Here is a 118,017-nt window from a genome sequence, read left to right on the forward strand (position 1 = left end):
CTTCCTTTTTCCCATCATCCCATATGAGGGATGTGTGTCCAAATCCTTGGGTATGTACCCACAAACACTCAGAGGCAGCCACCTCACATGGCATCAGACAGAAGGGCATTGTCACCCACAGTGAAAGCCGTTCTGTTTCTCCTGGTCATTCCTGCAGCTTTTGGTTTCTGTTCCTCTTTAGAGGTGCAGAGTGAACTTTGCCATTTGCAGTCACTTATGCTGAGACAGCAACATTCTCAGTTGATTCCCATCTATTTCTTATTACTGTCTTCACGCTACAGACATCTATATCCATACTGATGGATCAGAGAAGAACTGTAAGCACTGCAAACAGCTTATTTTTGAGGATCCAGATGCTAATGCAACATTTCTCCTCTGTGAAATTGCTTGGCAAAATGAAGTCAACAGTGGTACCAAACTACATCCCACATTATGCTCCAGAAAATAAGCCACTCAGTGGTGTGGTCAGGTCCTGGCACCTCTGGACAGTGCTCCACTTGCTGCTATCTGTCACAGGAACTAATGTAGTGGATAAACAACAAATGCACTGGTGAAAATGACAAGTACCCTTGTCATGAGTTTACATTTGGACTGCTGTAGCATGCAATTGGAGCTGTATGCTCTAGGAAGTACTACAGCAGCAGCCATCCGAAACAGAAGACATGCCTGATAAGGAGCTGTGCAAGTGCAGCAGTGACCCAGTCTGGGCTGGATTTGCAGTCAGGTTTTCACGAGTCCTGTTAAATGTATTTTGGTTGCACCAGACCCAGCCATGGTGCTTAACTCTACAAACAGCCCGGATAAAGGAGCCATCCAGGTTAATAGTGCAGGAGACTGCAATTAATGAATGACGGGTGACAGGAAAGGCCCCGATTTGACTCTTCTGGGCTTCCAGCAAAGGGCAGCTGAATGTTGCTTTCCACACCTGTGCACCTTGCCCTTTTGCTGTCTGTCTGCCTTGCCTGATGCCTGTCCCTTAGCCAAGCTCATCTCTTCCCAGCCCCCTCCCAGCCCTGCAGCAGAGCAGCTCTGCAGCCCACACAGCCGCAGCCATGAGGAGTTGGGTCACAGCAGCAGGACTCCACACTGCTGTCCCTGAGGGGCACCCAGTCATGCTCTGCCCTGCCCTGCCCTGGGAGCATACGGGAAGGTGCCAGTCTTATAAATCCAACCATCAATCTGACCTACTGAATCCCATCACTAAACTGCCTGTAATCTCCCTCTGTACTCTCCGTCGTCCTCATAATTTCCTGCCAGCCTGCACACACCCTTCAGTGAGCTTTCATTCAGTGGCATCCTAGTGTCCTGCTTCAGCACTCATTTTGGATATTTACGATGCCTCCTTCTTCAAACTGCCAGCTCTGATAAAGATCAAACTTAGAAGTCAATAGGCATGGTGGACTTTGTACAGGGAAGTAATGCTAAAAATTACCTTCACCAGAAAAGAGCATCACCACTCCAGTGCAGCCAGGGAGCTGGAAGCAGATTTGGTGATGTGGCAAAGTGAGAGCTCAGAGGACTTTTATTAAGCTGTGCTGAGGTACAAAAAGCCACTGTGAGCCGGAGAGGGCAGAAGTGTTGGTGCGTAGGAGCACCTAGGGGTGTGTATGCATGCACACGTTTTTTCTCGTAAAGAATGCAATTCCGTTTCCTTATTCTCCGGTTCATTAGAACATCTTATCTCTGTGCTAAAAAAGAAGGTGTGCCATTATGTACTTGCCTATATATACTCATATTTACTCATACGCTCATGAGGGCGCGCCTGCATCTCTGCATAATAGAAATGATCTCTGGCTGTTACTGAGTATTTTTTTCATCTTTAATCCTTGCCCTGCTTCCAAAGCCACATTCAGCAAGAGCAATACAGTCGTCTTGAGGAAATACAGTGGTACAGGCTACTGCAGCACAAATATACGGAATTACATGTTAGACACTTCCCGACTTTGTGACATTAGCACCCAGCAGCATGCTGTGGCTTCTTTCCCTGTGCTTGCTAAACTTAAGGCATGACATATTTAAGGCATTAATGGGAAATCAAACTAACTCTGCCCTGAATCACAGTTGAGGTCTGTCACTGCACTGCAGGAACATTCCCTGCAAGTACCCATGTCAAACAGGAAAGAAATGAAAGACAAATTTTACAAGCAGGCATCCGGCATTTGCTGATAGCAGTGGAGCGTGGAAACTCTGGATTGACCTGCAAGTGCTGAAAAATGGTTTCTCTGCTCAGTTACGTTGCCAGGGCTGCTTTCTGATGATCAATCCATAAGAGGGCCTGCAGGCTTTGGAAGCCTGGCTTGCTCATTTGAAAAGGTGCTCAGCTGAATGACGGCTGAGAACACCAGCAAACAGAACTAGTGTCGTACGCAGCTGCCTCATCATTTTGGTGCCAACAACACCAGGTTCAACCAAGTCATGCGGTAATTATCATACTGGCTTCCAGGAGGTATCAGGAAGAACAAGAAACGTGTGAGAAAAGAGAAAACAGAGGAGGCAAAAGCCTGGGGTCATGCACTTTGACTGTTTCTCCTTGGCGCAACTGCAGAGGCACTTTCAAGCAGTGACTGGGAAAAGCAAGGAGACCTCAAGACCTGAGCTCCTTGTGCCAGATAAACAGAGCTCCTCTGTCCCAAGCAGGGAAGACTGTACAGATTCAAGATTGCTGCTGGGAATGGCACACCATTTCGTGTTTAAAAGATGGGCACAGACTCCACGATGACTCGCTGATGGTCAGCAGACATTCCCTTCCTATTTTGCCTGTGTCAGCACGGCATCACTGAGATCACGTCCTGACGCCTTTCATAGAATCACTGAGGTTAGAAAAGACGGCTACGAACAGCCGGTCCAGCTCCAGCCCACCTCATCACGCTCACCGTGCATACCCCTCAGCGCCACATCTCCGCGGGGACTGTGACCGCACCGCGCCGCTGGGCAGCCCGCGCCAACGCATCGCTGCTCTGAGCCAATTTTTCCTGACATACAACCCAGAGTCCACCGGTGCGACCCGGGGCAGCTCCCCAAAGCCCCGCCGCTGTTACCGGGAGAGACACGCGGGTCCCGGAGCGGCTGGGCCGAGGCGGGCGATCGGACCCCACCGGGCGGCACGGCCCCCCCCCACCCTCCCCACGGGGCGCCAGGATGAGCGGGGGGGGGCGGAGGGTGCGGGCGGGGCGCGGGGCCCGGGTCCGCCCCCAGCGGGCGGAGCCATCTCCGCCCCCGCCCCGACCCCATCCCGTCCCCGGCGGCGGCGCGGGGCGCGCGGCGGTCTCCGTTAGCGCGGCGGCATGAAGGAGCCGGCGCTGCCTGGCACCTCGCTGCAGCGGGCTTGCCGCCTCCTCGTCGCCTTCTGCGCGCTGCACCTCTCGGCCACGCTGCTCTACTACCTGGCGGGCAGCTCCCTGACGCCGCCGCGCAGCCCCGAGCCGCCGCCGCGCCGCCCGCCGCCCGCCAACCTCTCGCAGCCGCCCTCCCGCTCGCCGCCGCCCGCCGCCCAGCTCCGGCCCGTCTCGGCGCAGCCCCGCACCCGCCCGGACTCGGCGCAGCCGGAGCTCTGCCCCGACCCGTCCCCGCTGCTCGGTAAGTGCCGCTCCCCGCCCCACCGTGACAGCGCAGCTCCGGAGCCTCTCGGAGGCGCGGCCCCTGCAGCTCGAGAGCGCGGCGGGCGGGCGGGGGCGGCCCGGGGAGCGGCAACGCTTCCTGCGCCCGACACCCCCGCGGGTAGCGCTGCGCCGCGGCTGCCTTGCGCATCCTCCGCTTTCCCCGAGGCTCCGCCGCGGGCAGCGCTCGGTTCTTCGGAGGGAGCGGAGGGGCTGCGCGCGGGGCGGGGTCCGAACGGCGCTCTCCGCGCGGTGGGACCCGCGATGCGGCGTTCCGATACGTGGCGTCCCGCTGCGTGTGGCTCTGCACATGGAGGGCGGGCAGCGCCCGGCCCCTGCCGCGATTATGGGCATCGCCGTTACCGCGGAACGCAGCGGGTGGAAGAGACTTTCGAGAAGTTCCCCTGTGGTTTTCTGTTAGCGAAACCGACGCTGAAATTCGTAGTTTCACTCGCTGGTCAGCTGCATCGATGTATCTGAATAGCAAATGACGGGGTTGTTTCGGGAAGGCGGTTTTGAGGTCGTTAAAAGGGACTGTGCCGTGTGTGTTTTTTGTTGTTGTTGTTTTTTTCCTTATGATTTTGATTAGTGTCTTTCACTTTTCCCCTTCAATCGCTTTGTGCTGAGAGTTGCCGTGCAGTCAGGCCGCACACAGAGGTGTGCAGCCCCTTGGGAGCGATTTGCTCTGAGGGATCTTCACTCACCCTGATCCTCCCGGGCGCTCTGAACGTCTGGGAGCTGGGAGAGTCGCTGTCCCCAGGGCTCAGATCGTTATCCAGTCAGTGCCTGGATGGTCAGCTGAACACACAGGGTCACAGTTCCCAGACCTGCTCCAAAAATGTGGAGACGTGGCTCTGAGGGACATAATAAGTGGGCATGATGCTAATGAGTCAGTGGTCTTCTTTTCATCCTTCATGATCGAATGATTCTGTAATTCTTCACCATCTCTATGTCCCTTTCAGTGCAACGCATGCACCGTACGGGAGGCCCACTACAGCTGTGGGCATTGGTCACAGTTGTTCAGAGCTGGAGGGTCCTTGAGGTGCAGGATCCGATGGTTTCCAGCAGCCCTGGTGTGCTCAGGTGTAAGAATGACACCCACGTGGCTCGCAGGTCTGCAGCCAGAATGTCATTGAGGAACCCAACTGCTCTGCAGTACTGAATTTATGATTGCTTCTTTCATGTTCTGGCAGCAGACCACAATTGTAAAACTGCCCTGCTGTGCCTCATGTTGGTCAGAGTTCTGTGCTCTGATGATCTGCTTATGTCTCTGATCAGCATGGCACTGGAATGTTGTCCTTTCCACAGGTATTTCTCATCTTCTTGGCATCCCTACCTTCCCAAAGCCGTAGGGCACTGCTCTGACGTGAGCAGGTGGCTCTGTGGCCCCATTCCTCCAGCACTTCCTTCTTGGATTTCCTCTTCTTTCTCTTCCCCCCCCTCCTCTCACTGGAAGGCATGTGATGAATCACACAGGCTAAGTGTGACTGAGCTGCTCGGCCTTCCTGAGCGGCCTGGGGGCTTCCCTCTGATGATGCTCAGGGTGAGAACCCAGTGAGTCTGGCTACTGGGAAAACGCATGACCGGAATGAAGTTTAATCTCTGAGAGAGCCTGCTGAATTTAATATGCTTTTATGGTTCACTTCCCATTATTTGTAACTTGAAAGCATAGACCAGGGCTGGGAAAGTAATGCTGTAAGTGAAGTTTGGATTAGAAGTTCTCAAAGTGTTTTGGATTTATGCTGCAGCTGAGAGCTGCCTCTGAGAAGCCGGGAAGGCAAAATGAAGTCCACCTCTGTTCTGGAGGTGAACATTCCCCAAAATGGAGTGTTCTTTATGAGAGTGTTCTTTATCCAGAATAACATTGTTTGAAAAAGAGTATAAGTGCTGTTCAGTACGACTAGTCTGTGTGGGCTTACGTGCCTTCAAAAAAGTTAAACGATTCCTTGTTTTACCTCAAGGCCTTTGTTTCAGTGATGGTGCTGTTGTCGTGTAGGATGGAGCAAGGAAGGGGCCAACTTCTTTGGCAGCAGCGTCACCTCGCAGAAGAACTTATCCAAAAGCAGCACTTATCTTTTGGTGCCAGATGGCTGCGGAGCAGACTCTCATGGGCATGCTTCTTGGTGTCTTAGGGATGTCGTTTTCAAATCCTGCCTGGCCCAGAGCACGTGTTGTTTATGGAGCTATTTTTGCCTACAGCTGTCACCCGGGCCCTTTCTGACCGCAATTAGATACCAGGTGTGGTTGGCAGAAGAGTGGCAGGTGAAGAGGTGTCACTTGCAGCCCTGAGAGCAAAGACAGCCCAGGAGCCCCTATTGTGCCATGCCACAGGGCAACGTCTTGCTGCATGGTTTTCTACCCCAGACGTAAGTTTGGAAGACGTGACAGCACTGCACTGAAGTACTTATGCAATATTGACAACAGAGGGACAAAAATTCCAGATGTTTCTCCCAGCAGTCAGAATCCTGGGCAAAAAAAAGGTGCTTCCCACCATCAGCAGGGCCAGGGGGAAGGAGCGTGGGAGCAGCTGCTGGCCCTGGGAGAAGCCAGCTTGCAGCACAGTCTGCTGCTACAAGAGGTGCGTCAGCCCTGTGTCTGTGGATGATGCAGATAGAGAATGCCAGCAGGATCCCATCATAGCATGGTTTGGGCTGAGTGTGGAGGCCTGTGGGTGGATATTCCACATCCCCAGGTGCTGGCAATGCCAGTTGCCATGCAGCAGAACTGGCTGGGCTCTGTCTGGCACTCCTGTCTCCAACCAGTTGGGGCACGGGGGGCAGACAGGGGAGCTCCATGTGGAGCAGGACTGTGCCTCTCTGCTGCCATGGAGCAGTGGACATCCCTAGCCCTGTGACACCTTGTAGGAACCGTTTGGATTGTTCCTTAGGCTGGAAAGGCTTTGGAAGGGTACAGTGTGTTCCTGGGAAGGGTGGTTCCCCTTGTCTTGAGGACGTGGCCCAGCAATTGGGGTGTGCAGGCAAGATGAGGAGACTTTCCATTTTGTGCATCCCGTGTTTTGTAACGTGTTCGTTTCCCTGCCAGCACAGATCTGGGGCAAGAGTAAGTTTTCTTGAAAACTGGGCCAAGTTATGCTTGGAAAAAGGCAGAGACTTGCAGCTTCCCAAGCTACGTTTGGATGCAAGCTTGCCTGAGCTCTCAGTTCCTGGCCCAACCTGGAGTTCCAAGGCCTGGCTTTGTGGGGTAGAGGGGCTTTATGCTACGTCCTCCTCAGTGCAATGAGACATGGCCGCTGGAGCTGCAACAGCTTTTCCAGCTGCCTCCCAGCAGTGCTTGTTCTCCAGTGCTCGGGGCAGCACCAGGCCTTGCAGCTGTCTGCTCCTCTCACCTCACCTAGCCCTGCCAGCCTCCCTCCCTCCCTTCTCAGGGCTCCGGCTGCAGCCAGGCCGGAGGGCACGGGGCAGGATCTGCTGCTGGCCCGTCTGTCAGGGAGGTCTGGGTCTGTCTGTCTGTGCTCATGCGTCTTGCATCAGGGTGGGGTTTTCCTGGCAGAGGCAGATCAGCTTTTTTTTTCTCTGATCGAGGCAGGCAGGGAAGTCTCTCTGCTTGTTTGTTTAGAGTTTGCAGTTCAAGGGCCTGGAATTTAATTTTGCAGTGGCAGCCCGCAGCGAGTGCCAGTGCAAGTGAGGCCGATTGCGTGCAGACTGCCCATAACCCCATGGGGGAGGGGGTGCGTAGCCACTGCCCGGAGCCTATGCTGGGTTGTGGCCATCACTGAGGACTTTGCTTCTCTCCCCTGAGTACTTACTGGTGGAAAAGACAATATTTTTTTGTTATGTAAGGACACTGTATACACCAGTGTGAGACCTTGTGTCCGAGTAGGTGTCATTTGGGGCTGGGTTTGTAACATTTGCTCTGAGTAACTGTTACATAGTTGATCCTTTAAGCCTGCTGTCCTGCGCACCAGCTGCTGCCAGTGTGTGTGGCAATCCCTCCTATTTTTCAGCCCGTTTCCTCCTTGGGCCCGTGGGGGTGGTGGATGGGTGAGGGCATGTGCTGAGGTTCCAGGCTCAGGCTTTGCACTAGCAGAGCTGACTTCTGTGACGGGACGCTCTGTGAGAAGAGGCTGGCCGAAGGAAGCAAATGCTGCAGGCTGGGAAGCTGTTCTTGTTTTTTCCCCTCAGGATATCTGCAGACAGATTTGATGCTGTCCTTGGCAGAAGGAACAGGATTGCACCCATCCGTGGCCTGCTCCACTGTTCTGAGCCAACGCCTGCCCTGAGGCTACTATGGGTCTGGGGTCTGCAATGTCCTCTGCTCCCCTGCCTGTGGGTGCTTTCTGCTTTCTGGGGTGGGCCTCGATTTGTTTTTCCCAGCCAGGAATGGGTTGGTGCGGTCGGCAGCTCTTCCCTTTTCTGTTCAGGCCTTGCAGAGAGGCTTTTTTGTTTCTTTGTGTGAGTGCTGCTTCCTTTTTCTAGCTTTCCTCCTGCACAGACTCGCCTGCCCTGGCAGCACATGTTTGCTCGTGTCTCGGCAGCAGCAGAGCACGTGCTGCTTTCTGCCAGAGCGACAGAATCCTTCTCTCCCACACACTGTGAGGAGCACATTTCAAGCCTCCCTGCTAGGAACTTTTGTTTCCATTGAGATCTGTGCCCACCATGAACCACATGGGTGAGCTATGCTGGCTTTTCCAGAGGAGCCATTCAGCACTGTATCCAGACTACAGAGATGCTGCTCTGCCATGCCCACCTTGCTGCACCCCGAGCTGTTTGGGGTTGCTCCCTCCTGCAGGCACCAGGGCAGTTCTGCAGGGTGTTGCTGCTTGTTTCCCCCCACACGTCTGGCATTTGTGGCCTAGGAAGTCTAGGGCAGCTGTTAGACTGATGACAGCATGAAGTTGAGCAGGTCATGGTCTTTTGGTACAAGGGTCCTGTGGCAGCCCTGTGGGTGAGCAGGGTGAATGCTGTTGGGAAGTTGTGCTGGCAGCCTGTACAGCTGCAGTTTTGGTTGTTGTGGTAAACATGGCCATGTAGTAGTGGGGAATATGGAGGTCACTGAGTATACGTTGTGTAGTTGAAGTGCACTTGGCCATTTTGTTCCCTGCAGCTTTTTGCAACCCTCACCTTTTGCTTCATTTGAAAATCTGTTTCCTGTTTGTATGAACCACGTTGGCTCCTCTGGTGTCTGTGCCTGTGCAGGGCTTTTCCTGTGCACCTTTTGTCTGAAGCTGAGCAGAAATGTTTCAGTGAGACATTGCTGGGTGGAGGGAAGTGGGGGAGGGACTGGATGATGGTGTAGCTGATTTCTTGGTGTTTTTTTCTTTTTTTGTTTGTTTGTTTTTTTGATCTCCCTCTCTTGCCCAACCATGACCACTTAAATCCTTCTTTAACCATCACTGAGCTGTTTGGATGGTAGTTGTTGCTTTTTCATCTTCTGCCAACTTCTGGCAGTTGCTTATTCATGTTTTCTAGGTGTTCTTTAGCTGAAAATGTACAGTGAGGCTCACGAAGGTGCTGTGATGAAGCAGTGTGACTGTGAGCCCCAGAGATGCCCATCTGCAAACCCTGGGCTATACGCACTGCTGGGGCTGCATGTCCACACCGCTCTGTCACACGTGTGTGCCTTTGGCTGAGACTCAGTGCAGTAACTCCATTGTCAGTCAGGCATCGGGAAGAGAAGCAGAAGAGACTGAAGGATGAGAACCAGGCTGGAAAGTTGACATGGTGAGCACACATGGGGGTGTAACATTAGCTGATGGGACAGCAGCTGCAGCAAACTTTGTGTGTTTTCCTGGCGTGGTTCTTGCCCTGGGTCAGAGTTGTTGGGCAACAGTGGCCTCAGGGCTGCTCACTGCCCAGCTGGCCAAAGTGCAGCCAAAATGGTTTGAAATGGGACTGGAGCAGGGCTCTGCGCACTGCTGGACATGCAGTGTGTGTGCATCTTTGGTTTCATGCTTGTCCAGGCAGAAAAGGAATGGACAACATAGGTTTGTGAAGGTGGCATTTTGCTGCTACTCATTGTCAGTGTTTGGCTTTGTGAGTTCCAGGCTTGTTTAGTACAGACATTCTGTATTTGAAGATAACTTACCTAGACTTCCATGTTCTGCTGTTCCTACTGACACCAGTAAAGTGTGTTGGCTTTGTGCTTTGTGTCTTGCTGACTTTAGAAGTAGCTACCTCACTGCTAGAACAGCAAAAAGTGTACATGGGGAGCACTCACTGCCTTGGTTTTTGGGGCAGTGTTGACTGGAATGTACTATATTTAAAGCTGATTTCATTAAGATGAAGAAGGAGTGCTACTGGTAACTTCTCATCAGCCTCTTTTCCAGCCTCCAAGTCTGTTAATTCTATCTTCTGCATTTAGTGCTCATCGTGACTGTGTTTTGTTGCCCATCCTTCCCTTTCTCCAGCCTATTGGATGAGATGAGGAAAGGCTCTTCTGCTCCAGGTGAGCTGAAGGGAGATCTGATACCACTCAACCAAGCTATGCAGCCTTTGTCCCACTGCTGCACCCGTCCTGGGCACAGCTGCTGTGTGCTTAGCTGGGGGGCATGCTGTTGTTGGTTGGGCCTTCGCTGTTCTGCAAGAGGCATGGTGAGGTGTGATGCCTTGTAACCTGTGACTCCTGCGCGGATTCCTCACAACACTGTCTCCCACCACTGCAGGGTCACCATTGGTAAATTACCTTTTTATGGAGAGCGGTGTGTTGTGGGGCTACTGGATTTGTGTGTTGCTTGGACCTGGAGTTTCTCCACTGCTGTGGGATCTCAGGCATCCCAGGAGCTGCTGCCTGTGTGCTGCCAGTGGTTCTGGGTTGTACACACTGGCTTTGGCACAGATTGATCTGGTGGTTTCAAAACCGCCACTGTTGAAACGGAGTGTGGGAACTGCCATCCTGTATGCAAATCTGGGTACGTTTTTAATTTTATTTTTAACAAGGCATAAGTAATGGCCACACTGGCAGAACACTGAAAGTATCTGTAAGGAAAAAACAACAAAAGGCGGTTTTGTTGGCTGTGCACGTGGCCAACCTCGGTGTGATCTGCTCTGTCTGCAGGAGAGCAGGGCTGTGTCCCAAGTGCCTGGCTCTTGCACTGCATGATTTGAGGGCAGCACTCCCTCCCACCCCCCCTCCTCCTCCCCTATCCAGGATACTGCTGGGAAGAGCATGGCTACAGTGCGGACAGGAGGGTTTTGGGGAGCCACCAAGCTTCAGTGGGTCCACTGAGGTTTGGCACCACAGAACTAAGCATTTGCAGGCTTGTCCTGAGCGCTGAGGTGTGGTTGCTTTGGACACTGTGGGCCCCAGCTTCACACCTCCATGCATCAGTGGGATTTCCTTTGGATCCAAACCTGTGTTTAAAAGTAGTAATGAATACTTGCACATTAAGAATGTGTGCCCAGAGAAATAAATGGTGCATGGCCGTCAGGATCGGCTAACTTGTTTTGTGCTGTGCTTTCCTTCCAGTTGGACCGCTGCGCGTGGAGTTCTCCCAGCCTGTGAACCTGGAGGAGGTGGCGAGCACAAACCCTGATGTCAGGGAAGGAGGTCGTTTTGCTCCAAAGGACTGCAAAGCATTGCAGAAAGTAGCAATCATCATCCCGTTCCGAAACCGAGAGGAGCATCTGAAGTACTGGCTCTATTACATGCACCCAATTCTTCAAAGGCAGCAGCTAGATTATGGAGTATATGTCATCAACCAGGTAAGATACTGAGGACATGAGGCTTTTACTGCTTATGGCAGTGCCCCCTGGAACAGAGGAGTGGCTGCTCTATCCTGAGTGTCAATAGGCTGATGGGTAGGGATAGAGATGCTGTAAAAACGAAGCTGAAGCACAACAAATAGAATATGAGCAGTTTTTCTTTGATGGCTTTGATGAAAAACGTGGGGTTCTGCTCCCATTCAGCTTGGCTTGCCCTGAAGAGGTTGTAGGTGGTCAGTAGGAAAAGAATTCCTAGTAGTACAACCCAACTGAAGTGTTCCTTTCTCACATCTGCTGCGGGAATTGAGCGCAGAGATCTTTAAGGTGAACAGGCAGCATTAATACCTAATCCTGGGAATGGCACAAAGGGGTAGCATTTCACTCGCTTCTTTAAGCAGCTTTTATTCACGTTAGTAAAAGCATGCAGAGTGTCAGTATGGAGAAAACAAAGGTGCTGCAGCGCAGCAGGTAAGTGGTTGTTTTGGGGGAAACAGAGCAGAAAAGGAAACGATCAATAGAGTTCTGGGTTTTGTTTTGCTTTTTCTTTTCCTTTTGATATCTGGGAGCCATAGACCTTCCTTAAAGAGAAAAATGGGTACCTTTCACTCCAGAGCCCCTCAGTCCCAGTTTATACCACAGTGGTGGTTAGATAATTGGGTGTTGGAGGGCTGAGGACATGCAGGTAGTTGTGCGGGCTGTGGTGTGGCAAAGCAGTGTGGCTCTGTTGGTCTGCAGAGCCCATGGGATGGGCAGCTCTCAGCACAGCTCCTCTCTCCAGTAGGTACTTCTGCCCTATTTGAGCCTGTTTCACAGTACTGATAAGTAGCATGCTTCCTCATAAATACCTCCTGCAGTTTTTAGATCAGCCAGTGTGTTGGTGCATTGGCCATCCCAGTCCCCCTGGTGTGGCAGGTCTGCCCAGGGCATGGTACTGCTCAGCTGTGAGGCTGTGCTGGGGTGGCAATCCCTGCAGTGGCCTCCTCAGTGAGCCAGAGCCTGCCAGCAGCTTCCCTGGAACACCGGGAGGAAATGCTGGCAGCTTGGAGCCAGATGCTTGAATATGGCATATCTGGGGCTTGGAGAGCTCAGAAAGCAACTGGATCCCGCAGCGCTGCACTGGTGCCATGGGGCTTGCACTGCCCTGCCTTTTGGCTCATCTAGTGCTGTGCCTGTGGTGCTGTCGGGGCTCTCTGAAGCAAATCTTTGCAGAGTGGGTTTAAGCAGATGTTCTTTTCAAATGCATCCCTTGGGCAAAGCTGGAGTGAGAGCAACTTCTAGCACACTGGATGTGTGAGTTCTGGACGCTTCTGTGGTCAGATGCAGGTTAGCAAGCAAGGCTGCTGGATTTGCAAAGTAAACACACTCCTTCTGCATGCCTCTAAGAAGTCATTCATGTCTGGGAGAGGCAGCAGAGTCAGTAGCAGTAAAAGCACTGGATGTGTCTCTCAAGGGTGAGCGGGAGCATGGAATGGAGAGATTTGCAGAAAATGAGTTAATTCTGCCAGAATTACGGTAGGAATATAGCCTTATTTCTCTGCTGTCTTGACAATTGCTTTTCTCTTTTTCTTGTCTGTCCTTCCCTTTGCATCTGCCCTCCTTTGTTTTTTTGTTTTTGTTTTTTGTTTTTGTTTTTTTTTTTCTCTTTTTCCTTCTAGTGGGGAAATATTACCTTTACTTGTTAATCCTGTCTGTAGCAAAGCAATCACTGAAGCAAGGAGAATTACTGTGTGATCTGATTCTTACACGCTGCCTACGTGCTCTTCTGTCCTCTGCATCTCATAAAAAGAAAGAGGAGCGCTTGAGCCCTGCTACTGCTGCACTGGTAATGTCAAACTTCTTCCTTTCGGAGCAATGCGTTTCTGTCTCGAGCCCGTTGTGTTTCTGCCACACTGGTCCTGTGTGCCTGAATGTGTCAGAGGAGGGTTTGGCTGAAGCCACAGCAATGTTTCTGAGATGCCCAGTGTGTAACAGGAGCCAGTGGAAAATGTGTGTTATGCAACCGCAGCAAAAACCAAACCTGACACGTGGGCCAGCAGCCTTAAGGTCCTTTAAGATAAGTTTGAGATGGGAGATAGGTGGCTGGGTGCACTCATGGCAGCATCCATCTGATGATGCACAAACTCAGCTTCATCACAGGAGATGAATTTGTGTTCTGTGGTCCCACTTGCTCCTGCAGTGGACTTACAGGTGGGCTTACAGGCGCATTCACAGGACTGTGAGCTTGCTGCAGCTGTGCTGTTGCAAATGCCTGGTGTGTGCTGCTGCTGCACATATCCAGGCATCTGCGTGTTCTTGTTTCACAATGAGATTTATCACTGTGGCTCAACCTGTGCAAATGCCCATCCATTGGCAACCCTGTGCCTCAAGCTGAAGTTTGTGAGCAAGGAGAGTCAGCAAATTACCTAAAAGCTCCAGTTATTCGACCATTTTGCACTGGCCTCCAGCGTTACCTGCAGCATCCTTCATAGAGGTTTTCAGAGAGCGTCTGTGTGTGTCTGTGTGTGTGGGGGGCATTGTGCTCATCCATGTCATTTTGCAAGGTGCACCAGAGCTCCCCAGGTGTGGTGCACAGTGAGAGCAGCGCTTGGCTCCTGCCCACCCCTGGTGGTGGGTGCAGCAGATTTTTCTGCAGCTGCTCTCTTCTTGTGCCCAGCAGAGGAGTACAGGAGGCTGCCTTTCCTGTGTGCACCAGTTCAGGGCAGAGGTTGATCATGTTGCTGTGGCTTCCCACAGTGCACAACACTTCAGAATACTCCAACAGAGAAGCAGCAAGGGTTTCTTGGTATCTCCCTGTTGTCCTGGAAATCCATTTCCACCTGCTGAAAGAAGACTCTGTGTGGATACGCATGTGGACATCATGTGTGTGGATCAGATTGGCTTGGAAGATCCCTGACTTGGCTCTTGTTGGGGTGATGGCTCTCTCTTAGCCAACTAGAAACACATGTCCTTGCCATTACCTGCCTTAGACTCATCAGGTTCGGAATTTCATTGGAGGTACAGCCCCAGGTCATCTGCAGTGCTTTGTAACTGCAGCAGGCATCACAGAGCTGTCACCTACCTGAGAACACAAAGCAGGATGAAACTGGGGTGAAACTAGCATTCAGACAGCACCTTTCTGATTTGGAAGTCTGTTACTAAAAGTGGCAGCTCTGTATACCCCAGCTGATGTGACTGATACCGAGACAAGGCAGTGTCCTTGGGTGAGTTTGGCTGAGCAGACCAGGTCCAGCAAAGGTGAGCAATGGAAGTGACTAAGCCTGGCTGCTGTTTTTCCAGGGCTGATCCTTTGCATGTGTGAGCAGCAGCCAGTGCTGGTCGTTGAGGCTGAGGCAGCTGGCCTCACAGATCTCATGGATCAGTGACGGAGGACAAGCTTTTATGTGCTGGCAGATGCACAGGGAGTAAAGTCACTGGTGCTCAGCATGAGTGATGACTTCTGACTTGGGTTGAGGTCTGAGATGAGAGAACACAGGGAGAAGTTTGTCCAGGAAAAAAATAGTTAGTAGAAAAAATGCTTGCACTGCACCTTTTCTTGTTGAAAGTCCAGGAAATAAGTGCTATGCTTGGAGCCTGTCTGCAGTGTTGGAACAGCAGTCCTCTGTCTGTTGCATGGCTCTTCAGGGTAGTGCTTCTTGGCCAAAGAGTGTCTAAACCAATTCCTTCCCATGTTGCAGAGAGCAAGAGCACCTGTGGTACATGGAGCTGCCAAGCGAGGCCAGGGATGGAGGTTGCTTCCATTCTGCTTCACCTGTTCTCCTGTCAGTAGTGGTGCCAGGTCCTACACCACCTGCATGGGACAGCTGCATTGAAAGGTCTCCTGTCACAAAGCTGGGAGTTGATCAGAGTCAGAAACCTGCAAAAACTGTTCAGAGTTTGGAGAGATTTGAATCCCACATACTGCGGAGATGCTGATGATTATGAATTGTCTTGGTTAGGAAACAGCTTTCTCCAAAAAGCAAAACCTCTTGGGAGATTTCAAGAGGTTTGAAAATGCAGCTTCTAGTAGAATTATTAATCCCTTGTTATTCCCCGGGTGAGTTAGAGGCCATCTGAAGGCATGAGTTAAGTAGGGCTGAGCCTCTGCTGATCACAAAACCAAGGTGGAACACTCTTTGCCTTGAAGTGGTGTGATGAGAAGAGCAGCCAAAGGGGACAAAATGAACAAGCACAGCTCCTGGTGCAGAAGAGCCCCTGAGTGTTGCTTCTGGGGCTCAGCTTCTGGCATGGCCCCAAACCCTGTGGGTCAGCTCTCCTGGCTACCCCAGCTGTGCCAGCATCATGAACCCCCCAGCTACAGGGCTGGGTGTGCGTGGGCTCAGCAGCCCCTTTGCTCACAGACCAAAGCCCTCTCTGTTCCCACAGCTGCAGCCGCTCCCTCTCCCCATCCCCTTTGTTCAACTTTCCTTTGCCTCCTGTGCTCAAGTTTTCACAGATCTTGCTTATGCATGATGGTGATCAGCTTCCCACCACCTTGGTTAAGGCATGAACCCTTTTATTTCAGGTGAGGGTGCTGAGAACTGGCTCAGATCCTCCTCCGCTAAAGCTCACTCCTCTCTGTGAAGTCATTTAGGCCCCAGGCAGGCACTGAAAGCTTTTGAAAGCTGTGGTTTGACACTTGCATGTTAAATCCTTCATTTGAAAGATAGTTGTGGCTGTTTCATGGTTAAATTGTTGGCTTTCAGGCTGCAGAGCCATTAACCAGTTTGGATTAATCAGTTTCCAAACAGTTTATTTATTAACCAAGCAGAGCCATTCAAGAGGGACGGTAAATGTGATGCTTGAGGCTGCTCTCTGAGTTTTATCTGTCCTTGATTTGTGTCCCACACCAGACTTGTAGCAGGGCAGGGAGGTGATTTGCACACTCGCATGTGTGCATGCACATGCTGCTGAAGCCAGGCATGGCAGGCAGTCCTTTGCTTGACAGCGCTTGAAGCTGTGTAGAGTGGGAGGCTGGATGTGGTAGAGCAGGGAGGGGCTGGCAATTTGTGTTTTGGCAAAAAGCTCCAGTCTCTTTCAGCTTTGCTTCATGCTGCTCCCTGCACAGGGCTTGGGCTTGGTCCTGCTGCCAGGGCCTGTGCTGGGTGACAAAGAATCTTGGGCCACCCCTGGGCATGTGTGTACAGCCCCACTGCTGGAACTGAGAGCACCCCAGAGACCTGCTGGCCACATCTGTGTGGCACTGCAAGTGCTGCAAAGTGCCACTGTGCAGAAGGCCAGGCCCACTTCTCTGACCATGTGGCTGCTCTACAGCTGGGACCAGCTCAATGCCACTTCCCAGCAATGCCAAAGACCCATGACCCCACAACAGGTAGGAGACTGCTGATTTCCACTGCTTAATTCAGTGTTTATTTGTTTTAAACCAGGATGGAGATGAAGAATTTAACCGTGCTAAACTGCTGAATATAGGATTCGTGGAGGCTTTGAAGGAGTATGAATATGACTGCTTTGTGTTTAGTGATGTAGACCTGATCCCAATGGATGATAGGAACACCTACAAGTGCTACAGCCAACCAAGGCACCTTTCTGTCTCCATGGATAAATTCGGATTTCGGTGAGATGCGTTTCGGAGGGGCATTTCCTTCCTAACACCGCTGTGAGCGTTGTAGGCCAGGTGCAGCATTGCACACCCCCACACACCACTGAAAACCTGGGAAAACATATCTGGAAAATTCTACCGTGGTACACATGTCCCTGTGGGAAGTGGTAGCTTGGAGCAGGGAGTGGAGCAGAGCTATCTGCTGCCACTCACAGTGGCTGAGCAGCCAGACACGGGGCTGGGAGGAAGGGGTAGACTGGTGTCCTGCAGGTGCCCACGTCCCTTCTTGTGTTTCAGTGTCAGATGGCTCTTGTTTCTGTCCAGCCTGGAAAATGAGGCATTCTCATGCAGCAGTGAGGACCATGCATGATGCTAGAAAAGGCTGCCAGGTGTTATTTTGAGAGCAGAATAAAGTATTTTTGTCTGTTCTATTTCAGACCACAGAGGGGCCTGCCTTAGTGTCTGGGGGGCAGCACCAAACTGAGTGCCTACTGGCATGTGTTCCTCAGGCTACTGCCAGCACAGATGTGGCTTTTCTTTCCTTTCTTTTTTTTCTGTGCCAGATCTACATGTGGGAGTGTGAAAATTAATTATTAAGTGAGCACTGGATTTGGCCCCACATGGCCAGAACTGCCTATCTCTGCCCAAACACAAGCCCTGCTCAGAGCAGGACTGTCAGCAGCCCGGTGGTTTCCCCTTGCAGCCAGGTGAAGCTTAGAGCAGAAAAGCTCCAGGGACTTCTGCTTGCCGAAGCAGACAAGATCGGGGTCCCAGTGGGTCCCACTGATGGGTTGGTGGTTGGACCATAGGCTGGGGCAGAGGGCACTACAGCCCCTAATGGTGTGTTCTCCTTAATTCCAGGTTACCCTACAATCAGTATTTTGGAGGTGTGTCTGCCTTGAGCAAAGAACAATTCACAAAGATCAATGGGTTCCCAAACAATTACTGGGGCTGGGGCGGTGAAGACGATGACATCTACAACAGGTAAAGAGTACCCACCTTGCAGCTGGTGCACCTCTACCCATCAGGACCTGCCTTGAGGGGGCGTGGGGTGCACAGTGGGGGTGGGAGGAGAAGACCATCACACACAGAACCCATCCCCAGGCTCTGCAGGTGGCAGCCTGCCAGTGCATCCCTTTGTGCCCAGGAAGGATTTGTCTGTCAGGTTCTAAGAAGCTCTAAATAATGCTGCAAGCCCTTGCTTCCCATCTGGAGAAAGGCTGAGCGATGCCCAGAATTGCAGATGAAGTAGAATGTCTTAGTGCAGGCCAGGCTGGGCCCAGCTCTGCCTGAAGGTGAAGGCAAGGGATGTCTGTGGGGTTGCTACCTTCGTGTTCCTGGGAAGATGGGGCAATTGCTTTGAGAAATAATCATGGGAACTCAGATTTGAGAAGCTTTTGACTGCAAGATACACCCTGCATGGTCTTTTCTTTGGGCTTTCCAAACTCTCCTGAGCTTCAGGGAGGGCTTCAGGGACAACTGTAGATCGTCAGCACTTCTATGTAATAAACCAAGAAAGGTGGTAGTCTAGCTTTTTGGGGCACTTGGCTTTCTAGGGGGTGGGAAGTGCTATACAAAAAACACAGAGGGAGATACAGAAGGAAAGAGGTCAAGCACGTTGACAGCATTGGCGTCCCTGATGTGCACGTGCCTTGTGGAGAGCACACCAGTGAGATGTGCTGTCCCTTCCCCACGTGGTACCACCACCACTCGGTTCAGTTTCCACCAGTGCAGCACTTCAGCTTCCAAATCTTGAAAAATGCATGGCTGTCTGGCTGCTGTCCAGGTGGCTAAAAACTGGATGCCTCCTGTTCAAGTTCCAGGCTAAGGCATGGAGCAAGGTCAGCGCTGATGCTGGCAGAGCTGGTGGGGTGGGTTAGCAGGTGCCTGGTGCTGGCAGGGGTGTCCCCATTCCCATCAGTGGTGCACTTGTGTGTTAGCAAGCTGCAAACACAGATCAGCACTCAGCAGCAATGAAGAGAGGGTGGTGGCTGTTACTGGGAGGTGCTGGAACAGCCCTTCTTTGTCCCCTGTCAGCTAACATACTTGCTTTTGGCAGGCTGGTGTTCAAAGGCATGGGCATATCTCGGCCAGATGCCATCATCGGGAAGTGCAGAATGATTCGCCACTCTCGTGATCGGAAGAACGAGCCGAACCCGGAGAGGTGCGTGTCTGCTGCCCGAGCCCCATTCCCGCACCTTGCAAAGCTCCCCTCTGTAAGCCCCGGGCATACCATGAACGAGCTGCGAGCGGTTGTTAGCAGCAGGGCTGGGGGAGCAGCCCTCGCGTTTCTGCACGGAGAGCTTACTTTGCGCGTGGGCTTACGGAACCCACTGCTGCTCCCCGGAGCGGGGGCTGCCCCGAGGGCAAAAAAGAACGGGAGCTGGGGGTCGCTGAAAGGCTTTTGTTTGCTTTTCCCCTCCGCAGGTTTGACCGAATTGCTCACACCAGGGAGACAATGAGCTCCGATGGCTTGAACTCGCTCTCCTACAAGGTGCTAAGGACTGACAGGTTCCCTCTGTACACGAGGATCACAGTGGCGATTGGAGCTCCCGGCAGCTGACACGGCCGGCGCGGCGGAGACCTCGGGACGGTCCCTCGGACGCTGGGCTGGCAGATTCTTTGTGTCATCGGGTTTTTTAAGGGTTGTGATGAACAACACGGAGCTCTCTCTGCATGTCAGAGCCTTTCCAGACAAGCTGGACAACTGCTTTTCCCGTTGGTTGTTTTTATAACTTCACCTCCAGCTCTCCATTGTTTTGTAAGTTCAGAGGCTGTACCTAACAGTTGTAAATACTTCCTCTTGCCTGAAAATGATGAATCTGATCTGCCACAGCGCTTCCCGTGTTCAGTCATTGCTGGTCCCGGGTTAGTTTACCAGCTGCAGCTGTGGTGCATCAGCAGTGACTGCCCATGTTACAGCTTTTTAAATTGGGTGGATGAAAACATTCCTTTTAATTCATTCCTTGGTTTTATTTTATGAAGGACTGTAAAAAGCTGCTAAAATTGTACAAGTTTACTCATTTCATTAGATTGTTTTTTTAAGAGAGACAAAATTACATGTTTTTTTTTTTGTTTTTTTTTTTTTAATAGTGACCAAAGCAAACAGTCTTCTCCATGTGCAGAGCACATAATGAATAACCACGTGTGGATTCAGCGGATGTCGCTATCTCTTTTGGTCTCCAAAGAGACTTCTGAGTGAGCTGAGGCAGAATGTGCCCTCAGAGAGCTCTGTGCATGGGCTGGGAGCTGCACAGATGTGTGGGAGCTCCTAGTGACCCGCAGCACCTGCTGGCTTCCCATCATGTGCCTGCTGGGTGTGATTTCTTTTTTTCTTTGCCTAAGCAGAGCAGGACACCTGGGGGATCTCTTTGGTTGGTCGGTCATTTTGGTTTGCTTGTTTGTTTGTTTTTCCCCCAAAAGAGTGGATGGGTTTAAATTGCACAAGGAATCGATAGCCTTAACATTTACAGACACTTTTTACCAGTGGTAGGAAGATGCCACGCTATTTAAACATGGTCTGAAGGTTCTTAAGAACAACATTCTGCTAGCAAGGTCATGTGTAAAACTTGAATTCACTTATTACTTTCATTGTTGTTGTAACTTTTTGATAACTTTTTAAAGTAATTTGTATATCGTAAGTGGTATATTTAATGCCAGATTAAAGCAGGGTGCAGCATAATGGCATACGCTTCAAGGCCTCCTTTATCTTCAGGCTGGTAGGCTCCTCTGTGTCACGACATATGAGAATTTGCTCCGGTGTTTGCCCACGGGCTGCTGAGGTGCAGGCAGAACCCACGGTGCGTTTACTCAGAAGCCTGCTGAGAGGTTTGCTGTGCCAGGATTACACACAGCACTCCTGGGAGGCACAGAGCAGTGCTGCAGGGCGCTGCCTTCTGCTGGGAACCGCTGCATCCCATCCGCGGCCCAGGGAAAGCTTTGGGCACCAACGCCTCGGAGCTGTTTCAAGCGGTGTAAAGCTCTCTCTGCCAACGCAGAAAACCTGATTCCTTCTGGTGAGTTCTGCCCGCCAGCTCTGATAACGGCAATTTGCACTTCCTTGGCTTGTGCTGGAGGCTGTTGAAATCAGGGACACATGTATTGGGGATCATCTTCAGCACTGCCTTTTTTCTTTCCCTTTGACTATTTTCCTGTTTTTTGCTTTTTTTTTGTTTATTTGTTTGTTTTTCCTTTTCCTTTTTGGGGATTTAGGACCTGAAGGTTTTGCTGAACCCTTGCACTACAGGGGTGGGATCCTGCAAGGCCAGGGGGACAGTGCCTTGCTCTATTGTCTTGATATTTCTTCCTAGCCAGCAGTGGCTCCAAGGATGCACAGACCATGTTCACAGCGAGGTACCCAGCTGCCTTTCCAGTGTCACTTTGGAAACGTGCTCACCCCAAGCACTTGCACACGGCTGCCGGCCAGACCTGCTGCACGGGCTACACATGGCATGGCATGAGGGCGGGCTTGCAGAGCACACCAAAGGAATGACCTTTTAAAAGGCAGGTCAGGCTCTCATGCATGCAGATACAAGGGGGTGTGCAAGAGCAGGATGTGTTGCAGAAGCCAGACCAGATACCCATCTGCAGAACCCTGGTATGGCCACAGACTGCACCAGTTAACTGAGATACAGGGAAGGGGTGCTGGTTTTGTTTTACATTTTCTGAGGTGTCTTGCAGGCTGGGCCCTGCTTCCACAGACCAGCTCAGCACCAAACCCCACTGAGCACCTACTAGCAATCCAGGGTCTCTGAGAGAGTGCTTTGGCTTAGCCCCGAGCACTCCAGAAAGCTGGAACCTGTGGCTGTGGAGGTACCTGTCTGCACACTGGCAATGCAAAGTGCCCGTCTTCTGCATCTGAGTGTTCTGTTGGGTTTTGCTTGTTTGTTTTTCCTCTGATTATCTGGAGATTAGAAAAACTTCATGTAATGAGTTGTTGTTTTTGCTGTATGCTGGAATCACGGAATATCGGTGCAGGTGGTCTGAGTGCTTCCTTCTGGTGTTGCAATTGAAGCTGTCTACAGCTGTGCCTTGAAAGAGTGGACAAATGGGAACTGGGAAACCAGGAAACCTGAAATTTTTCAGCACACAGATACTGATGGAGCAGGAACTGCAGCCTTGTTTCTTTTCCAACACAAATGCTTGTGTCAGAGCTGGGGCTGCTTCTTGTTTGTTTCACCATCCGGGGCCAACCTGTGGTATCCAACTCTTGTCCCTGCATAAGCTGTGCTCCTTGTTTTGATGAAATGCTTTTGGTTCAGCCTGGCCCCAGAATTGTCCTTGGGGGCCTTTTCCACAAGCACTCATGTTTACACAGAACTCAGTTTTCACCTGTACGGGGTGGTTCTTTCCCTCCTGCAGCAACACTCAAAGCAGTGCTGTGCATAATGGTGGACAACTACAAGAAACGGCTGCAGAGGAAGCACCAATGCTTGGTTTCCTGGGTGCTGCTGTTTGCTTGCAGGGATGAGGAAGGGTCCCGGCATGCAGCTTTTCCCCTGGATATTACTTATGTACCAGACTGTTCACAGGTCTGCAGATGGTTTTGCTTTTGCATTTTTATCATTTATATGCCAATGGATGTATAGTCCAATGTTCCTATTTTACTGCTGGTGTCAAATAAAGTATTTTCGGTTATGATGTTTGGCAGCATTACTCTGATGAAAGGGGCTCCTCTGGGTGCTTTCGCTGTCTGGGTGGGCCCAGGAGTGATGCAGGGTTGGGGAAGCTGCTGTGAGGCCTCACCTTCTGCCTCGGGCATCAGTGGCAAAGGTGAGAAGTGGAATGGGGAACAAGTCCAACAAAATGGCTGTGTTTTCCCCATTCCAAGCATAAAACATTGACTTTACCCTTTCGTACATGCAACCCACCTCTTCACCCAGCTGCTGGAAACACACACTGTGTGATTTTCCTCAGGTCTGGGCTGTTTTCCAGAGTTGGGTCTGAGCACAAAGCTGAGGGGATAAGCTGGATGAAAGGGGAGGTGAGAGCTTCATCCTCACCTGGACAAAGCCCGGAGGGGTGTGGCAAAGCTCACAGTACTTAAAGGAAGCTTATAAACACGAGGGGAGAATATTTAGGTGGTTGGATAGTGATAGGACAAAGGGGAACAGTTTTAAACTGAAAGGGGGGAAATTTAGGTTAGTTCTAGGGAGCAGCTGTCCACTAATCCAAGCACCAGACCAGCATCCAGGTCAGCGAGGAGTCTGAAATGCTGTTCCAGTCGGATGTGAGGCACAGTATCGTCAACCTTGTTTTCCCCCCTTTTAGAGAAAAACAAGATGGGATTACTGCTTTAATCAAATAAAGAGAATGGTGTTCCTGTTATATAATCAGCTTCCCTCTGCATATTTTTGATTAATATCACCTGATGGCTTGGTAAGACCAAGAAATGAGACACTGGGCTGACAAAGCAGTTTACTGACCTTTTGGAAAGCAGCTGTTACTGAACGTGTGTAGAGGTTGCAGATGGCAGAGAGGCAGTGGCACAGCAAATAATGGCTCCCTGTTACAGGAGGCTCCAGACCTGAATAAATCACTGCAGCCTGATGAAATTAACTTTAATAAATAAATGACAGAAGTGCAGCCGGGGGCCAATAATGCCAGATGTGAGCACAGCCCTAGAGAGCAGAGACTGAAATGCATCTGTGGGCAGCACCAAGAGCCCTTTGTGCTGAAGCTGATGGGGATAAGGCAACCCCAGATGCAATCAAGAGGGGAACGCACTGCAGACAGAGGGATCTTGCTTCTGCATACACCCAGCTGCCATAAACCGAGGGAAGGAGCAGCCAAACCGGGTGCAGACATCTGGCTCTTGCAAACCAGTTCTTCCTGAACTCGCAGCCCTGAGCTGCTTCACTCCTTCCCTTGGGCTGGGAGGAGGGGAACAGACCCCAGGCCTCAGGTGTTTTCCACACTAACACCAACATCACGGCAGTCACATGGTTGTAGGGATGCTGAGCAGAACCGGTAGCAGGGAGAGGGAACTTCAGCAGCCCGAGCTGAAGGGGGACAGCAGAGCAACCCTTCTGTGCTGCCATTTCCCCAACCTGTCCCTCAGCTCTGGCTCCTGGCGATCCTCGTCTCAGACCAGCCAGAGCCAGAGCCTGTGCAGCTGTCAGGTCCTTATCTCTGTTGTGATTGTTTCTTCCCCACACCCCGGCCCCTGCATTCTTCAAATAGCAACATTTGTTTTGGAAATTCCTCCTCTGAGCAGTTTCAGGCCTGAAATCTGGAAGGATGCCGGCATGGGACAGGGGCAGAGGTTGCCCTCTCCCTTCACTCGTGGTTGTGGCAGCCGGGGGGGCAACATGGGAACACCCCATGGCAGAGGAACCAGAGCTGGGACAGCTCTTGGGCCACGTGCAGTCTCGCTTTTCTGCAAAATGAGAGGTTTACAAATTTACTGCTGGACAGGAGATGTGCAGGGTGCAGCGCTGCGAGGGACAACGCAGAGTGGGTGTGCAGTCCTTAGGGCTGCTCCAGCCACACATCTGGAGGAAGAACCAGACCTCAGAAGAGGTTCACGCCACAAGCACAGCTTGCTCCCAGCACACTTTATTTACACAGCACTTATAGAAGCACTCGGTGATTTCCCCATGGCTAGTAGTGTCATTTGTCACAGCTGACAAGGTGGGGGTGAGGACGAGGGTGGTTTGATGCAGCTCAGACAACCTCTAGGTGCAGACCAAAATGTGTGAATCTGTTCCATCTCAGAAGAAAACATATTCTGCTGCACATGTGTCTTGTCCTTAGAACTGCAGACTGCTTTGAATGCAGAGAGGCAGACTGAGCTCATATGGCTGTGGCATGTCCAGGACGGCTCCCTGCTCTATGGGCCTGGGCACAGTGTGTTGCACAGCCCCAGCCATTATGTGGCAAAAAGGTCAGCAGATGGTGCAGAAACGCATGCAGGATGCTGAGAGGAGCTCAACCCTGGGGTGAGCCTTACCCAGGCAGTCTCAGTTCTGCAAAGAGGGATCCCCATGTTTGGCTGATTTAATTCCCTCTGCTACTGGCTGTCTGCTCCCAGACACTCAGTGCTGCCCCTCCGTGTGTGCCATGCCCAGAGTAGAGCTGCTGGGTGGGGGTCTGCACTCTCCCAGGCATCACAGCCATCCTGACTCACACTGGCAGGTTGCTGTGGAAACTGCAGCCATCAGTGCTGACATCACACTGCCATATGCTCAATTCTGCAAACTGTGTTCTGCCAGTCCTGGAAATACCAGCTTTGAACTGAGCTCCTTGGTGGGAGTTAGATGTTGAGCAGGGGATGCACCAGAGCTTCTGAACTCCCTTCTGACTTATGTGTTTCTACAGTTTGCTGACAGTGTGCCCTCAGTGATTGCCTAAGTCTCACAGAGCACACGGAGGGCTTGCTGTATGGAAAGTCCCCATCCTCAGTGTTCAGGATAGTGATTTGTCCAGCTGAGTCATGCCTCCTACTGAAGTATAGTGGTGAATAAAGGTAGTGTGTACACAGGCAGTGCGTCACTTGTGTCGCTTCCCTGAGAGGCAGGGCATGTGCAAACCTACCCGGACAGAGGACCTCAGAGAACCTTGGTTTAGCCTGATGGAGAGAAATGGCAGGCAACAGCTGATCTCAGATGAGAGAACATTTCACTTAAGAAGGATGTGGCCAAGAAAGAGAAGTGGCTTATACTGGTTACATCAGCCCAGCTCATAGGATCACTCAGCTTTAAAGCCTCAGCATCTGTGGAGTGGGTGGTTAACAGCAAATTGATTTGGTCTTGCCTGCCTCTGACCTGTTTGTCCAATGACCTGCAAAGATGAAGGAGGAGAGAGAGAAAAGGCCACAAAATTTCACTCCCATGGGTGAAAGAAGAGGGAAAGTGATGCAGCAGCAGGAACCAGAGCTCATCCCACCTTCACATCGCTCCTGCCTGAAAACAATGGAGATGGCAGAGGCCCTTTCATGTCCTGTTTCCAGAACAGAGTCAGTGATGAGCACTCCGGCCCAGGAAGGTCTGGCCCTTCAACCTGGGGTGGCCCACATTAGCATGTCCTGTGTTGGTCCCCAATACCACCCTGTAGCAGAGGGGGTGGCCAGCCCACCATATCCATGGGAGCACCTCCCACATTTCCCACCCCTTTGCTCTCCCATACCATTGTTTCCACCCTGTCAGGAGCCTTCCTCTGCCCCTCTATACCCACAGGAGCCCCATCTCACCCCACCAGGGGCAGAGATGCAGCCCAGATCCCACAGCATGCTCCGGATCCAATAAGCTACCATGCACAGCAACAGTACTTCTCCAGCCACGTCTCTGTGCTCCAGCTGTGCCCTGACTCATCAGAACTTCCTTCCCCACTGGAGCAGTCCTGCTTTGCTTAAGTAACAACTAATTTGAGCAAGACTAACTGGGATGTGGGAGCAGGTTATGTGCCTCCACCCTCTGCCTAAAAACCTTCCCCTGACACAACTGACCTCATCACCCTGCCCCTGCCCAGGGCTCTTCCTTCTGGGAATCCTGGCTCAGCTCTGCTCCATTCTCACATTGGTGCTCCAGAATGGACGGTGAGACCTGGTGTAAGTCACCACTCGTGGTGGTGTTCCTGACATATTCCCAGGTGACTGAAGTCCCTGCAAACAAACACGCATCCACGTTCACTTTTGGCACAAAAGTATTTCTCAGGCAAGCTGTTAATGAGGGTTACTGGTGTGTGTTTGGGAGAAGAGGAAAACAGAAGAGGAGAAAAGTGGAGGTGGTTCTTGAATAAGAAAATCTCACCAAATGCTCGGATAGCTTTCGGCTTTGTGAGCAGAGAGGACTCAGACGCTGTTGGTGTTCTGCTGTTTAAGCTGCTGGTCCAAAATCTATGCCTGGACCTGATTAAACTTCTCCAAAGTATTCCATCTATGGTCATGTGAATGCACTACACGAATGAAACCAAAGAAGAAAAATCTTCTGGCATTTCTGGATAAGGAACGGTTACCTACAGGAAAAATACAGTACAAGGTCCTTATCCTAAGACAAGCATCCTACAGCTTCTCTGTTCATTTTGCCCCCAGCTGCTGGTGAGAGCACACACCAAAGCCAGAACAAAGGGAGGCATTCAATTAATTTGTTTTGGAAATGTTGGAAAAATAAAACAGAACGGAGTTCCTTTGTTAGCATAGGCTGCGCCTTCTCCTGTGAGCAGCTTCCATGTGGCTGCTGGTTGCACATGAGTAAGTGATTATCCTGTTCCAGACAACATCCCGGAAACAGAAAAAAACACCAGACATAACGGCATTGCAGTGCTGTAACAAATCACATTTCTAACCCCTGCTGTCAGGGATTCAGCATTGCTGGGGCAATAACATAAAATGGGCAGAGCTGTAACAATCCACCATCGAGAGAAGGAAGTAACGCCTGCTGGTGTTTAACTCCATGGACAGCCACTGCACCAAGAGGGATGCACCAGTGCTGCAGCTGTTCTGCTCTGCCCTGGCCCCACCAGTGCCTGAGCAAAGAGGAGGTGATGCTAAGCAGCTCCCATCTCAGCTGAGAAGAAAGGAGGTCATGCTGTGTGTGCCATCCTGATTCTGGCCATGCACATGCGCTGGGAGCTGCGGTCCCCAAGGGAGTGAAGAGACAGTGCTGTCTGCACTGTGCACCGCATGGTCCCTGGCAAAGGTAGGATTATATTAAAAGCAGTGGAGACAGAAATATTCAGATCCAGTGTAGAGAAGTGGATGGGAGTCAGAATTTTCATGTCTGTGATGCTTATAAAGAATAATTTCAGTGAGAGGTCACACTTGCAACAGCAGCATTTACCCTGAGATCAATACTGCCAGCAGATCGGGCAAGGAACTGAAAAGCAAGAAGGCTAAGTCTTGAGAAATGGTTTGTACTCATTCCTTATACATTTGCTACTGTGCAACCTGAAGCCAGCCTGTAACTGATGAATATCCTCATTGCATGTTTCCTAGGCTCTCCTTGGCACACACATCACACTGGAGACAGAGAAGTGTCCCTTGGAAAACAGCAGTGGTGCTTGGGGACCATCTCCAGGCCCTGTGCTGGCCTATGGATGATGGAGGTGAAGCCGTGACCCCAGGACCTTGCATGACTGTTGGTGATCATCACCCAGAGATGCTAAAGGTGACAACACATCAGATGCCAGAGCATGAAAGCACCTGAAATAGCATCTGGTATGTGGCTCTGCAGTTCAAGAGGAGCATGAGAAAATAGGAGTGGAGCAGGCAAACATCTGCCAGGGCATGAAGAACCCCATGAGGAGACATGGAGGGTCTGCACCTCCCTCTCCTGAGGGAGAGGAATGGCAGGGAATATAACATTAGTTGGATGGGCCTCTGCCAGTGGCGAAGTATTTCCTGGTTGTGGCAGCTGATGTAACAAGGAGCAGCAGTCTCGAAATACAGCCCTGGAAGATGAGTGTGCAACAGGGAGAGAGGAGGTCTCCATCCTGGGGGGTGTTTCTAGACACAGCTGTACAGAGCCACAGCCAGCCTGACCTGCTGCTGAGGAGAGACTTGCTGTAAGTCAGGGCTGAAGACCTTCAGAGGGCTCCCCTGGGTCTTGTGAGACCCAGCACATCGCTATGGGCTCAGACTGTATGGGTGAAATGAGCTAGTCTCACACAGCAGTGGCTGTTCTGAGATCCTTTAGTATGTTACTGAAGTGTAAAACGTGGTCTGCGGCACACAGCTGTGAAATCAGATCACTAAGCAATGTCTACAGCTTCTCATGTTGTGGCAAACACCTGCCAAACCTTTTTTACGCAGCATGGGCGCAGGCTGACCTTAGCAGGGCTGGGCTTAGGGGTCTTCTGCAAAGCAAGGAGACAGCTCAGAGGCAGCTTTACTTCTTCTGAATATCCTCCTGGCTTTTGTCCCTTTGTCAGGAAAGTCTGAGCTTCCCCACTCTAGGCACGGGGCCTGGCTAAACGAACAGCAAGGGGAGGGTCCCAGCTGTATAGTGCAGGAGAAGGAAGGCTGCCAGCTGGCTAGGCACAGCTCTGCTTCCTGTCACCTGCCCCTCCTCCTTATCACACCTTGCTTCGTTTGTAAAGGCATCCGGGAGCCCAGCCTAGGATGATGACTGGGACATAAGGCACAGCCTGCAAATAATCAACCCAATTTAACGTCACCAGAGAGTGCTGATATTATTAGCCCCTGGGTAAGCAGAAATTAATCTCACGATTCTGCCCTGCACACAGCCCTTAAAAACAAAATACGAGTGTCAGATCAAACTCTGGGAATAAAAGCTCCCTCAGCCTGATTGCTAATTTTGTGTCTGACCTTGAAGTAGCTTTGACATGAGTTACATATTAAAGCCACCCCAACTGGCTGCAAGGTTCAGCCTTGGAAACAGCTGTGAGGTGGGCTTCCCCTCCAAACATTTCACAATGAGATGTGACTGCTCACCTACATCATACTTTACCATACTTACCATACTTCACATGGCCTGCACATGCCATCATAAACGCTCACTTCAAGCAATGCAGTTGGTCTAGTACTAATGTACCTGCTGAAAATCTTTGACTGCACCTGGGCTGTCCTTTCACCTCCCCAAAGGAGAAGTAAGGGTGGCTCCAGCTCTGACCGCATGCTCTGAGCTGCCTTGCAGAGAACCAGCAGCTCCCACAGCTCTCTAGGAGTGCCCAGCAGGTGTGGAGGAGAAGGTGCCCCCACTGGAAAGCTGGGTTCCAACCTGCCCCAGCAGATGTCTCACTGCAAGAGCAGCTGCTGCATTTTGGGACAACAGACTGCCACTCAGCCTGACCTCATTAGGCTAGAGGAACAGGCCAGATGCAACCTCATAAACCCAGCAGAGGCAAAAGCAAAGGCTTGTCGCTGGGACAGAGGTGCTGCAGCTCAGGGTGTATATAGGGAGGCACTACCCAGAAGTCCTCATTGCTATCAAACACTGCCTGAATGGTGGTTACAGCAGAAGCAGTGCCAGAGTCTTCTCAGAGGTGCAGAAGGAAAGGACGTGCTGGGGCAACAGGCGCGTGCTGCAGCAAGAGAAAATTCAGCTCAGTGTGAGAAAGTCCTGCCCTGAGAGGGCAATGCACCACAGAAAGAGCAGATCTACCTCCCTAGAGATACTCAGAACCCAGCTGGAAGAGGCCCAGCACAACTGGACCCAGCCTGGGAACAGGGAGTTGCACTACGGAATCCAGAGATTCCAGCCAGGTCTTTCCTCACACACGGTGGGAGTCAGGGAGAGAGGAGGGTAGTTGCCTCCCTCTGAGGCAATCAGCCGTGCTCATTTGGAACTCCCCCAGTGTCTGGGACAGACCTGAGATGATACGTGCCTCCTCCACTACCCCAGCTTGCTCTCTTGCTGGCATGCAGGAGGGCGGGTGGTAGGTGTGGTTGCTCCATGGCTTGGCAAACGCAGGAAGCTATGCGTCCCAGCAGGCCTGTCTGGAAGAAAGGTCTGAAAATGCAGAGCAGAGCTGGAATTGGCTTCCTTACTCTGCGCAGCACTGTGGAGCAAGGGCTTGACATCATCTTCTTCCCAGCCAGCTCAGGAATTAATACTGCTGCTGCAACTCAGAGTCCCCTAATGCTCTTTTTGAGATTTTCTCTGCTGCTCCTTAAGATCCCATTTCTGCCTGCACACACATGGTTTTATTGATGCAGAGCAGCGACCGAGCGGGCGGAGGAACAAGACAAAGGAGGAAAATGACTGCAGGCATGTACTAAAGCATTCGGCTTGTCCAGCTGAAAGAGATTTCTGCCAAACAATTTTATAAGGAATGAGGCATTTTACAGGAAAAGCAGGGCCTCTGCTCTCATTTCCTTTCCCTCTTTTCCATGAACTTCAAAGAAAAGAGGGGTCAAAACAGAGGCCAGGCAACTGGAACAGAGTTCCTGAGCCCTACTGCCTAATTAGTCCAAGCTACATTTTATTGGCTCTCTCTCAGTGACGGGCCTGGATTATAAATCCTCCCTGCCATGTCACCAAGGTTCAGATAAAGTCAGAATGTAACCCACAGCGTGCAGCACCCCATTGGAGCCAGCAGAGGCTCCCTCAGCACCAGACCAGGGTGGCCACGGCTTTGCATGGCTGCAGCTAAAGTGCTCTCCATGGGACTGAGATCATCACTGTCCCACCTCATCCCAGGGCTGCCCACCAAAGCCAAAGCCTGCCGGTGCTGTGCTGCTGCCTGCCGTCCCTGTGCTATGGGCTGGGGCTACCAAAAAGTATTTAGATATTGGCCAGTGCCCTCTCAGGAGTTCTAGGCTGACCTTGAGCCCCTCTGGCCAGGCTACCCATGGTCCTTCCTGTCCTGCAGCTGCTCACTGTCCCCCTCCAGCCTTCCCACATCCCAACCCAGTGCCCAGCAGAGGGGATAATGACGTCCATCCATCTGCTGGCCACGCATCTCCTCACGTGGCGCGGCATGCAGTTTGCCTTACTAGCAATGATCTTGTTCTTGTACAAATGTAAGGAGTCCTTAAAGCTGCCTGCCAATTTCAAGCCACACGCCTCTCCCTGAAAGATGCAGCTTTCTGGAGTTTCTTTTTCAGGACTTACTAAAAATATTCTCAAGAGCAGAGAGACAGAAACGACACAGCCTATTTCTCCTACACAGTTCCTCTCACGATGCTGGCCTTGGCGAGCTGCATCTTATTTTCAGACTGCAGTAACTTTGCTTTGGTGAAAGGACTCGTTTCCGGCCTTGTGGCCTGGAAGCTGAGAAAGACAAACTCCCCACTAGAACATAACTTGGAAAGCAGAAAAAGGACATTATTGTCACTGTAAGTTTATGTGGCCTTCTGATGCTTGTGACCATGGGAAGCAAAGCCCTGCGGCTTTCAAGGCAGGTGCTCGCATGCCAGGCATCTGGTTGCTGGGAAATCCAAGTCTTCAGATGAAGACAGATGCGGGTCACTGCACCACTGCAGGCTCCTTGCACTACTCCCCAGCCATCACAGACCAGTGGCCAGCATAAAGCTTGGCCCTCAAACTGCTCTGGGAGGAGAGCAGGAGGGCTGCAGCAGGAACTGCACAGGGGTGTAACAGCACAGTGACACCACCCAGCCCCCCAGCTTACACAACTTCCAAGCTACCCCACATTTGTCAAAGCCATGGCTTACAGATTAACTATGAGCGAACCCTTTGAAGAAAACCAGCTGCTTTTGAATCAGAAGAGAACTCTGCACTATTATATTAAACCTTCAGCTGGGAGAAGAGCTAAAGTTCTTCTCAAAATGATTCTGATTCCAAATCATGCACTCAGCTCTCACTTAAATAAACCATTCTGATGAGGTCTGGCTTTAACTTCCATTTTCACTGGGAATCATTTGCACAGCCTAGCTGCAGAAAGACTGTTTAGCTCTCTTCACATCTGTTTCTCAAGTCACACCGTAAATTCCAGATTTTCCCTTTTCTCATGTAACACACCTCAAAAGCTGGCACCCTGCTTTTGCTGGCTGCGAGGACCTCTGGAGGTCTGGATAGATGTCTCTTAGGGCAGGCCAGCTGCCAGCTCCAGATCAGGCTGGCTGCAGTTGTGTCTAGCCACAGAGCCAAACTCTGCTTCCAATGTGCATGCACAGCCTGAGGCACATGGGGACCCCCTCCTCAGCTGAAGTTACTGAGAGCTCTGATTTGCCCCACAGAAAGGTTTAGCTGGGCTGTCCATCCCCTCCTTCCGCTGTTAAGGAAGGAGGGCCAGGTGGTGTAAACACCATCACCATCCACCCGGTCTGATTGTCTTTCTGTGCTGCTTCACCTTTCAGAAGAACATCAGCCTGGGGACACAGCAGTTGTGGGTTAGGTCTGCTCGACTTTCTCTGCTACATGGCAGGAACACACGAGGGGGAGGGCAGGAAGTGATCAGCCATTCAGATTAATTCACCTACAGAGTTGAGTCAGACTCCCATGTGCTGCCAGCACAAAAATAGCTGCCATCTTTGGATTTTGCAGCTTCATGTAATGCAGCCTGGCTAAAGCAAACAGCTGGCTTTGCTTTGTGACCATCTGGATCGGAGTTGTTCTCAAAACAACCTTCAGCAGACATCTATATACCTGTAGCTGAAAAGAGACATGCCTGGCATGATAAACTGATACTTCTCCACAGTAATCCCCACACCTCTGTAACAGCAGCCAGGACAAAGGAGCTGGGATTGCTGAGAGGAAACAACAGCATGACAAACATTTACTCTGTGCCTTGCTCAGTATTTCTTCAACTTTATGTTACTGGATTACTTTCTTAAGTACTCAGGGGACAGAGACAGTGAAGAACAGCTTTCCTTGGCAAAGGCAGGCAATTTCTCACACTCTGCTGTTTTCCATGGCTCATCCAGCAAATTGTACACCAAGCCTAAACAAACAGCAAGGAACAAGTCTATCCAAGAGAGGCTGACTGCAGCAGATTTCACAAGCCCTTGTGCTGGCGGCCCAGCTCTGCTATCAGACACTCACTGTGAGCGAGTAGGAAATCCCCATGCTGGGGAGATAACAGCGCTGAGACCTTTAGTATGACCAGCAACCCATGCGAGGATCTTGCTCCCACCTAAGCCTAGAGGCAGTGAGGAGGGACGGTAAGCTTTATTTGGCTTTTAGCATTAACCAGGGCTTGCAGACTTTCGGACTCGGTCACAGTCCAGCAGTACGGATGGGCTCCCAGTTCCTCTCTGTGTGCTCAGCAGTGTTGTCTCGTGTCCCCTTCACTCTGGAAGGCTCTGCCAGCACCATTTCTCATCTCTTACAGTCCCGGAGCAAAGCACTCACTGTATGCCAACACGTTCCTTCCTATTTAAACGCTGCCTATTGCAGTACCACTCCCCAGCACACGGCCACATCCATGCTCTCACGGGGTTGTTTCCAGGCCTGCAAACAGTGAGTAACATCCCTTGTTTGCCGTCCACAAACCCACACACGCAGACAGGCAGGCCAGATGTTGTCCCACACCCTTAGCAATCCCGATGCTGTGCAGTGCCGTACCCAGAGGGTCCATCAGCCAAACGGGGCTCACGGTGAAGGTGCAGACAGTGCTCAGCAGCCCGCAGAGCACAGGTGAACCTTCACGGAGCGGCCATCCTGTCTGCAGTTCAGAGGGGCAACAAGAACCCCCGGCAGCTCCCGGAGCTGCACCGCCGCCAGAGGGCGCGGCCTCCCCGCTTCGCTGGCGGAGTGCCGCACTGCGCAGGCGCGCCGCCTTCCTGCCCTCCCTCCGCTCTCTCCCCCGTCACGTGGCGAAGGCCGCGCGGAGCCTGCCGGAAGTGCGTTATCTTGAAGCCGGAAGCGCGTTGCGGTGAAGCCGGAAGCGGTGCGGACTTCCGGCGCGTTTCAAGATGTCGATCGAGATCGAGTCCTCCGAGTGAGTGTGTAGCGCCGGCGCGGGGCCGGGCCGGAGGGGTCGGGGCATGCTTCGGGACGGTGTCAGGGCGGGAGGTGGGCGCTGGGATCCCCTCACGGCTGGGGAGCGGGGCGGGGAGTGGCGTGGCGTGTCCGCGCTGTAACCCGGGCTGTGCTCCGCAGTGTGATCCGGCTGATCATGCAGTACCTGAAGGAGAACAGCCTGCACCGGGCCCTCGCCACCCTTCAGGAAGAGACGACCGTGTCCCTTAACACCGTGGACAGCATTGAGAGCTTCGTGGCCGACATCAACAGCGGGCACTGGGACACGGTGCTGCAGGCCATACAGTCGCTGAAGCTGCCTGACAAGACCCTCATCGACCTCTATGAGCAGGTGGGCAGCATGGGCAGTGTGCAGCCTTCCCTAGGCCTCTTCTGCTTTACATGTTTAGAGCCTCTTATGGGCTCTTCTGAGCTGGATGGGACTGAATCCAACTTCTGGATCCTCACAGAACCACACGAAAACCAAACTCTGCATCCGAGCATTGTGAGCTGCTTTAGTTCCAGCAGCTTGTGGCTGTGCCTACTGCCCTGGGGAGCCCGTTCCGTGCTCACCAACCTCTGGTGGAGACTGTTTTCCTGACCCCCAACTCTGCCCTCCCTTGTGGTTCATCTTTGCTTATGCAGATGCTAATCCCTTGTTGCAGGTTGTGCTGGAGCTGATCGAGCTCCGGGAGCTGGGTGCTGCCAGATCTCTCCTCAGGCAGACGGATCCCATGATCATGTTGAAGCAGACTCAGCCAGAGCGGTACATCCACCTTGAAAACCTTCTGGCCAGATCTTACTTTGATCCTCGTGAGGTAGGTTATGCTCTTCCAAGGTGCTCTGCAATGCTAGGCTGTCTTGCTTGACTCCTAACATTGGTCCAAATTGTTAAAGGCTTACGGAATATATTCTCTTACATTCCGGGAGTAAAAACATGCAGGTTCAGAATTTCAGATGTTTTATGAAGTGTTTAGAACTGATGTGTAATTCTTGATCACAGGGCAGCAGAACAGTGAAATATTTTGCTGGTGTGAGTTCAGGATTTGTTCTGCTGTCCTGCCACAGGATGATGCTGTGTTCATCATTTGATATCTCCCGTGTCTTAGAGATGCAAGAGAAAATGTTTTGTAAATGAAACTGATGTTGCACAGTAGTAATAGCAGTAGGAAAGAATGATCTCTGATTGTGTAAATCTGATCTTCTTAGTGAAAGCACACCTTAAGTGTTTGAAAGACTGGAAATAAAGACAAGGGCTGTTTTCAAGTGCCAGCTAGACAAAACAGATGTATTCAGTTTGGAGCAATTAAATTTTGTATGAAAAATATTTTGGAGTAATCAGTTCATAAAAATAACTTCTCTTTAGGCGTATCCTGATGGAAGCAGCAAAGAAAAGCGGAGAGCTGCTATTGCACAAGCTTTAGCTGGAGAGGTCAGCGTGGTACCTCCATCTCGTCTGATGGCATTGTTGGGGCAGGTAATTGGAGAAGCAAATCACCCTGTCAGTTTCTGTAGATCTTTGTCTTACAGAATTAAATCTGATATAGCTCATCATTCAACTCCATGGAAACAGAGATTTAGTGTGCATATTTATATGTAGTATAGTTGAAAATGGTCTTTTTTTCCAAGGATTTAGTAGTTGCAGCAGATGTTAACCCTCTAAATCTATCTAGTAGATTTCTCCACATAGAATAAATATTCAGTGTATAGGGATTATTTTCAAAATAAGCATTACAGCAAGTTGTTCTTAGGATATTTTCTGATTCTCAAATTATACTTGTTTATTTAAACAATTCTTCATGTATTTTGTTGTTTTGTGGCTTATCTCATGACCTGTTATACTTACAGGCTTAAAAAGTGTCTTGCCATAATTAACGTGGCCTATCTTCTGAATTTAATATAAGCTGTTTTAGGCAAACGAACAGCAGGTCAGGTAATTTATGCTAAAACAAGATCAAGCTCATCATACTTAGTACATATTGCATCTTGCATACAGGAGAGAGAATGAAAAGGATGGACATCAGGTCATTCACACTGTTCCTTTCTTATTGTGGCTATCATTTAGGAAGCATAGTCTAAATCTTGTTTGCTCTTGAATTGAACTTGGTGCTTAAAAAAGGGAAAGAAAAGCTTTGATGAGGAAGGTATTTATTAAATGATAAAGTGAAAGTGTTGTTTTCAACTTCTGAAAAGGCACTGAAGTGGCAGCAGCACCAGGGCCTGCTTCCTCCGGGGATGACAATTGACTTGTTCAGAGGCAAAGCAGCTGTGAAAGATGTAGAAGAAGAAAAGTTCCCCACACAGCTGAGCAGACATATTAAGGTGATTTTCTGTTTACGTATCTAATACTGCTGTTTGTTCCTTCCCATGCTTTATGTTAGGAGCTACAGATTCTTTGAATTTGTCTTTGTTGCAAGTAATCTCTCCCTCTTTCCCTCTCTCCTTGTCTTCTGTGTCTTGTTTCATCAAAGAAAAAAAGGCTTTTCTTAAGAGCCTGAAATAAAGTGCCTTAACAAGACTAGGTGCGCACAGTACTTCTGAATGTGGTTGAAGCATTTAATATTTCTCTGACTTCATCATACAGAATCTTTAGGAATTGATTTTCATAGTCCTCTTCCTTGCTCCTGGATAGAAATTCTACCATTTTAAGCTAATAGGTGTGCACAGCATTTCTGAGAGCTGCTGAAGTTTTGATTGTGGACTTGTCACCCAGTGTAATCAGTGTCTGTTTTTTAAAAGTTTTGCCATGTAGATTCCAAACGAGAAAGAAAACTGCTGCAATGACACCGTGGTCCTGCAGCACTCGCAGTGTGGAACAGGCACTTTTCTTATATGTAGGTTTTGGAAACTCACCTAAGAATTCTGTGCAGTAAGGAATTCCAGTTCAGTGAAGTAGCTGTACTAGTTTTACAGTGAACAGGAGACGCAGCTTTTTCAGAAGTGTGATTTTCATGGCTTATTTCTTGCATTCAGTTTGGTAATGCTGTATTTGCATTCAGTGGCAATTTGGTAATGGTAAAAATTTCACTAGAGAAGCAGTGATTCCAAGTGATACAGCTTGCACTGCATCAAGTGTTCTGGAATCTGCTGATATGTACTGTGTACTGGGAAGTTATTTGTTAACATTCATAGTTCACTAAAGAAAAGTTAACCAAAGTTACTGCTTCTTTTAGCTTGAAGTGCTTGGCTTAAGCTTAGCAGACAATTCCAGGTGAATATACATATATATATATATATATATATAAAGCCCTTATACCTTAATATTAGATATGTGACTGCATATCTCTAGGAAACATTGGAATTTGTGGCCAAAAGGGGGGTTGTGGTTTTGTTTTAACGTGAACTGCTTATTTTCACTCAGGTTGCTTAACGCTTAATTTATGTTCTCCTATAAAACAGTTTGGGCAGAAGTCCCATGTGGAGTGTGCTCGGTTTTCACCTGATGGTCAGTATCTGGTCACTGGCTCTGTGGATGGTTTCATTGAAGTATGGAACTTCACTACCGGGAAGATTCGGAAGGTATGTTTGTTCTGTGGACAGCTCACTGGCTGGAGCAGGTAGCCTATACACTTGTGAGGCTGTGAAGGATGTCTGCTTGGTGTTTTGTATATTGGCCTGAAATCCTGACGTTGATTTAGTTCTCCCTTGTTGCTAACTTCCTTCTGTGGTGACTCTTATTTTTCCCCCTTTCCAGGTATTTGTTGTTGCCTCTAAAATGGTGACAACAGCAGTTTCTGGTCTTTGTAAGGCTATGAGGTTTGCTGATAAACTATAAGATGTAGCTGAGGAAGCACTTTGTAAAGCGTTAATAGTTATTAGCATAAAACTGTGTTTTGTTTAATTTGATGTTGATTGGTGGATCTTCTGCTTTCATTTAGGATCTCAAATACCAGGCTCAAGATAATTTTATGATGATGGATGATGCAGTGTTGTGCATGTGCTTCAGCAGAGATACAGAAATGCTGGCAACTGGAGCACAAGATGGAAAGATCAAGGTAGGAATCCTTCCTGAAGTACCTTCCCAGGGGTGGAAGTGGATCAATCAGAAAGATTCATTTGCCATCATGAAATAATGTTGCAGTTGCTCATGAAAACAGAGGCAGCTTAGCATGACTCAGGAACAGACTGGCTTCAGTGCAAAGTAACTCCTCTTGTTTTATTTGCTCTCTCCTTTGCAGGTGTGGAAAATCCAGAGCGGTCAGTGCCTGCGAAGGTTTGAACGAGCTCACAGCAAAGGTGTTACGTGCCTCAGTTTTTCTAAGGACAGCAGCCAAATTCTTAGTGCTTCTTTTGATCAGACCATCAGGTAAAAAGAGAAAACATGAGTTATAATGCAGGAGAAAATAGTGTTCACATTAATTGGTTAAACTTAGACCTGTATTTCATAGTTTTAATACTAATAGGAGAACTGAATTCTGGGGGTTGGAGAGGGACAGCTTGAAAGTCTGGTCTTTCACCATGCAGCTGTACAGTAAGCAGGCATTACAAAATATCTTTATGGGAGCTGTTAGTCCATATGGTACAGATGAGCCATAGCATAAGCAGGCAAAAAAAGTAAATAAATAGGAGATTATGGGAACAGATTTCAAGTGAAAAGCACCAGTATAAAGAGACGTTTTTGGCACTTCTTATTGCTACCTGTCAGACAGAGCTCAGATTTAAAAGACTGTTGTGGTTCAGAATGCTCCAGTTGCTCACTCATATCTGACTTACGTTGTGTGACAGGATTCACGGCTTAAAATCTGGCAAAACTTTAAAAGAATTCCGTGGTCATTCCTCCTTCGTTAATGAAGCTACTTTTACCCAGGATGGTCACTATATTATCAGCGCATCCTCTGATGGCACAGTGAAGGTAAGATGGTGCTCACCCTTTAGTAACAGACCTTTGCTGCAGGCTGCTGTAAATGAGAACTGGGGTTGGGGGCTTAAGGAGACAGGTGGTTTATAGATGGGGGTGAAGGGGAGGATCCTGTGATGGATCTTGCTTATATTCAGGGGAGCGTTATCTTCAAACTTGTATTATTTGCCAGACTGTCCCAGTAATGAAAATAGCATAAGAAAGCACTGTCTTCCATTTTGATTACACTAACATGTAAACTATATACGTATTCCACAGCTGGTGAGTTAAACCTCATTTTAAATGTTAAATAAGTAGTTTTACTTCTTGTTTCAAAATGTCAGGAAGGGCCTGCAGTGGTATATGAAGCAGCTCTAAGGTGGGACATCACTTACTGTGATATCAGAGAGGCTTTGTTTTTTCACCATCTTCATGTCTGCCTTGTGCAGGGAGGCTGCATGTGTGGGGGCCACACGTGTATTTACAGGTGCTAGCTAAAACCAGAAAGCAAGTGTGGACTCACTTGTAAGGGCAGACTCCTTAATTAAAGGGATCCAGGCTGAATTTAGGCAGTAGAAATTCAATTTCAGGTCGCTCGTAGTGAAACTGTTCATGGTGTCCTCGCTTTAAAATAAATCTAGTAGTTCTCCCTACTTTACAATATGCGTCTATTCATAGTTCCCTTCAGTAGCATTAAAAAATCTGAATCTGGTACCTCGATTCAGCTCCAAAAAAACAATTTTTGTTTCCTTTTCTTTAAAAGTAATTAATTATATTTTTCATACTAGGTTTGGAATGTGAAGACAACAGAATGCTCAAACACCTTCAAGTCTCTTGGCAGCACAGCAGGGACAGACATTACTGTCAACAGTGTCATTCTGCTGCCTAAAAACCCAGAACACTTCGTTGTTTGCAACAGATCGAATACAGTCGTCATTATGAACATGCAGGGTCAGGTCTGTGATCTTACTGGTGTCCTTTCAAGTCTTTCAATCGTTTTAAGAATGCCAGAAACCTAGGCAGGGTTTGAACTTGATTTTTCCAATTCATTTTCATGACAAACTGCTCTGGATGCGGTTCATAGAATATCTTGACTTGCAGGAAGTGATTACTGATATGGAGAGAGATGTTTTCTAAATAGACCTAGTACAGCCTAAATGTTTTTATCTTGATGATAGCACTTGTGTGTCCCAGTCTAATTTTGAGCAATGTTTTTTTTGGGGGGGTGTCTTTACAGATTGTAAGAAGTTTTAGCTCTGGTAAGAGAGAAGGTGGTGACTTTGTCTGCTGTGCGCTTTCTCCTCGTGGTGAATGGATCTACTGTGTTGGTGAAGATTTTGTGCTCTATTGCTTTAGCACAGTGACTGGCAAGCTGGAGAGGACACTGACTGTAAGTCTGTAGCTTGAACCTCTGTGGAGCTGATGATCTCAGTGCTTGTTACCTGTGAGGTTCATAAGGGGTTTTGTAGCTATTAGTCTTTCCCTTCCATCAGCTGCAGTTGATAGCAACTGCATTCCAGAGTGCTTGACTGTGGAATGTGCTGAGGCTTTGTTTTGTAGAACATTTTTCATCTTAGTAGTTCTTAGTAGTTTCCCTCTGGGACAAGAATTAATTGGTTGAAACTGTTAAATAAACTAGAGCAAATATTAATCCGGTCTCTAGCTAGTAGAGAATCTGTCCAAGCTGCTGTAGTTAAAGCTATCAGGCCTAAATTTGCCTTGGATTACACCAAACGGAGGTGCCAAATGAAATGTCAGCATTTAATGGGGGAACGTTTCAGCGTAGTGGATTCCAGTGGGTAGGAGATGAAACCATCCCTCTCCCAGCAAAAATGCAACTGCTGTGTCACTAAAGCAGGAACTTAATGTTGGCAAGGTTCTATTTTTTTTTTTTTTGCTTTTATTGTGTGCACAAACTATTCTGACCCTCAGTTCAGTTTCTCTCTAGTCTCTAGCGTTTGAAAATACCTGGCTTGAGTTAATGCTAAAGGAAGGGTCTTGAAGTTTCTTTTCTGCTTATTCTGTAGGTTCACGAAAAAGATGTCATTGGCATTGCTCATCACCCGCACCAGAACCTGATTGCTACTTACAGTGAAGATGGCCTCCTCAAGCTCTGGAAGCCCTAACTGGGTTTTACAATAAGCTGTGAAGTGTGCCTCTTGTTTGCGGGGTGTTGATGTTTGTGCTTTTATGAGGTCTGAATACACAGAGCATGATAGTTGCTCAGTTTTAGTTCAGTTTTACAGACGATACCATTTCTATTGTTAAAAAAAATAGCTAGATTTATGCTAGGCATAGCATCAGTTGATTTAAAATACTCCTTTCCACATTAGCCAAAGCAACTTCTATGCGAATGGTTGCTCTGTCTCCTGAAGTGTGTGCTCATATGCTCTTCATAAAAGTGAATGAGCTTGGAATTAAATGTACAACAGGTTACCAGAATACAGAACAGTACTTTTTTTTTTTAAGTAAATGATATGGGGATAAGAAGGCTTTAAATGATATGGGGATAAGTGGCTTCCTACTTTCCACTGCTGAAGTGAAAGCAGTTTTCCTGGGATGTAGATAAAACTATTCTGTCCTCTCCTTGAAGCTTTTCTAGTCCAGTGTGTTTTGCTGTGTTTCTTTTTCATTATGCATAGTCACATGGCTTCCTCAGAATGAAGCGCATTTTCTTCCCAGTTTCAAAGGATGCCCCTTTATGATAAAACTGCCTAACGTGGCAGTGAAATGTACTTTTGTTTCTATTTTGTATTTGTCATTTGTTTTCATTTGCTTCCAGGCTAGAATGAGTTACCTGGGTGTAAACTGTCTTCAGACCAGCTGTAACTGAAACAGGCCTTGGGATCAGTATTCTAAAACAGGCCTGTTTTACACAGACCAAGTCCCCGGTGCAGTGATGTTGCACATACATTAATACCTTGAATTTCAACTTACCTTCTTCTTTCAAAAGGGCATGGCATGCACAAGTGGGCCTAGTTAATGGTATCAGCGATGCATATATCCCACACTAAGGTAAAATAATCCCAGGCTCTTCCATTTGGAACAGATGATTTTGAGGTGCTGGCCAGTGCAAACCACTACAAATGTTCACTGGGATCTTCTAAAATCTGACAATAGCTTTTCTAGGATGCAGGTAAAATAAGTATTTTGTATGTAATGATTGGACAAATGCATGTAGATCTGAATCTACTTCCTGTTTTTATCTCTGGTAGAATGCTTTCCTTCAAGCAGTACATCAGTTTTTTTGTGACTTAATAAATCAGTTCCAGGTTAATCCCACAGTCTTTCTCAGCTGATGGGCAGGATCCTAGTGCGAGTGCTGACTGTCAGCCAGGGACTGAGCCGTCAGCACTGACCTGTGTGTGTGATTGGTAACAAGAAATGCAAAATGATATTAGCGTAACTTCTCATACAGCACTGCTTGTTCACTGCAAATCTAGATTTAGTTCTGTGTTAGCTGTAATGTTTTACTTCCTATGTTGTTTTTTACTCCCTTAGATATAGCAATAAAGTTATTTTTTAGCTAGCAAAAAGTGATTATTATTATTTTTCTGCCTGAAAATACACCGGTGTGTTGGAAACTTCTGACACAGTTTTTATTATCTGACTTGTTTCTGACTTTCCTTTCAGGTTACATTGCAATTGCTATTCCTCCAATGATTAAATGAGATCTTACACTGTTCTCTGAATGAAAAGTCGTGGTATCAAACAGAAGTGTCTGTCCAAAGCCTGAATGTTTGAAAGATTTTTAAGTACATTTTCAGAGGAAATCTGGCCTTTCTTATAGTCTTTATTTAGAACCTTTAGAGTTTGTTGCCTCAGGTACCAGGGCTTAAAAGCAGCGAACAGTAGATACTAATGCTTGTGAAAGGACCATGGTGCGACTTACCTCCTTGGCTGTGGCTTTAATGTGTACAATTACTGACAAAGGGCAGGAAAGTATAATGGTAATCTTGAAAATGCTCCTAATCGTTTTTTAGTGTAATCCTGGGAGAGATTTTATCTCTGGACAATTAGCCAAGGGTTACGTGATTTCAACAAGACAACCTTGAATGCTTTAATTAGCATTAAAGAACACATTGTTCACTTCCTCACCAACAGGCCTTACTTTTGCTCTTCAATTATTGTACTTGGAACTGAAAATCGTGGATGTAACTTTTTTCTGATGTTATGGGGTTTATCCAAGTGATGACATACAAATCTGAACTTACAAACCAGGAACAGCAGAGAAAAATCAGTCCCTCCCTGCCTTCTTAGTAAGGTTTTGCACAGCTGAGAACTGAAGAGTTGGTCTCTTCTGTACAAAACTTTCTCAGAACAAAAACATCCTTTGTGAATGGCTTACACAGCAGCTAAATTCTCTGTTTAGAGGGATTAAATAGTCCTCATTGGTGGCTGCTGGCCCCTGTGAATCTAATTCCACGTGTTGCAGAGGATTATGAACAATGAAATGGGGTGAGGTGGCCTGACTGTGATTCTGGGCAGCTTGGTCACACCTGTGTTCAGTCTGAGATAAGGGGGGGACAAAGAAAAACTGCCTTGCAGGGACTGAAAGATGATGGGAAAAATCAGCAGTGAGTTACTGCCTTCCTTTTTGCCTACTGTCTATATGGATTTAAGCAGTCCTTTTTAAGCATTGTTACTTCAGCTCCAGTTCCTGTTGATGGAACTATTAATTGGATAGCTGTAAATAGACCCTGTGACCTGAACCATGGCAGCTATGAAAGACAGGGCAAGAGAACTCAAGATTTGTATGTCCAAAGGGAAGATCCTAGGCTCGGGTGAGCCACAGGAATGGCAACATCCTGTGTTTCACAAGTAGAAAAGGCATTTCATGTTGGCATGCTTCAGCTCCCTGTGGAGCCAGATACGAGGAGATGGATGTGGCTGAAGTGAAGAGAGCAATTTGCATGAACAGGCTGCTCACAGAAGCCATGGGTGCCTCCATGCTGGGCAGCATCTGGTGGGGGCAACCAGCCCGTGGCAGGGGATTGGGACTGGATTAGCTTTCAGTTCCTTTCCAACTCCAAGTCATAGTTCTGTCATTCTATGATCACCTTCTCAGGAATCAAGGTTGCTGGTTCTTGCTTTCGTTCAGCTTTTCAGTGAAGCCTTGCACCTGCTGTACTGCTTCACCTCTGTGGAACCTTCCTTTTGGTCATGTTTCCTACCATCAGCATGACCTGATGTTTCACCTCCTACCTCACCAGTGAAATCAGTTGAGGGCTGCTGGATCTCCCGGGCTTTGTAGTCAGGCGTTGAGACTTCTCACTGTCCCATTATCACCAGTAGTGCCCCAGGAGGACAATGCGTGTCATTGAGTATGACGGCTCTCCTATACAGAATACAGAGGATACGGATTGCCCTGCAGTCACAGATCAGTATAGGTAGTCTTGTCACTGTGCTGCTACCAGATCTGAATGAGGCTCTCAAGAGTTCTAGGCAGGCCACAGCCCTCCTGAGTCTGATCTGCTGAGAATTCAGGACAGAAAGTCCTGTAGCAGCATTAGTCTAAGCCCATAGCCCAAGTGTTTAGTGAGGGACACACCAAAGCTTGTGTGTTCACAGTCTTGTGTTCTCCAAGCAGTAAAACATGCTCCATAGGGGCAGGGGGCCAATGGGCTCATCCTGCTATTGTTTCCTAGCTTTCATTCCCTTGAGGCAGACAACCAGAAGCAGATGTCTGCCTTCATGATGGTTGTCTTGACTACACGGCAATGGGAGCGTTCCATTCTTCCTTCCTCATAGCCCTATCAATGAGAACTGAGAATTACTTGTGGGGGGGAACGCGGGCTCTGCTAGTCTCAAGCTGGTTTTAAAATGGAGTATTTAAAGCAGTGGTGCTCCTGCTGCCCTTCCTGCATTAGCAGCAGGACCTTTTCCTGGGCTGCTCTGCTGAGGCTCATGGAAGCATCCCCTCAGAAACTACACCTGGCCCCATTCTCTATACTAACAGCAGCATCCTCACAGAGCAGGAATTGGCCACCAGTCTTGAAAATCAGTCAAATCAGTAACGTTACCTCCGCTGCATCTGTGCTGCTGCTGATCTACACTTTCCAGGAATAAAACATGCATCAAACTATTGCACAACAGTCTGCAGCCCCGTGAAGCAAAACAGCCCACTGTAACCCTCAGGACACTGCACTGAATCTGACAGTCCTTGGGTGCTTTGGTGGCAACTGACGCAAGGGAAAAAGCTAGACAAGGGTGGTTGCTGAACTGACACTTGAGTGGTACATCACTGCAGCAGTGGGGTTCAGTTCTCCCCTCGCTGGAGCTAAGGCTCCTATTGATAACATGTATAGCTGACTACTGAGCTCATCTGAGAATTCAGTGAAGGAAGTGATTCCTGCTGAGACAGAGATATACACAAAACCTGCTCTGTAGGTACCAGAAAGGTAAGTGCAGTTGAGGTTCAAGAACTGTAACACCAGCTGTCTTCTATAAAATGAAACCTGCAACAAAAGGGGTTTTCTTCATGAGCTGCTTCCAGCAATACAACACACACACCAGCCCCATGGCAGCCATTTTGTGAAGGAAGAACAATTCACTGTACTACTACCTCTTCAGCATGGTATGAGAAGTGTAAGCTGTGTCCTGAGCCAGATGGTAGGAGAAGGCCATGCTGGATGTTACATCTGGACTTGTCTTCTCAGCATATTTTATGAAAGAAGTCTTTTTTTACTAGGATCTTTCTGTGAATAGCTGCTAAAAATGAGGGGTGTGGTATCTTTAAACCAACAGCTGCTCTAAGAAAAGAGGCAATGAACAATTTTGCAATTATATTGGAAATGCTTCATCTACATAATTAGAACATTCATACAGAATTTTCAAGAGTCAGCTTAAAATAATGCACACAACACATTAAATTCAGAACATCCTTGCTGTGTCAGTTGGGACAATGGCTGATAATAAACTTCTTTCTCCTGCAGGCTTGCATATGCCCACAAGTAGAGTGAGCAGTGCTCTCCATGACATACCACCGTAGGGTATCCTATTTCAGTAATTAAGGGCAAAGAAAAGCTTCGCATGCTGGCAGGCTATCCCCAAACAGCACTTGTGCTGATAAAGGCCTGGAGTTTTTCACTCATGCATGGTAGCAAAGGAAGCTCCTGCAGTAGCCAAACAACCATTGGCTCTAAACACAGTATTGTGCAGAACATCAGCAAAAAAGCAGTCAGCGATGACCTGAATGAAGCTTCACATTCAGCTCCAAGGTTATAACAGAGATGGCAAAAAAAAACCAACACCAACCATAACTCTGTTTGACCTTAAGAGCAGGAACTTGAGAACTCACAGATCACGTGACTTTAATAGGTTTACAAAGACCGACCACATCCTTGTTAGCTTCATGTATTATGTGGCCATGTTAAGAGTCAGTCCCTACTTGACAAACACCAGTGCAAACCCCAAACATTAACATGTTATCCTAACTGGTACACAACTTAGTAACTACGTCTTACCGTGACTTATATGCACTTGTGCATATTTTGGAGTATAAGACTTAGAATACACAAAAAGATCACCACAGCAGCTTAGTGTAAGCCTCAGCAATTGCACACATACAGGAATTACAAGGCTTGAAAGGAAAGACTAGCAGGTGAGGAAGTTGTCTTGTATCATCAGGCAAAGGTGAAGTGTGCTCAGTTTGATTTGAGCGTGCATCCTGGAGCTTTACACAAGTTGCAGAGTCAGTTTCATTAGTTTATTTTTTTCCTTTATGCTTTTAGATGGTAACAACTATGGCTGGTTATAACAATGAATAGCAGGAAGTGACGGCGAACTGCTTGTAGTCCTTCACTCATCCACTAATGTATACAAAACGAGCATCACAAGTTACTGATGGCCCTTCTATGATGTCTGACATTGAACACCGCCTCTAGGGTGGTGCTCATCATCTTCATAGACTTCCCCATTATAGATATGTTTTCTTTTTTGAGATGGATCAAAGTCCACTAAGTTCACTTGTTCCATTTCCTCAGTTTCTTCTATTTCCTGTCTTGCAGGCAGCAGTTTTTCAAGTAACAACAGCTTATCTGAGGAAAGGAAGCCACTCTCTGGGAAGTTCACCTGAAATCATCAAGAGATGGAATTGAGCATACTTGAACTTACCTTTCTCCATTAAATTACAATTACCTGCTCAGGGGTATGATTTAGTGGAGGGTTTTTAGAGTTAGGGTGCTGGTTAGGCTGTGGTTGGACTCGATGATCTTCAAGGTCTTTTCCAACCTGGGTAATTCTATGATTCCAAAGCCAGCTTTATCATCACAGATGACTTAACCCCACTGCTTTAAGAAATATCAGAGATGTTGAAACTCCTCTCGCACCAAGAACTTCCTGCCACAGCTCCCAGCCATCAGCTTTTCTCCAGAGAATAAGTAAGCTTCTGGGTGGATATCAGGTGTTGACCTGTGCTCTCTGGAATTAAGTTGATGCACTTACCCTGAACTCTATGATGAGACGTCCTTTCTCATATGGTCTGCGATAAATTGGCATGCCTTCATTTAAAACACACTTAATATCCCCATGCTTGACAACCTGGCCTAAAAAACAAAAGCAAAAGAAGGAACATAGGCAGGAAGCAGAAGCAGATCTAGTTTTCACTCCCTTCAATATTTATGTAGCTTTCTACACTGTGTAGAGACAACTACACTGATAGCAGCACCCTGACAGGGACTTGATGCCTGCTAACTTCCAAGTAAGAAAGTGGCTGACATGCACATTACGCTCTTGTAACTTTGTTACACTTCCCAAGGAAGCACACTTACAAGCATGCTAAGTGCTCCATCAGTTCCAGGGCTGAAAAAGTGCTTTTCAGAGACCTGTGGCCTTCAGGTGTCCATGAGGGAAGGTCTGTTACTGTCACGAGTTGCAACACGACACGCAGCTCTCAAGCCAGGAAGATTTCTTTATTGCTGTGATGATCATGATGTGCATCTGCATCTTCTGTATTCCTGCTTATACTTTTAAGCTTCTAACACTTGCATTCAATATGTTTCCACTAACAATCCACTGGCTAGAAAGCAAGTGACATAACAAGCAGAGAGCTTATCCTACGCCTAGATACAAAACACCCCTGTTCATTTATTCAGACCTTCTTTCCAGAGCCTCATTATAAGAAAATTTGACATTTGACAAGGCCAAGCTGACCACTCCCTCACGTTACTGCATCACAAAGAGATAGTCACTGCTGACTGCTATCCAAAAGTTCCTTCTTGTTACAAGATTGGTACTGCAAAGACTAGGAAAAAAAAGCCTGGTACTGATGTATGCCTTTTGTACAACAAGAAGAGGGACAGATTCTGTTCCTTTAAGCTTAAAGCTTACCTATGCTTGGACTTCAGCAGAAAGCAAGCGAGCACTTACCAGGATGGGAGGTAATAATGATAGTCCTATTATCCAGCGTTGTGATAGGCTTTTGAAAGCCACACAGTGCTTCAACCAGTTGTATATCCATGGACAGAAGAAGGTCTTCATCTCGTCTACAGTAGAAACAATCAAGAACAGTGACAGAGAAGAGAAAGCAATAAAAGAATCAAGTTCACCTTTATTAGCCAACTTACTATGGAAAATAATTTTAATAGAAGTCTGAACAATTGAAGTAGTATTTACTAAAGCAACAGCTCAAGAAGGCATTATGGAACAGTACCCATACTGAGAGCTGTTATTAACTATTTAAAACAAACATTAAAAAGACACACATGCAGTAAGGTTTAGCTGTATTCGGTTTTACTTCAGCACTTTTTCTATTCTAGGAAAGACTTTCAGCGTAAGAACTGCACCAGGGATGGTTAACTCCTTTTTATGTCAATTAATACTCTTGGCTCCATCGGCTAGCTCTGCACCATTCTCTTATAGTCAACTTCTGAAGACCCGATACTAGGGAAGCGTAGTCAGGTTGTGCCCACTCTGTGTTCTGGTGGAAGACCATGAACAAACAATTGTAATTGTCTTAGTAGCCTATTCTGATCTCAGTAAGGCAGTGCAAGTGATGTCTGCATGCAATGCATGTCCAAGGGCTAAGAAATCTTCAGGCCTATTAAAAGAACTTAGTTATTTCACTCACCCTATTTTAAAGGTCTCAGGAATGAGACTTGCCTGAGAAGTTAATTATAGACTGTGAAGGGAAAAGAGCAACACTCCAGCTGTCCCAGAAACAGCATGACCTCAGCACAACACTAGATGACCATTAATATCAAGGGTTACCTAAGGACACTAGCAATGAAGGCAGTGGGAAGGAAGATGGACAAAAATAAGCAAGCAGAATTATGAATTCAAAACCCAGGTAGCCATGCGAACAGTTTGTTCAAGCTGTCCCTTTAGCATAACTGACTGAGCACCTGGTTTCACAATAAGAAAAATTAGCAAATTTCATCTAACACGAACAGAACTGAGCACAGAACAGTGTTCTTTTGGAACAGAGTTCAGCACCACAGAAGACAGTCATGCAGACCAGCTGTTGGTTTCCTACCAATCTTTACTCATAATTCCTATCCACAAGTACAGTGCCAGCTGTGGGTATGAAATGTCCTCCTACTTCCATTGGCTTCTTCCTTAATGCTCCAAACAGAAGCAATGAAACACCAAGTGCAACACAAGACAATTAAGATGACCAGCACTACTTAAGTCTAAAAAGTAGTGAATAGGCTAATTCCATAATGAGTAACCTGAAACAAAGACATCTGCAACACCAAAGCAGTACTAGCAGGTAACAAAATACTTTAGATGTGCTCAATGCTTCTTAGGCACATTGTGTTCATGTAGAAGGAATGATTACACTGCTAGTGCACTTAGGTGGGAGAAGTGTGGCAAGCTGGTTTTGGTCAGAAAAGTATATGCTACACTCAAAAAGTCTGTCATAGATAGGATTCCTTAAGAAAAATGAAAATACTGCAATTTCTTTTTTGTGCCTTGGAGTCAAGTGGGCAATAAATAGCTGCCTACACTAAGCCAAGACTTCTAATACAAGTCAGAGGACTGTCATAGAAAAAGCAAGGAAGTATTCAGATATTCCATTGCCAAAGCTCACACAAACATATCTGGTGCTGTTAGATTACAGATGGTTTTAACTAAAAAGAAAACAGGATTTATGCACACATCAGTACTCACGGGTGACTTCTAGCCACATGATCCTATCTATCTACTCATCTTCCCAGGATAAAAAAAGTCCTTTGTAACCATGGAAGCATGTGAACAAGTATCTCAAGTGTTAACACAGAGGACTTAAGAAATTTTTACCTTGTAAACACAGAGTGGTCTTTCTGATCCAAGACAATGATAATATCCCCTGGTTCTAGTCCTGGCTCTTGGTCCCCTTCACCATGGAATGTTATTTTCTGACCATCCTTCATTCCTGTTAAAGAAAAAACAACTTTGTCAGTTCCTTAAAAACAAAAAAACAGTAGCAAGAAATACTTTTAGAGGCATAATACAGTATCAGGATGTAACCTAATATTGAAATTCAAGATATCAGGAACTTCCTCCCCTGAAGCGTTGCTCCCTCCCCCTCAAATCAACTCACAATTCCAGCAGATCTTTATGCTGCCAAACTGGGATACAGCTCAAACCTATTAAGCTTACCTAAAAAGCTTGAAACCGCCACTTGTCAAGATAAAAACTGTCAGAGGCATCAATATAAGTATGACAAGAAAATGAATGCTGCACACAATTTGTTTTGAGAAGCAACAAATCAACCTAAGTTTTAGAACTATATGTGGCAGATACACAAGAAACTTGATTTCAGCAACTACACAGTGCAAGAATTACTTTCCTCAAGACTGTTCCTGTCAAGTAAGAAATCCATTTCACCTACGCAGAAGTCACTGTATGTAAATTCTAGCTGAATCATGCCAACTCAGTTTTTTTCCAACTATGAAAAGAGTAAAAGAAGAAAAGCTTTCTAAATTATCTCCTTATTAAAACAAATTAATGCTTTCTCAGCTAAAAACAAACCCAGACATTATTTAATGTGTGATTTACATGTAAACAAAATAGTTTCAGAAAATAATCAGTAGTAAATCTGTAGCAGTTACATGCTTGCTAGCACAGTTTGTCTGAAAAGCTGCACTACTCCCAAGATTTGTCCATCCAACTTCTGGAAACCCCCAAGGGAAAAATATTTGTCACACTCAACACACTGCATTCTTCCACCACCATGAAGGTTGATATATTAAATTACATTTTGCCAGGCAAATATCAACTATGCTGAGCAGCAATGTAGGGGTTGCACTGCAAACAGTTCTAAGCATTACAGGCTTAGCACCATCTTTGCACCCAATTACTGTAGCAGACCTGGTTCCCCTTCACACTGAAACACAGTAGAAGTGATCGGAGTCTGCATAGTTTCCCTACAGACAGAAAACATATTGGGAAGCCTGAACCAAGAGATATGTTTACCTGATTGCAACTTGCACTTACAGAACGGCACCATGTAAAAGTAATCCACTGCTTACAACACCGCACATTTCTCCATTTGTTATTCACTATATACACAAAAAATTAACATAGAGCAAACATTCCCTAATAACAGGTCTACTTCTGAAGACAGTAAAAGTCTACTTCATTGTTTTCAACAGTGCCACTCACCAAGCTGACACTACGTATTTGTTCATGTTTAAGAACTACAAAGGCAGCGTCAGTACAACCAAGGTTAACCCTGCATCCTACCAAGACACCTCACCTTTGTCAATGTGCACTTCTAGTATTTTCTTCTCCCTAACAATTTTCCTGCCATTGCAGCTCTTGCAGCGGTCCTTGGGGCTGATGCGCTCTCCGTGCCCCTGGCACTCCATACACACAGACTGGATTTGCTGCACCATGCCCGGCCCAATCTGGTGAATTCTGATTTGCATGCCTGTCCCTCTGCAGTTCGGGCAGCATTCTACTGCACCCTTCTTACCACCACGACCTGGAGAGAAAAATCAGAGATGGGTAACTGAGCTTTCTCGTTGCTTCTGGCAATGAATAAGTTAATTCTGCATCTCCAGAGAGAAGGAATTATAGTTGACATTTCACAGTTACCTTCACATTTGTCACAGATCACATTCTTCTGCAGTGCAAGTTTTCTTGTTGCACCATTGTACATATCTTCTAAACTTACTGATAACTGATGGACCACATTTTTGCCTGTGAAAGAAAACATTTACTTAAGTCTGCAAATGGACTCAAAGTAACAGTACATTTTCCATACCAGGCTGAAACAAGATTCTGCAGCCTTTAACATCTTGTTTCAACACAGTTCTCTCACTACTTGTATTAGTCAGTTTCCCAGTTGTGCTGTAGTTAGGTAAGGGTTCTAAAGGCATTAACACTTCTCTATTAGAAGAAATCTGACTCACCTCTGAGAGAACACCCAATAGATGTAACAGAAGTGTGAAACTCTACATTTTACTTCCAGATTCAAAACTTCTGCTTTAACTGAAGCTCTTCTACAAGGAAGTGGGAAGCACAATCTAAAGACAGTTACGCTTTTTCCACCTCTCACTAAGGGACTTCTGGAAACTAATCTGAGTAACTACACTTCTACAATCAGGAATTCATTAGAATTTTAGGAACAAGGGAACCAGTTCAGGGAAGTATAGCAAGTTCCATCTTACTAAGAATACTCTGATACCAACTTTTAAATTCCCTTTGTCCCGCTAGGAAGAGAAGTGCTGTGGCCAGTGCTGCTTTTAACATCAGCCTTCCCTTAATGCTATCTCTAGATTTTAACTTTTGAGCGGCATTCTACTGCAGCTGCATTCAATCCAGTTCAACTACATATCACAGGAAAGTAGGAAGGCTTCAGAGTCAAAGTAACTTGGTTATCTTATTTAGATAAAGCCACTTGCAATCAAAGATCAATTTCCATTTTGATATTGTAGCATCTCAGCACTTATTTTAAAGCTTGTTACTTCTGCGTTTCGCAGAGTCTAAAGAAATCCAGGCTACCAATCAGCCAAAGCTTTCCAAGCACAAAGCCGGGTTAGAGACCAACACAAGGCTTGGCTTCACACACCGCACTATGTAAGCGCCCTCCCCTTGTTTGCTTCGGGTGTTAAGGGTCGGCACTTCGGCCGTTTCCACAGATCCCTCCACCCCCCGCAGTCCCTACGGGAACATCTTCCTAACAGGAGAACTGCTCTGCGGGGCCCGGGATGGGGTCAGGAAACCGCTCCGTACCTCTCCTCTCCCTCTGCATCCTTCCACCGCCGCCGAAGAACATGTCGAAAATATCCATGGGGGACCCGAAGCCGCCGCCCGAGCCGCCCTCCTTGATGGCCTGCTCGCCGCCCTTGTTGTACAGGTCCCTCTTCTTGGGGTCGGACAGCACCTCGTACGCCTGGGAGATCTGTTTGAACTGGGCAGGGACACACGCGCCTCAGAGACTCCGCGGTCCCGCCGCCCCCGGCCCGCCCGCCCGCCGGCCGCCCCTCACCCACCTTCTCGCCCTCGTTGGGGTTCTTGTCGGGGTGGTACTTCAGCGCCAGCTTACGGTACGCCTTCTTCAGCTCCTCGGCCGAGGCGTTGGGGCTGACGCCCAGCACGTCGTAGTACCTGGTCTCCTTCACCATCTCGGCGGCGGCAGGCAGCCCGGCAGGACGCGGCTCGGTCTCGCACACCCGCAGGTTCCCCCGCCGCTCTCCGCTCCCGACTTTTCTGGAAAGTTCGGAGCCGGTCCCGTATCCGGCGCTTTTGAGACGGCGCCGCCCCGCCCCGGAAGTCGGCTTCGAGGGAGGAACACCCAATGGGAGCGGGAGGCGGAGCGCGCCGAGCCAATCAGCGCCGCCGGCCTAGGACTCGGCGAGGCCCCGCCCACCTTCCGGCCGTCCTTTCGGCCAGATCTGCGCCCACGAAGAGCCACTGCGCTTGCGCCGGGCCCGAAGGTACTCGAGACGGGAGCGCGCATGCTTCCGCGTCACGTGAGGCGTTTCCTCTGAGCTCATTGGTGAGGCGCGCTGTGGCGCGCGGCTGGCGGAGAGTTGGGGGCTCGTGCGCGGTAAGGCCGCGTTGCCATGGGGACGCAGCCCGCCCTGCGCTCCGGGCGGCCGGGGGCGGCGAGCGGCGCGGCCCGGTAACGTGTGCTGTGTGTTCGTCCCCTCAGAGCGGCCATGCGTGCCTGCTGGCTGGTGGGGACGGAGGAGCGCGGCCTACGCGTGCCGCTGCCGCACCTGGCCGACGTGGTGCTGGGCCGCGGGCCGCGCACCCGCATCGCCGACAGGAGGTGCTCGCGGCAGCAAGGTAAGGCCGCGCCTCCCGGCTGCGCGGGCGGGGCTCGGGTTGCGACAGCGAGAGCGGGGGGAGGGTTTCCGTCATTTCGGCTTCCTGCTTGTGTTGTGTTGCTCAGAACGGGCGGAGGTGGGTTGGTGAGGCAGAGCTCTTCTTTTAGTGCCTTCACGGAACACCTCCCTCCGAAAAGGCAGCAGGAGCTGAGGGTGTATGAGTGCTTTCCACAAGGGCTGGGTGGGTGGAGACCAGGCCTTCCTTTTCACGGCGTTTTATGACTTTTTTGTTCTTTCTTTTCAGTTCTGTTGAAAGCAGACTGTAACAAGGGATATGTTACAGTTAAGCAGGTATGTTTTTAAGCAGTTTCTAACGCTTACTGGCCTGCTGTGCTTGAAGTCCACAAATACTGCAAATGGCAGTTCTCATCCTAGATTATGGAGTCCTGGAGCTGTTTTGTGGCCAGCAGTGAAGAGTGAAAAAGGACCCCATCATAGATGAAAAGGGAACTCTTTGCTACAGAAAGGGAAAGGGAGCCTCACTAAGGCAAAGGGTAGTTACAGATAGTTTATGTTAAGGGGGCAGAGAGAGGGTGACTTGTGGAATCAAACTCCATAACCACAAAGTAGTTACAAAGCAGGTATGTTTAGTGAGTGATGCGCATACACCCTGGTGCAAGACGGATAGCTCCACCTCACTTGCACACCGTTAGGAGAAAGCGTGAGACAGACATAGGCTGAATTAATACATAATTAATAGTTTGCAGGAATTGGGATACGTATTCATTACATTCCTGAGACCCCATTAGCATGCAGTCCTTCCCCCCTTGCATGTGCGTAGTGACTTGTGGGGGTGCTGGTGGGATGAAGGCTCATCATCTTCCTCGCTGTAAACTTTTGACCCTGCAGGAGGGGCACCCCCCAAACTGGTTCCAGCTTGCTCTGTGGACATCTAATCACCATGCTGTTCTCAGGCTGTTCCACCCTTATCTTCATGGCCTTCATCCCCTTGTTTTCTCAAACTTAGTGTCTGCAATTCCCCCTTGAAGAGTGAAAAAGGACCCCATAATAGATGAAAAGGGAACACTTTGCTACAGAAAGGGAAAGGGGGCCTCACTAAGGCAAAGGGTAGTTACAGATAGTTTATGTTAAGGGAGGGGGGGAGCAGAGAGAGGGGGAATTGCAGAACCAGCATCCATGTTGGTAACACAACAGCTTGTTCTGTTTTGTCTTCTGATATTCCATCAAAATAGCTGCCAGCCTTTGCCAGCCTTTGAGTTGCTTCCCAGTGTGGGGTTCCATCATTCAGTGGCTAAATAGCACATTGGGCAGGGAAATGTGACATGTGCTTTGTTTGACTGAAACTGGCACTGTAGGATGAGGAGGCTTTGGCTAGGATTGGGCAAGCACTCCATCAGATTGAAGATGAGGTGATGAGAGGCATAGTCTTGTGAAACAAGCAGGTTTCTGACAGGGTTAAAGAAACATGACAAGAGTTTATCAGTCAGAAGAAAGAACTGGTTTCCAAAACTTATTTTATATATAAACATGAACCAGAAGCATTTAGCTGAAGGGACTCGTTTCCTAGGGTTGTCTGCATTGTCATACAAAATCTGTTCAGTTGGCCCACGTAGGTTGCCCATGCCATGTTGTGTTACCAGGTATTGCTTTTCTATTACCAGCTGAACTTCAGTAGCTTCAGACTCTTTAAAACATTGTTTTGGATGGAGAATCATTTTAGAGTTGTGTAGGTCCATAAAATGATGAAATGGGAGGGGAAGGTCAGTTTTGACCTTGCTGACCTGAGTTTCTGCTATTGAAAAGTCAGCAGAAAATTGTGTATATGCTTTTTCTTTTGCAAGTGTGGCATGCAGAGTTAAAAGCATAAAGATGTACTTCAGCCTGTATATACCTGGCACAAGCTGAGGTGGGCAGAGAGGTTTAGTGTAACTCCAAGGAACAGGCACGTGTTCTCACTGGCTGTGTTTGAACACAGTCACACATGATCTGGGCAATGGTACATCTGGCCTGGGAAACAAGGATGGGGGCTGGGAGCTGAGCCCGGTGCAACAGTGTCCTTTGGGAGCTCCAGTAAAGCTTATTTCCTCGTTTCTCTTTTCATTACACAGGAGGGAGTGCATTGCAAGTGTTAGCAGCATGCTGTGGTTAAATGAGAGCTAGCTGCTCTGAGCCCAAACAACCGTCTCTTGAGATGAGCTGCAAGTGCAGGCTTATGTATTTGAAGGTAGATGTATTGATGGGGTGGCACTCAATAGGTGCTGGATAGAAAGCAAAATGTAGTAACAAAGAAAAGAGGATAGACAGAAAGTAATTTGAACTCAGGGAGCTTTCTGTGAATTGCTGTATTGAAATAATTTGTTAAAACTGCTGTTATTTTTTTTCAGAAATAATTGTTGCTGAAGCTGTGGTTTGTGTCCGAATGGCTGCAGTCATGAGATTGGTCATTGCCCGGTGCTGCCAATCTTCAGCTTCCCAGAGTGGGACAGGGTGGAGTGAAAACCAAACACATTAGCTTTACAGCACGGTGGTTCTCTGGGGCGGCTGACCAGTAGCTGCTGGTGATTTCAGTTACAACATCAGCTTTTAAAATTTTTTTTCTCTCTACCAAAGTTAGGAGTCAACCCAACCAGTGTTGACTTAGTGGATGTTGGCAAGGATGAAGAGGTGAAAATGAGGCCAGGCCAAGTTCTGTATATTGTGAACAGACTTTACCCCTTCGTGGTGCAATTTGGTGAAGAATCAGAGGAAACTCATACAGAAGAAGAAGAGAAAATACAAAATGAAAAGAGGCCACGTGAGGACTCCTGTGAGAATGATGATATAGAAAATGTTCCCAGAAAATCAAAGAAGGTGGGGGTGGTGGATACACAAAGCAGTTCTTCAGACTTCAGGCCAAGCAAGAGCAGCATATCTCCACACGAAGGGTCAATGGGCAGAAAGGCAAGTGTATTTGTATCAGTACTTCTGCTGTTTCTCCTGGAGGTGTCTCCTCCATTAGAAAGTTTTCATCTTTACTTCTGTAGGTGCTGCCTATGTTGAACTTCTCAGGTGAACCTGTGTCCTAGGAGTGCTCGGAACACGAGTTATCACATACAAAGGCAAAGGTCTGTTCCTGATGTCACATAGCTCCTGAGAGCACAGCCTGGATCCCATGTTAGCTTGAGCTGGGGAGTGCTAGAGAAAGGAGCTTGCTTCAGCAAGTGAGGTCTTAATCTCTGGTTCCTGCTGCAGTTTCTTTTAGAAAAGCTGAATTCCACTGAGCTCTGCTTAGCTGGAATTTTCACGGTGTGCAGGCTCTTGAGATGAGATCTGCTCTCTTACAAGTAGAACAGTGGTTATCTAAAAGCTTACATACAGAAAATGGAACATCTTGACCTTTTTTCCTTTATTATTATTTTTTTTTCCTGCTGTTTGGTTCATTCCTTAAGGTAGAACTGCATTTATGTTCCTGCTGCCAGCTACAGTCTTTTGAAAGGAAATTTTTAGCTCCACTGACATGGGCAAAATGCATAAGACCTTTCAGACAGTAAGAGTTCAGGACCAAATTTCAGTCTCAAGTTCTGCTGGGCTGACCACTTACATCATTGCTGAGCTCATGCTGATTATGTTAGGATCAGATTTGGGATGCTATGGTCAGAGAAAGACGGCTATTCAGCGTTTCCCTGTCAGTACTGGAATAACATTCAAATGTCTTGCTTTGTAAGAATGTCATGAAGATCATGATTGGCAATGCCTGTGAAGTACTCTGAATAGATAAAATACTATGTATTTCTAAAATGTGCACTCTAAGCATCTTTTACATGGAGCTGGATAACAAAATTAAGAAATAATGTGCTAATTCTGGCTTGATTCTCTGGTACTTTTGTTGTTTTCTTTACAAACCACTCTGTCTTGCACAGTATTGGGAGATAAATACACCCAGAGTAGGGCCAGGCACCACAATAGTGCTTCTTTGTTCTGTGCAGAGCAACATGTGATGAGACAGTAAATACCTCCTCTGGCCCTTGTGATGCATGAAGCCGAAGGCCTTGTAGTAGAATGGTCTGTCATCAGTGGTAATCAAGGTCTGTGCTGTAACATATGGGAGTTAATAGATCTGAGCAGATCTAGGTCTCTTTGTTGTTAAATTTACAGCTTAAAATGTGAAAATGTCCAGGTTAAAATATACAAGAGTAGCTGTGTGGGTCATTTGGATGGAGGGTTGTGTTGGTGTTCATGGAAAGGAAATGATTCACCTGTTATTCATGTGGTATCACTGGAGTTCCAATGAAAGAATGTAACAAAATGTTTTAAAATACATAATTAGATTCTTAATTCACTTGTGGGTTTTTTTTCATCTTTCTATGTTTTAGGAACATTTGGGACACTGGAGTCAAGGTCTAAAGAGTGCCATGCAAGATCCAAAAGTGCAGGTGAGAACTATGCACTTGTACTTCGCAGTACTTCTTGTCTGAGAGAGTGAGCATTCTTCTTTCCTTCAGCAGTTTACATTAATAGTGTAGTTCACTGGTGGATTGCTGCACAAGAGCTGCATCTGATAGAATCTGCGAGTCTCTGCTGTGCTGATTTTGTGCAGTGTCAGAACTTCCTTGTCTTGGAGTTCCCCACGCTGTCAAGTTTATCCAATGTTTTAAAAAGGTTGCATGGAGAACAGGTGCACAATGCGGCCACTTTAGCATGGAAACCAATTAAAACAAGACTGTGGTTTCAAGCTGAGATTCCTGTTTTCTGGCAGTCAGCACTGTTGCATTTCCAAGTGTGGTGCAGCTTCATCATTTCCAGTAATTTTAACTGTGCAGCACCTGGGCAGCAGCTGACAGGATATGACCTCTTGCTCCTTCTCTACCCCATTTCCTCATAACTGCAGGAGTTTCCTGGGTGCCTTCTTTAAACCCTCTATAGATGCTCCAGGTGCTTCTTTTTTCCTTTGTTTCCGTGTGGCTGCATCAGGCTTTTCTTTGAGCTTTGGAGCCAGTCTGACCTCCCAGGCCATTGTGTGTTTGAGTTTGGAGGTGGCTTCCAAACATAAGGGCTCCACAGCCACAATAGGCCCCTCCAGGAGGCCTAACAGTTTCACTGATTACCCATGAGAATGTCCCAGTTTCTTATTTCCCCAGCCCCCCCACTTTTTGTCTGTCAGTAATTTCTAATGAGTCTGTTAGGAATGCTAAAGCTATCAAAGTACTTGCTTACCTTTTAAACCTGAAGCTCAATCTTCACTCTTTAAGAGGAGGTTCCTGTAGCACTTATGACAGTGTTTTCTTGACCAAAAAGACAAGCTGTTCTTAGAACTGTTGTCTGAACGTTAGAATGCTGTAGGTGTGGCTTAGTGTTAGCTTTATTAGTTGTGGTTCAGAGTTAAATATACAAATAACAGACCTCCCATCTTTGCTTCTTAAACATACCTTAAAGAAAGGAGAAAACGCCTTTTTTTCTCGAAGTATTTGCTTACAGTAATGATTTGTATGCTGATAAAATTTTAATCTTCCTTCCTGTAGAGCAAGACCAATCAGCTCTGCATATAACATACAAAAAGAATTAGCAAAGATGACAAAGACGTCGTCCATCTCTCACCAGCAGACTTGTTAACAGAGCAGAGAGAGGGCACGCAGTATCTGCTTCAGAAGCTGATAGATTTTTATTGCCATGGGCAGGCTGTGCTGTCCTGTTCTCCACATGCTCTGGTACTGTTTCTATTGATTAACTGCATCCAGTTGATGCACAGGGCAAGAAAAACACAACAAACAAAAAGGTCAAGGGGAAGGAGAGCAATAGAGACAGAAACCTGTTCTTTATGTGAATGATCTTTAAAAGTAGCATCTTGGGTAGCGTCAACCAAATTAGCTTGGATCTTAAAGTCTTGGCTTTGTAATGCTGGATGAGGTGTACAGTGCCAAGCATCCTGCTCCACCTCTGAGACTTGTGTTTCACCACAGAGCACAGGGAGTCCACTCATATCTGCTCTGCATTGAGTGCAGTGCCATTGCTGTCACTGCAGAGCCCACAAAGTTTAGATGTGGCCTGATGGAGGGAAGGACCCTCAACTGCAAACTACACTGGTCGTGAGTCCAGGCTGTTTTCTAGAGAGTTCACATTGGCTTGTAGTGATGATTAAAGTATTTCTTGCTGAACAAAAATAGAGGGCTTTTTCCTTAAAGAAAAGCTCTAGAATGCCTCTGTAGCTACTGGAGGAGCACACACTGGACTAGCATGGCTCCAGCCAAAGTCATGAAGGGAAACACTCTGCTGCTCAGTATTTCTACTGTGTAGAGACTTTTCCTGGCTTTTTTTCCTGGCAGTCACAGTTCCACTCGCAACACATACATGAGCTCGAGGACCTCTGCAGCCATGGTGGGATGTACAGATGGATGGCACCTCAGAGCTCAGTAAATACAGTGCAGATAGGGATAGGGCATTTGACTTCAATAAATGATCAAGTTTCTTGTTTTACTAGGTTTATAAGGATGAGAAGACTGTAGTCATCAAGGATAAATATCCCAAAGCACGTTACCACTGGCTTGTTTTACCGTGGGATTCCATTTCAAGCCTCAAATCAGTCACCCGAGAGCATCTTGAACTTCTGGAACATATGCATGCAGTCGGGCAAAAAATGATTCAACAGTGCCCTGCCAAAGGAAGCCTGGAGTTCCGGCTGGGTTACCACGCCATTCCCAGCATGAGGTAAGCCCTGGGGGAGCCGTCAGGCAGACACCCTGCTTTCCTGGGTGTGCAGAGCCGGGTCTGAATGGTGACCCAGCATCAGCACCCTCCCTGCGGACACTCAGGTCTGCTGCTGGGTCCCATGGGTGCTGCTGAGCCGCTGCTGTCCGTGCATGTGCCGGCTCCAGTGGCGCAACCGGTTAGCGCGCGGTACTTATACAGCAGTACTGAAGACGAGCAATGCCGAGGTTGTGAGTTCGAGCCTCACCTGGAGCAGTGCTTTTGCCCTACCCACAGCAGAGCGGTTTGGGGCTGTATGACCATTTAAGGTGCTAGGGTGTTTATCTGGGAGCAGAGAAACTCTTAAGCCTGCGCAGCTCAGCCTGACACCGAGCAGTTTCGTAAATAAGTGACATTACAGTGCCCAAATGCCTGCAGAGGATTTGGCTGTCAGCGTTCCTGAGTTGCTCTCTGATTCTTGGAGTATGCTTTGAGTTGTTGCTTAAGTGTCCTGTTCAGGTGCTCTACAAAGCTTAATCCTTTTGTTTATTAGCACCGCTGTCTTTGCTTTTCTGAAAACTATCAGGAATGCAGGCTGTAGTTAGGAGCAAATGGAACGTGCGGGGTAGTGGGGTTAGCTATGCAAGTGAAACACTTAGCATGCAGCAGTACCTTGAAAACACAGGCCGTGTTCTTTCTGTGTCAGGATTGTGGGTCACAGGACTGACCTTTAGGACTGATGTGTAAGACTGGCAGTCTGTCTCTTTTCAGTCATGTTTGCAACTGATGCTACTGCAAGAGAACTTCATGCATTAACACTTTTTCTTTCTGTTTTACTTATGTGATCTGTTGTAGTCAACTGCATTTGCACGTAATCAGCCAAGATTTTGATTCCCCTGCTCTGAAGACCAAAAAGCATTGGAACTCCTTTACCACAGAATACTTCCTAAACTCTGAAGGTAATTATTAGAAAAGGTGTTTCACAGCATAATCATGATTGTGGGTTCTGACTTTTGGGCTTTCTTCCCTAGAAAAGGCCATAAATTCTATTAAAATAAGTGAAAGGTTTTATGTGATTGCAGATACTGAGGAGCAGCACAAAGTGGAAGTCAGTCAAATTGTGTGGTTGGCTTAAATAAAAATGCAGTAGTGATGTGCGGTGTGTGTTGAGCAGTGAGCAGATTCAGCAGTGCCACACATCTCACAGTGTTCCATGGCCTCAGTATCTCCTGTCTGATTTCATTTCAGATGTGATAGAGATGGTACGAAGCAAGGGGAAAGTAACGGTGAATGATCAGGCCTCTGAACTTCTCAAATTGCCCCTCAAGTGCCATCTCTGCAAACAACAGCTGTCCACTATCCCACAGCTAAAGGAACATCTCAAGAAACATTGGACAAAGTGACTACAGAAAAATCATTGGCAGCCCATGTGCTCAGATTTCAGGTTAACACGAAGACCTCGGGGTGTGAAGGGACACATGGTCTTTGTTAACTGGAGTGGGAAACAAGGTATGGGAAAACATATCAACGGCAGCATTGTCAGAGCTTAGACAGAAAGAATAGAATAAAATGACTCCTGAAATCAAAGGTGCTTGCAGCTTTGTTGTGACACTGCCCCACTGTGTTATGTGTGAATGGAAGTCTGGAAGAAGTTACTGCATACAGCGATGGGCCCATGTGCTTCCAGCCCCTTTACTGCTGGAAGAGAACTGAGACCTTCCCATGGTGACATGGGAGGTGTAAGAGTGAGTGTTTGTAATCAGGACACAGCCAAACCCTGCTCGTTCTTCCTTTAGTTCTTGCTGACATTAGAAATAGTGCACCTTCATTTAGAAAGCATCACTTCTTAAAAGGCAAGAGGAGAAAAACCATTGCAAAGAAAAAAAAGAAAAATAATAGGGGTTTGCTTTTGGCACAGGTGAGGGATACACTTGGTTCCAGAGGTGAAACAGTGCTAATGCGGAGCAGTATGAAATACTTCAGAGAAATGATTTGTTGGAGAACTCACCTCACATGCCAGAGATGTCAGAAAGGAAATCCATCTGATATTGTAAGTCAGTGACATCAGTAAGACCACTGCTGGCTGGACAGCAGGCAGCATCCATCTGGTGGGGCAGTGGCGGTCAGCGCCAGCGAGGGGCATTTCCACCCCTTGCCCTTTGGAAGTCACAGATGCACTGGAAAGGTCTGCAAACACATCAGCACTACACACAAGCCACGGGAAGCCTGCAAAGGACGGTCCAGTGACCAAGGATTGCTAGAAGGCCACAGGAAAGTAACAGTGTAGTTGTAGACATCAGTGCAGGTTATTTTAAACGTGGCTCTGCAGGGGACTTGCTGCCTGCCCACGTTGTTTCATCCATAGTAATAAGTATGTTCAGGAAGCGGGGCATGAACCAAAAGAGCTCTTGAACACCCACATTAAAACTCATCAACTCAGCACGTGGCACAGCGGTGCATCCAGGGTATATTGGAGTGTATTCTGCTCCAAATGGAGACAAAGATGGAGACAAAGATTCAGCCAGAGGACTGCGCTGTTCTGATGTCAGTGCCTTCCCTGTGTCCCAGTGCTGACACGAAGAAATACACTGTCGTGTTAGAAGCCTTTCACGTGCCTGCCATACACCTTGCCTACCACAGACACACATCCCTGCACACTATCAGCTGTTGCAGTCAGCAGCAGCTGTGGTGCTGTGTGTGGTTGCCATCCATGAAGGCCGTGGCTCATGCAGCAGCACTGGGAGAGCAGACGATGCTGCCTTGGACATCACACATTATCTCAGTTACTGTGTGGGTCTGGAAACATGTTCGCAGAATACCACCTAACTGTAGTGTTGGTTTCTGTGCGCACATTGTGCTGTAAGATCCCTGGATCTTACAAGGGAGTTACATTTGCTTCTTAAGGAACACCACGTGGATTACCAGCTGCTAGATGGCCAGCTCATCCCTGTAGGAAAGGAGAGATTCCTGTATGCTGGAGCACTTCTCAAACCATTCTTATTTGATCCACAAGGTTTTTGCAGCTGGCAATCGGCTATCGCAAAAACTGATAAGGGCATCCTCAGAAACACAGGTGGGAATACCTGCTGTCTGGGGGGCAGCGCTACGATGGAGGGTTTTCCTGACTGCTTCAAGAGCAAACTGAACAGGATGTACCAGAGGGGCGGCATCAGTGTAATTCTCAAAGGGTTCATGGCTTCAGCCTATTTTCAGGTGTTGTGGTGAGGTGTGGAAACTCCTGGCTGCTACTGAAGTTCAGTCACAGTAAAGGCACTGGCTCCAGCTGTTAGCTCACTCAGGACAGGTGAGGTAGAGAGAAGCAAGAAAGGATCTCAGAGATGAAGCAGTCTTCCTCCTGGATGGCAGATCTGAATTGATTTTATCTTGATGGGAGAACATCTCTGAAACCAGAGGGCCTTCAGCTTTGACACCAGCACGACAAGAAAATAATAATAAAAAAAAGCAAGACACACTTCAAAGGACCTGAAGTGTAAATCAAATCCTCATCAAGCCAATTTTACCTTTTCTTGGCTTCCTGTGTATAATAATAAGGGAATAATCTGGACAGTTCAGTAGGCTGAGCAAGACCTAAGCATTTCCTAGTGCCAGGTGTAAGAGTGTCCGGAGCTGGCAGTGGCAGCACTGCAGTTTCCGCACTGCTCCACTGCTGTTCTCCAACAATCCCAGGCCAGCACAATGTTTACACTGCAAGCCCTCAATGCCAACTCAGCACGAGGGGGTTCTCATACCAAGAAAACAGCCACCTGCAGCTCTAGGTGTGCCATTGCCATGCAGCAAGAACACAGCCCACTGCTCAGCTACAGCAAGTACCTTGCTGCTGCTGCAGTAACATGCAGAATAAGCATTGTACAGCTGCTGACCTGCCATCATATTTAGGGCAGTATTACCCAGCTGTGTGCAGTGCTGACACCCACCCCCACTGTTACACACAGACCCCTAAAGCAGCGATGGCTGCTTCTGCTACAGCGTTCACTCTGATGCAACAAAACGATTCCAATAGAAATCTTGTATTACCAGCAACCAACTTCAGCAGAGAAAACTGTTTAGGAACAGCAGTTTGCTATTAGCAAAGACTTACTGGTGATGCAGCAGAGAACAGAACCCGTGGAGCAGTGGGGAATTTGCTTCATCCAGAAGGGAGGGAACAATATTGGCAGAAGCTGGATTTAGCCAGCAGCGCTCAGAGCCACACAGCCTCACAAACAAACTATGGGTCGAAGTTACATCAGTCAGAAGGATCATTCACTTGCACGGCCACAAGAGCAGTACAGCAGGAATACCAGGACAACAATGTTTTAATAAAGGTGTAATGAAAGTATATGAAAAGTAACAGTCCACCGGGATTCCTTGACTTTCCATTACTGGAAAAGATGCAATTTCCACTGTAGATTTTTATTGAGTTTTGGTGCAATGAGTAATTCTGGATCTGAAAGGCAAAGATGTCAGATGTCAGAACAGAAGGTAAGAGCAGTACGGTTTCCTCATGACCTGTCATCTAGTCAGCTTGCTTCCTTTTCCATCAAAGAAGTCTCAGACAGCATCACCTTTCAGCAACTATCACCAGCCCACACTGACGACAGCCCAGCAGAACTGCATGGAGACAACGATCCCTTTGACAAATCAAGTCCCACCCCCTGCTAAGCGATATCATTTGGAATGAAAAGCAACAGCTTATGGCAGAAATCGGGGTTCATTCATCAGCAGCTGGGACATCTACACTGTGCTGTCACACACAGCAGCCAGCCAGAGCTGTAGGCTGTGCCTAGAAGGAGCCAGCCTAGACCAGCAGCACTGGGTGGGACACATCCAAGGGTCTGTTTGATTTTTTCCTGGCAGTTCCAGTAACAGGTGAAAGGAGGGAAGATAAATGGCAGCTCTCTCAGCTTTAAAACTGTACCAGCTGCAAGGGCTCCAAGGTGGCAAATTACCACGAAATCCTATAGACTAACCTGGCTCCTGAACCTGGCCTAGGTGCCAACATTAGACAGAAAGATATATCCAGGAAGTGCAAGCAGAATTATCTGACACACCCCTATGAAAAGAGTCTTCCAGTTCCCTCACAACATACAGAGGCTAAGCACAGAAAATCAGGATCAGCACAACTCAGACAGTGGTTTTAATAAAGTACTTGAGAGCAAACAAATCCTTACTAAGAAGGCTGCTCACTTGTTGAAAGATGACAACATAACATACAGCAATAAACTCCTACAGATGAAAAACATTACAACGCTGCTGGCCACAACGATGCTTCACAGCCATACCCTACCAGGAGCCAGAACTAACCTTGTACAGCAGGAACCACCATCCTCTTCTGCTGATAGGCAGCCATAATGCTGTTTGCAGTTGAAGTGGGTCCCAGGACCTGTGAAGAATTAATACCCATGTTCAAGGCAAGTCCCAGAGTAAGGATGCCTACACAGAAAACTGTCGACAAGAATGGAAGCAGTTGGCTGCAGATCTCACAGTTTAAAACAATCAGAAATATGGGATCAAGCCCAGTAATGTCTCAGAAAAACCAAAGGAGAGGCAGAAAAACCGAACTGCTGTGAGACAGCTTCTCAAAACACAGAATCTCCATCTCAGCACTTCTTTACTGTGCTTTAAGTGTCACAGACCGTCAGAACTGCTTTCATTACACATACCAGCAACATTTGAAGTTCACTGGGGAGCCTCAGCATTCTATCACATTCAGTGGTTTTAAGCTGCCCTTAAATGGGCAGATGAATCTGTGGCTACAGAGAAGATATCGGGAATGCTTTGTGTTCACCTCGAATGCTCAAAAACCATTTTGGATATTTTACCTTGCGAGGGAACTGGTTGTGTCCTCATGATCGTCTAATTATGTGTAAAACTGAAGGCCAGAAGTGTGACATAACCCACCTACTAGCAGTATACGCCTCATGATACACTGGTTCGGACTACAACGACCCATCTGTTAGCTGTTCATCTCATGACACCACTATTTCATTACACACAATTCTATGCTAAAATTCAACCACTTGGGCTAGAAAATAAAACAGCATTCCTCCGTTCCATAGGAAGCTGTATCTGTCATACGTTTTATACTACATATTGATTTGGAAGGCACAGTGCTCCAATACATCTGCATCTAACACATCTCCATCTCCACAGAGTATTTGCTTAAACTCTATAGAAAAGGACAGACTTAGAAAGCCAGGGAAATATTCTGTATTCTTTAGTAGAAAACACAGAACACTACAAACTGTACAGCAGACATTACAGGTAATGAGGACAAGCACAGACCGGGTTGAGAGAACTCTGCTGCAAGGCTGGAGTCCAGATTTCCGGGATTGAGGTCTCCATCAACTGCAGAACTTCTTCCAGGACTTGCTGCAGCCCCTCAGCCTGCTCATCAAAACCAAACAGCACAAGCTGCTTCAGAAGGGCATGCACGTCTCCTGCAGGAGGAACAGAAGCACAAATGATGGCACTTCACACAGGTGTGCTAAATAAACAGCAGTACTGTTCTGGTATCAAAGTACAGGAAAGAGCTACAAATCAGAACTGGTGCTCTGCTCCTACCCAGACACTACAATGCCTCAGTAGAAACGTGAGCCAATCCTGTCTTGGCACCAAGAAGTCCTAATTTCTCTACTCTGAAGTTAGAGAGCAGATTAAAATCACCGTATCATACCCTTCACAGAATCAACAGCACGGACATTTTCTCCCAGAACTTCCAGAAGGGCCATATCTTCAAAAGGACTCCCCTCTTTCAAGCTGTATCTCTTGCGCTCAGCCTTGCGGCGGTTCTTTGAGGATCTCCTAGGAAAGGAGGATGCTTAATTTGACTGTGCACAGGGGTAAGTCTGAAGGGAAGTCAACGTTTGTGCAACTTCTCACTTAGTTCCTCAAACTCTTCAGAAAGAAGGGGCTGCCTGTAGGCTGATCTATCTGCTCAATAATACTCCACAAATAAATACACTTTGTGGACTGAAATATGACTCAGTACCTGGGCTGGGAAGCTGCACAGTCTCATCTCCTGTGTGCTTCAGCGAGGTCAAAGCATAGGTCCAAGTACAACGTAAGTTAAACTGTTTGACAATGGTCACTAGCAGTTGAACTGACAGCAATTTGGTGTCAGTCTGCACTTGCCTTTGCACATTTTTCATTCCTGCTATCTCCTCTATCTGTGCACTAATACAGTTCAGCTCCTGATCCATTATCACAGGAAAGCAACTTATCACGAGTCAGTAACTTAGTTCCCCAATATGACCATCTCACTCTGATAGAGATATGCTGAAAATTAAGGTTGTATTTTCTTCTCTGTTTAATCTGAGGCACAGCCAGTGCCCCCAAGAGTCCACATCTTTTCCACATTTCAGACAGGATTTCAGAAGTGGTATCACAAACTACATCAGTCTTTAATGCAGTCACCTGATACTGCAGCTTATATTAAAAGTGCTCAAAAGCAACAAAGGAACCCACTGTGGAAATATAATAGTTATTGAATTGAACAATAACCCCCAATTAGGGTGGTGAGGTGCTGGAACAGGCTGACCAGAGAAGCTGTGGATGCCCCATTCCCTGGAGGTGTTCAGTGCCAGACAGTCTGGGCAGCCTGATCTGGTGGGAAGAAACTCTGCCCATCGTAAGGGGTTGGAACCAGGCAGGGCTTAAGGTCACTTCCATCATTCTATTAACTACTAAAAATGCAAAACTTAAGGCAAAGATAATAAGCGCTTTGCACAAGCTGTTAATGTTTGAGAAACTGCCTATTTCCTGTGCCAGCCCTCCTACAGTCAGCTATTCTGGCATCCTGCCGGTTGCCTACAGAGACAGCTCCTGCAGAATCTGTGCTCACAGCTCCTCTGCTGGTCATTCTGTTCCTGCTGCACTACCAGCTTCTGGCATTTTCTGCTCTATCTCCCCCAGTAAGAATTAAAAAAACAAGAAATGCATGTAATTAAAGCAGCTTCAAGACACGTACAGTTGCTAGGAGGAGCATGCCAAACACAAGTAAGCTGCCCTCCCAAACAAAGGCTGATGCCGCACCAGCCACCATCTAATTTAAAGGCAGATACCTACGCTGATATTCTTGAATTGCTGTGTGAATATCTGCTGCTCATGTCGCTGTGTGTCACAACGCTGCTGGTTTCAGACAAAAGGTCAAATTCTGGGCAATATGGTGCTTCATAATCTGCAAAACATATTAACAACTGTCACAGCAAGGGAAAAGGTCACAGTTATTTCAGGCTTTCTCCCTGGGTAATCTATGTACTTTCTAGAAAAGAAGCCTTGCAGATTCATCCTACCTGCCTGCCACATTGGAGCTTTGGGGCTCTCAAGACGATTCAGCCCACAAGAAGGAACAGAAATTGAGAGAACACTGCTCCTCTGCCCTGGCAGGGACTGTGATTATTAAGCAGCACAGTCAGGGGAATGACAATATCAGAGAAAGAGATCTGGACCAGAACGGAACATTCTGCTTTTAGAAAACATCCCCAAGCCTGTGTAAGCTGGCAGGTGAATATGCATTGCAGAGATTCTTAGCACAGAGGATGTGCTGAGCACTAAGTAAGATGGCACTACAGAGACAATGCTGTCTCATTCTGAAGAGCTCTCAGTGGCGTGTAGCATTTTACTCCAGGAAAGCTGTGACACAGGTAGTACTGAAAATAAAGGCATCTTTATGGAAGACTAAGGTCAAATGAACTAGAGTGAGAGTGGTGGCTAAAACAAATGCTATTTCTATAGTTGTAGATACCACTGGAGACATAAGAGCACAACTGCACAAGGCTATATAGGAACCACAGAAAACAACCAAAGAAAAAAGATCACGTATACTCATGCAGGAGAAAGGCATATGCAATTCAGTACCTACCCTGCAGGCTCTCACAGGCCTTCTCCTTCAGTTCTCGGACCACTTGCAGGCGACTCTTATGATGAAGAAATGCTGTTTTCTGAGAATCTAGGAACATCATCTGACTTTTCTGAGCTGCTCAACAAAAAAAAAAGCAGGTCCAAGATAAGAACACAAAGATCTGTATACAGGGAGTCAGAAGAGCATTGTTACACAAGGAGCTTGAAGGAGCACAGTCCTTCAAGAACCTGGGAGATCAGCAGCAAAGCTGATAATATAACTAGAGTGGAAAAAATTTGAAGCTTGTAGCACAGGAGGTCACTGACTTAGCTGCATGAAATGAATTAACTTGACAGATAAGCGTCTTTGGAACAAAAGCGATACCATAAGTGAATGCTCTGTGTCTACATGTCTTCACATTAATTAGGCTCAATCTAAACAAAAACATTCCTCAATTCATAGAAGTCACTGCTCATTGCATCAGAACAAAGAACATCCAATATCAATTAATCATCCTTTAGGAACCGAAGAGAGAATAAAGATACAAAATATTTGTTTCAGTTAACTGGCCAGCATCAGTTGGGTGGAATCAAAGCATTCTTCCACAGAGCTTCCAGTATCAGTGTGTTGTGGCTTTCTGTAGACCCAGTAAAGACCTTCTTTCACCAATAAAACACAAGCAAGTGTCAGATTCTTGCACATATTCACCTTCTATTATGGCAGGTTTGAAGTTGGTCTCCAAAATATCCAGTCTATCATACTTGTGAATCTGGGTCAGGAAAAGGAAACGAAGTATTATTTAAAGATGCAACCCAGATTCCATCCCCGCTCCTGCACACTAAAAAAAGTATTTCCACTTCTTACAATCCGGACAGTATTTCTTGTTCTCGAGATATGAAATGCCTTACCAGCCTTAAAGCCTCTTCCCAGAAAGCCCCTTCTAAGAGTAGGATAACAGCCTCTTCACAGTCCTGTAAAGAAAGAACAACAGTGTGCTGTGGCTGATGCTATTAACTCACATTCAGGTAGCACAGCTGCTCAGATGCACACCTCTACTCAGCAGTACCAGTCAGGACAGCACTGCTGTGACAGGTACTCTGAAGCATTAAAACTGTAACCTAAGGCTGACGTTAAAAAGTAAAGTCCCTTTCTAAGGGGAAGCCCCTCTGGAATTCAGTCTTCTTTATTCCAGCACACATCTCTGAACCAAAAGCTTTTCATAACAAAACAGAGCCAACAGAGCCAGGTTTTCCATCCATTCCCTGCTCACTGTACCAACCAAACCTGCTCAATAACCAGCACGCACTGAGACGTGTGGCACAGGACAACAGAGAAGGAGGGGTACAGGCAAGAGGGTGATTACATTACCTCAGTGTACTGCTCCAGGAGCATGGCTGCCTCTGCATGCTTTCTCTTTTCAACCAGTTTTCCTACAAGAAAAGGTGGAGTTCAGTTTTTCAGGAGCAGCTGAATTTTCTACTACAAAACAACGAGGCTACAGAACATTACATTCACTGCAGCACTTTAGATTTGCTTACGTGCTTACTTAGTTTGCCTGATAAAATAAGGGCTGCATGATGCCACATCAACTGCCTGCTGCTTGTAAAATTGCTGGTGCACATTCCTCACTGCCACTAGAAGTTCTTCCCAACAGTGTGGGATACAAACCTCCTAAAAGGAGGGAGGCAGGATGTAAACAGGAAATCTGCCTTGAAAGCTTCAGTGTATCATACAGACCAACTATCTGCTGGGAGAAGACTGCCTTTTGCTCTCTGAGGTATATGTCACATTTGACACTTCAAGGAATCTCCATTTACTGAGGCTAACCAAGGAAATGGTTTGGTTTCAGCAACTGGTTGCAAGGACAGCACATGAACCAGTCAGTCTGGGGCAACCAAAGCCACACATAGCTTAGCAACTCTTGGGTGCCCAGCAACTCAGCTCCAGCAGTTTTTGGCTCCAGTGAGAAGCAAAGGCAATGTGCAATCATACGAACCCTTGGGAATCAAAGGCCTTAAAGAAATACACTGAGGTTTTCACTGATTTTCAGTGAAAATCGCAACAAAACAGAAATAAGAACAATCAGTTTTGGTTTGCATGCTTCCATCTTCTCAAGGCCTACCTGCCATGGTCTGTGCCAGGCTAGAAAGCTTCTCCTTTGTGTAACCTAGACGAGAGGCCATGCACAAGGCTTGCTGCCAGCTGCCACTGCTCAGAAAGGCATCCAATGCTTTCTCAAAGATGCCAGCCCGAGCAAGTATCAGTGCGGCCTGTTCATAAAGCTGCTTCTGAATCAAATACTCCCCGTATACACTGCTGATATCCTGTAAGACAGGGACAAAAGAAAAGTAAGAAATTAGCTGTAGAGTCAGCAGTAGTCCTCCACTAGTAAGAATTATGTGGCCATCATAACAAGGTCCTTATCCACCCTTCCCTGAGGAACCTCCAGGCACAATGTTCCTACATTCCAAACTTTGTATCAGCCCAAGAGCTGATGACCAGCATGCACAGAAATTTCACACAGAGCTAAAGCAAGAGACCTCAGAAGGTACCTAACCTTCCAAGCTGGGTATACCAGAGACTGCATAAAATCAGCCCCTACTTTCCTAATCAGATGAGCAAAGTTTGTGAAAAGATCTGTCACCCCAGGAGTGAAAGATAATAAGGGATAATACAGGCCATGCAACTCTGCAGGCACAGGTTGCTTGGAATCAGTAGATGGAGCTTCCCTAGTCTTCTCAAAGCTCACGGTCTCTGCCAAGAAGGGGACTGTAGATTTGAGTAGAAGAATACAAAAGGAAAGAAAGCCTCCAATAGGCCAGAGCCACTGGAGCCACCCTCAACAGGAGAATCCTTTCCACGCTCGCCTTGTTGCAAAAGGGCATTTTCTGCTTCTCCCCTCTTACTTCTTCAACTTCTTTTATAAAGGCTTCTTTGTTGTACATTTACATAATCCAAATGAAATGAATTTAAATGCATTCATTTACATTTTACCTTAGCTTTGAGTGAGCTACAGCTTTATAACAGCACTGAAATCAATAACAGACTCTACAGTCTATCTAGAAGAACTGCAAGCTCTTAAGCACTCTCCAGAAACATCTACACACAACAAAATGTCTCTATACAACCTGCAGGGCCACACTGAAATCCTGTACCACAAACACCAAGACTAGCATACCACAAGACAGCGCAGCAAACATCAGACTCCCAGGTGCTCTCCTGGTCATGGGATCAAAGAAATAACAGCCATCCTCTTGATGCCCAGACCTTGCAGGCTCAGTACTGAGGGCAATTCCCCATATTATGTTGGAGAATGGCCTCAGACAACACTGAAATAGCAAATGCCCTGCAGAACTTGAAGTCAAGCAGCTGTTGTCTCATTCCTGCCCTCACTCAAGGTGTTGGAGACGCATGCAAACACAACAAAGAATTAAAAACCCGCACACTGCAGGGTCACATTCTTACACACCTTGTACTCCTGGGTACCGGAGGGATACAGCTTCAAGGCTTCACAATATAGATTCTGATCCTTAACCAAGTTCAGAAATTCAGAGAAGTGTTCAGGACCTGTAGAAATATTTTAATTCTTACAGCAACAAAATAGCAAGCAGTGTCTCTTACAGCTCCCAGGCAGTTTGGGTTTACTGTTATTGCAGTATTGCAATCTTGGATATGAGAGCACAAATACACCTCTTCTACCACTGTAAAGCCCAAGGGATTCACTTCCTTAAGGTCTGCTTCAATTTGGTCAACAGTACCTACAGGGGAAACATCACCTACAGCCAGAAGAAAACAAGACTTGTGCTTCATGATTAAAGGGCAGTAAACGCCTCTCTCTTTGCCTTAAGCTACACTACAGAAACCACAGAGCATAAGCAAGTTAACCATGAATTACTAGGAGAGGAGATGACCTGGTGCAATCCTTTTTCTTTTCCCAGCAGGTTCTCCAAACTAAAAATGCTATACTGCAGATTTTCTCCATAAATACACTGCATGTGCAGAACACCTACCGCATTTGCTGAGATGTCCAAGAGCTTTGGTGTATCTCTTCAAGTGTTTGTCTATTGTGTATCGCTGATAATTGGTTTCCATTTTCCGGAGAGTATTTAAGAAGGGTAAATATTCTTTTGGGTCCTGTGAAGAATAAAAACTGTGATTTAGTCAGTTTGCTAAGATCCTTATGCATCCCCATCTTCACCTGTAGACAGACCCATACTTGAAATTATGCGATAATACACTAGGAAAGTTTTTTTCTTTAAATGTAAGCTGTATTAATGAATATGTACTAGTAAATTACAAAGCTCACATGAATTTCAGCAGTATACAAAGACTGTTGCCCAGTCTGGATGTGGCTCTGGGCAGCCCTGTATGGTGGTTGGTGGCCCTGCACATAGCAGCGGGGTTGAAACTAAATGATCGTTATGGTCCTTTTCAACCCAGGCCATTCTATGAGTCTGTGAAAATTCAAGTCTCTCTATGCAACACATATCACACCAAATATTGTTTACTATCAGCTACCATTGTGTATAAATTTACAGTTATAAAATGGATTGGTATCTTCCATTGTAGGAGTCATAAAAATTGTATTTTTATTAACATGAGCAGTGGGTCTCAGTTGCTGGGCAACAGGCTCTGTAATAATCTCAGAAAGCTCTGTGAAGACCCTCTGGAGAAGATTACAAACTACAAATACTGCAAGACACACTCAATTATTGTAGCCGCTGCTAACTAAGTAAAGACTGAATGGGCACAGAATTGGGAACATAATGCATGCAGCCACAACACCTCAGAAGTTCTTCCCAGCTTGAGAAGAAACCCTTAGAAGTCCTTCGTAGCTTGGCAGTGCTGCTCTAAAAGAGCCCTACTTCACCTCAAGTATGAGCAGATTTCCTAAAATGCTCTCAACAACTGATAATGGAGACAAAGTTATGTCCGGTTCCTAGCATCATCCCAAACACAAGCAGGATTTCTGTGTGACTAAAATCCTGCTTGACAGAGAGCTACAACTAGCAAAACGCGTGGGCTGATTCATAGACTACAAGAAACCCTTGGGAATGTAGAAAAATGATTAACTGGAACCATAAGCCAAGACCTTTTGAGACTTCTCTGCCACCATGATGACTAAATCAAAGTCATATGTGCCCAGGGAATAATCATACAATTCATTGACATCCACAAGGAAAAGCAGGTACTTCAGTGCTTCCTCTGCACTCACAGCTGCAACATTTGAAGAAATGTTCTCTGCAATAAGAGAAAGAAGCATAAGACTTCATTATTATCATTAGAGCCCTGGCCTGAGGGAGGGATGCAATGCATGGCATGTTCTTAATGATGCATAAAGACCATCAAGTTCATGACCCATTCTGTCTTGCAGGAGAGGATTACTTTGGCTGTTGGCAGAGGCTTTCCCAGGTACCTTCAAGGACTCACCTATGCATGGTAACTTTTAAAATGTGTAATAATGACAAGTCAGAATCAATGGCAAAAAACGCAAAGTAAAATTTGCTTAATTGAGATACCAGGACAAGAACAGGAAACACCTACTTCATGCTGGGAGAAATAGAGTTCTGAACTGGGGAACAGCTCCAGCTCTGGGCTCTCTGCTGGCATTCCTAGATGAAAGGATTAGCTGAGGGCAAATACAACATTTTTTAGCTGACAAACTGCTGCTTCATTAATGACAGTTTCAGAAACGTTTGTTTTCTGACAGCCTCCACAAACAGCCATGTTAAAATTTGATTTTCAGGGTAAATTATGCTAAAGATGAAAGCTCCTGCAAACTCCACACGCTTTCAATGCTTTCGGATTCTTGATACATCACCTCGAAGATCATGAACCTTCTGGAGAGCAGTTTCCAATTCTGGAGGATTTTTCTTCACATGTGCTGTTAGTATTGATAGGCAGTATCTGAAGAAAACGAAAGCAGTAAATGAAAAAGTGGGACAGCAGAAAAACTGTTTATTTCAATTTTAGCATATACTATGCAAGGTCTAGTTTACACTGAAGTAGAAGGTTAGATGGAGATTCAAGCAACTGGATCCAGTGAAAGATCACCTCCCAATGGGAGAAGGGTTGGATTAGATAATCTTTATGGGCTCTGCCAACCCAAACCATTCTCTGAAAATAAACTACTCAGTATTCCAAGCTTTCTCAAAGAAAGCAGAAAAAGGTAAGAGTACAGAATATACAGATTTTTATTTTTTTTTAATCATTTAATTTAGCGTGTTTCCCAGGTAACACAACACTGGAGGTGTGTTTTGATTACAATAAGCTTTTATTTTTTTTACCATGCCAGGCAACATGAATGGAGAGAAAACATCCCTCTGAAAGCTCAGATAGCTGGGCACAATTTTCCAGATCAAATCTTGCATGAAAATGGTCTTTCCTTGTAAAGGAAGGGAAAGTTTTTTTGCAGGTTATTTACACTTTGATATACTTCCCATGTACTATTTCAGCATTGGTTTCCTAGGTTTTCAGCTATGTTTCCTACCTAGGGGTATAGTTTGTTCACTAAAATCGCTTAAGTAAACTCTAAAAGTTCAGGGCTCAGCAGCAAACCACTGTCTGTTGCTCCTCTATCCACTGTTTCACACATAGACTATCCATGGTATAACACTTCCCTTCACTAATCACTGCTCTGGTCCTATGTTCCCACCTTGTCTAGACTTGATTCATCCAAGGGTGGTGGCAGAAAGGTAACCATTCTGAAATACAGCATAAGATGTACAGAAATAGCTCAGTCTCAGACAGAACAGCTGAGATTTTTCAGAAAGGCCATCTGCTCCCTACAGCAAAGGTGTTTAAAGAAAGGGTAGATTTGGTACTTAGGGATGTGGTTTTGTGGGCAATAGTGGTGGTAGGTAGATGGCTGAACTAGATGATCTTAGAGGGTCTTTTCCAGCCTTCTATGACGTCCCTGGGATGACAATCTTGCTCACATCTCCCATCCTCCATACTACAGTTTTCCTAAATTGGGTTTATTTTCAAAACCCTTGTAGGCCTCCTGCCTCTATTACTTGAATACTTATAGGAAAAAAAGTTTTACTATCTGATGAATTTACTATACATGGTGCTTTTCAGAAGACCATTCTTGGAAGACAAAAGGTATGGCTGAGTAAGTTTTGCAGAGCACAAGCTCACAAGTTCCCCTCAGGAGATCCAAAGCAAAATAACTGAAGGACAGCTTCCCTTTTCTGTAAATGACTTAAAACAAGTCTCTCCAATTGTTCCCTCACCCACAATAAGAAAATGCTCACTTTTCAGGGTCGATGCATTCCATGGCAACTCTCATCACATCACATATGAGGTTCACTTTTTTCTGTTCAGGTTGCTGATGTGGTTGATCATTACTGTTACTGCTCAGAGATGGGTACATAGTCTTGGTGAAATCTTCATCTCTAAATAAAAACATATACTATGAATACCAGTGTGGTTCATCATCTAGGTAAGAGCAAAGACAATAATATTAAAACCTCCAGAAGGTAACTACTCAACAAAATAGCCTGTAAGTCCTTCAGTACAGACACAAAACACCCCATTATTACAAAGCTCTCCAACATTTCTCATCCATCTGAATTGACTCTCAACCAAGAGAGGTACTGAAAAACAACTGGTCAGAACTACCTTAGCTTACAAAACTCAGAATGCATTATGCGTATTCTTCTAAATCCACTGTGGAGATGCTGAGCACAAAGCACTTTTGAAAATAAGCCATCCGTTTTTTACTTCTATGTAAAGATTTAAGGTCAGGTCAAAACTGAAAATAAAACAGAGCAGCTGACTGATAACTCCAGCTCCCAAACAATTATATATTTCAACAAGCCTGAAAAGCCCTGAAGCTATGAATGCTTTAAAGCCTCTTGTCTTGACAGCAGGCTGTCTTGCCCCTCTTTATGAAGGCACAAAACATTCTCTATTCACATTTACCCTGGTAGAGCAAAACAGAAGACAAGCGCCAAAGCAATCAGATAGTGTCCTGATTCGTTACTGGAAAAATCTAATAACAGCCTGCAAATATGAATTCAGATACACTGAAACTATTCAGCTTACTTGAGTTTTTATGACCCAACATGCCAGACTTCAGGCTGAGTCATCCCACTCAGACTGAAGAGCTGCCAATATTTTAGTGAAATAATCCACCACCATTGATGACTTGTTAGCTTCCATTTGCAGAACTATACTCACTTCAGTTCTGTGAAAAACAAGTTGATATAGTTCACAGAATCTATCTGCTTGATAAAGGTTTCTACATTTTCCAGAAATACCTGAAAATGAACAAGAGTATTACTACTGTTATTCTGAAAAAGTACATTATTTACAGGAGCACATTCAAAGACCTTATGAACAGGCAGCCTGGTCTAGTATTAGATATGGAGGTTGGTGGCCCTGGATGCGGCAGGGGAGTTGGAGCTTGATGATCCTTGAGGTTCCTTCCAACCCAAGCCATTCTATGATTCTGTGAATGTACAACATGAAAGAATCCCACCAGCCTGGATGGATATGAAAAAGAACACCACAGAACTGGGTATACTTGCCTTGGGATTGTGGTCATAGAGAAGATTGAGGTTGATTCTCAGCTTCCTCATACACTGAAATGCTTCCCTGAACATAAGCCTAAAGGGAGGAGTCAAGCAGGATAGTTTACATTCTGGATAGCTACAATACCCACAAACAGACGTAACTGACCAGAGGCAACCACAGAGCCAACTGGAGGGAAACAACAGCTGAGGCAATAAGCCGTGTAAATTGCTCTCCAGAAAAAAATGTGCAAGGTCTGTTCTGCTCACTGCCAGCCTCTGCAGTGAAACAGATCAGCAGGCCATGCTGGAAAAGTGAGACAGCCATTGGCTTCTCATTCTTGTCTTAGAGATGTACATTTCAGTCTCATGGATCTAATTCTGTTTCAGAAAACTTGAATGTAAAGCGATTAAACCAATACAATATGAAAAATAGTAAGCTAAATCATGAAATGATCAACACATCTGGAGAAAGAAACTAACCAAGACTTTTCTCATCCACAGTCTCAGCAAACAAGTCCCCCAGTGATGAAGTGTAAGGAGGTACTGCTGAAAACTAGACTGGTAGCTGGTGACCCTAGAAACTGTTTCACTCCAAGTGACAAAGACGGTACATTTCAGACTAGTCTCAAACCTACCTGCAGCACAGGATCAGCCAGCTCAACAGCTCAGAATGGGTTAGGGAAGACCAGAAAACACTGGTGCCATTTACCTGTCTAGCCACTTTCGAATCTGGGCAAGAACCAGAGCTCGATGATGAACAGTCTCCAGATTTCCTCTTGGCATCTACGGCAAAAGGTCCACACATTTATTTATTTGTAGTTACTCTGCCTACACCAAAGGCAAAGCGAAGACAGGCCTGCTGCTACTTGCAGGTGACAAAGGCCTATTTTTTCACTTCAAAGGACAGTTCAAATGAACCCGAAATATCTGAAAATTGATTCAGCTCAAAAGCATCGCTTCTTCAGAAGACTGGACTTCATTCAATTGGACGAAACTGAGAGTAATCTGATCTAACTTTCATGTTAGTGGTGCATTAAAGAGGATGTCAAACTACCGACCTCTGGAGATGCACTTCAAACGAAATCCTTCTATTTGAGCTTGTGCTGATTCTCATGAGCGAGCACAGCTCTGCAAATTCTGGACAAACTTGGTTCCATGTCTAATGGAGAGTTTCCTCATTTAAGAAGTGGCTCTGAGATTCACCGGAGAGGCCATAACATATACCATTACACTACCCCTGCCATAGGAATTTGAACAGGACTCTTTACTTGACTACACGCTCAGTTGCCTGTGCACAATCTAACTCCCAGAGCTATGTCCAAACCAGTCCTTATCTAACCAGGCAGCTGGAAATTGACACTGAACTGGAGAAGAACAGGACAGAACCTCTGCAGCACTGCATGTGTTATTTGCAGTCTGACCAGCTACCTGCTGAGACAACCCTTGTACACACAGACAGCAGACCTCAATGGACACAAGTAGAGAGCACTGACCTGAAGCACAACTTTTGTGTCCTGAGGTACAACAGTGATGATACGTGATCCTCGCTCCACCTTGCGCAAGGTTTCACTGTTTGGGGCTGCAACACTGCTCAGGCCAACCTGAAGGGCTGAAGATAGCACAGTTATCAGTATCTCGACAGACCACAGAACAGTGCCACCCTGTCAGGCTTCATGTAGCTTTGAAAACGTTGTACTATCTCAGTCAGTGATATCCTGAATGGCTGCTACAGATTGAGGGCCTTTCAGTGCTAAGAACTGCTGTACAAAGTAGGAAGATGTCTTCTATTTACCAGGATTAATGCTTAATGCATAAGAGGAGAGAAGTGGGGAAAAGTGTACAGCACCAGTAAGCTGTCATCATACTTCTTCTGAGGTCCTCACTTCTTTCACAGTAAGATACTACCAGAAACTCTTCCTATTGAGACCCATTCTCTACCACACACTTTTGAAGAACAGAGAACTTTTTTGTCTCTGAAGGTGAAGGATAGAACAAAAGGACAACAATTTTAGGTCAAAACCTGCTACCTGGGAAGAGTGCATGATTTTTAATGTCCCCTGTGCTTTTTGCTATCTGACAGATTTTTAAAACCAGCTCTCTACCTCTGTCTCTTAAGTAGCTGCTCTGAGTGACCCAAATACAGCAGGTTTGGATATGAAAAATGGGGATAGATTGCAATTCCAAGACAACGGCCATGAGCTGGCAGGAGCAGGCAGGCAGAAGTGGCATTTACCTTTCACTGACATGTTCTTCAAAAAGAAGCACTGACAGGTGTGGGAGTTGGTCGTCACCAACAAAAACTCATTGTATGTTGCAAACGAGGTGATGTTGGATGCAACCTGCAGAAAAATGACTACTTTTATTTGTGTCTGAAGCAAAACAGAACAAATCTTTGGCAGAGAAAAAAGGGGTGGAATGAGGGGTAAACATGTTGGTACCTCAGTATCATTAACGAAGAACCGGCATCTGTCTGTGAGGCCCAAGATCACCTCCTATAAACAAGAAGGATGACAAGAATTAAGTATCAGTCTCCAGTTTCACCACACTGACCACCAATGGATTTAAGTACCTTTTGATTAAGTATCAAGAACCTCACATGAATTACCTAGAGGAACTGACAGGAATCATGCAACCATGGCACCTGGAACTTAAGTATTTCTAAACACTCTTAGCTGGAAACCCAGCTTGGTTTACCCTGTCACATAAACAGCACAGTAACCAAACATGCAGAGCCACACCAGACCATTCAGTCTGTGCTTTTATTTTTTTTTCCCAGCAGCTTTTGGTCCAAAATTACAGAGAACAGAAGAGCTGGACAAAGCAACTCCATACAGCCTTCACCTGGATACTCACTGAAGGACAGAAGACCTGAAAATACCAGCAAAACACCTAACTACAATAGTCTAAGGAATGTCTACCAAGAAATCATTGCTAACAGGAGACAACAGTAGCATGACATCTGCACTAAAACAGTGCAGCCATATTTACTAACACGATAACATCAGAAATCAGCAAAACGCTGATTTCTCAGAAAGCGTAGCAGTGACTGCTGGAAATCTTAAAAATGAAATTTCTTGCTCTTAAATGTCATTGTTTATTATATTAACAGAAAGAGAAGATTCACTTTTAACTGCAAATCATCAGAAATGCTCTAGAAAAAAAGGAAATGTATGCTCTCAGCTCTGCGTAACATCTCATAAAGAACACAGCTGAGAAGTATCACTGGACCATTGGCAGAGTATTATGGTGTATATCTGATGCAGACAGCAACCAACTTAGAAAGTCAGACTGCTCAGTCTTACTTACTTCACCACCTATCCTTGTGATAGAAGCCTGCATGCAAAGGTGAGGGAGCCGGAGAGCACAGCCACTGCTAGTCTGCCAGGGCTTAAGAACTGGAATGGAAGCCCCTAAAAAGCAAAGACCAGATAGTTTTCCCGTCAATCAAAGATCCAGACATTATAACCACATATCATAAATTTCACTAAAACTTCATCAGGGAATAAGCTACAGTATCTAACAGAGAGAAGGGTAATGCTGATGTTAAGTTTATGATGACAGCAAAACACAAAGGTGATAACTTCCAGGGCTCTGCAGCACCTTTATTTCACTACATATTGTGAAGTGCCAATGGGGTGGCAGTCAGCCACCCCTTCTTGAGGCTCTAAAATAGTCATGTGCTTTTCAAATCACAAAGTCAGCTATCATTATTAGCAACAGTTAAGTGCTTAAAAAAAAATAAATCACCAATTTCCATCAATTTCTATGAGCAGAGAGAACATGAAATGCTGAATCAACTACCAGCATGAGTCACCCATTGTCAGCGCAAGACAATTTGTCATTAAACCTTTAAATAAATTTATAACAACTAGACCTCAGTCCAGGCACCTTAACAGAGTTCACCTTACCCCAGAGGTACTTCAGGATCTGTCTATCAGCCAGCTGTAGAGCTACAGTTTTCGTCACTGGGCTGCAGCACAGGCTGATCACTTCTCCACCTACAGGCAGAGACAAGCTAGAAGAAGATACAGAAGACACAGAATGTCAGAGTAATTGGAGACACAACCTAGAATCGATGAACAATTCAGATTAAAAGGGATGTTAGAGATCATCCATTTCCAAACCCCTGCCCACAGGCTGGCTTGCCAACCACCAGATGAGGCTGCCTGGAGCCCCATCCAACCTGGCCTTGAATGCCTACAGGGATGGGGCATCCACAGCTTTTCTGGACAACCCGTTCCACGGCCTCACTACCTTCTGAGGAAAAAAAAACTCTCCTCATATCTAATCAAATCTTTACTCTTTTAGTTTAAAACTGTTCCCTCTGGCCCTGTCACTATCTGCCCACATAAAACGTCTATTTCCTTCCTGTTTACAAGCTGAAGTACTGGAAGGCCACAATGAGGTCTCCCTCAAGCTTTAACTTCTCCAGGCTGAATAAGTCCAGCTCCCTCAGCCTTTCTTTGTAGAAGAGGTCCTCCAACCCTCTGATCAACTTTGTGGCCCTTCTCTGGACCTGCTCCAAAAGTCCCATGTCTTTCTTATCCTGGGGTCACAGGCCTGGATGCAGTAAAGCAGGTAGTTTTTTTTTTACAAGGTCACACCAATGGGGGGACAATCACCTGCTTGGCCCAGCTGGCCACATCTCTTCTGATACAGCCCAGGATACAGGTGGTCTTTCTGTTCTGCAAGCACACACTGTCAAGCTTTTCATCCACAAGGACCTCCAAGCTTCTCTAAAAGGCTGCTGTCAAATACTTCTTGCAGTCTGTACTCATGCTGCAGACTGCCCTGACCCAAGTGCAGTATTTTGTTGAACCTCAGGCTCACACTGGCCTACTTTACAAGCTTACATGGGCCCTCTGGGTGGCATCCCTTCTTTCTACTGATAACTTGCACCACTCAGCTCATAGTGCTGTCAGCAAACTTGCTCAGGGTGCACTCAGTCTCACTCTCCACATCACTGATAAAAGTACCTCTGAGGGACACCATTCACAGAGCTGTCGACCAAAACCCTTTGTCTGCAAGTATCCAATCAGTTCCTTATCCACTGAATAATCAACTCTTCACATGAATCTCTCCAATTTAGAGGTAAGAATGTTGTGAGGGCCATGTCCAAGGCCTTGCAGAAGTCCAGGTAGATGGTATCAGTTTCTTTTCCTTTATCCACTAATGCTGTCCCTCTATCACAAGCCACCAGACTGGCAAGGAACAACCTGCCTTTGGTTAAGCTAGCTGGCTGTCTCAGATCACCTCCATGTCTCACATGTGCCTTAACATAACTTCCAGGAGGACCTGTCCCATTATCTTCCCAGTCACAGACGTGAGGCTCACTGATCTGTAGTTTCCTGGGTCTTCCTTTCTACTTTTCTTAAGACTTGCAGTGATGTTTCCCTTTTTCCTGTCACTGGGGACTTCAGCCATGACCTTCTGATATATGGAGAGTGGCTTGGTAGCTACATCTCCAGGCTTCTTCAGGATCCTGGAATGCATGTCTCCTGGAATGCTTACAACCTGCTGCCTTATTTTCCCAGCAGATGACCAGTCTGTTGAGATCCCCCAACAGGATGAGATTCTGTCAATGCAATGCTTCTTGTAGATGAAGCATGAAGGGCCTCTTCAATAGGCTTTCCTTGATCAGGAGGCCCAAAGTAGACCCCAACCACAATGTCCTTTATCAGTCTGGTCTCAGATTTTTACCCACAAGCTCTCAACCTGTTCATGGTCTGCTTTTCAGAGGCAGCTCCTTGCAGTCTATTCATTTCTTAACACAGAGGGTAACTCCTCTGCCTCTCCCTCCTTGCCTGTCTTCTTTAAAAAGCTTGTAGTGTTTTACTTCCAGACCTGCAGCACTGATCTGCATCTTATTCATATGAATCCTTTCATTCTCCTTTACTCTTTTCACACCTGCATCAGATGAGATTGGTAAAGAACAGCACCAACAACTAAAGGCAACAGGCATTTGCCCTAGCAACTGTCTGCATACCTACAGCATATTTATATGCAAACCGTTTTCATTGTGTGAGTGCTAAAAAAAGTGACTCTCAAAGCCTCATTCCATTTGACTTTCTGCTCTGACTGCACAAAGCCCAGCAGTAGAGGACAGGAATAACAAGGGCTACCAGTGCTCTCTAGACAGTGGTAATAGTGGATAAAGGGTAGAACAGAGAAATTCAGTCTCAGGATTCAGAGGCCTGGACTTCAGACAAAGGAGCAGAGGTGTCTTGTTACTGACACAGGCATGTCAGCACATCACATCTTGTCAAGCTGGCTGTGAGCACTGGAACTACATGCATAATAGGGAGTTTCATTAGCTACTTTTTACTCCTGCAGGAAGACACACAAATCCACCCCACAGCCTCCAGGACACATGAGAGACTTAATTTCCTCTAAACCCTGTCCAGAGGCACTCTCAGATCTCACCCATAACTGACAGATCTCTAGTACCGTAAATTGAGGTGCTCTTCTTCATCTCCAGTTAAGTGAGGCGCTGCAGTGAGATGATGGAGGACAGACTGGGCAGCTTGCTGATCCTGACCAACCAGCAAGAAGCTGTCATCTGGCAGCCAAGTCAGAAAACGGAGCCCCAGAGGATTCATCGCCTCATTGGTGTTGCTGCCTAGATCAACTCTGTCATGAAATAAAAGAGACTGTAGAACCTGATTTCAGCAGGCAACATCAAGAGCCACACTGCAGAAGGCTGAGGTCTTACAACAGGATAAAAATTACAGTAGAATAAAATAGTTGATATGGAAGGAACCTCCAAATATCATCCAGTCCAACTGTCTGATCATTTCTGGACTAATAAAGAATTAAAGCATGAGAGCATTATTGAACAGTCTGGGTTGAAAGGGATCTTAAAGATCATCTAGTTCCAACCCCCCTGCCATGGGCATTATCTAAATGCCTTTTGAACAGTGACTGGCATAGCGCACTGACCACCCATCTAGGAAGCTTTTCCAAGTATTTTGACTGCCCTCATGCTAACAAAATTCTTCCTGATGTCCAATCTGAACCTTGTGCAACTTTTTGTCCCTTCCTGCACTTTGCCTCTCTATCCCTTTCTCATCCCAGTGTTTCTCACTATATCCCTCTATCCAACTGGCTGCCCACTTCTCCCACTCTATACACCTGACCTGCTCCCCAGCGATACTTTACCTTGTTCCATTTCTCAGTTCTCCTGCACATCACTGGACATACTTTCTTCCTCCATCTCTGTCTTAAAACTTGACCTTTCTCAATCCCTCCATGCCCTTTCCTGCCATTACCCCTTCTACAACTGTGTTGTTTTTCTTGGGCCTTTCTTTGCCTGTTTGTCCTGCTCCCTGGTCCATCTCAGTACTAGAGCCGAACACTGCTCCCTTCTGCGATTTGTCACAGCTCCTGCTAGACCAAGACCTCAGTCAAAGGACTAACAATAAACTACCAACTGCACTGTGTAACCCCTAAGGGTTGAAGCCTAACTGAAGCCACAGGCTCAGTACAATGAAGCCATGTTACAAGTACTCCAAAAGCTTCAGACAGTGGTCACAGCTGTGACCTCTAAACCAGCCAACCAGACACAGACTTCTTCTCTCTACTGCAGTTGCAGTAGTTATGTATTACCTGTATGTTTTATCCAGGTGTGGCATTTCCACATTTGCTTTAAATCCATTTCCACCTGTAGCTCCTAACGTGACAGTGGGGTCCTTCACCATGCTCTGACCTAGTAAGCACAGAACAAAGCAGAGGTTATACATCTTGCCAGCTGAGCTGCTTCCATCTTCACTCTTATGGAGAAAAACATGTCATGTGAAGTTATGAAAGTCAAAATATACCACACCTACATGCACAACCACCACCAACTCCTCATTAACAAATAATTAGTGATTACCTTGTGGTACACAACTACCTTTTAATGTTACAGTACAGAACCCACTGAGATAACAGCAACTGCCCCTTGTGGAAAAGGACATCAAATATTACACCACTCCCAAGGAGAGATGGTTTCCTTTAAAAAGGCAGTGCAACATGCTCTCACCATATCTGTACACGTAGATCTTGTTATCAGCATCCAGGATAGCCATGTCTCCACTACATTTGGGGTCTGTGTGAAATGCAATCTGATTAACTGCCTGTTTGAGCCGCAGCTCATAGGTGCACATGGGTGGAGGCACTACAGCATGTTGGAATGCTGTGACAAGTACTTTAGCTGCAGAAGAAAAGAGAAAGAAATCAAACTGTAATACAGTTCAAATGTTACTGGAGTTCTCTACTGAATACAGAAACAATGCTCAAGAACAGACTAAGATGTCCTAACAATGTACTAATGTACTAACAATGCACTGATGTACCAACAGTGCTACACAGACAAGCTGAGAGAGTTGGGGTTCTTCAGCCTGGAGGATAAGGCTCAAGGGGACCCTACAGCAGCCTTCCAGGGTCTGTAGGGTCTGAAGGGGCCTAAAGGAAAGCCAGTGAGGGACTTTTTATAAGGGCGCATAGCAACAGGACAAGGGGAAGTGGTTTTAAACTGGAGGAGTGCAGATTTAGACCAGACATTAGTAAGAAATTCTTTACCACGAGGGTGGTGAGACACTGGCAGAGGCTGCCCAGTGAGGTTGTGGGTGCCCCCTCCCTGGTAGCATTCAAGCCAAGGTCGGATGTGGCTGTGAGCAGCCTCTAGAGGGAGGTGTCCCTGCCTGTAGCAGCAAGGGGCTTGGAACCAGATGATCTGAAGGGTCTCTTACAACCCAAACTATTCTATGATTCTATGAAAATACAGCTGCTGTGCCCTTTGCAGTTAATCCCATTAAACCACCTCTGAAACTGCCCCCAATATCATATGTCCCCCTCAGTAAAAAGTGCTGCATAAACAGAAGGTAGCAGTACTACCATAATCCCCAACAGCTTGCATTTAAAGGGCTATGACACCTCCTTTAGCTGCAAAGGAGCCCCACTGCTTACCTCCATCTATGACAGCCACATTTGCCATATGCAGGCTATTCTCTCCCATTCCTCGATCTGTAGTCCAGTGCCAGTCATAGAAGAGGTAATGCCAACCCTGGCAGAGTATGTGCAGTCGATACGGAAGCACTGAGTCCCACAGCAGAGACACCAACTTATTTTTCTTCAAGTTGCCAAAATGCAGACTTTGCTTCAGGTACCAGTGATAGTTCCCCGTAGTCCACAGCTGGACTATAGATAAAGAAATGGTTACCAGAGACTACTGCTTCAAACCCATCTCAAATGCTCCCTAGCATGCTCTTATGCAGCTGGAAAAAAAATGCAATAAGTTTTACCCTCCAGCCCATGTCATGCAACACCCAGAAAAATAAGATATTAACCACAGATTTTTCTCAGAAGAATCAATCTTAGAATTCCTCCATCTACTCATTGTGAGAAGGCATCTATAGTTTTAGGGAGGCATCATAAACAGTTAATATCACTTCTAAATACAGCAACATGGAAGATGCTTCAAGCTCAAGCTGAACTAACATTTCTTCCTGAGCTGTAGAGGGACCTCAAAGCTTTCAGTAAGCCTCCCCCAGAGTCTCTATTCCTGTAAAGTAACCCACTCTAGCCAAGTTCACAAGCAATTATAAAATCTGTAGCTTCACAGAGTTCTCTCACCATAGCTGTTTGGGCTGGAGTTTACAGTCTTCAGCTCTTCCAGCCATATAGCCAAGACCGTGGAATCAGCATTCCAAATCAGTTCGTTAACCTGCAGAAACAAGTATTGCTTTTAGAGGGTACTGCTGCAGCTCCATATTGTGAGTACTCCAGACTGATCTGCAAGACCATCAGTTATTTCTTCCTTTCAACAATATAAGGTACAAGTGTTAATGCACTAACACTGCACTCGTGAAGTTTCTGGCAGCCAGAGCAGTGTCCCAAAGCAGAACCCATCACAGCAGTTCTACACGTATAAAGAGGTGACACAATCCCAAATGTGAACGCAAAGTTCTCTTCATTGTTGAAAAATAATCTGCCTACACTCCTACAGAAGCTGACATCCAGAAGAGCACTCCTGAAGCATTTGTCTGATAGAAAGCATACAGAGATGAGAAAAGTGTCAGGCGTACAACCCCCCAGTTTATTTTGGTACTAGAGCCTGCAGAAGATTTTGCATCTTCATTGTTCAATTTTCAGGCATAAAAGCAAAGACCACCTTTTTTATCCACTAGGATCTGCACTAACTGCGATATTAACAATTTCCTCCAACAATAGTGAAAATGATCTAGTTCTCCCTTTCACTATAGTCTAATCAAAGAAGCCCAGACAGAGCACTTACTTTGACCTGCCCTTTCTGGAATGGAAGGGTGAACTCCCCATGTAGAAGTCCATTCTTCTCCAAGAAAACCACATCATGTCTGTTGGGTTTTTCTTGTGTGGATGCTATCAAGTTTCCAGAGGGCCTTACAAAAAATAAATAGACGAGTAAAGCAAAAATTCAGTTGCTCAATCAAAGCTGTCATTTTAAACACCACCTTCTCCAGAGACAAAGTTTTCACACAAGGTATCAAGAAAAGGGCAGCAGAGCACCGTTTTCCACAGCTCTGTTGAGAAAAAGCCATAGGGGCAGCACAGACATTTCCCTAGGGCTAACATCTTCAGGTGAGCAACCAAATGTCAGTACAGGTAAAGGCCCCTGTAATATTCCTATTTATACTGTCCAATCCCAAAACATCTGACACTGAGACAGTACACAGAAACTGCAGTGCAAATATTAGCCTTTTCAGGGTTTAAGGGACATTCTGGTCCACATGCTGGATCAAGCTTTATTAAAGTTCTAGGAAAATTAACATGGGAGAATTAAATAAATACTAGGCAAAGAATGTGGCCAGAGCAGTCTATTGCCTGCACACAGACACCCTGCTACTCACTTCCAGGCCAGTGCTTGTTCTAATCCTGAGATAGGCTCACTTGTTGACTGCAACATGAGCTCTCTGTTCCATACTCGAACCTTTCGAGCACCTACAGGTTGAAAAGGCAGGGAGAAAAGGGTGTGAGAAAACAGTACAAAGAGACTCTTAAATAGCAGCACATCAGAACTTCCAGCTGTCTCAGGCTGCTCTCCCACAGTAATCAAGTAACTCTACACAAGTAAGTAGAAATTTCAGTCTGATGTAGCTTAGTGGTATCCATTTCACCCTCTAGCTCTCTCAGTGAAATATTAAAATTGCCCCACATATGCTAAATCTGCTTAATCTGAAGTACTGAAGGGTCAAAAGCCAAACTACTGGAAGAGCAGGTCTTCTGTGCAGTTCAATATGCCATGCAAATGGCCTTAAACTTTTCAGTATTATTAATCATGGAAGATAATAATTATGGTCTTACAAAAAAGCCAAACAGACCCATATGGCACTAGGAGCCTCTTACATACTACTTAAGAGTTGGAGCAATGACTTTAAACTGGTGAAAAAAAAGCAGTTCGTGTAATAACTGCTCAGTAGTAACATTTTCTGGCCTCCCACTGGGCTGGAAGACAAACTGCTCAGAAGTTTTCAAAACATCATGTATATTAAAAGTTTTTTGCATATCTTTGAGATCGAAATAGAGGAAGGAACAATTCACTGGTTCAGATTTCTGATTTTAAGTGGCTGAGAGATTAAGAACATTAGCCGGTCCTTGCCTTGTCACATTTCTACTTAAAAAGCCTTTTAAGCAAGTGTTATTAGAATGAAACTAATCCCATACCTGTCTCTGGACAGACAGCACTCACTGCAACGAACTGCCCATCTCCTCTCCACGTCACCCGAGGCTTGCCATCATCCCAGGATGAAGCGGGTAACACTTCCTGAAGTTACACAAAAGCTTAGAAAGGCAGCTGCTGGCTTTGCCTACTTACATGGCCAAGCCTGTTCTTTCAAGAGCCTCGACATGAAGTCAACAGTTTAAACAATCATAAAACTGAAAAGTAAAGAATTCATTACTCAATAATTTTAGGAAGCCTCAGACAAGGGAGCAAAGACCTAAAACCTGCAGGCACAAGGAGTCACTCCACGTGACTAGTAATGTTCAGTAGCCCAAATCCTTAAATTCTTGACTCCGTGGAGAAAAAAACATCACCATTTCTCCTCAGCTAAACTGCTGATACAGATTTTGATCAGATGAACAATTTGATAAAAAAATAGCAAAAGTCAACAACATCTGCCATGAGGCTTTACATGTGAAAGCACTAAATCTTGGAAGTCTTGCTTCAAGCTCTATATGAGCCAGTCTTATGCACTTTCAGTTGCTGTTCTGATTTATAAGGAGGATAAAATGATGAATTTCAGACAATAGGAACAGGGGGAGCACATAGGGACAACTATAGATATCAGAAACTCTTTATACACATCCTCTCTGTAGAGAGCATAACACAAGAAAACTAGCACAGTACCGTCTGCTTGCGCTGAGCTGCCTGTTTTCCCTCTGATCCATGGAACTGTGTCTCCTTTTTGCCCCAGCCAACAGTAATAAACTTTCCTGAGGAAGAAGTAATCATTGTAGTCAAAGATTTACAGAATTACTTTGCAAAGGGTGGTAAATGACTACAGCACCATGCCACCTGCTCCCACCAAGTTTAACTCTAAAAACTTGCTTGAATTTCCACTGACAAGTTCATATTGGCATTCCTGTCCAGCTCCTCAGCACCCCCATACTGTGAAATGCTTTGCTCGCTCTAGTAAGTACTCCACTCCTGCTCTTTATATATGCCTACAACACACCAATGCAAACAGTCTCAGCAACTTTACTTCAAGCATCTCTTACCTTCCCCAAACTCATCCTGGTGGATTTGCTTCTCGGTAATTGGTTCAAAATCTCTTGTCATCATGATGAGTGTTTGCTGACCTGAAAAGGAGATATCAAGTACAATACAGTTAATGAAATCTTCAGCAGATTTAAAAAAAAAATAAAACAAAACCTCTCAATTATCCTGTTATTCTGTGACAGACTCGAACACAGAAACATTTCTAATGATACAAAACAGAACACATCCTTCAAAAATGAAAATCTCAAACTGGAAAAGGACACCTTAAAGTCTCTGCATTCTGAAACATATTTCCTGAACTACCCTTTACTTCATTCCACTTTCGAAATAAGTACCTGGCACTTCTTAAACATTTTTACTTAAGACAGGAAGAAGGCGATAAGCTGTCAGCATGGATTTATGAAACTGAACTCATGTGACTGGCTTCTGGATATGGGGAGATCAGGTGATGTAATTTATCTTCACTCTTCTGAGGCTTTCGACACTGTCTCCCACATCACACAAAAATTCAAGAAAGATGGCATAGATTGATCAGTAGAGAACATGGACTCAAAACCAGCTGAACCACCATGTCCAGAAGCTTGTCATTAATGGCAAAAAACCCAGCTTGAGGCCCATCACCTGTAGCACATCACCACTGCTAGACCTTGGGTTAATGTTTAACATCTTCATTTATGCCCTGAGTGACTAGATTCTTGGCCAAGTTTGCAGACAGCACAAAACCGGGAAGAATGATAGGTAGAGCAGGAGGTTGTGCTGCCAGGAGCACTGGCTCCAGTTCTGGGCTCACCAGTACACAGCAAGCACTGCCACAGAGGAATGCGTTCAGAAAATGGTCACAGATTATTAACGTATTGGAGAATCAGACAGATGGGGAGAGATTGAGAAAAAAAAAAAGACTCTGAAGAGGAGGCCCTGAGGGAATTACTGGTGTGCATCAACATCTCATAGAGGAGGGAAGGAACAGAAAGGCAGAATGCAGGAAAGAGGAAAGAAGACAAGACAGACTACTAGTGGTACCCAAAGAGGCAATGAACACAAAATGGAACTGAAAAACAATTCCATTTAAATGTAAGAAAATGTGCCATTTGGGGTTTTTTTGTTTACTGCGAGCATTGTCAAAGACTGGGTTGGAATAGGTGATCTCCAGAGTTCCCTAACAACCACAAGTACCGTGATTCTGTTTTGCTTGAAGCTTATTACAGATCTATGTCTCCAGTCAATACAGTTGAGCTTTAAATTCAATTATTTCTTCCCACAGGACAAGAAAATTTTAGTTATTAAGCAATCCAAAGGACTTAGAACACTGTATTTACATTTGAGGGTAATGTGGAAAATACACCTCCAGTGAAGACCTTCATAATTAATGAAAGATTAATGCAAAACTGTTCTCTATAACTCCACTTTCTGGACCTGAACAGCTTCAGCTTGGATCACCAATGCACTGCGCCGATAATTAAACAAAACCTAATATATAGAATCAGATGGTTTTTTGCTTTCTTATATCTTGGTACCAATTTTGTAACTTTATATCTTGCTTTTCATGTATCAAAATCAACTGTATTTTACATTTGCATCACAGAATTTCATGCCAAAGGGCAGAAAGCTTACTAGCTATTACTACCTGTTGCAAGCAAAACAAGCTCTTGGTCAGGGCTCCAGCTCATGGCACTCAGGCCACTGTCCACACTTCCAACACATTCTACCTGTAAGACAGAATTAAGATCACAGTTGAGCAAGAACACCAGCGTAGCACCGTCACGCACAAAAGCCATCAGTCACTGTCCGTGGGAAATACTCTCATGGCTAGAGAAGTCAGAAAATGTATTTCAGTTTTTGTGTAGAAAAAAAAAGAAACAATTCTAATCAAAGATGGCCCCATAATGCTTACATACAACAGCCCAGAAAATCTATGGATATAACAGATGTAACTGACCTTGCCTACAAAATTCCACTGAGCAGTTAAGAGGCCCCGTATGCGTTGAAAATCTGATCCCCAAAGCTGCTTGTGGATATTAAATGTGACAAGTGTATACAGCTGTACAAGCTTTAAAGTTTACAAAAAATTGGGCCAAAACAATCCTAAAATTCAGACGAGATCCAACCCAGGAGAGGTAAAAAGGGGATTTGCTGTTCCAGGAAGACTCATTCTGTACAGAAATAACCCAAGGAATAACAAGGTTCCTGCATATGAAATGGGACTTACATACCATGGAGACTGCACTCAGGTAGCCAAATAGAGAAAATGAACCAAGCATTAAAAAAAACAGATAAGAAAACATGTAAGAAGCACATCTGAAATGAGTCTAAGTTCTTCCTTTTGTTGAGAATTCAAGTAACTTTAGAGTTAGAGATGGGGTTCTTCTCTCTAAAACCTTTTATGGAAAACCACATGCTACAAATTTGACTGGAAAATGTGATCAGATGCATGTGATCAGCTGGTGATCAGTAACTTACTGAACTATCTTGTCTTTGGCAAGAGCTCCTTCTTCCCACTATAGACACATGTAATTATGAACTTGTGTCCCTGGATGTGCCTGTACAGACTGAAGAAGATGGGGCCAGGATCTTTCCAGTGGTGCCCAGTAACACGACAAGAGGAAAATGGGAACAAACTAGAACACATGCAGTCCAATCTGAAGGTGAGGAAAAACATTTATTTTGAAGGTTACAGAGCACTGGAATGAGTTGCCCAGAGACACTGTGGGTGGAGTCTGCCTCTCCAGAGATATTCAAGACTTGCCTGGACACCTTCCTGTGCATCCATCCTACTACAAGGAACCTGCTTTAGCAGAGGTTTTGGATTAGATGACCTCCAGAGTTCTCTTCCAACCCCTTCAGTGATTCTGTGAGCCATTATGGGTGTATAAAACAGCAGTGTGACAGAAAATCTGCACTCACTTCACTGTTACCCTGAACTGCAAAAGGCCAGGGAACAGAACAATTATTATGAATAACAAGATAAATCTATTCAAGAAATAAAGCTTGGGTAGCACACTTTTTTCAGAGTGAAGACATACTAGTATACAGAGTAACTACCATCCACATGGAAAAGGATTCAGAACAAGAAGAGTAATCACGTCTTCTGTTTCGGTGCCCAAACTGAACCAAAAGTATACAAGTTTATAATCAGGAATGTGAGCCATAAAGCCTTGAAGTTAAATTTGTACTCTAACACACAGTGCAAGAAAAGTTACACACATCACATCTTTTGTTAGTTTTTATTCTTATATGATGTTTATTGAGTTGCAATGCATGGCACATTTTTCACATACAGCTGGTTTTACATTTAGGTAGCATTTGCAAATCAAACTCAAGCAGAAACCGAAAGATGAGATGCAAGTAACCAGTGACTACCAGCCCAAACAGACTAGTGTCACCTCAAACCTACGTCCACCTGCTTACGCTTTTAGGCTGATACCGTAGGGAGAGATGCAAATTTCAGAGGATTCTGCTGTGGTATTTTAGTGAAGATGGTATAAACTGGATGATGAGAGCAGAAAGCAAGCATCTCAGTTTCTGCCCCATTTACTCAGCTGGGATATATTAAGATTCCCTTCAGCGTTTTCCAGTTCTATTATTTAATCCCAAGTAATCTTCAAATCACAATATAACAAGTTGATTATATCTTCAGCTAAGTCATATCAGAATAATATTATTTGCTGACTGACAAAATAGAAGTCAAGAAACCTACAACTTATCACAGAATGATCTAGCTTAAAAGGGACATTAGAGATCATCCATTTCCAAACTGCTGCCCATGGGCAGTGCTGCCAGCCACCAGGGGTGAGATAGCTCAGGGCCCCATCCAACCTAGCCTTGAATGCCTCCAAGGGTGGAGCATCTACAGCTTCCCTGGGCATTCTGTGCAAGCACCTTGCTGCCCTCTAAGTGAGGAATTTGCTTCTAATATCTAACCTAAATCTACATTCTTACCGTTCCCACATGAAAGCTTTGGCTATAAACTTATTTTTGACAAACCTGTTATTACAGACTTGCTTATTTACTCCCCTGGGACACACCACCTGCAAACTCAGCTGGCATAAAAGGATGCCTGAGAAGAACCCTGTGAAGTTGCCTTCTTTGTGGTCACTGTAGCTGTTTGCTGGTTTGAGACTATGACCTCCCGATGACCACATTCATCCCCTTTCCCCTTCTCCAGTGCCATGCACTGACAATGGAACAGACCCTCAAAACAGACCAGAAACCAACCTTTTTTCCAGCTCATTTTTCTGATACTCATTCTTTCTCCATTTTCCTCAGTTCTCTCTTTTTGATTTTTTTTTTTTCTCATAAAGATCATTAAGTAATTGCAAGATCTATTCTGTCTTTTTAAAAACAACATGTCTTGTAAAGATGTCAAGTAACTGCAAGACATATTTCAGTTCCTGATAATCATAATTTAGCTGCATGGTTTAAGACAGGTTCTATGTATTAAAGTGCCAGTATTTCGGAGGTAACTGTAGAATACAGATTTTCACTAAAATTGATGATTATGTGTAAACCTCTATGTACTGTTTTCCCTTTAACTATTTGTGAATCTGGCCACTCTTCCTCCCCCTATGGCATTCAGTGCTGACTGCATGCCAGCAGCCCTCTAAGCAAGCATGCAGGGCTGGGACAGATACGCAAATTACAGTTTGGATTCTGGTTCATTTAGGGCTGGTTCAGCGTATACTCCATGCTTGATTCTGCCTAAAGTTTCCACAGAAATCAGCTCACCTGCCCAGAAATTGGAGCCTAACTGAAGAGAGGCATGGAATAAACACAAAGCTGGCCCACAGACTTTCAGCTTTCCTTTTCAATCCCCCAGTACTGTTTCTCTTTCCTGCCACATTACCTGCTTTGTGCTGAGATTGCACAGAAGGATGTCTCCAGCTGCTGTGGCAACACACACACACTCCAGCTCTGGAAGATACTCGGTAGCAATGATGCAGCCACTTCCATCCTCTGGCATAAAACCCTCTGCAGTCAAAGAAACTTCTCTCACCACCTTGACAACAAAAAGGCCAACAGCTTAATAACTGCGCATCGCCTCACTCTGATTTGTACAAAAGCAACAGAATAACAACGGTGCGTACATTCCATCCACCGCCATCCCTCAAAGCACTGCACACGAGAAGTGAGCGCAGGGATGGCACTGAGGAGCAGCTGATGAACAAGTACTTCACGGTTTAACTACACGTGTGTTTTGTGTTGTTTGAAAACAAACAATAAAACAAACAACCCCACAACAACCCGGTAAATACGATAGAAGCAGCCCAAGACACCCGTCAGCAGCTCTATGGGGGTTGCAATGCCGCTCCCCGCCCGTTTTCAGACGCTGCACGGCTCGGCTCCCAGCAGCGCAGCACCAGAAGCCAGGCCCTGACCGACGCCTCACCGACTGCGCGGCAGAGTCCAGTTCCAGGAGGCCGCTCTGGGATCCCACGAAGACCGTGCCGGGATCGACACCGAGGCAAAAGCACTGCGGGCTGCCGGGTGCTCCGGAGGGGCGGCAGCCCCCGGTCCGCAGCAGCCTCAGATTCCTCATGGCGGCAGAGCTGTGGTGGATCAGTGGCGGAGCACACGGCGCTCGCACGGCGCCGCCATCTTTCCCGCAGCAGGCGCAGGCGCAGAGCGCGCACCGCCCGCGGAATGCGCAGGCGCAGTAGGCGACGCTCATAGCGCGCAAGCGCCGCGTCCCTCAGAGGGGCGAGCCGCAGGGCGGTGGGGCCGAGTGGGCTCTGGTGTTTCCTTGCCGTCGTTGTGCCGTGCTCGGGAGCTGCGGCCCCGCCTCCCATGGCTCACAGCTCCATCTGTGCCGATTTCTTTCTGCTCGCTCGGCTGGCCTCGCCCCGCCGTCCCGTCACACAGGCGGGGAGGAAGCGCGGGGCGGTGGCGTCCCACACCGACAGGACGGACCCGCCCGCCGCCTCCCCCGCCGCTCTGCCCCATCCTGTCCCCGCTCCCGGCCGTGCTCTCTGGGTCCCCTTCCCCGCCCCGCGCTAGGCGGTGCAGCCCGGTGCCAGGCGCTGCCGTGCCCCGCCGGGGATGCAGCTGGGCTGGGAGGCTGTGGGGGGAGCGGGGGGAGCTGCCTGGTGTGCCCGCAGCTCCAGAAACGTCTGTGCGGGGCCCACCCTGATCTTCCCTTTTCGTCAGTGAGTCAGTGCCGCAGCCGCTTTCAGCTGAACGGCCCTTTCAGACGGCGGCTGGGCAGAGGGAGGCTTGAAGCAGAGGCTTCTCTCACTGCCGGATCTATTCTGGAGGCCGTGGTTACCTGGCTTGGTGTGCCTGCAGCTCTACAGCAGCAGACAGTGGCTCGCAAGGGCATCTCTCCAGTTCCTGCAAATAGGTGAGGCTTTCTCTAGAGTAACGCAGATCTGACTTGTGCTCTTCTAACAAGGTTCTTGAATCTGCGTGTCGGACCCATGGAGTATTGCTGTGACTGCAGCTAGAAGCGTGTTGGAGTCTTTGGACAGCACGAGAAAAACTTGTGCTGGTAGGGGAGCTTGAGGCTGCTGCTTCTTCCTGATAATGGTTCCCTTGCACTAGCTGAAATTAGCATGGAAATTAAGCTTCTGCGGTGGCACCTATGTAACATGTGCTGGCGTTTGTAGTTTCAGCAGTAGGAGAGCGGATAAAAGAAGTGGGTAAAAAAAAGAATGAAAACTGAGCATTAACTGTAGCTTTCTGAAAAGCGAATGAGTGAATGGGAGGAAGCAGCATTATGGAGCTTAAGCAGCACTAACATCTGTCAGCCTGTATCAGTAAGGAGTTCCTAAAAACATGAGCTTGGGCAGTGTCTTTTTGTTCTGTTTTGTGTTATCCCCATTGACCCGTTGTCGTCACACCGCTGGTTCAGTGTTCAGCAGTTTTGTGGTTGCAGTGAGATTCCCACTAACTCAACCCTGCGATAACTTATTTGCTTACATATTTGCTTCTGATACTGCAGTATTTAAACTGAAGCCTTTGACAGGCTTTTCACTAGGTAAGCTTTAAAACAGGCTTTTACTAAAGGAAAACAACAACAAAAAAACTCCATCAAATTTCTAATAGGTGTTAATTCTGGGGTGTTGCTATTTTTGTTTATGCAAGGATCACTTGACATTGTTGTGTCCAGCTGTGAGCAAAAAGCTATTTTTCCCTCATTGAAGTTGTCACCTCTGAGAGGACAGGGTTAAGAATCTACCTGAATCCCTCCCACACTTGCTTTTCTGTCTTTCCTTTGCATATTACATTGCTTACAGAAACCCTGCAGGGTGCTTTGGGCAATGGAACAAGCATGTCTATTTAAGTAGGAATCTCAGAATCCCTTTCTCTGTTGCATAATCCATCAGGTGAGGTCTGCTGAATAGGACCTAGTATATAGCATACAGACTTTATAACAGCAGTCTTCAGGAGACATAAGGATGGGTCTTTTTCAGGTGCTGTGGTTTAAAATATCAGCTGAACATGCAGTGGTAAGCTTACCTGAAAGCCACTGACCTGAATATGTGCCCCTTCAGAGCTTGTTACTTTTCTTTCTGCAGCTAATGCTTAGTATTCTTGTCTGTGACTTCAAATGCCCCCTTTGTTGCTATTGACCAAACACCTGCAGGATGTACTTGTTTTTCACCTGAAATATTGTAGCGGTTTCTCTGCTGGTAGTAGAGACTGCTTAGGAATTACAGACAGAAAACTGAGAGGTAGAGTTCATTAGAGCCCAGGAAGGGAAAGAGTGATGACCAAAATTAGACATTAGGGATCTCTGCTGGGTAATTTGAAAGCTAGGGAATGTGGTGGAGTTTGTTTTTGTTTTGTTTTCTTTGGGTTATTATTATTATTATTATTATTATTATTATTACTATTATTATTATTATTTTGGTCATGTATGAGACCTAAGCATATTCCTCAGTTTTGTCTTCTGCAGGTTGTATAATAATGTTCATATAGTTGTTGTCTGCTGTACCACATTTACCTGGAGATTTTCCTGTTTCAGTTTGATTCTGAGCGTATTCCCTGAAAGAGATGAAGAAAGGACCAGGAAGTGGTGCTTGTCCCAGTGCTGGTGTTCCAGACAAGATAACAGAGCCAAACTCAGATGGCAGTAGGAGCAGTGGAGCCTCAGCAATGGAGAAAGATGTGCTTTCCTCTCCTGGAGAACTAGCAAATATACAGCTGAAACCCAGCAGTGAAACACACAGAAAAAAACTCTGTGGCTATTTAAATAAGCTAGGCATCAGGGGTCCGATCAAGACCTGGAAGTCTCGATGGTTCATTTATGATGAAAATAAATGTCACTTACTATACTACAGGACTGCACAGGACATCAACCCTTTGGGCTCTGTTGATCTCTCCAGTGCTAGCTTTGACTGCAAAGTAGAAAATGATGAAGGGGTTTTTGAGATCAGAACACCAAACAGAGTTTTTACTTTGAAGGTAAGAGGCAGAAGCTTTGAGGGCTGTTACCGAACATTCCCCATTAGGATAGATACATCTTTGCTAATGTACCTCAGCCCTAGTTTTGTGTTAATCCTTTCAGCCTGGACTGTTACCTCTTTTTTGAAAGGCTGAGTTTTTACTACTGAGATGGCTTTTCTTTAACAGAATAGGAGTAAAAGCTAAACCAGGTGCTGAACTGAAGTAATTTAAAAGTCCTGCACCCATGCATAACTTATTGAGTAGAAATTAGCTCCTCGGTGAAATGGTTCCTGCAGCAGGAAGCATAGATTCTTATCTTTGTGAATGTTTCTACTGAGAGAATTCTGTTCATGATTCCCACCTGAAGTAATCTTGACTTTTCTGCTTAGTCTTGAGACATAGTAAACCAGAAACAGAATTTGGTCAGCTATCTACTGAGGTTCTGTTATGAAGGCCGTGCTGAAGATTTACTTTGTTTTTCCAAATAAGACTTGGGACTGGAGAATATAGCATAAGCATGACTCAGCTGGCTTTTATTTTTGCTAACAGGGGCAGAGCAGTGGTTGTTAGCCCTACGGATTATGTCTTATGCTGTTAAGACTGCCTGCTTCTTCCTGTTTTCTCTTATCTTAGGCAATCAGCAAACAGGCAATGATGTACTGGCTGCAGCAGCTACAAGTGAGACGTTGGGAATTTTGCAGTGCTCAGAGCAGATTTCCTGTGGGCAGCTCCCAGCTTGTAAATGAACCTCTAGTTGGCAGAACAAGTAAGTGGCATATATGTCATCCCTTCGTTTGCTTTCAGCCTCAAAGTGGTGAATGGTGCTCTATAAGTAGGTGGAGGCACTGCCCAGCTATTTAAATGCATGTGCCAACTACCAATGCCTGGACTGATGTTTGGAGGTCATAGTTTTACTGGAGATGAACATGAATATACTGTTTCCTGATCCACCACAGCATATGTCAGGCAATGTTCAAATACCTTATGGCTGTTAATCCCCTCGTGGGGATTAATCCCCTTATACACATGAAGCCTGCATATTTGGTGGTGTCCCTTTCCACTGTGAAGTCTGCAGTAAGCAAGTCCTGTAGTAGTGGGGGAATAAAGATTCACATTCCTAGCAGTTTAAGTAGGGAGGCCAGTGGATCAGTGAAGGGCAGAGGCAGAGCATCTGTATGTTGATGCACTAAATGTTAATTTTAAAACAGCCAACCTACTCCCTGCTTTAAATACCTTGGCATTTCACTGTTGTAATCAGTAGTGTTGTAACAAAATGTGCTTGTGAACCTACACATTAAGAAGCACTGTGACTGGGGTAGGGAACAGCAATAACTCCACTCTTTATCTGTTTAGAGTGTTGAATTTTGGTTTCTTAAGGTCTTTCTCATGTATAAATGCTTGAAGTCACTTGGTAGAAATAAATTATCTGCTCAGGGACTACTTGGAACCTTCTGTAATTTGATCTTATGCAAGGGAAACCTGCTCTGCTGCTTTTGTTACCGATGTGTTGTACACAGAATGCCTGCATGTAATAAAATGCAGTGGTTCTTAAGTTACGTTAAGGAGTCAAGGTCTAATGAAAGACTGCCTTGGACACTTGCCTTTCACGTTTTGGTTTGTTTCCGTGTAGATGTTGCTGATGATGAGGGCTTTCTGCCTCCAGTCAAAACGCCAACAGAAGTGGTGGGTTTACAGGCAGCTTCCTTGCCTGCACCCCAAACAGCTACAGCTTTACAGAACATCTCCCTTAAGCACCCTTGGACAGAGATACAGTAAGTGCATGAGGAAAGTTGCAGTGCATTTCACATGCTTGCCTGCCCCTTTTGTGTGCTACTTGCTTATTTTATATTGTTTGAATTGGGACACTTTTCTAGGTAGATAAACCATGAAGCAGTTTTATGAAGAAACAAACTTTCTGTTGGACCTTCTTTGACATGCCCTTGTTCTAATGCATTTCACAAAAATTATCTGTCTTGCAAAAGACCCCAGAGGCAGACTAGGAGCTTGATTAAGCTTTCCTAGGTGAAGCTGGTGGTGTACTTGCCTTCTGTGGTGCATCTGAACATTGTTCTTGGGAGGACTTCTGGGCAGGTTGAACTGTGTACTCAGTAGGTTAGCAACAGAAGCCCTTTCCAGTGGCTTGAAAGGATCTTGGGTACTTTGCAAGACCTTGATATTACACAGCTGGCTGTTCCTTGTCTGAGTTTCAGGCATGTGAATAGTCCCCCAGCCTGCACTGACTTCATGTTTGTGATTGCAGGTTTTGTCTCTATCAGGGTTGCAAACCTTCAGCAGTTACTGTTGCTTAAAGGCAGTCCACACCAGTGTCCTTAAGCATATCCTCATCACTTATTTACATATAACCAACAGCATGCAGGTGGTCACAGGTGCAGTAGGTAGCCTGGCACTTGCCAAATGGTTTTGCTGTGGAGGTTGGCTGTAGTTTTGTATCACTGCTGCTCTGGTTACAGTCTGATGCTGATAGGAAGGAAGACTTCCTATGGTACTAAGAATAGCCATCTTAGCTGTACTATTTTGCAGGTTATGCATTCTTTCCTCTTCACTTTGATTAAAAATACTGTAATCATAACTCTTCCCCATCCTTACTTTTGTTAGCTTGAGTAATAATTGCCTCTTTTCATCATCAGATCCAGTTGTTACCTTGGTTCTGTGAACATTTCTGTGGGCTCTTTTGTGTAGTGTGTCTGGTTTCAGCTGAGTTCATCTGATTCCTGAGTTATTCTGGTTTTATGGGAAAAACAGCATAGCACGAGATAAAGAAAGGCAGGAAAATTGCATCAAGTGAATGCCCACAGCAGCCTACAGAGGATGGAGGTCTGCTGATCTCTTCTGCCAATAAATTTCCTTAGGTCAGAAACTTCTGCTTTTCTACTCTAGTGCCTCACAGTAAAAAGACAAAAAGGAGAATAATAGTCCCAGCTTCATTAACAGTAAAGACATGGCTAACATGAAGTCTTTTGTATGTGTTGGAACAACAGGCTTATTTTCTTTCAGCTGATGGGAAGGGATAAGACTTATATAGAGACAGGCAGCTGTCTCACTTTCTTCTATAGGTTTTACAAAGAACACTGGCATGTTGCTGGTTCTTCATAATCCTGTGGAGTCACCTTTTAGTTCTGACAGCATCTGAAAGCAGCAACTGCAACAAACAGTCAGTGATGGAGTGCTTCTAGATTGGATAGCAATTTTAGTCCAGAATCTATGTGCTGTATCAAAGCTTATCGAATTAGTTGTGGCAAGGTTATTAAATGTGATTAAGATCATGGGACCCATGGCAGCTTCAGCTGTGATTGTTGAGGCAGTTTTGGCTGTCCTGTAGAGAACTGAGCTTTTGTTTCTGTCTGAGGGCTTCTGCAAGGAACTGAGCAAAGGGAGAAAGAGGAGATGGAGAGAAGGAAGGAAGGAACAATTGTGGTTGATCTGTTGTTGACTTCTGTCCAGCTTTTATGTACAAGGCTGAAGGATGTGGAAGGATGATTCACTTGGCTATGCTGGGACCAATTTTGAAGCATCTTTCTAATATGTGCCAGTTTCAGCTTTGCTCCCCTTGTATCCACCAGTGCCATGAATGGTTAATTTTTTTAATCAAATGGTGGAGGCAAGTTCTGAGAGGAGGGATGAGATGTGAGGAAGGATGATAAATGAGGAGAAGTGTGTCACTGGGTAATTTGAATATACACTGGCTGCAGTGTTCATGACTTCTTCTGTTCACTAGTCTCTTTTGATCTCTTGTTGTTTCAGAAACACTGTCTACAATATCTGTGGCTCAAAGCAACTCTGGGGAAATGATGGGAACGTCTTTAACTTCAATAAATTTCAGGAGCACTCTGAACAAGAGGCAGAAGTGGAAGCACAGTGTACAGGTGCCTGTTACTGAGATGCATATGGGTATGACATAATTTACCAGTGAGTCAGACTTAGCAGGAAAGTGAAGGATAGAGTGGCAAGTAGTTCTGGGACATGAAAGCTTGGCCATGTTGTCTAACTTCTTCCTTCCTGAGCATTGCTGGCACAAGGAAGACTTTGCTCTGCTTTAGGCTGTATCTGTTTGTCTCTTACCTATGGAATCTTTTCCAGAGGCAAAATGATAATCCATGTTGCTAGCCCACACTATTTCTTTGATCTGGAAGTTAAACTACTGCACAGTCTCATTCTCCTCAACCCTTTCTTCCCAAATGTAGGGTGGAGCTGCGGAGTTTAGCCTGTGTTCTCCACAGATGCTAATTGCCATTTGCTGTGGGCAAGGCAGGTGGGGTAAAAGGAGGGTTTACAGGTGCCATAAATCATATTTATTCTGGGGACACCTGTAGTTCTGATTCTCGCTATTCGTGAATCCCAGCAAGTTAATGTTTCCTGTCCTGTGTGTTAGTCTTCTAGTTGGAGCTATTGTGAGTTCCCTTGTAGCAAGACATAGGAGTCTGTAGCAAGAAACTCAGTTCTGTGTAAATTAACTCTATTTCCTTCCAGTGAAGGAGACCCCAGAGGATGGGAGGATGGAGTCTAAGCTGAACTTGTTTAGGAAAGCTAAGTGGATGAACAGTAGCTTGACAGAAGAGCAACCCCGGGAAGGGAACTCAATGGACAAAGTAAATGTCCTACAGCAACAGATGCTGACACTCACAGAGGAGGTCAAATCACAGAAGGTGAGTGTGGTGAAGAATCTGCTACTCTTAAGGGCAGGACCTTGCAAGTTTTTGCAGAGACTCCCTTGACCTTGATGTCAGGCTGAGCAGGCACTCAGCTGAAGCTCTTAGTGTTGCGTTTGTGTACATAATCTGATGGTGCCCAGCATAAGGGAATCACGGATATCCATCAACCACTGCTAGGAAGCACATCTAGCAGACAGGTTGGAAAAGAGAGTTTAAAAAAAAAAAAAATCCAGGTGTATTCTGCACTTGTCATGCTGGTGTACATTGCTTAACAGGTGTATGAAGTACAGTCCTGGATAGGTATCATGATGCTGGCAGGAGCTGCCAGATTGAGTTGTCATGCTTATTTTAAACAACAATCTACCATTAAGATATGATGTGACTGCAGAAGCCCAGCACGTGGGTCACTGCAAGGCCTCTCTCCTGAGTGACACTGTTCTCCACAGGCCTGGAGCAATGCCACGCTCCCCAATAATGCTAGTATCTCTTCCAGCAAAGAAGACAAGAGAGACAGGTCCCATGGATGGGTGATTGAGTTACACCCTGGATTTGGTTCCTTAAATGTCTGAGACAATAGAGCATGAATCAGCAGCACAGTGTTGGAACAAGCTTTTGTGTGTTCATGTGGCTTGGAGTGAGGGAAGACTTTTGCAGTGGGAAAGCTGAAATGAATACAGCAATTTCTATTCAGTTTTTCTCCAGAGAGGAGTGAGTTTTGAGATCCTGAGGATCTTTAGCTGTTCACACATTACTAGGCAGGTCTGTAGTACCCATTAATGCCTGTGTCCTGAACAGCACTGTAAGCTAATCAGTTTGCTTTCTTTTTCCAGGAGTTGGTTAAGCTTCTTCACAAAGCCCTCGAGGCAGCTCAGCAGGAGAAGAGAGTATCAAGCATGTATCTCACTGCAGCAGAAGATAAGGACAGGCTGGAGTTAGTGCGCCACAAAGTGAGACAAATTGCAGATCTCACCAATCGACTGGAAGCTGTTGAGCAGGAAAAGAAGGAACTTGAGCAGATAGTTGCTCTAAGAGACAGCCATATCCAGGAACTCAAAGAGCATGTGCAGCTTCTGATGGAGAAGAACCATGCCAAACAGCAAGTCATCATGGCCTTGACAGAGCAGAGGGCCCGAGAACAGTCTGATTCCCTGCAAGAAGCAAACACTATTACAGCAGAGACACTGTATAAACAACAGGAGGAGATTGAGCACCTGAAGGTATGTGGAGATGACATGGATTATTGGGTTTATTTTCCCATTCCTGTACCCTCTGGTTCAGTGGGAGGTTGTTCCTAGTGGAAAGCATAGACCATATGTCTGGTTCCATGTGCGTTAGAGACAGGGTGAGAGGGCCTCACCTGGTACCAGGAGGGTTCTCAGAAATGTAGCTCAGCTTCAGCCTGGTAGAACAAAACACTGTTTTGATCTAGTTCTTGTCAACACTGAGAACCTGCCTCTTTGTTCGATCTTCTGCTTCATTTACTGCAGCCTAACCTGCTGCCTTTGCTGGCTCTGTTGGTGTGTATTTCCCTCTTGCAAACAATTTCACAACATATCTTAGTTTTTTCAAATCCAGCCTGTTGTAATGTTACCACATATGCCATTATAATGAACTGTTAGCATGGGGTGGAGAATTGCCAAATGAGCTGTTTTGTTGTGGGGAATGTTTTTTCTGCCAGCTGTGGGACTGAAATCTGCATCTGTTTCTTAAAAAAAACAACAACAAAACAAAGCAAAACAAAAAAACCCTTCATCTTATTTAGCTATTTCTTTAGCTTTCTGCATCCAACTGTCTCTACATTTTGTAAGTGCGTATGTTTTCCAAGTCCATTTAGCATTTTCCAAGTATCTTCTCTATGCATGACACTTCTATTTAATGTTATGCCTTCATTTCCTTTGTAGACTGTATTTGGCCTGGAAAATTTTGTCTCCAGAACATGATGATGCTTTTGAGATTTATTTCTTGTCCTTTACTTGTTCTATACCGAAGTCCCTCTTGGGAGCCTCAAAAACTCTTCCTCCATGACTGCTTTGTTTTGTGGCAGGATGATATTGATGCATACAAAACCCAGAACCAATTTCTCAACTCAGAGATCCATCAGGTTACTCGACTCTGGACAAGAGTTGCTGAGAATGAAAAAGCCCTTCTAATGAAGGTGAGGCAAAACAGTTCTTTTTCCTTGGGGGCAGCTTTTTATAAGTTCTTTCCAAAGTGGGCACTGGGATGATTTTGATACCAAAACTCACCAGGAAGAAGTTTGTTTCCTTTTTTTTTTTTTTTACTTTAATTATTATTTTTAGTTTTACACTTCCTTGCTTTGTATTGTTCCCAGATTAGATGTGATTATTTTCTTTCTCCAAAGTAAAACGCTTACAAAGTTCAGTCTTAGGGATGCGGAAAACTAACTCAGATTCCTGTAGATTCAGTTGTACTTTTGGATACAATTAAAGAAATTGCTATTCTAAGAGAATGAGAAGTGTTTCTTGAGATTTGGCAGGCTGATTAAGTTCTGGCTCCTTCTTGTTTTGATTTCTGCACAAGGCCTGGTATTGTCAGGTAGCAATTCTCTTAGATCCTGCAGCTAGTGTTGAGAGTTCATTTCTTTTTTTTAGGCTCTGTTTTTACTTCTCGTGCAGTAAGTGTGCATAAACTAGTTATGCTTAGACTTGTCTTTCTGGTCCTAAACCACTGCTTCAGGCTGGCATTTGTTCTCTGGGTTTTCCTTACTAGGTTTTAAGGAATGTCTCCATAGCCCTGTATTCTGGAACAGGGCAAGCAGCTGCTTCTGAGGTGTTGTCATTCTTTCATCTGTTTGTTCCCTAGTCTTTTGAAACCCAGTATACCTCAGATTGTTGCTGTTTTCTGATCCTGCAATTGCTGTTACTTTCAGAATGGAAGTAATCAGACTGACATGCTTGACAGTGCAATATGCTGATTAAAGTGGTAGTGTGACAGTGTCCTGTGCTCTTTTCTATCCACTTTCTATGGAGCCTAATTCTTTCTGTGATTCCTCTTTGTTTTTAATTGCTGCTTCCCACTGAGCAGGTTTCTTCATTGTGCTTCCTATGACACATTGATTAGGTGAGTCTTGTCACCTTTATGGCCTCAGTTGTGAATTGTGAATCTCTCTCTCTCTTTCTCCTTTTTTTTTTCCCCCCTTCTTTTCTGTGTGCATGCCCTGGAGCGTGGTGGTTTCACTCTGAACTCATTTGAGCTTCCCATGCTTGAGAAATGTTGTGTAGCAGTATAATGGTACTGAGATTGCTCAGGAGCATGTTCACTTTGTGATGCTGCTGTGTATCCTCAAGTTATTGAGGTTCCATCTCAGTCCCTTGAGTACTGTATATTGTCAGGGTACAACTCGGTCTGTGGTAGAGAATGTGTCTAAGCAGCAGGGGAAAAAGCCTGAAAAGAACTCGGATGCAATGGTGGCTCTGATTTGTGCTGCCTGGGATATGGCCAGCCACAGAGTAGACCAGTAGGTAAGTAGGTGATGCTGTATTAAGTCTGCCATTCAAAAAGCAACTTCTGTTGTGTGCTTGTTTATGAAGCTTATGTTTGTTCATTGGCAGCTGTGGTTCATTCATGGCTGCACTTCGCATGGCTGTACAAAACTGTTGGATGTGTCTTCTGGGGTTTTGCTATTCAGGAGTCTTTATGTGTGGGCCAAGCTAGCAAAGAGCAGTGGTGATGCAGAAAGAACTGTCAGTGAGCTACCTAATACCTTCTTGTATTCACATCAGTGTGCCTACCTGCAAGCCCAAAACTGCCAGATGGAGAGCAAATACCTGACGGTTTTGAGGAAGCTGCAGGAGACTGCCTGTGGCCTGCCCAGCTCACATGCTGAGTTGGTGAGGAACCTCATTCAGGAAGCACTCCGGTGGGATGTGAAGGAAGGAGCAGATCTGAACCTGAACCCTGTGAGGTAATAGGGAAACACATGGGGACACTCACACCCTTGCAGAAGTCTGTCAGTGGAGCAGGCAAGAAAAATCTGAGACAGCTCTTATGGCAGCTAATTGGAGCCATATAACCTACAAGGATTAGTAAAGGAAACATGGTAATATGGAAACCATGCACACCTGATAGCATATCAGTGCAGAAAGGGGAGATAAAAGTTACATAAACGCTATCACTAGTTACCTGAGAGAAGAGACTGACTCTCACCTCTCTACAGCTTCCTTTCAGATAGTTGTAGTACTCTCCACTGAGTATTCAAACTAAACGATCCCAGCTCCTTCAGCTGCTCCCCATGAGTCTTATGTTTCAAACCCATCACCAGCTTTGTTGTGCTTCTTTTGACATGCTCCTCAATGTCTTTCTTGTCATGAGGGGCCCCAAACTAAAAACAATACCTGAGCTGCAGCCTCACCAGAGCAGAGTACAGAAATGCATGAGAAGTCCCCTGGAAAGTAGAGAATATTTATCCCTTAGAGTTTTCTAGACCCATCCATGCAAAGCCATGGCTGCCCTGTTTCTAGCTCTGGGTCGGTCTTGCAGTAAGCGGTGGGGCTGGACTGCAGGCCTCCAGACTGCTCTGCTACTTATGCTACTGAGGACCTTGCATTTGTGCTAATGCTTTTCTACACAGTTACTGCCCTAGTTTCATAGCAAATTCTATTGCATCTGGTTGATCAGATTCAGATTCTCCAGGTAGCCCTAAGAATCTAAGGCCATGCTTGGTTGCTCTGTCAGTCCACTTGGACGATGCCTGCCTGGTTCTGGATTTCGGTGTGTGGCTCTTGCTCTCTATTGAGATCAGGAAGCATTAAGGTAGAGGTGAATTGTAATCCCTTTACCTCCCCATGTTAGCTGAGATAAACACTGTATTAATTTGGAAGTATTAGATATGATAGGTATATGTTAGGGAAGATAAAACAAGCATGGGCATGGACTGACTTGTTTCCTGTGCAGCCTACAGTGGGGTATCTGCTTTAGTAGGGGGTTGGACTTCATGATCCCCAGTGATCCCTTCCAACCCATGTGATTCTGTGCAATACCTTGGAAGTAGCCTTGCTTGTGGACTGAATGTGCACGAACCCCCAACAAGCACTACCAATAGTGCTCCTGGAGTTTTCTGATTAGAAAGAGATTTGCGTTGTGCACAGGAGACATCTGAAGGTGCTATTAGTCTCTGGTTTTTGTTCTGATACTCTGAAGCTTTTGCAGTCCCTTGCTGCAGAACTGTCTGTGTCCTAGGGCATGGCAGGGAGAAGATGCACAGATTGAGCATCGTGCTACGTTGTGAGTAGGGGAACAGATGGTGTGAGAGAAAAGGGCCTGTTGGGGTCAGACTGCAGCTCAGAGCAGAGCTACACTTGAGTTCATGTGTTTGACTATGCTGCTGGTGCAGACTACCATTTGTCTTCATGGTTCTGTGACAGCAGACATGTCAGGCTCATGCACATGGCTGCCAGAGAAGCAGAGGAGAAATACCTGTGCTCTAGCATGCGTGACAGGAGCGGAACGTGGCAGTGGCCCAGAACTGGCCTTTGAATTAACCTCTGCCTTGTCCCCTTCCAGTGAGTATGATGAATATGGGTTTATGACTGTACCTGACTACGAAGTTGAGGACTGGAAACTCCTGGCCAAAATTCAAGCCCTAGAGATGAAGTCCAACAACCTGCGGAGCCAGGAAGCAGTGGAGAAACCCCTTCGTGACAAGTGGAATAGCATTGTAGAGTTGAGTCCCTCTGCAGAGCTGAAAAGCCTTATTCGAAGTGGCATTCCTGTGGAGCATCGGCAGCAGGTCTGGAAGTGGATTGTCAGCCAGCACTGCAGCTATCTGCCTGACCACTACCAGCAGCTGTTAAGACAGAGCAAGAGCACTGAACACCCTGCCTGTAGGCAGATTGAGCTTGACCTGCCCCGGACACTGACCAACAACAAGCATTTTTCATCTCCCACTTCCCAGCTTGTCCCCAAGCTCCGAAGGGTGCTTCTGGCATTCTCCTGGCACAATCCTGCCATTGGATACTGCCAAGGACTGAATAGGTGAGGAACCAGGTATGCTGCTTCTTCATGGGATAGCACTGAGATGGTGTAAATAATTTCTCTAGGCTGTGATTCAAACAGTCCCAGGCTCCTGTCCTTCTTTAGATCTGTACTAGCTCTAGGTATTTTCTTGCTGTATTTGGCATATGGTGTCTTTTTTCCACCCATTGCTATTGCTGTGTTGTAGCAAGCAACAGACAGAATGCACTTGTTTGTCTTCTTCCTATTTTGTGACTTCCAGAGGAAAAGCTATAGGAGGTGGGGTGATGCAGTCTCAGATTAACGTCAAGAGATAGAGGCTGAATCTGTGAGTCATAATGTGCTCAGAAGAGCACCCTAGTGATTGCCTTTGTCTGGCAATAGTTGGAGGAAATGTTTGGAAGTGCTAGGAGTTGTGGCAGATGACGCATGAGGAGAAGCTAAGGAAATTGATCTTGTTATATCTGAAGAATTACAGAAGCAAAAGGAACCTTAAAGGTCATTTAGTCCAACTCCCCTGCAATGAACAGGGACACCTACAGATAGATTGTGTTGCTTAGAGCCCCATTGAGCCTGACCCTGAATGTCTCCAGGGATGAGGCATCCACCACCTCTTTGGGCAACCTGTGCCAGTGCCTCACCACCTTTATTGTAAAAAAACTCCTTCCTTATAGCCAATCTAAATATCTCCTCTTTTAGTGTGAAATTGTTTTCCCTTATCCTATCACACATATCATGCTAAAGAGTCTATCTCTTTTGTTTGTATAGCCCCCCTTTAGATTCTAGAAGGCCACCACCAGGTCTTCTGGAGCTTTCTCTTGCACCAGTTCTATCAGTCTTTGAGGTTCAGGGAGTCTAAAAGCTTCTTTCACTTCCCAAATTTTAGCTACAGAAAAGATAAAAAACCAGACTTCTAAGAAGTGTGTAGCCAATGAAAAGAAGCACCAGTCACTAGCTGCAAGAAGGAAGTTTCTGACTGTACATTTTCATGTGAGGAAAATCTGTGTAAGGCATTCCTATTGCTCTTTGGGTCTTCTTCAGAATGACGTTTTCCATTCCAGAAATCCCTTAATATTAGATGTCATAGAATTACAAAATGGATCAGATTGGAAGGAACCCTTAAAGTTAATATAGTTCCAGTCTGCGCTGCCCTCCCTGGTATACCTTCCACTAGATCACACTACTGAGAATCTGATCCAGCTTCTGTATGCTTTCCCAGCCTTGAACTCTTCCCATCTAGCTAAAGGGAGATAAGTCAGAGCTAAAGTGAGTAAGGGTGGATGGATGGGAGGATGATGTAAGCCATACCATGAAATATGAAATATCTCTAAGTAAGCTGTTTCCCATGTTGAAATAGCCATAATCAGCGCACTTTGCTGAATGCAAGGATCTCTGCAGAACATTCCATTAGCTCGGGAGCCTGGTTTTGTTGCAGAAGCTCTATTTTTGATGCTTCCTATTTGCTGACAGAAGCACACAGGAAAGGAAGGCATGGACCCTGGGTTCTTTCAGAAGCCTGCAGAACAGGTCATTCTCTGACCAACTGTGCTCCCTCACAGAGCTAGAGACAGGCCAGTAAGAATACTGCATTCTTTTGTTCCAGTGTTGGACTGTGTCTTCTCCTGCAATGTGGTATTGCCTCACTTTGTCTTGTTCATCACAGATTAGCAGCTGTTGCCCTGCTGGTGCTGGAAGATGAGGAAAATGCTTTCTGGTGTCTGGTCCATATTGTGGAGAATCTAATGCCAGCAGACTACTATAGTGACACTCTGATAACATCACAGGTGAGCTGGCACCCCCACTTCTGCTTGTACTGCTCTGACGTGGTGATTTACAGTAAAGGGTTAAAAACAAGTAGTCAGCTTGCAGTGTGTTTGACTTCTGACCGTTGGCATCATCTTGTAGTTCTTCCCATTACAGTTACAAAGTTGTTTAAGAAATGGGGTACCACTCCTGAATAATCACTTGGATGTCAGGCTAGTCAGGGAGAGGCGCCCATTAACTGTGCAGTTACTTATTGCAAGGAGGACCCAGTAAAAGTGAAGTGGCTAACTCTGACATGTAGAACCAAATATGAAGGTGTCTTTTTGGAAACTGCTTTCCATCTTTGGAGTGCCCTGTGCAGATGAAGAAAGGCACTGGAATTTTTATATCAACCGTGTTTCAGTTTAGGATCAAATGCAGTTTAATTCTGGCTTTGGAGATCCCAGCAGATCAGAAGGCGTTGTGGCCATTTGATGTTGTTTTACCCTCTTGTTTGAAGTCAGTGGATTTCAAAGTTTTCAAGTCGTTGCTTGATATCATAGAATCAAAGAATGACCTGGGATGAAAAGGACCACAATGATAACCTGGTTTCAACACCCCTGCTATTGTGCTGGGTTGCCAACCACCAGAACAGGCGACCCAGAGCCACATCCAGGGTATGATCTTGGCGTCTCTGTTGTGCTATATCATCTCATAGAGAAAAGGGTTACTGCTGTGGGGCTCAAATGGAAGCTACAAGCATTGGTAGCAGAGGGTGACTGAGATGCTAAATTGTTTGTTGATGTTTACTGGGGCACGGCCATACTGTTTCCCAAGTTTCTGGGAAACAAGTCCCTGGCCAGTCCATAGGGACTTGGGAAGAAGCCAAATTATTGTGCAGACAGCAACATGTCTGTGGTGTGGTGGTCTGGAGTCAGTAGTGTTGACAGTGAAATATGACAGATTGCAGTCAATACTTGACAAGTAGAGACTGCTAGGGGAAAAAATGACAGGAGGCTCTCCTATGTTTGCTGAGGAATGACCATAATTGAGCCTTTTTTGGAAAGACATCATGGCCTCATTTGACCCCTGAAAACATAGCCAAGATGTAAGTAAAGAGGTAGGCCTAGGGGCTTTATAGTTTGGTTTGATAAACTGAAAGCTGGCTGAGAATGTTAAGGTTTAGTTCTTGCAGATTTGAAAGACCAAAGCATATCACTTTGCCTGATTTGTACTACAGGGCCAAAGGTAAGTAGGCTGACAGAACTGGTATAGTAATATGATACACTATAGAGAAAGACGTAACCCTGGTCTTGCTCTGTACGCTTCCTCTCATAAAACCACAGCTTCCTTGAAATGAAGCCTTTATAAACTTAATTAAATTAAATTAATTAATTAACCAACTGCATTTATGCGTCTAGGTTCATGCAGCTATAAGCAAAGCAGACAGCAGTGAGCCCACAAAGAAGTGAAGTGAGAAGATTAGCTTTTCCTTGTGAAGACAGAGAGGGGTCTTATGTATTCAGTCTATTAGGCGATGTGCAGTCATTCAGACCTGGGCATGTTTTTAGTCCCTGTCATTCAGCTGTTTTCTCATGACATCAGAGAAAATAACAGTAAGATTAATGTGGAAAGATGTGTCAGTGTTTTCCCTCGTGACTTTGAGATAGAGAACTCTTCTCACTGTGTGAGAAGAGCACATTTCTGCACATCTCAGCCCTGTTTCAGCTCCACATCTTTCACTTGGTACCACACAGAAGTTTACTGCTCAGTAATTCTGAAGGGCTGAGAGACAGTGAGATTCTGTGCTCTACCAGGGATGTATTTAGGCTAGAAGGCAGCCCCAGCAGCATATGTAGGCCACTGTTCTTCTGCACCGTTCCTCTCCTTCACCACTAGGATGGTTTGTGCTTGCTAACTAATTTATTTATTTTTTCTTTTTGGTCAAGATTAGGTAGATCAGAGAGTCTTCAAAGACTTCCTGGCAGAGAAGCTGCCTCGCCTCACGGCTCATTTTGAGCAGTATCAGATTGATGTCTCACTCATCACCTTCAACTGGTTTCTGGTGGCCTTTGTGGACAGCTTGGTCAGTGACATCCTCCTGCGAGTGTGGGATGCCTTCTTGTATGAAGGAACTAAGGTGAACCCTTAATCTAGGCTTTCTTTCCATCTGCACCACATCTGACATTACAGCAGATTGATGAGCATTCATATATGTCAGAGGTGTGTGGGGATGAGCCTCTTGCCCAGTCTTGCCTCTTTAGTGCCATGCCTTGATGTCTCCTTGTCTTCTGTTGCTGTATATTTGATACCTGCAGGTGGACCTGGTCTTTGATATTGTGCATGGTGCCCCTGGCATTTCTTAGCATGTAGTCCTGCTGTAAAACAGTTCTGATGTGGTCCCCTCTGCTCTACAACTCAGACACAGCTCTGAGTGGACAGATACAGGGATCAGAAGATGGGCACAGATTTAATATTCCTGAAAATAACTGTGAATTTTGCACTGTCCCTCTACATAGGGAGAATTGGGAAACCTTTGTGAGATTAGTTTCAGGGTCCTTTTGGAGGCTCTAATATGCTCTAGAGTTGTGAAATAGCTTACAGAGGGTTGTTCTTTTGGGTTTAGCTCTGCTCTGTTTTAGGCCCACCCTAAAGCAGCCTACTGAGTACACAAGGAGCCCAGCAACCATGTGTACTGTAGCGTGTATCTCTTGTCCTATGTTTTAAGCCAGAGGAGACCAATCCCTTGGTTGCCAGGACTTTGCCAACTGAAATGCCTTTCAACTTTCCAGGTGATTTTCCGCTATGCTCTTGCAATTTTTAAGTACAACGAGGAGGAAATCCTAAGAATTCATGACAGTGTGGAGATCTACCAGTACCTACGTTTTTTCACAAGGATGATCGTGGATGGCAGGTAGGACAGACTGTGAATTGCTGTCAATCTCATATCTTAGGCCTGTACTTGTTCAACTGTTACATCAACCTAAAAAGAGATGTGACTGGCCTGTTAACAGATGCATACATTAGCATGTTAACAGGACATAAACCTATGTGCCTCTTTTTTGACTTTTCCTGCATGCTATGACTTAAGGCATGTGTGGCTTGGACAAAGTCATGATACAACAGGCCTGTCCAGAAAGTCTGGGTGATCACTGTTTTTCAGCAGCTGTAACTTGGCAGTCCTACCTGCTGGGTTTCTTACAGCTGAAATGATCGGGTTATTTGAGAACACAGCTCTGCTCATGGCCTTTAATGGCACAAACTGCTTAAAAATGACAATTGTATAATCAGAAGAGTGGAGCATAGGGACTGTTCCTCCTCCAAGGAAGATGAGTCATCAGAGTTGGTTCTGAATAGCCCATTTCCTCACTGCATGCTGCATACCTTAAAAGTGTACTTTAAAAGGTTCCCTTGGGTTGTTGTTTGTGTAAGAAGCAATTGCCTGTGATTCCTTTATGACTCTGCTGCTTGGTGACTGTTGAGCACAGAGAGCTGAAATACTTTCTGTAGCATCCTGAGGTAGCGGATAACAAGCTGCACTTGGGTTGGCCTGGGAAATCCCACTCTCCTTAAACACTTGAGTATTTGCTACCATTTCAGCCAGTAAACAGGTTCACCAGGCCTCTTTTCCATTGTAGGAAGCTGCTGAACATTGCCTTCAATGATTTGAACCCCTTCCCCATGAAACTGCTGAGGAACCGGAGGAGAATTCACAGGGGAGAGCTGGAGACAGAGCTGTGCGAGCTGGAACAGATCAAAGCAGCCTACGTAAAAGGGAGAGCAGAGCAGGGATCTCGGGGCTTGGAGGAAGTTGTTAGTGAGGAGGAAGAAGAGATATAGCAAAAATGGAGCTCATCACTCCTTTTTCACCATGTGGAAGGTCTCCAGTCACAACTATCTGTATGTGACAAAGATAGAGATGTTTGTGAAGCCTGTCTGCCCGTGGAAGCATGGCTGTAGATGTAGGACCTTGTGGGGGCCTAACCAGGCTTTGTGATTGAAAGGTGTCAAAGGAATTTTATCCTTCCTGTACACCCCGTGCTGTGCAACTGAGGCATGCAGCTGAAGATCTGTAGGAAATAATGGTTGTGGTACCATTGATGCAAATGATCCAACCAGGCAGGGCTTTTCTTGAAGAGGCTCAAAAGAGATTTTTCTGTGCATGTAAAGTCACAAACGGATAAATAAACCAAGAGCACTTCCTCATTGGTATCTAAGCTTCTTAACTGGCTGGGAGGGGAACCTGCTTTTTGAACACATGGTGCCTTCCTTCGGTGGCTCACTTGCCAGGAGAGCATGCACATAAGCCTACAGCTGCTGAGTCATGCTGCTCTCTCCAGGTTGGGCCTGAAGAAAGCCTGGAAGCTGGAGGACATCTTGCTGTGGGGCTCAGACTGGGATGAGTGAAATGAAATGTGGGAAGGTGGAGTTGTCTCTCAGGTTTATTTTGGTTCCTGTGGGAATCCATAGGGGCACAAGGTGTGTCTCTTGCCTGGCTGGAAAATGCTGGGAACAACCCCTCCTCTTTGTTTAGCTTTGAGCAGTCACTGGTGACAGCACCGAGTTTGCACCAGGGAGGAGGTCTCACCTTGTTGTGAAGCCAGCTGGCTATGAGCATGGCATGGCAATTTGGGCTGCTGGGGACAGCTGAGTCTTCTGTCCAGGATGAGTTTGTGGCCCTCTCTGACATGCACTGAAAATCTACCTATGTCCTTTCTGACTTGATTTCCCTGATGTTTTGAAGGGAATCCATCTTTTCTCTTTGCTGTGCCCAAGCTTCCAGTGTGGATGGTGCTTTGGCCCATGGGAGACGGCACTTCGGAGGTGAAACCATTTGGACTAGATCACACACACAAAAGTCACTACTTCCTGAATGAGCTTCTGGCCTCCGTGGATCCAGTGCACAGAAGTGCTTTTCCTGCCTCTAGCAAATGAGATCCAATAGCTTTCTCCTATCAGATCTGTCCCTTAGGCCTGCCGCTCGGTTATCCACAGATGCAGAGTGAGTCAAAGTGCTTCAGAGAAATACAGCTTTTTTTCCCCTGTCCTGATTCTGCTGAGAGGTGCTTTATTCCAGGTGTGCCTGCAGCGAGCCCTGCTGTATGGGGAGACATCTCTACATTTTCAGACTGAGCCCACTCAGCAAATTACACCTCCTCTAATCCTAGTGTGTATGAAGCCATCTGCACTTGCGGAGAAAGGGAAAGGGAGCAAGAGCATTCACAGCCCGTGTTGCTCTCAGCTAACTGGGCAATAGCCAAAGCCACAGACAGTGGTGAGTGTGGAAGCAGCCTCTGTTCACCTGAGGTTCGTAGAGCTGGGATATACTGCATGAAACACAAGGACTCCAATCGGCCGGTTTCGAAGTCTGAGCTGCCAGAGCCCTCTAGAGGCCGACACACAGGATGAATTTACATTCAAAGTGGAGCTGGGGTTTTGGGAAGAGTGGGAGCCCTGGTGTCAGTAACAGCTGTGCACCCTGACATTGTGGGTTGAGAAGAAAGTGTTACTCGTGTCTTACCGCAGTATCTCAAAACAAAACAAACAAACAAACATCGGTTTTTAAAGGATGCCATTAACTAGAGAATCTCCAACGGCAGAAGGATTTTCTCTATAGCTGCTGATCTGACTCATTATATATATATTGTTGCTACTTCTGGCTTTTGAAAAGCATTCTCTCTTAACTCCTGACATGGAAGTTAGAAGTATACCTAAAATTCTATTTTTGCTTTTTGGTTTTGCTCCACACCTATGTTTAATGGCTTTCCTCTGATCATTAATCACCAATTCTTGGTGTATGACCACTGCTCCCTTCCTAAGCTGTGGTCGAAATGGGAATAGCTGCAAGTCCAGTAGTTCCACCTGCCTGCGCTGGCACTTGTGAACTACACAGAACTCTTCTGCTGGCTCAGGAGCCCCCAGGGTTGACAACAGGTGGCTATGGGAGGCTTCAGCCCTTGTCTGAACCACCACTGCCTTCATACCCCTTAGCAAATCCCTTACTTGCAAAAGTGCCAATGCATAGCAGAGCAACTCGATCCACTCCTGTACCCTGGCGTGCTGCCCTGACAGAGACAGGCCCAGGACTCTTTTTTTTCTGACCTGGGTTAAATTTTATCCCAGTCTTGGACTTCTCTTCCAGGTGGAATGACAGAGCAGGGAGTGAAGGCCTTGCCATGAGAGGGGAGTGACAAGGCCCTGTCACAGGACCTGCCTGCAGTGCTTGTGCTGCTTATGGCTTTTTTTTTTCTTTTATTTTTTTCCATTTTTTTGTTGGGAAAAGAAGCTCCAAAAGCAAGTTCAAATCAACAGTC

General features: G+C 46.1%; 6 protein-coding genes and 1 non-coding gene across 10 annotated transcripts; 5 read left to right on the top strand and 2 right to left on the bottom strand.

Moving 5' to 3' along the window:
* The first annotated feature begins 3,235 nt into the window (after positions 1-3,235).
* Positions 3,236-22,432, top strand: B4GALT1 (beta-1,4-galactosyltransferase 1). The gene is made up of 6 exons (XM_072360341.1): positions 3,236-3,576; positions 11,022-11,257; positions 16,621-16,808; positions 17,655-17,777; positions 18,853-18,957; positions 19,221-22,432. The coding sequence occupies exons 1-6, from the start codon at positions 3,285-3,287 to the stop codon at positions 19,354-19,356; spliced, it is 1,080 nt and encodes a 359-aa protein (XP_072216442.1). The 5' UTR covers positions 3,236-3,284; the 3' UTR covers positions 19,357-22,432.
* An 11,560-nt stretch (positions 22,433-33,992) lies between these two features.
* SMU1 (SMU1 DNA replication regulator and spliceosomal factor) lies at positions 33,993-43,053 on the top strand. The gene is made up of 12 exons (XM_072360080.1): positions 33,993-34,097; positions 34,259-34,469; positions 34,783-34,935; positions 35,484-35,594; positions 36,311-36,439; positions 37,517-37,636; positions 37,996-38,112; positions 38,296-38,423; positions 38,843-38,969; positions 39,743-39,910; positions 40,192-40,344; positions 40,982-43,053. Exons 1-12 carry the CDS (start codon positions 34,072-34,074, stop codon positions 41,078-41,080), a joined length of 1,542 nt encoding a protein of 513 aa, XP_072216181.1. The 5' UTR covers positions 33,993-34,071; the 3' UTR covers positions 41,081-43,053.
* Positions 43,054-45,725: 2,672 nt separating this feature from the next.
* Positions 45,726-53,647, bottom strand: DNAJA1 (DnaJ heat shock protein family (Hsp40) member A1). The gene is made up of 8 exons (XM_072359252.1): positions 53,378-53,647; positions 53,118-53,295; positions 51,978-52,082; positions 51,637-51,864; positions 50,196-50,310; positions 48,324-48,439; positions 47,400-47,500; positions 45,726-47,027 (listed from the first exon to the last, which is right to left on the bottom strand). The coding sequence occupies exons 1-8, from the start codon at positions 53,507-53,509 to the stop codon at positions 46,809-46,811; spliced, it is 1,194 nt and encodes a 397-aa protein (XP_072215353.1). The 5' UTR covers positions 53,510-53,647; the 3' UTR covers positions 45,726-46,808.
* A 149-nt stretch (positions 53,648-53,796) lies between these two features.
* Positions 53,797-62,422, top strand: APTX (aprataxin). 2 transcript variants are annotated; one of them, XM_072359250.1, is made up of 8 exons: positions 53,797-53,934; positions 54,040-54,176; positions 54,462-54,508; positions 56,789-57,118; positions 58,531-58,590; positions 60,633-60,859; positions 61,694-61,797; positions 62,087-62,422. In XM_072359250.1, exons 2-8 carry the CDS (start codon positions 54,047-54,049, stop codon positions 62,239-62,241), a joined length of 1,053 nt encoding a protein of 350 aa, XP_072215351.1. In that variant the 5' UTR covers positions 53,797-53,934; positions 54,040-54,046; the 3' UTR covers positions 62,242-62,422. The 2 variants fall into 2 exon arrangements, with proteins under 2 accessions (XP_072215351.1, XP_072215350.1); XM_072359249.1 differs by having other exon boundaries at positions 53,905-54,176.
* Positions 61,020-61,114, top strand: TRNAI-UAU (transfer RNA isoleucine (anticodon UAU)). Its single transcript has 2 exons — positions 61,020-61,057; positions 61,079-61,114. It is a non-coding gene; the product is annotated as a tRNA-Ile (tRNA).
* A 2,426-nt stretch (positions 62,423-64,848) lies between the features above and the next one.
* On the bottom strand, positions 64,849-96,855 carry ELP1 (elongator acetyltransferase complex subunit 1). 2 transcript variants are annotated; one of them, XM_072358948.1, is made up of 36 exons: positions 96,319-96,642; positions 95,776-95,928; positions 92,560-92,641; positions 90,935-91,015; positions 90,564-90,649; positions 89,879-89,978; positions 89,065-89,155; positions 88,473-88,596; positions 87,812-87,902; positions 87,146-87,376; positions 86,220-86,390; positions 85,805-85,904; positions 84,647-84,829; positions 82,108-82,214; positions 81,506-81,609; positions 80,638-80,691; positions 80,433-80,538; positions 79,693-79,808; positions 78,909-78,982; positions 78,215-78,293; positions 77,865-77,944; positions 76,937-77,077; positions 75,502-75,587; positions 74,773-74,921; positions 73,691-73,814; positions 73,150-73,247; positions 71,803-72,004; positions 71,049-71,110; positions 70,589-70,651; positions 70,389-70,449; positions 69,702-69,815; positions 68,906-69,017; positions 67,515-67,642; positions 67,124-67,278; positions 66,143-66,221; positions 64,849-65,285 (listed from the first exon to the last, which is right to left on the bottom strand). In XM_072358948.1, the coding sequence occupies exons 1-36, from the start codon at positions 96,598-96,600 to the stop codon at positions 65,218-65,220; spliced, it is 4,137 nt and encodes a 1,378-aa protein (XP_072215049.1). In that variant the 5' UTR covers positions 96,601-96,642; the 3' UTR covers positions 64,849-65,217. The 2 variants fall into 2 exon arrangements, with proteins under 2 accessions (XP_072215049.1, XP_072215048.1); XM_072358947.1 differs by having other exon boundaries at positions 65,079-65,285; positions 95,776-95,900; positions 96,319-96,855.
* Positions 96,856-97,014: 159 nt separating this feature from the next.
* TBC1D2 (TBC1 domain family member 2) lies at positions 97,015-115,914 on the top strand. Of its 2 annotated transcripts, none has more exons than XR_011905950.1 (14): positions 97,015-97,269; positions 98,896-99,335; positions 99,951-100,083; positions 100,948-101,089; positions 103,080-103,201; positions 103,806-103,981; positions 104,818-105,204; positions 106,032-106,142; positions 107,731-107,912; positions 109,511-109,981; positions 111,624-111,744; positions 113,653-113,843; positions 114,496-114,617; positions 115,342-115,914. XR_011905950.1 is itself a non-coding variant. In XM_072358949.1 (14 exons), the coding sequence occupies exons 2-14, from the start codon at positions 98,925-98,927 to the stop codon at positions 115,541-115,543; spliced, it is 2,766 nt and encodes a 921-aa protein (XP_072215050.1). In that variant the 5' UTR covers positions 97,015-97,269; positions 98,896-98,924; the 3' UTR covers positions 115,544-115,914. The 2 variants fall into 2 exon arrangements, 1 of the variants encoding a protein (XP_072215050.1); XM_072358949.1 differs by having other exon boundaries at positions 113,658-113,843.
* The last annotated feature ends 2,103 nt before the right edge of the window (positions 115,915-118,017 follow it).

Source organism: Excalfactoria chinensis, chromosome Z (assembly GCF_039878825.1).
Source record: "Excalfactoria chinensis isolate bCotChi1 chromosome Z, bCotChi1.hap2, whole genome shotgun sequence".
Classification (NCBI taxonomy): domain Eukaryota; kingdom Metazoa; phylum Chordata; class Aves; order Galliformes; family Phasianidae; genus Excalfactoria; species Excalfactoria chinensis.

Coding starts and splice junctions, on each gene's coding strand:
- APTX (XM_072359250.1), top strand. CDS start 54,047: ATGCGTGCCTGCTGGCTGGTGGGGACGGAGGAGCGCGGCCTACGCGTG. Junction 58,591..60,632: donor TGCAAGATCCAAAAGTGCAG/GTGAGAACTATG, acceptor TTGTTTTACTAG/GTTTATAAGGATGAGAAGAC. Junction 61,798..62,086: donor ATACTTCCTAAACTCTGAAG/GTAATTATTAGA, acceptor ATTTCATTTCAG/ATGTGATAGAGATGGTACGA.
- SMU1 (XM_072360080.1), top strand. CDS start 34,072: ATGTCGATCGAGATCGAGTCCTCCGA. Junction 36,440..37,516: donor AGCTGAGCAGACATATTAAG/GTGATTTTCTGT, acceptor CCTATAAAACAG/TTTGGGCAGAAGTCCCATGT. Junction 38,424..38,842: donor TCTTTTGATCAGACCATCAG/GTAAAAAGAGAA, acceptor GTTGTGTGACAG/GATTCACGGCTTAAAATCTG.
- TBC1D2 (XM_072358949.1), top strand. CDS start 98,925: ATGAAGAAAGGACCAGGAAGTGGTGCTTGTCCCAGTGCTGGTGTTCCA. Junction 100,084..100,947: donor ACCTCTAGTTGGCAGAACAA/GTAAGTGGCATA, acceptor GTTTCCGTGTAG/ATGTTGCTGATGATGAGGGC. Junction 114,618..115,341: donor AGGATGATCGTGGATGGCAG/GTAGGACAGACT, acceptor TTTCCATTGTAG/GAAGCTGCTGAACATTGCCT.
- DNAJA1 (XM_072359252.1), bottom strand. CDS start 53,509: ATGGTGAAGGAGACCAGGTACTACGACGTGCTGGGCGTCAGCCCCAAC. Junction 48,440..50,195: donor GACCACTCTGTGTTTACAAG/GTAAAAATTTCT, acceptor TTTCTACTGTAG/ACGAGATGAAGACCTTCTTC. Junction 47,501..48,323: donor CATTATTACCTCCCATCCTG/GTAAGTGCTCGC, acceptor TTTGTTTTTTAG/GCCAGGTTGTCAAGCATGGG.
- ELP1 (XM_072358947.1), bottom strand. CDS start 96,718: ATGGGAGGCGGGGCCGCAGCTCCCGAGCACGGCACAACGACGGCAAGG. Junction 81,610..82,107: donor GATCCTGAAGTACCTCTGGG/GTAAGGTGAACT, acceptor TTTGCTTTTTAG/GGGCTTCCATTCCAGTTCTT. Junction 70,652..71,048: donor TCCTGGAGCAGTACACTGAG/GTAATGTAATCA, acceptor CTTTCTTTACAG/GACTGTGAAGAGGCTGTTAT.
- B4GALT1 (XM_072360341.1), top strand. CDS start 3,285: ATGAAGGAGCCGGCGCTGCCTGGCACCTCGCTGCAGCGGGCTTGCCGC. Junction 11,258..16,620: donor GAGTATATGTCATCAACCAG/GTAAGATACTGA, acceptor GTTTTAAACCAG/GATGGAGATGAAGAATTTAA. Junction 17,778..18,852: donor GACGATGACATCTACAACAG/GTAAAGAGTACC, acceptor TGCTTTTGGCAG/GCTGGTGTTCAAAGGCATGG.